Here is a 136,738-nt window from a genome sequence, read left to right on the forward strand (position 1 = left end):
AAGCTGTTTTCTTTTTCTCTTTCCCATTTTCATTTCATATACAAATAGTTGTTGGAAGTTAATCTTACAATTTAGCCTTTCAATATTAGAATATCAGTGGGACTGTGACTAAATTTGAGAAATAATTAACATAGGCAACAATGGATACAATGACTCTTGGGACTATGTGTCTCGCAACTATGTGTCTCATTTTGGGGAGTGACAACTTCCTCTTTTATGAGAAGGATAGCTATACATCGTTAGGTAGAAATAAAATTGTTTTGTTGTACAAAAATTCAAATATGTGGAGAGGGGTGCACATATCAAAGGGGTGGACTGTGCCAGTTGCTGATTTTTCCTCTTGGCTTCAAATTCACTCTTTATGCCTTCTCTATGAAAATGTATCTGGATCATTTAAATTCAACTCCTGAAGCCAATATTTTACTGTCTGTTAGCTAGCTAAAATTTAAATATATAAAAAAATAAATTGAAAAAAAATTTTTTCCTTTGCCTGCTGGCACTGAAGCTTTGCCAGTAGAGGGCACTGGAGAGACACTGAAAGAAGGAAAACGGTTTTTCTTCTGGCTCTATTGTGCCCACTCAGCAGGTTCCTGCACCATACACAGCTTTCTCCAGCACCAGGGTCCTGAAGCACTCTCAGATTCTCCAATGCCTGGCTCCTGCAGTGCATGGTGACCACCAGCACCCAGTGGCCAGCATGGTATATGAAATACTCACAGCTTCATTTTCCAGTTCCTGTGATGCACAGCAGCCAGCAGTGCCCAGTGGCCAGCAACTTCCCCCAGGACCTTCCCTCAGGTAGTTTTGTAGCAGAGTGCCTCTGATGACACAGCTCCCTGTAAATATCTTTCTTTGGTATCCTAGAGCGTGGAGTTCTTGCAAGTTCCAAAAAGCAGATTTTGAGCAAGTGCCACCATTCAATGAGCCACAACCATATTCTCTCCAGCAAGTATTGGATCTTGGCTCTGAGTTTTGGGGGATGGGGTAGGGTCTTTCTTGGGTGTGGTATTTCAGCCATGCTCATGCTTTCCTCTACCTTCTTGACTATATGAGTTGTATTTATAAAAGCTATTTTACTGTTTTTTGTCTATTGTTTCTATCAACTGGGTCATTTTCTATGGATTATTTTTCTCCTCATTATGGGTTGCATTTTCCTGCTTCTTTGCATGACTGATAATCTTTTATTGGATGCCAGACATTGTAAATTTTACCTTGTCGAGTGCTGAATTGGGGGGGGTATTTAAACATGGTGGGGGGTTGTTCTGGGGCACTTTTAATCAATGTGATCCTTTTGATGTGTGCTTTCAGGTTTTTAAAAATGGACCTGAACCGTTCAGAGCTAATTTGATAGTCTAGAGCTAATTTGGTCCTGAGGCAATACCCTTATGAGTTCTTTATTCAGTGCTTCATAAGAGGTTTTTCCACTCAAACTGGTTTGGAGATGATCTACTGCCTCTCAGGACTGTTCCTCTGATCCTTTTCAGTGGACTTTTCCTGGCCTCAGGCAGTTTCCTCACATAGGTTTGCTGATCAGTATTCAGTTGAAGACTTGAAGGGAACCCTCTGTAGATCTCCAAAGCTTTCTCTCTGTGAAGCTTCCTCCTCCATAGCATTCTGCCCAGTTCTGTGAATTCTAGCTGTTGTTAACCTCCACAAATTCTTACTATGTCTTCTAAACTCAAGGAGATCACCAGGCTCTCTTTGAGTCCCTCTCATATTCCATATGGCACCTGGAAATTCTCTCCAGGGAGTCATATGGTTCAATCATCTGTTTACCTTCTCTCAGGAATCACAGTCCCATGTATCCTGTTGCCTAAAGTCTAGAAGCCATTGTTCCATATATCTTATCTGGTTTTTCAGTTGTTTAAATTTTTTTAATGTTTTATTTATTTCTGAGAGAGAGAGAGAGAGAGAGAGTGTGAGCAGGGGAGGGTCAGAGAGAGAGGGAGACACACAATCGGAAACAGACTCCAGGCTCTTATTTGGCTGTCTGCAGTTTTTCAGTTGTTTAAAGTAGAAGAGTGAATCTAATCCCTGTTACTTTATCATGGCTGGAAACAGAGGTCCCCAAACGCTCTTTTTTGACCTGAGACACTGCCTTCTGGAACTCACATTCAGTTATCACCAAAATTCCTACATCCTCAGCCTCCTCCCTGAAGGTTGAATTTACCTTCTTGCTCCAATGGGAACCTGAATCTTGCTGGACAATACTGCAGCTCTCTCAGTGAATTCTTTCCCAAAGTTCTAATACCAATGATTCAGGAAGCACAGGTGTCCTCCTTGAACTTCATGCACAACCCAGACCATGTTTCTTCCCTCCTCAGGAAGTCTCCCAGCTCTTTTGAGGCACAAACATCAGGTTACATGGCCCTCTGTGCATCTTTGTTCCAGTCATCTACTGAGCCCCTCATCACTCCCCTTTGGGTTTTGAGGATATTTTCCTGGCTCACAGTGACTCTCTCCAATACTTCTCTTCTCCAGAATCTTGGTGGTTTCAAAACCCAAACTGATGGTGGATTCGAAATACACATTCCAACCACCTAGCAATTCTCTGTGACATTAGCTGGGTGTCCTACAATTCAATTCAATTCTGCACAGGTCTGGTATCACCATATGTTAGCCTGTGTGGGCTCTGCCCCTGTCTGTACTCATGGGCTTTTTCTATGCATAAAATGTGGGATTGTATCTCTATATGGCTCTATATGGCTTGTATCTCTTTGTGAGTGACTGACAATCACTATACTCAGTGTCTCTGGGTGACTGTGTCTGTATGTGTCTCTCTTTGCTGTTGCCATATGTCAGAATATGTGTGCCTATATCTGTGTTTGTGTTGTGTGTGTGTGTGTGTGTAAGTAATTCATGGTCACTGTATGTGGATGTCTCTGGGTGACCCAGGGGCTGTGCCTGTGTTGGCCCTTTCTTATGTGTCTGTACCTTTGACTAAAAGGGTGGGGGGAGAGGAAGGGAAAGGGAGTAGGAGCAAAAAGACTCTGGTCTAAAATCTTCTCCCCTCCCACTCTCATAGGCCAAGGCCTCCATCTTGCAATCTCAGGCATATACTACAAGGGTCAGGTGATCCACTGGGTGGGAAGCACCTGCCATCTGCAACCAAGGCTCTCCCCAGATGCAGGAGGGTTTCCCCTGGGGAGGAAGAAATGAAAAGAAAGGGGCAGGAAGGTGAGGTGGTCCCTTGGCACTCTTCAAAGGGTCCAGGTCCACCTCCCTGTCTGCATCCCTTCCCTTCCCCCACCTATTCTAACCCTGACTTAACCTCAACTCTTAATTTTATGCCACCTCTACCCCCAACAGAATCACTGAAATGCCATACACCTATACCTGCCTCCTGTGCTCATGACCCTTCCCACCACCATCTGCACTTGCCCCACTTCAGAAGAGTCTTTGCCCTCACTCCCTCTGTGCTACCAGATTGAGCCACGCTGGAATGTGTACCTGGAAAAACCACAAGCATTTCTCCCCTTATTGGATCCTTGTCACTAGCAAAGCTTATTTCCAAATCAGAATCTTTATTTTATTTTATATTTTATTTTATTTTGTATTTACTTTTACCTATTTTTTTTCTTATTCTATTCTAGCTTATTTTATTTTATTTTATTTTATTTTATTTTATTTCATTTTATTTTATTTAAGTAGGCTTCATGCCCAGTGCAGAGCCAATGAGAGGCTTGAACTCATGACCCTGAGATCAAAACATGAGCTGAGATCAAGAGTCAGATGCTTAACCAATTGAGCCAGGCACCCCCAACTCAGGATCTGTCTTCTGCCTGGAACACCTACCTATTCCCCCATTATCAGTACACCACTGGCTCCTTCAGGCCATCATTCCAGTCTCAGTTCTTGTGTCACAACACAAAGGCTTTCCCTGATCACCACTGGTATCAGGGAGATCTCCCTGCTTCATTTCCTTCTGGGCATTCATCACCTCCTGACAAAATGTACTGATTTCTTTGTTAACTGTTTGCTGTCCCTGCCAGAATGGCAGCTTCCCTGGGGCAGGAGTTTATGTCTGTTTTGTTCCCCATGGTTTCCCTAGCACCTAGAATAGTATAGGTGCTCAATAAAGAATTGGTTGGATGAATTAAAACATATACTGGTGTTAGATGTGGGCCCTAATATCCCCTACCCCCCACTGTGGGCTTCAATGCTAATGACTCTAACAGAGGGCAGGATGAAGCAGTCTGAAGGTGAAATCACAGAACCAGTTAGGTCAAGGGCACTCAGCTAGCTAGTCTGCACCTGGCAGTTCCCATGCTGGGCACACTCCCTGCACCCAGCCTTGGTTCCTAGGGATCTCACACCTGGGGAGCTGGGTACGGACTTTGCCCTAACTATGCCAGCTCAGATCAGCAACATGGAGATTTTGTCCAGCTGAGAAGCCTCTGGTGGCCTGGGTGGGGGGCAGACCCATAGTCCTTCTAGGGGGTCCCTTTACCATCTCCTCCTTCCCTGGCCCTGAAAGTGGCAGAAATGAAGGGCCTCTCAGAGTGCCCAGATTCCCACCCTGGCTCTGAGGTGAATAATTGCATTCATTTATAGTTTATCCTTCCTGGGTTGCTTTCATTGCAAAAATGAGCAGATATGTATCTATATTCTTATTTGTTCTTTATTATAAAAAAGATAATACTTTCTTTTTAGAACCCAATAGACAATATCCTACCCAAAGTGATCTACACATTTAACACAATCCCTATCAAAATACCGCCAGCATTGTTTGCAGAGTTAGAACAAATAATCCTAAAATTTGTATGGAACCACAAAAGGCCCTGAACAGCCAAAGCAATCTTGAAAAGAAAAACAAAACTGGAAGCATCACGATTCCAGATTTCAAGCTATATTACAAAGCTGTAGTCATCAATACAGTATGGTACAGGCACAAAACAGACACACATAGATCAATGGAACAGAACAGAGAACCCAGAAACTGACCCGCAATTACATGGTCAACTAATCTTTGACAAAGCAGGACAGAATATCCAATGAAAAAAAGACAGTCTCTTCATTAAATGGTGTTTAAAAACTGGACAGCGACATGCAGAAGAATGAAACTGGAACACTTTCTTACACCACACACAAAAATAAACTCAAAATGGATGAAAGACCTAAATGTGAGACAGAAGACCATCAAAATCCTAGAGGAGAAAACAGGTAGCAACCTCTTTGACCTCAGCCTCAGCAACTTTTACTAGACATGTCTCCAGAGGCAAGGGAAACAAAAGCAAAAATGAACTACTGGACCTCATCAAAATAAAAAACATCTGCAAAGTGAAGGAAACAATCAACAAAACTAAAAGGCAACTGACATAATGGGAGAAGATATTTGCAAATGACATATCTGATAAAGGGTTAGTATCCAAAACCTATAAAGAACTTATCAAGCTCAACACCCAAAAACCAAATATCCTTCCATGGGGGCCCAGAGCTGGGATGGGGCAGGAGTCAAAAAGTGAAGATGAAGGGTAGCAAGGTACATCTCAAAATGAGCTTTTCTAGATACTGAGAGCCTTGAGTTGAGCCTCACCCAGGAAGAGGCTTTAGTAATACAGAAAACAGAAGACAAAATAGACAAACTGGATTTCATCAAAATTGAAAACTTTTGTGCATCAAAGGACATTGTAAAGAAAATAAAAAGACAACCTACAGGAGAAAATATTTGTAAACCATGTATCTGATATATATTCATAATATGTAAAGAACTCTTACAATTCAACAACAAAAAGAAAAACATTTTTCTAATGGTCAAAGGTCTTAAATCAATATTTCTCCAAAGATATACAAATGGCCCAGAAGCACACAAAAAGATGCTCAACGCCATTCATCATTAGGGAAATACAAATCAAACCCACAGTGAGGTACCATCCCCACTAGGATGGTTATAATACAAACAAACAAACAAACAAACAAATAAATGTAGGCAAGAATGTGGAAAAATTGGAGCCCTTGCGCACTGCTGGTAGAAATAAAAAATTGATCAGCCACTGTGGAAACAGTTTGGAAGTTCCTCAAAAAAGCTAAATAGAATTAACCATAATTCCAGTACTTCCACTCCTAGGTAGACACCCAAAAGAACTGAAAACTGGTACTCAACAAATACATGTACACACGTCTTCACTGCATCATTATTCACAATAGCCAAAAGGTGGGAACAGCCGCCCATGTGTCCATCAACAGATGAATGGATAAACAAAATGTGCTTTTTCCATATATACAATGGAATATTATTCAGTCATAAGAAGGTATGAAGTATGTGATACATGCTACAATGTGGATGAATCTTGGAAACATTATGTGAAAGAAGCCAGACACAAAAGGTCACATATTGTAATAGGTAAATTCATTAAGATAGAACACAGATTGGTGGTTATTAGAGGCTGGAAGAGGCAAGGGGTGGAATGGGAGCAACTACTTAATAGGTACAAGGGTTCCTTTTGGGGGTGATGGAAACGTTTTGGAGCTAGACAGAGGTGGTGACTATACAACATTGGGAATATACTAACTGCCACTGAATTTCTCACTTTATAATAATTATCATAACATTTTAAAAGCGAAAGAGAAGAAGAAAAAAGGGAAAGATGGTGTGATCGAACTCTCTGAGTGGGTTTTCCTTCAGACATTTTTTCCAGCTTTATTGAGGCATAATTGACATAAAACACACTGTGTAAGTCTAAGGTGTACAATGTGTTGATTTGATATGCATATATATTGTGAAGTGCTTATCACAAAAAGGTTAGTTAATGACTTCATTTAATTACCATTTTGTTGTTGTTGCTGCTGTTGTTGTGTTGTTGTGATAAGAACATTAAAGCTCTATTCTCATAGCAACTTTCAAGTGTACAATACAGTGTTGTTAACTATAGTCACCACATTGTACATTAGATCCCTGGAACTTATCCATCTTATAACTGTACATTTGTACCCTTTGACCTTTAAACATTTTTATCACAGTAATTCATGAGTATGCGAATAAGTGCCACAGTACCAAGAGGCTTTTGGTGAAAAGCAGATTTCTGTCTGTCCCTCCCCACCCCCATACTGCAGCCCCAGAGATGACTACTTTTACCTCTTCAATTTCATTTTGGTTTTAGTTCTTTTAGTGCTTTCTGCCGTAACTCAAGACCAGCAATGTCCAATAAAACATTCTGAATGATGGAAATGTTCTATATTTCCACTGTCCAATACATTAGGCACTGGCCACATAAGGCTATTGAGCACTTAAAATGTGGCAAGTGTATGGGGTGCCTGGGTGACTCTGTAGGTTGAGCATCTGACTCTTGATATTGGCTCGGGTCTTGATTCCAGGGTCATGAGATCGATCCTCATGTCAGACTCTGTGCTGAGTGTGGAGCCTGCTTGGGGGTTCTCTCCCTCTCTCTCTCTCTCTCTCGCCCTCCCTCCCTCTTCCCCTCCCCTGCACGCTCTCTCTAAAATAAAACAATTTAAAAAATTAAAAATTTTTAAAAATGTGGCAAGTGTAACTGAGGAACTGAATTTTTATTTTATTTATTGTGGTAAAATACATGAAATAACAAAATAACATAAAATTTATCATCTTAACCATTTTTAAGCATACAGTTCAGTAGTATTAAGTACATTTCATTGCTATGCAACCATCACCACCATGCGTCTCCAGAACACTTTTCCTCTCTCTTGCAAAACTAAAACTCTGTAATTAAATAATCACTCCTCAGCCCATGGCAACCACCATTCTACTTTCTGCCTCTATTAATTAGACTACTCCAGGTACTTCATGTAAGTAGAATTATACAGTATTTGTCCTTTTCTGACTTGTTTATTTCATTTAGTATAATGTCCTCAAAATTCATCCATGTAACAGCATGTATCAGATGCTTTATTTAATTTTAAATAAGTTATATGTAGACACATACACCTAGTAGCCAGCATGTTGGACTGCACAGCTCTAGAAAATATACTCCTATCACTTTGTCTCAATTTGTCAACTTGCTATTAACTGTTCCATAGTAAAGGAAAAGGAAAGGAAAAGGAAATTCCCCAACTGACTTCTTATGGCTCAAGTAACTCTATGTACCAAGAATTCATCTAGAGAATGTTGATAGGATTTTATCCTTCAGTTTCTCTCACTCCAGGAAAAGAGAAACAGAATTCATGTTTATTGTATTTAGGATTGAGGGAGTATATTTTGAAATGAAATGTGCAATAGCCTTTGAAGATGAGCTGTAAGCCCCACTTCTGCCTTAATATCCTGGGGGCAAGAGGAAGGCCTTGGAAATAAGGAGCCTACCTACTATTGATGGATAGAAAGCAGATGGGAGAATTATCATGAGGGCTGATCTGGGCTGGGACTACTGCTCTGATGCTCTGCCAGATCCATTACTCATGTATGCATTTACTACACAGATGTTTATGTATTGCTTAAATCAGTACCAGGCCATGTTCTAGCTGCTGAGAAAAGAGCAACACAGACAAATCCCCTGCCTTCATGAATGCCACTTTCTTGAAGGACAGAGATGAATAATAAATAAGCAATAAAATTAAAAACTCAAATGATGATACTGAGTGCAAAGCAAAGCAAAGGGAGGAGTGCCAGTTGGTTTGGGATAAGGGAGGAAGTGCTATTTTATATGGGATGGTCAGGGCAGACCTCACTGAAGAGGTGACATTCAAGTAGAGACCTGAAGAAAGTTTGCATTATTGGGCTGATTACATCTCATGGTCTTGTCCAACATGTGCCTCTGTTGCCTAGATATCAATCAAGTGGGAGTTGTACCTACCGGTTGATCTGGTATAGGTTCAATCTTTGGGCAAGAATCCATCATAGGTGGAGTTCTTCCATCATAGGTGAGTTCTTCCATCAGGAGCATGTATGTCTGGCCCTCGCTCCTGACTTTCTGGGCCTAGATGGGCATTACTTGGATCCATTATTTCATTAGATATTTGAACATGATGAGGGTCAATCATTCTTTCTTCAATATAAGTGTTTTTTTTTTAAATCCTTGATGTACAGAAGATACATTCAAACATTCTCCCTCTCATCTTTCCAAAACCCATCAGTTTTTAAATTTTAACTCCATTTAGGTGTTTAACGCATTTTGAATTTTTGTGTATGGTGTAAGAAAGTGGTCCAGTTTCATTCTTTTGCATGTAGCTGCCCAGTTTTCCCAACACCATTTATTGAAGAGACTGTCTTTTATCCCATTGCGTATTCTTGCCTCCTTTGTCAAAGATTAATGGGCCAAATAATTGTAGGTTTATTTATGGGTTTTCAGTTCTGTTCTATTGATCTCTGTGTCTGTTTTTGTGCCAGTACCATATTGTTTTGATTTCTACAGCTTTGTAATAGAACTTGAAGTCTGGAATTGTGATGCCTCCAGCTTTGCTTTGCTTTTTCAAGATTGCTTTGGCTATTGGGGGTGGGGGGGGTGTCTTTTGAGTTTCCATACAAATTTCAGGATTGTTTGTTCTGAGTCTATAAAAAAAAATGCTGTTGGTATTTTGGTAGGGATTGCATTAAATCTGTAGATTACTTTGGGTAGTATTGACATTTTAACAATATTCGGTCTTCCAGTCCGTGAGCATGGAGCGTCTTCCCATTTCTTTGTGTCGCCTTCAGTTTTTTTCATTGACATTTTATAGTTTTCAGAAAACACGTCTTCCACCTCTTTGGCTAAGTTTATTCCTAGGTATTTTATTAATTTTGGTGTAAATGTCAATGGGATTGTTTTCTTGATTTCTCTTTTTAAGAGTTTTTATTTTTAGGTAATTTCTACACGCAACATGGGGCTAAGATTCACAATCCTGAAATCAAGAGTCATATGCTCTACTTACTAAGCCAGCCAAGAGCTCCTTAATTTTTCTTTCTGCTGGTTCATTATTAGTATGTAGAAATGCAACAGATGTCTGTGCATTAATTTTGTATCCTGTGACTTTACTGAATTCATTTATCAGTTCTAGTTTTTTGGTGGAGTCTTTAGGGTTTTCTCTATAGAGTATCATGTCATCTGCATATAGTGTAAGTTTTAGTTCTTCCTTACCAATTTGGATGCCTTTTATTCCTTTTTCTGGTTTGATCGCTGTGGCTAGGACTTCCAGTACTATGTTGAATAGAAGTGAAGAGAGTGGACATCCTTGTCTTGTTCCTGACCTTAGGGGAAAAGCTCTCACCAAACCCTTCAGTTTTAATGCACATGTTATGAGAGTTCTGAGTATCAAAGTCATCTACCGATGCTGGTTTCTCTAGAATTTTAGCTCCTAGATTTCTATCACTGTCTCTAATACCACCTCTCCTTTGAGCCTTGGTGATTTCATTCTCTTTAAATGACCCTTCTATCTTCACATAGAGACCTGTCCTTTCACTTTCTTGACCTCCTTTCCTACAGTGATCTCCCTAGCCACTCACATCCACAGAAATAACCTTGACATCATCACTTAAACTGGAACAAGTATAATATTTAGTTCACGCATCCTACTCTCAGATAACTTCTTCCTGTTATTTCATCTCATTCTCTCTAGTACCCCAACTATAATAATTATCACACCCTAAAAAACACACATTGAAATATCCTAGAGACTTCACACACACATGGCACAGATGCATAGACATATGACAGACAACGTGCCATGGAAACACCACCCCAAATCGTTCTGACTTCAAACTCTATCACAGATATGTGAAAATCTTAGAAACCTCCCACCATGGACAAAACTCCCAAAACTCAGGTATGTCTCAGACTGGACACAAATCTCCAAAAAGATCAGAGACTTCACTACCCTGGAACACATACTACTAACCCCCGAGAAAAGTACATGGATTTCACAGCCTAGGACACAGACCCCACAATAGCACAGATCTCATCCTCTGTAACATATCATAAACTACTTAGATACTTCAGACATTAGATACATACCACCTTAAAGTTCTGAGACCTCAAACTTTGACACAAACCTGCCTAAACCTCAGAGAACCCAAAACCTAGAAAAGGATTCCTCAGCCTCCTTAGACACCTCACACACCAGACACAAATACTCAGAGAGCTCAGAGGCACCACACACCAGATCCCAAATACTTTTGAAACTACACACCCTGAAACACAGACTCCCAAAAAGCTCATAAACCACATATGGTAGGCACAGACCCCCAAAGCCTATATATCTCATGCCATGGACACAGAATTCCAAACAGATTTGAGGCTTTACACCTTGGGACACAGAAACCCTGAAAGAATGCAAACATCAGATCCTAGAATAAGAAACTTTAAATCAGCTCAAAGATCATCATTACATGGACCATCTCTACAAAGACATCATAGAGAATTTGATACCCAGAGACACCATCCTACAGAGTTCAGAGACCACACATCCTGGAAAAGATCCAAGAAGGGAGACATTTCATTCTAAGATGAAATCACCCAAACAACCTTAGATACCATGCATGTAGGGATCCAGACCCACAAACTGCTTGGGTGCTATCATCTTAGAAACCCAGACAGTTGAATGACCTCACATCCTGGATGTAGGTATGAAATCAGCTCAGAGACCTGAAACATACCTCCAAACAATAACTAGGAATGAAAACCTTAAAATGCCAGAGCCTCCACACTCAGGAACACAGGCCCACAGAATATTAAATCCTCACCATCAAGGAAAGTCTCACAAAGGCAGAGAGTCCCCACACCCTGGATGGCAGAAACACAAAGAGCTCAGAGGTATCATAACTCAGGCAGAAAATAAACAAGTCAGGGGCGCCTGGGTGGCTTAGTCGGTTAACCTTCCGACTTTCGCTTAGGTCATGATCTCACGGTTCGTGGGTTCGAGCCCCGCGTCGGGCTCTGTGCTGACTGCCAGCTCAGAGCCTGGAGACTGTTTCGGAGTCTGTGACTCCTTCTCTCTCTGACCCTCTCCTGCTCACGCTGTCTCTCTCTCTCTCTCCTAGAAATAAGTAAAAAACATTAAAAAAAAGAAAAAAGAAAAAAAGAAAATAAACAAGTCAACCTGAAGACTTCACAACCTAGAAAACAGGCCACCAAACAAGTCAGAGACCTCACACCTGGAACATAGCCACAGAAGAGTTCAGAGACTCACTCCATGGAACAAAGACTCAAATAACTCAGATACCATACACCATGGTATAGAGACTCTACAAATTAAACTATAGATTAAACATATCAAACCTTGGACAAAGTCCCATGCAGCTCAGACACTTCATACCCTGAAACACAGAACACTCAAACAGCTACCACCATATGATAAAATACCTCAATGAGATTTCACAACTCGGAAGAAAGATTCCTAAAAGTACTTGTACATTTAAAATCCTGCGAGGAGACACTAAAAAGTTCAATGACCTCACATTTTGGACATAGCTGCTAAACCAGCTCAGAAACCTGTCACAATGCTAAACACATCTTGGAATAGCAACATGGCCTTAAATTCAAGGAGAGAACCTTGGAAATTCAGAGATGTTTACAGTGAGGGATGCTGACCCTTAATATAGCAAATACTTCACAACAATGGAAATGAACTCACAAAGACTTCAGAGAACTCATGCCACAGCCAAAATAAACCAGCTCAGAGACCTGCACATACTAAGAAGTGTGAGATGTCACACATTGAGAAGGAGAACCCCCAAAGGTTTCAGAAGCCTCATAGCCTGAGCTACAGACTAGAGACCTCACATTCTGAAACTCAGACCCCCAAACATCCCCAGGCATTCAAAGCTAGGGACAGAGAAGCACAAACATCTCAGTGACTTTATATTTGTGACACAGACTCCCAAACACCTCCAGACCTCAAACCATAGATCAGCAACCCCCAAATATCTCAGAGTGCTCATACCCTGGAAACGCACACCCAAAGTACCTGAAGTGTTCACATACTGGGAAGCAGAACCCTAAACAGTCCATAGACCCCCAAACTCTAGGACACGTATCCCCAGAGAACTGCAGTCTCTCATATCTGGGGCATGGTCCCTCAATAGAAGCCTCACACTGCCCCCTACAGATAAGGGACACAGTCTAGGTGGTCTTGCCTTGTGGTGGTTGTCTCCCTCCTCTAGCTATGGTGGCAGGGAGGGAGCTTTCTCTTGATTCTCTGTTATTCTTCCTGTGAGAGCCTAGAGGAGCTGCTGGAGTAAAAACCTGCACTCTCCACAAGTGTCACACTCTCTTTCCAATTGGTGTCCAGCAATTTGTGGAAATTTCTAGTTTAATGTTCCTCTTAGTTCAAATAGCATCCAGTGGCAAATGCTCTGGTCCTGTGTCTCCTTGCAGGCTACTTGTTTCTCTCCAGACTTCAAGATGGCCATCTGTCCTGTGATCTCAGTTCTCTGATGAGTTTACACAGTCATCACTTTGCTCCCTTTTTGTAAGGATGGGAGTTTCTTTTCTGTAGTTTTTCACATGTTCAAGTTGAAACCAAAAGTCTTTTCATTTACTTTTTATCTTAAAAATTTTCCTCTTTCTCAATTAAAAAAAAGGGTGTGTGTGTGCCTGGCTGGTTGAGTCAGTGGAGCGTGCGACTCTTGATCTTAGGGTTGTGAGTTCAAGCCGCATGTTGGTGTAGAGATGACATAAAAATAAAATTTTTATTTTTTAATTTTTTTAATGTTTATTCATTTTTGAGAGAGAAACAATGCGAGTAGGGGAAGGGCAGAGAGGGAGATGCAAAATCTGAAGCAGGCTCCAGACTCTGAGCTGTCAGCACAGAGCCCAATGTGGGGCTCGAACACAACAACCGTGAGATCATGACCTGAGCCAAAGTAAGACGCTTAACAGACTGAGCCACCCAGATGCTCCTAAAAATAAAATACAAAAAACTCTTTCCTCCTTTTCATGTATTTCTCTTAGGCCATTATCTGTTGTGTTACTTTGATCTGGTGTTCCTTCTAGTTTAGTCATTTCTGAAATGATTTTCTTTCATTTCCAGTTCTTTCTTGAACTCTATTACCTCATTTCTGAATTTCTCTCATTCTGATTTATGCTCCTCTTTCATATCTTGTGTATCTTATCTCTTAGCTCATTTGAAGACACTAGGATGGCGTTTTCATTTGTTTAGTAGGCATACCTGTCTGGCATTCTCTCATTGCCTACAGGGAGGTTAGTTCTGCTCCTTAACCTCTTTCTTCTTATGACTTTATATGGGATTTGACCTCCTTTCTTTTATATGGAATTAATTTTCTTGAATGTTTAGAAGAGCGGCATGGTTCAAGATTGCTTTTCTCACTTCATGGCTCTATAGCTCCCTCTTCTGTTTTTGTGAAGAGCTCAAAACTTTTGGAGATCATGGGCTTCCGTTCTTCTCTATCACAATTACCCAGACCTCCTTTTTCCTTTAACTCTAATTTCTACTCCTGGTGTTAGTAATTTGAGTTTTCACTTTTACTCCCTTGATCAGTCCTTCTAGGAGTTTTCCTATTTATTGACCTTTGAAATGATTAGTAAAAGTTATTTCATTAAAAAAAAAGTGCCAACATACTGTCAAATGTCGCAGGGAGGAATGCAAAATAGTACAAGACCTGTGGAAGACAATTTGGCAATACCTATTGAAATTAAAAATGCACATATATTCCTTGACCCAGTAATTCCTATTCTGTGGCTATGCAAAACAATGCATATACAAGATTATTTATTGCAGCATTTTGATAGTTAGACACTGAAAATCACTCAAGATTAAATAAATCATGGTACATGAACACATGAACACAAACAAATGCTAAGGGAGCTGCAAAAAAAGAATGAGGACGCTCTCTGTGTAGTGATATGTAAAGATTTCTAGGATATTTTGTTAATAAAGCAAGAGGCAGATCAGTGTATCTAGTGTGCTAACTTTTGTGTAAGAAAGGAGGAATATACATTTGTACTTGCTTGTATATGCATAAAGAAATTCTGGATCAGGGTGCCTGGGTGGCTCAGTTGGTTAAGCGTCCGACTTCAGCTCAGGTCACCGTCTGTGGGTTTGAGCTCCACGTCGGGCTCTGTGCTGACAGCTCAGAGCCTGGAGCCTGCTTCAGATTCTGTGTCTCCCTGGCTCTCTGTCCCTTCCCCACTGGCTCTTTGTCTCTGTCTCTCAAAATAAAATAAAGACATTAAAAAATGTTTTTAAATTAAAAAATAAAATAAAATAAAGAAATTCCGGATGGATACACACTAAACTAATAAAGATGGTTACAGAAGAAAACCCAAGCTCTTTGGCCTGGAATACAAGTGCTTCTAGGATATGCTTTGAAGCCAGACTGCCTGACACTCTTTTAGTATATAAGACTTTGGTCAAATTACTGTTTCCTCATCTGCAAGATAATGATAATAGTACCTACACTCAGAGTTGTGAGGATTAAGTGGGATACTACACAAAAAGTGTCTAGCACATAGTTAACTTTCAATAAAGATTAGCTAATTTATCATCTCTGTTATCTGGCTCTAGACTATCTTTCCATGTATACTAAACAGCTCCCTTATGGTTCTCAAGCCCAGCTACATAGTAGGATCACCCAGGAGACCTTTGAAAAAATACTATTTGCAGATGACATGATACTCTATATAGAAAACTTTAAAGAATCCACCAAAAACTACTAGAACTGATAAATAAATTCAGTAAAGTCATAAGACACAAAACCAATGAACAAAATCAGTTGTATTTCTACACAATAATAACGAAGTACCAGAAAGAAAAATTAAGAAAACAGTCCATTGAGATTTACACAGAAAATAATAAAATGCCTAGGAATAAACTTAGCCAAAGAGGTGGAAGACGTGTATTCTGAAAACTATAAAATGTCAATGAAAAAAACTGAAGGCGACACAAAGAAATGGGAAGACGCTCCATGCTCACGGACTGGAAGACCGAATATTGTTAAAATGTCAATACTACCCAAAGTAATCTACAGATTTAATGCAATCCCTACCAAAATACCAACAGCATTTTTTTTTATAGACTCAGAACAAACAATCCTGAAATTTGTATGGAAACTCAAAAGACACCCCCCCACCCCCAATAGCCAAAGCAATCTTGAAAAAGCAAAGCAAAGCTGGAGGCATCACAATTCCAGACTTCAAGTTCTATTACAAAGCTGTAGAAATCAAAACAATATGGTACTGGCACAAAAACAGACACAGAGATCAATAGAACAGAACTGAAAACCCATAAATAAACCTACAATTATTTGGCCCATTAATCTTTGACAAAGGAGGCAAGAATACGCAATGGGATAAAAGACAGTCTCTTCAATAAATGGTGTTGGGAAAACTGGGCAGCTACATGCAAAAGAATGAAACTGGACCATTTTCTTACACCATACACAAAAATTCAAAATGCGTTAAACACCTAAACGGGAGACCTGAAGCCATAAAAATCCTAGAGGAGAACACAGGCAGTAACCTCTTTGACATCGGGCTCTAGCAACTTCTTACTCGATATGCCTCCTGAGGCAAGGGAAATAAAAGCAAAAATAAACTATTGTGATTACATCAAAATGAAAAGCTTCTGCACAGCAAAGGAGACAATCAGCAAAACTAAAAGACAACCTACTGAATGGGAGAAGATATTTGCAAATGACAAGTCTGATAAAGGGTTAGTATCCAAAAAACTATGACGAACTTATACAACTCAACACCAAAAAAACCCCAAATAATCCAACTAAGAAATGGGCAGAAGACATGAACAGACATTTCCCTAAAGAGGACATCCAGATGGGCAACAGACACATGGAAAGATGCTGAACATCACTCATCATCAGGGAAATGCAAATCAAAACTACAATGAGCTATCACCTCACACCTGTCAGAATGGCTAAAATCAACACCACAAGGAACAGCAGGTGTCAGTGAGGATGTGGAGAACAAGGAACCCCTGTGCACTGCTGGTGGGAACGCAAACTGAGGCAGCCACTGTGGAAAACAGTGTGGAGGTTCCTCAACAAGTGAAAAACAGAATTACCATTATGATCCAGTAATTGTACTACTGGGTATTTACCCAAAGAATACAAAAACACGAATTCAAAGGGATACATGCACCCCTATGTTTATAGCAGCATTATTTAGTATAGCCAAATTATGGAAGAAGCCCAAGTGTCCATGGATAAATGAATGGATCAAGAAGCGGTATGTAGGGGCGCCTGGGTGGCTCAGTCGGTTAAGCATCCGACTTCAGCTCAGGTCATGATCTAACGGTTTGTGGGTTCGAGCCCCGCGTCGGGCTCTGTGCTGACGGCTCAGAGCCTGTTTCAGATTCTGTATCTCCCTCTCTCTCTGCCGCTTCCCCACTCATGCTCTGTCTCTCAAAACTGAATAAATGTTAAAAAATTTAAAAAAAAAAGCGGTATGCATATACATGGAACATATTATTCAGCCATTTACAACAACATGGATGGATCTAGAGAGTACAATACTAAGTGAAATAACGCAAAGACAAATACCACGTGATTTCACTCATATGTGTAATTTAAGAAACAAAACAAATGAATAAAGGGAGAGAGAGAGAGAGACCAAGAAACAGACTCTTAACTATAGAGAACAAGCTGATGGTTACCAGAGGGGAGGTGGGTGGGGGGTTGGGTGAAATGGGTGATGAGGATTAAAGAGTACACTTACCTTGATGAGCACTGAGTAATGCACAGAATTCTGGAATCACTATATTGTACACCTGAAACTAATATAACACTGTATGTTAATTATACTAGAATTAAAATTAAAAACATAATAAAAAATAAAAGAAAGGAGGGTGATCTACTGGCTCACATAACTAGTGTATTGATCAGCCATTTCCGTGTAGATCTCAGAAGAAAAAAAAACAAAACTGATGCCTGGGTCCCACCTCCAGGCTATGTAAATCAGAATCTCTGGGAAGGGGGTAGTGGAGCCCAGGTGTGGATATTTTTAAAAAGTGCCCCAGATGTTTTGATCATTCCTACTGGTTGTTACTGTTACTGGTCCCCTTGCTGCACTAACATGCACCAGGCTCACTCCTGCCTCCACACTTCCCCCTACCCCTGCTTGGCAGGCCTTCTTCTCCATCCCACATCCCTGCCTCTTGAATTTATTTCTAAGCCCTAATTTAGATGCCCTCTCCTCAGTAAGGACCTCCCCCACAGCCTCATCACCTGCTTCTGTTCCACCACATATTTCTTCTCTGTGTTTCTCCCAAACCAATTTGCCCTTCTGCAGCTGCACTTATGCCTGAACCTTTGCACACGCTCTTGCCAGCCCCGAGCCTCAACAGTGCCCTTAACCAACTCCTACTCATCCTTCAACACACAGCTCAGGCAGCACTCCTGTGAAGCCCATTCTGAGCCCCTCTGCTAGTCTGAGACTCCTCTCTCTGCCCTCTGTCCCCTAACACTTTAGATTTATCACTGGCAGTCAGCACATTGTGTTAACTGTCTTGTATTTGTCTGGGTTGTTGTTAGTCTGAATTTCTTGATTGCAAGGATTGTGATGTTTCCATCTCTCTTACTTCCCTACAGCACAGACCTTGCTTACTTAGGGAACATTTGCTGAATTCTATTACCCTGTGGGGGTCCACTGGTATTCATTGTGAAAATTGCTGCTCTCCCCTGTAAGTTAAAGCCTGGTAACAGAACACAATAGGCTAAAGCTAGTATGAACAGCACTGAGGAAACTGGATTATCACCTCTTTCATTTTAGCCCATTTCTGTCCATAGAATCTAGGGCCAAGATCTCAATACCTTATTTACATTGCATTATCAAGCCAGGCTTTGAGGTGTAAGATCTTATTAATGTTAATAAGCCAGTCTTTGAGTACCACCCCCACAACCAATTCACCACCTGATAAATTGCTTTGCTTAGTCAATGGTTCCCAGCCTTGGCTATACATTCAAAACCAGCTGGGCAGCTTTTTATCATCCTACTGCTCAGGCCACCCTACAGGCCAATTATATTAGAATTTCTGGGGGTTGGTCCCAGCCATTGGTGTTTTTTGAGGCTCCCAGCGGATCCCAAAGAGTAGCCAACATTGAGAATCACTGGTAGATTTAAAGCCATACAGCTCCCTCCATTGGTTCTGCCCTTTTATTTTTTCCTCTCTTGTCTACCCTTCTTTCCTGCCCTCATTTCCACGCTCCTCTCCTCTCCCTCCCACTCTGCCTGCTCTCTGGCCACTTATGCTCGTCTTGATGACACAACTCACCTTATCTACGCAGATATCAACTGAGTAGTGGAAACTGCACTGAGCTAGGAGTTAGTAAGCTTGCGCATCTGCCCCGCTGTGGACCTGGGGCAAGTCCCTTCACTCTCTGGATTTACGTTTCTTCTTGGGTCAAATGGGGATCACAGCACTTGTTCTGCCTCCTTAGGAGGCCTGAGTGAGGATCACAGGAAATAAAGGTCCGTAACGCCCGTTGGGTGCTGAAGAGCACCATGTAAATATAGAGAATTCTAGAGCTTCACTTACCAATACAGAGGCTGTACAGTGTTAACATCACTTGCGCAAAACAAGACTATATCATGTTTACAAAATACCACAAAACATTTCTGGATGCATTCATATAAAGTTGGAGAACAAAACATGCATGGGCATGATGAATTCCAAATTCAGGACGACGGTAACTGGGGAGGAAAAGGGATGCCCCTGAGGGAATAGCTGAGGGGGATTCAACTGCTTTGTTAATGCTCTCTTTTTAAAAAATCAAATCTGAAGGGGCGCCTGGGTGGCCCAGTCGGTTAAGCGTCCAACTTCAGCTCAGGTCATGATCTCACGGTCATCTCATGAATTCGACCCCTATCAGCTGTGCTGGCAGCTCAGAGCCTGGAGCCTGCTAAAGATTCTGTGTCTCCCTCTCTCTGCCCCTCCCCCACTCACACACACTCTCTCTCTCCTTCAAAAATAAATAAACATTAAAAAACATCAAATCTGAGGTAAATATGCCAAAACATGAAAATCTGCTGAAACTAGGGGTGTTTTATATTCTTATCTGCCTTTCTGCACACTTGAAAAGAAGATAATAAAATAACTATATACAACAGAAGTATTCAATATAGACATTTTAAAGCAAAAGAAATAGGGGCGCCTGGCTGGCTCAGTCAGAAGAGCGCATGACTCTTGATCTTGAGGTTGTGAGTTTGAGCCCCACATTGGGTATACAGATTACTTAAAAATAAAACATGGGGCACCTGGGTGGCCCAGTCAGTTAAGCATATGACTTCAGCTCAGGTCATGATCTCGTGGTTCATGAGTTTGAGCCTCACGTCAGGCTCTGTGCTGACAGCTTGGAGCCTGGAGCCTGCTTCGGATTCTATGTCCCTCCCCTGATCTCACTCTGTCTCTCTCTTTCTTTCATAAATAAATAAACAATAAAAAATTAAAAATAAAACATAAAAATAAAATAAAGCAAAATAAAAGGAGTTCTTATATCATCATCTTGCCCTAGGTTCGTTCTATTGTCCACCTTGGTATAGTGGCAGGAAAAGATAAATCTGGGACTTAGCAGCCCCTTCAAGTCCTTGACATAAGATAAAAATGTATAAATCAATAACTCCATAAATTTAGACAAAATGGGTCTGTTTCCTCTACCTTATTTTGGAGACACCAAGTGAGGACATTTTTGCATGCACTGTACCAAGTAACGAATGCTCAATTCTGCTGAAATAAACAAAAGGAATGGGAAGGAGAGACCCAGAAAGAGCCTGAAGGGGAAGTGGAAGGGGACACAAGAGGAGGGGGACAGGAGTTCAGTCACCTGGATGCAGTCACGCTCGAGTATCAGTGAGTACCCTGATGTATCATACTCTCCTTCGTTCAGTCCTCACTGCAGTTTCTCCATGGAGGGGTTGAACACGCCTACCGCAGTACTGCTATGGGCCCTGTAATAAGGTAACGTACAGTCATTGTTCATGGCACTGGGGTTTTTTTTTTTTCTTTTTGTTTTTTGTTTTTTGTTTTTCTTTCTAAGGCAGCTGTTAAGCTGCTTCAGCTTTTTCAATAACCTCATAACTGGTCTGCTGTCCTGGCAACTACTAGCTCAGTGCCTGGCACACAAGCCACAGCTTGCCTGTCTAGCACCTTCATTCTGTTTAGACAAAGCTGCCCTTCTGGGGCAGACAGCCTCTCCTGCTCACCGTGTGGCTAGCTTGTGGTTATTAGTAAAAGGAACCCCTCTCTCCTGGCCAATGCAGCCCTGCACAGCTGGGTGACCATAGGAAAGGTTAATTTTTAGGTCTCTGTTGTCACTCTATCAGCACAAGGTGTCCTGTAATACTTGGGCTACCTCACTGCGTGGTCCTGCTAGCACCTAAGTACCAGTGATTTGGCACCTGACTGTCCCTTAGACCTCAGACTTCCATTGTCCAACTCTCCCCAGCCATGCTCTCATTCGCTGCTTTCACTGTGTGTTACCTGCACTCCAGTAACACTGGCCCTCACATCTGCCTCAAATCTTTTCATTTGCTCTTCCCTCCAGATTGCTTTCCTTCCCAGACCTTAGCATATCTGGGTTCTCAGTTCATCAATAAAGTAAATCCCTTCTCCAAGTCTCCAAAGTCTTCAATATCATCACTACCTGAAAGTCTTATGAAAGTGTTTATTATTGGTTCCATCTCCCTTGAGAACTGTAAAAAAGTCTCCACACAAACACTCCATTCAAACACCCCCTCGCCTCCACCTCCACCTCCACCCCCTGCACTAAAGGAGTTGACCAAACTGTGGCTTGCTTCTAGCAGCCTAAGGCTGCAAGCTGAGATGACCCAGCCCTCTTTTGATTTCCTGTCTGAAAAAGCTCAGGACTGCCAAAAGAATTTACCATTTGTTCTAGCCAACGCCTGATGGTAAGCCCATGACCTCCTTTCCTTAGAGAATTTACTAAAAAGGGCTTACAACTGTGAATTCTTCCTGTCCCTTTGAGATGTATATGCATCTCCTACTACTCAGAAAGTTATTTCTTAAGGACCTGAGAGCCACTCTGTTGGGGGAATAGCATCCTAAATGCCAGCTAGCACACACAGCAGACCACACTGCTTTTATACCGACTAAACCTCTTACGTGCTTTTTGTCATTTTTTACTTCCTTGACTCTACTTGAGCCCCTGCTCCCTCCTTCTCCCTCCTCCCTTTAAAATACTCGTCGCTCCTGTACAAATTGGAACGGAGCCCAGCTCTTTTCCCTACTGGCAGTAGTTACTGAATAAAATCTGTTTTCACTGCTTTAACTAAGGTCAGGTTGTGTTTATCTTTGCCACTCTCCACCTTTGCCCTCCCTCAGAGACTAGAGGGCAGAGACCATGTCTGTTTTGGTCACGGGTGAATCCTCCGTGCCTGCAAGAATGCCTGGCATAACAGACATTTGCTGAGCGAACAAATACACGTTTGTTCGAATGCATTTATTTAAAAGGCCCCGAGACTGAGAGATAGGAGAACTAGATTTTAGTCTCATCATTTGTCTTGGTTAACTAATCTGTTACCTGGATCAAGTTGCTTCATCAACTTGGTCTAACTACTGTCTGTATGACCTGGGCAAGATACGGAACCTCTCTCCGTTCCCTCGACTAGCAATTCCTTCCTTACAAAGTTGTTGGGAAGACTGAAATAATGCGAGAAAAGCACAATATTGTGAGAGTAGGTGTTCAGAAAGCGAGTTCCAATTTTGACCTTCTACTGCGGTTCTCTTGTCTGGTCTCTTACCAAGAGCTTGTGCTTTTAAGAGTGCAGACCCTGGAGCCAGACTGCCTGACTGGGATTTTGCAAAGTAGCTTAACTCTCCAGAACTCACTTTCTTCATCTTAAGCCAGGAATATATGTAATGCCTACCTCATAGGGTTGCTGTTGAGGATTAACAGAGTAAATACACTCACAACAGAGCCTGACCCATCACATAAAAGCGTTAGATAGTATGACTGGGCCTCAGGATCCTCATTCATAAGAAGCATTAGGCTTTAAGATTTCCTGAAGCTTCTGTGACTTTGCACCTGCAGCTGGAGATGCCAATGGCTCCTACCCTTTCTGTACAAGGGTCTGAGGTCAGAGTCATTAATTTAGTTTCACACTGGGCTTAGGAGTGCCTCGTTCAGGTTTCACTTCCGGATCAGTGGTCTGAAATCACTCTTCCGGGTGCTGCCAGGCCGGTCTGGCGTCTCCCGTCGACTCAGTGGCCATTGAGGAAGCCGCGGTTCTTCCCAGACCACAGAGGCGGCTCCACCAGAAGTCTTTCAACCCTGCCCCGCCCTCACAGGACCCCCTTTTTGACTCAGAGTCCCCCAGAGTGTGAGGTGGGGCCCTGGAACTGACTAGAAGACTGGGTATGGCGCGGTCACCGTCCAAATTCAGACTTTCTTCCAGGAGGATGACCTGGGGGCGACTAGACCTCAGATTGAGTCCTTACTAGGGCATGGAGTTGTAAGGACAGGTTCGAAAGGTGCTTCCTCCAGGTCTAATACACCCACTCCTTTCCGTCCTCCGGTTTCCGGTCTCCCCCAGGGGGCTGCAAATTGCAGTCCGGGCGAGAAGAGCAATCCCAACTGTCCTTCTACCTCTGAGGACTCTGCGCCGGCCTAAACCTCCGTTGGTGGCCGCACTTATCCTCTCCCTCCCGCTGTGACCTGTCGCTGTCACACACAGCTTCGTCCACATCCCCTAATAGCCACCCACTGTGGATCGGGCTGCGGTCCTCCCACTCAATCGAACCGCCAGCTCCACAGGAGACTCTTCCAACTCCACGGGGAACTTGATGAGAGCTAGACACGCATGCGCGACAGCACCCCCACCGAGTACAACCCGAGCCCTCCGGAAGACCCGGTAGGCGCAGATGAGCGCATGCGCAGAGCCCGGGCAGCGCGCCAGCAGGCAAAATGCTTTGAATGCGAGTGCGTGGTGGAGCCGAGCTGGCCCGGTGCATTTCTGAGACCCCTGCCGTGCCCCTTCCTCTCCCTGGGTCTCGTCTTCCCACACTAAGTCAGGTCTATAGGACAGCCCTTATTGGAGTCTTAGTCTGAGTCCTTTAGCCTGTTTAGCCTGCAGTCCCTCTAATAAAGTGAATAATTGACAACCATAGTGAATCAAAGGTGACTTTGCTTAGAGTGGGTGCCGCCTGTACATCGCCACCCAGTCCTTGGTCTCAGAGCGGGCGTCTTTTCTCCTCCACCTGGAAGTCGCACAAATAAAAGAGGAATTTGCCGCCTGCCCAAGCCCCTTCACCAGACCTTTTGGGTTCCCTCACGCCCCCACCATTGGGACAGTCTCGCATGGAGCAGGTGGACTAAGGTAGAGGGCACAGCATTAAGGCTGATCGTTACTACTCACTCACCGCTTTTTGTGGCAGACATAGTATGCTCCCATAAAGCGAGTAAGTAGTCTTATTCCCGCTTCACAAAGGAGGAAATTGAGGCTGGAAGACAAAGACGACTTGACCCGTGTCCCACGAGTGCCTCTTCAATAGGTGCGTGGTCAAGACTTATTACACAGACTTCCTCTAAAGCCTCACACCCAAAAAGGGCACCTCCACACCATGGGCCCCCCACTTCTGGGTGCTGCTGCCCCACTGACCTGACTCATCTCCCCCATAGTCGTTTATTCTATTCCAAGTCTTTCCTAACTGGACCCTGGGTTCAGAGAGGAGGGAATTAGCAAAATCTCTCCCTGGTCCACCTGATGTGGAGGCTGGGGGAGTTGGAGAAACTAGGTAAACTCCCAGGCTGGAGAGCTAGGAGGCTCAGAGAGGGCCATGCCCCCTGTGCCTGCCTCTGAGCAAGAGCAGGGTAGGGGTCTTCTGCTTTGCCTCCATTAGAAGGAGAGGTGGTGTTGATGTGGGAAACAAAGGCAAAAGAAAAAAATTAAATTTCCTTATTACTTACAGCCCGTTGACAAGTCCTCAAAACAGGGAGAGTGACCTTCCTCGGGAGCTCAGCTGCCTCTATGTTGACACTTTGCTAACAAAAGGCAATCTTAGCTTGACATTATCCTGATGCCCCCAGGATCCTTTGAGTCTACTTTAAACATATAGAAATTCCTTTGGAAACTTCCTTTATCTCTACCCCTATCCAAGCTATATGTTAGCAATCATGCTCCAAGTCTATGGCCCACTGATATACATCTGAAGGGTCTCATGACTGAGAGTTTACTGAGCACTAATAAATGACCTATTCCTAACAATAGCTATCCCAGTCAGGGTCCTGGAAACCTTGTTTCCAAAATTCCTTGGAGGCTTGTGCTGTCCCTAATCCCCTCCCAACTTGAAATATAATCAGTTACCCCTCACAGCCCTAGTGCAGTTCCTTCTGCCCACGGGTCCTGTTCCCGTGCTTTAAAAAAAAAACCCACCTTTTTTACACCGAAGATAGCTCAAGAATTCTTAAAAAAATTTTTAATGTTTTATTTATTTCTGAGAGAGAGATAGAGACACCATGAGCAGGGGAGGGTCAGAGAGAGAGGGAGACACAGACTCTGAAACAGGCTCCAGGCTCTGAGCTAGCTGTCAGCACAGAGCCCGACGCGGGGCTCAAACCCACGAGCTGTGAGATCATGACCTGAGCTGAAGTCGGACGCTTAACCAACTAAGCCACCCAGGCGCCCCTCAAGAATTCTTTCTTGACCGTTTGCTCCATGACCCAACATTTTCACATCAGTGTGGCATCCCAAAAGGAGAAGAATGGTTCCACCCTCATTACTAGAGCCTCCACCTCTGGCTCCTGGCTCCTGCCCCCTGCCCCCTGGCTGTACTCCTCTTCTGGTGCTAGCTGGCCCCTTGTTTGTAGCTTTTGTTCCTACCTGCTTGCTTTTCTGCCTTTCCTTCAGGCTTTGCACACCGTCTTTCCTTTCTCCCCCACTTCCTCCCTTGCTCCGATCCTCTTTGCCTTCCTCGACCTCCGTATAGACAGAATACCAGTCATCTTCCTCCCATTCCTTTTCTCCCTCCAAAAGGACCCCCAAACTGATCCTATAATGGCTTCTATAAACCTGCAGATTACTTCCAGGTTTCCAGCCTGTCTACTGGGTGCATGTGTAAACCACGAGGCAATTCTTCCAAAGCTGTGAAGGGAAGGTTGATACAAGTGGAACTGACACTGTGTGCTGATCACAGCACTTTTTGATTCTGTAAACATTAATAAAAGAAAACCCCATTTAGAATGGAATTCGGAGACTGCCAGGGGGAGCTCTCACCCCTAGTACTAGTTCTTAATTGCAGACCCAAAGGAAGGAACTGACTTTGCAAGTCCATACTACTTTACTAATCCAGCAAGAGGAAGGAAGATTTCTTCCTACTCTGCCAACGGCCCAAGCCAGTGAGAAGCCACTATACATCCAGCCCCCCAGTTTACTCCAATAGATTAAAAAATGTTTTTAACGTTTATTTTTGAGAGAGAAAGAGATTGGAGGGGAGGGGCAGAGAGAGAGGGAGACAGGCTCCAGGCAGGCTCCAGGCTGTCAGCACAGAGCCCAACACGGGGCTCAAACCCACAAACGGTGAAATCAGGACCTGAGCCAAAGTCAGATGCTTAACTGACTGAGCCACCCACCCAGGTGCCCCTCCAATAGATTTTTTTTTAAGTTTATGTATTTATTGTAGAGAGACAACATGCCGGGGAGGGGGCAGAGAGAGAGGGAGGGGGGAGAGAGAGAGAATCCCAAGCTGGCTCTGTACTGTCAGTGCAGAGCACAACACTATGGGACTCGAACTCACAAACCATGAGCTCGTGACCTGAGCCACAGTCAGAGGCTTAACTGACTGAGCCATCCAGGTGCCCCTACTCCAATAGACAATTAATTTATAACAGTTCCTCCTCCCAACTGCCTCTTGAACACATATATTTTTCCTCTATAAAAGAGAGTTCCTCTCCTTTGTTCTCTGGACTTGCCTAGAGGTGGTTTTGTCATACCTTACTTGTGTTGAATTGTAATTCTCAGCTATTCCTGAATAAATCCATTTTTTGCTGGTAAAATAACTTGAGAGTTTTATTTTTAAGTTTAACATTACTTGGTGGCCTAAAAGGGTATCCAGAGAAGACACCGCCCCCCCTCCCACAACTCCAAGGCTGGTGAACAAACATGTCCATATGCACAGAGCCCTTGGGCTAACTGCTTTCTTGCAGACTGGGGTTTTGAGAGTAAGTTTTCTTCTGGTTTTTGAGCTGGATACTTTGTGTCTGACCTCCCCAGAATTGATTTGGGATCTATTTTTAAGGCCTTGCTTGTTTGTTGTTTTTTTAAATCTCTTGACAGTACTTATTTGGCCTTTGAGCTGACTCCTTTTTGCAATCAGACCATTCCTGGTAGAACTGTGCTGACCTTCAGTCTGAATCCTGTTTGGAACCTGTGCCAGTTTGAAATGTGTAGGACTCTGAGCCAACTCCTTTCGGGGATGGGACTGTTCTGGTTGAGCTGTTATTGGAACTTTGCTGGCCTTTGGTCCAATTCCTCTAGAACTGGGCTGTTCCAACTGGAATTGGGCTGGCCTTTGGACTGACCCTTCTGAAACCAGGCTGTACCTCTTGCAACTGTTCTGTTGAGGAACTTTCTCTTTGCTCTAGAGAAAAACCTCAAAGAAATTGGATTCCAGTCATCAAAATTCTTTGAGGGCACTACTCTCTACTGGGACTCTGGCCAGTTTTAGGTTTAAAAACTATAGTTCCTCCACATGCACAGTCATAAGTCAGTGGGCTGACTTAACCAAAGAAACTTAAGACTTTTAATGGACATGATCTTGAACTTTTGATCTCCCCAACATTGTTCACTCACGATTAAATTAGAAAGCTGCATCTCCTAAAAACAAATACATAAATAAAAAGTTTTAAAGGGTAAAAAAGGAAGAAAAGAAAAAAAAAAGAAAATTAGTGGAATGCCTATTTTAAATGGTTCCTGAGGCTTCCAAATGTTTTCAGGATTCTAAGTGTGTCTCTTTGCAAAACATTATTTCTAAATTAACTGAGGAAAACAATTGAAAGAAGCCAAAATGCCTTCTGAGGCCTCTTTTTTGCCTCCCCCATTTTCTTTGTCTGCAGACACATGGTGACCACCTTATCCTCAGGCCCTGTGGCTAGTGCCATTTTCCTCTATTCTGTCTGCTGAGCTTAACTTTCCTCTGAATCTCTCCCCTCTCGCTCCTCTTCTGAACCTATTGAAACCTGCCTGTTCAAATTCTTCTGAGGATCTAAATAAACTTCAAATTATGTTGCCTGGGCTAAGGCCAAATTGTGAGCCATGATGGAAGAGTGTCCTAAAGTGACTGAGGACCCCCATAAGATTTCCAAAGAATTTAACATAGTTATTCAAATTTAACAAAGTCATTTGTCATATTTCTATCAATAATCCACATGCTTGTTGGTGAGGACCAGGCCAAACATTGGATGAAACTAGCCAGAATGGATCATCCCAAAGGGGATTTAGAGAAACAAACCCCTAACTTTTGGCAAGATGCTAGAGCACTCACTGGAAATCTCCACCAAGCAATCACAGTAGCTTTTCCCAAGGCTGCTGATTGGAACAAAATTCAGACTTGTACACAAAAGCTTGATGAACCTGTTCATGACTATTCCAAATTGCTTTTTTAGAATATTCTGGTCTTCCTTTAGATGTTGAATCCACTGGGTAGCATTTAACTCCATGTTTATTAACAAGCCGAACTGGGATCTTTCTTTTTTAGTTAAAAGGACCACCACAGGGGTGCTTGTAGGGCTCAGTTGGTTGAGTATCTGGCTCTTGATTTCAGGTCGGGTCATGATCTCACAGTTCCTGAGATTGAGCCCCACATCAGTCTCCGGGCTGACGGTGTGGAGCCTGCTTGGGATTCTCTCTCTCTCCCTCTCTCTCTGCTCCTCCCTGACATGTGTGCATGCTTTCTCTCTCTCTTTCTCTCTCTCTCTCAAAAATAAAGATTAAAAATTTTTTTTTTTAAATTGGGGCCCCTGGGTGGTTCAGTCGGTTAAGTGTCTGACTCTTGATTTTGGCTCAGGTCATGATCTCAAGGTTCATGAGTTTGAGCCCAACGTTGGGCTCTGCATTGACAGTGCAGAGCCTGCTTGGGATTCTCTCTCTCTGCCCCTCCTGACCTCTTGCTTGCTCTCTCTCTCTGTCTCTCTCTCTCTCTCTCTCTCTCTCTCAAAATAAATAAATAAACTTAAAAAATAAATAAATAAAAAAATTTTAAAGGACCAGGGTGGAATGGGAAACTGCCTACTCCAGATTTAGTTAATATGGCAAACCAGCTTGCTTGCATCCTAGGTGAGTCACCTAAAAGAAGGATGGCTATTATTTTCAATTTCCAACTCCAGAAAATGAAATGCACTAAACAAAACCAAAAACTTTCAAGTTTTTGCTATTTTTGTAAAGAGCCAAGACATTTTAAAAAAATGAGTTTTTCAAATTTAACTACTCCAGGCACCTTCAGCCCCTCTAGTCAGACCTTCCAATGTCGTCCTAATTCCCAGTGATTGGGGCTCTGAGGAACTACAAAGGCTCATCCCAATCCTCCCTCTTAATTGGCCCGGAGAAACCATTCTTCAGGTTGGGAATGAATCTCTGTCCTTATTGACACCGGAGCTATATTCTCAGTGCTTGAACCCCCTGCTATAAAGCAGCTCCTGCTTTGGAGTCCTAAAACAGTTCAAATAATGGAGATCTCTAATACACTTCAACAGGTTCCTGTCCCTGAACCTATTCCCTTTTGTCTAGGCCCTTTGAGAGCTACTCAACCTTTTTCTCTTTAGTTACTCTGCCCCTATTCATTTATTGGGCTGATATTCCTTAGAAAAGTATCAGGTCAGAATTTCTCCCAAAGCAGGGAAATAAGTCTAGAATTTGACAGAAGCAATCAAAATAGCCAACTCGGAGAATTAAATGACTGTTTTGACTTATTTTATTTGTTCTGTCTCTGATGGCACTGTAGCTGAGCCCAGAGACACTGAGCATTTGTTCCTTAAAAAATTTTTTTAATGTTTTTTAAATGTTTTGTTTAGTTTTGAGAGAGAGAGAGAGAGACAGACAGACAGACAGCTTGAGCAGGGTAGGGCCAAAGAGAGAGGGAAATACAGAATCAGAAGTAGGCTCCAGGCTCTGAGCTAGCTGTCAGCATACAGCCTGATGTGGGACTTGAACCCACGAACCGTGAGATCATGACCTGAGCCAAAGTTGGACGCCCAACCGACTGAGCCACCCAGGCACCCCCTGAGCATTTGTTCCTATTGGATCAGCTAACATCCTCTTTATGGGCAAAATTCTCAACTGCTGTTGATTGAATCCACACTGCACCTCCCATCAAGATTCAAATAGGTCCCTCAAAATCTCTTCCCATAATTAATGTCCTATAAATAAAGGAGCCCTTCATGGCACCAAGCCCATAATAGAAGATTGCAAGGCTCAGGGCCTCATTATCCTGTGTACTAGTTCCTGTAACCGCCCTCTTTTACCTGTGAGAAAACCCAATGGCCAAGAATGGAGGTTTATTCAGAATCTCTGAGCAATAAATAATACTGCTATTCCTTGGCACCCTGTTCTTCCTAACCCCATGTGCTGCTAACATCCATCCCCACTGAAAGCAAATTTTTCACTGTAACTGATCTATGCAGTGCATTTTTAGTATTCCAGTTGACAAGGATAGCCAATATCTTTTTGCTTTCACTTGAGAAGAATGGCAATACACCCTGACAGTAATGTCCCAGAATTTCACAGAGAGTCCTTACTTTTCACAAATTTTAGAAACTCATTTGGATGATATAAAGTTTTCTTCAGGCTCTACCTTGTTATAATACATAGATGACTTACTTCTCTGCTCCCTTTCTCAAACCTCTTCACAGGAGACAGAATCCACCTGTTAAAACTTTTGGCTTTGGACCCTGCTGGAGCCACTTCTGCCAGCAACATGTTCAAGGTAATTTAGAGATTTGTTGGGCCAGCCAGCCTGAGTCTGCTCACCTTCAAAGTCTATGTATCACTTAAAAAGGACTCACCTCACAAAACTTTTCCACGAAAGTTAATGAGCTTTCACTCTATTCCATTCCTGAGGGTCAATCTAAATTAGTGAAGGAGCCAAGGACCCAACTTGAAAGCATCTCATATCTCTGACAATATTGCAAGCCATATACAAGCCAGTGTCAGGAAATGTACTCACAAACTAAGCCTAAGATGCAGAGCTTGGTTCAGTGGGGGTTGGACAGCTATGAATATCTCCAAAATGCACCTCCTGGATTTTTTCCAAGGCTTGATGTTATTGGTTTTGCTGGCATTGTTGGACTTCCTTTGTATGTCCTTAATATTGCATGGGAGATACTTAAACTAAAAATTATTTGTTGTTCATCTGAATTCAAATTTAATTATTGAGCACCCTGTATCTGATCTGGTAGCACTACTGTGAGAAGTATCAAGTAGTGTATTGTTGCTGGGAAGTACAGTGTTTTACACAGACAGCAGGCAGCAGATTATGGAGAGCACTGAGAGTGAGGGGGAACCACTTAAAGGGTTTAAAGCAACAAAGATAACATGATAAAATTTTAGCTTTAGGAAGAGGCGTCTGCTAGCTTCTTGAAGTATCCTAGGGATAACTGTGATCTGACCAGTTGCAATAGTACAGACAAGAGATTTGGGGTGGTGATGGGGCACCTGGGTGGCTCAGTCAGTTAAGCATCCGACTTCAGCTCGGGTCATGATCTCACAGTTTGTGAGTTCGAGCCCCACATCTGGCTCTGTGCTGACAGCTTGGAGCCTGCTTCAGATTCTGTGTCTCCCCCTCTCTCTACCCCTCCCATGTTCATGCTCTGTCTCTCCATAATAAATAAAAACATTAAAAAAAGAGATTTGGGGTGATGATAATTGGAAGATAGGAAAGAGGAGATGCCAGATTCAAGAAGTATGTAGGAGTTAAATCAACAGGATCTGGCAATTGATTTGAAGGAGTGAAGGGGAGGGGCGCCTGGATGGCTCAGTCATTTAAGCATCTGACTCTTGATCTCAGCTCAGGTTTGTTTGTCTGTTTGTTTGTTTGTTTTTGTCAGCTCAGGTCTTAATCTTACAGTCATGAGTTCAAGCCCCATGTTGGACTCCACACTGAGTGTGAGGCCTACTTATAAGAAAAAAAGGAGTGAAGAGGGCATCAGTCCCAAGATCCAGCTTGAGTGGGAAGATGGTATCACTGCCAACTGAGATAAAGAAGGTTTAAGGGACAATGATTGAATTTAGTTTAGGACATGTGTTGCAGGTGCCCAAGGGACATCTGGTGTAGGGGGCTAGCATATGATTGGCTATCTCATTTTGAAGTTCAGTGGAGAAGGTGAGCTGGAGGTAGAGATTGGGAAGTCCTCAGTAGAGAGGCAGTATTGAAACTAAGAGATGGTTGAGCTCCCCAGAGTCAGGGGGTACAGAAGAAAAGGAACCCAGGGAGAAGACCAAGAAGGAACAGTCAGAGAAGTAGGAGGAACCAGGAGAGTTAGGTGTCATGAAAGCCAAGGGGGTTTTCTAGGAAGAGTAAGTGATCAAACATGTCAAATACAGCCAGAAAGTTTTGTTTATACAAAGGCTAAACAATGGGGGCACTTGAGTGGCTCAGTTGGTTAAGTGTCCAACTCTTGATTTCGGCCCATGTCATGATCTCACAGTTCATGGGATCAAGCTTCACTACCAGCAAGGAGCCTGCTTGAGATTCTTTCTTGCACTCACTCTCTCTGCCCCTCCTCTGCTCTCATGCTCTCTCTCTCGCTCGCTCTCTCTCTCAAAATAAATAAATAAATAAACTTAAATAAAAGGCTAAACAATGGCCATTGATTTGGGCAATGGTAAAGTCATGATGAACTTAGACTGGCATCTCACTGATTTATTCAGACATCAGGGCTATTTATTCAAATGGTAAACATTCAGCCAGCATGAATCCTCAGCATGCTCTCAGATGCTGGCCACATTCCCATGTTGCACACATGGCTTCAGAATTTAAACCATTCACTCAGATTGTGCCCCAACTTACTCAGAAGTTACAGGCACACATTTGGATGCTCCCCACACTCATCATTTGGGGTCCTTTGTATTTGTCAATGCCACCTCACAGCCAGCTGGAGCCATTGCAGCTCTGTCATTGCCAGGATAATGGCAGGCACCTGCAAGGTTTAAACAGGTCATCTAGTGGTTTTTATCTCCCAGGAGTGAAGACTGTCTTTGTTTTTCTCTCCTTTCCTGGTATGGCTAATACCCCCTGGGGATTGTGAGGTAATGCTGGATGTTGCTGGTTCTGGTGTCCCTGACATGCCCTTCCCACACTTCTCAACTTCGTACAGACAAACTGATGATTATCTGTTGTGTGCAGAAGTTGAGTTTGCTCAGTTCCCTGTTTTGTAATGACCTTGAGACAGAGGTGTGAACAATAAAGAGAGAATGCTCAGTGGCACAAATGCCTGAGCAAGTGGGAAGGGCTAGGACCCAGAGCCCAGTGGGAAGGGCAAACCCCAAACAGGACCTCTCTTCTCTGAGACCCAAGGAAAGGATAGTGTGGGTAGAGATAATATTGGAGATGACAAGAGAGGAAGTGTCCACTTAATGGCCTCCATTTGCTCTAAACAGAGAAGTTCTTAACTCAGAGTCCACAGCCCCTTTGGAGACTGTAGGGAGAATTGAGACAGCTCATGGACTTGGATGGGGGGAAATTGCATCTTTATTTTCACTATTACCAACACAAGTGTAGTATGAACTTCTAGGGGTTGTGGATAACAAGCTACAGTTGTATTAGCAGTACCTGTGGCTTTGTTACCAATAGAAATCAGATTTTCATAGCATATCAGGGTTGTTACAGATCCCTCAAAATAACATCACTATTTTGAAACCATGGTAGTCAAAAGACCTGTTGATAGAGCTTGGGATTTAAAGTATAAATAAAGAAGCACATAATTACCACACTACAGATATGTTTCCTATTATTTTGGTAATTGTATTTCTTTTGTAGTCCTATTTTTATATCGTATCTAATACATTCATTATTCTGAGAAGGGATTCCTTAGACTTCACCAGACTGCCAGAAGTTTTCATAGCATAAAAAAGGCTAAGAGACACTGCTCTGAAGAGTAACAATAGCTAACATTTACATAGCTCTTGCTAAAGGCCAGGTATTGTTTTGAGTACCTTTTTTTCTTAGATAAGTCAAGAAGTTGAATTAGTAGGATGCCAAGGGGAAAATGAATTGAGGGTGCCAGCAAGACTGTTTAAAGGGAGAAGAGGAGGGGTGCCTGGGTGACTCAGTTATGCGTCTGACTTCCACTCAGGTCATGATCTCAAGGTTCGTGGGTCCAAGCCCTTCGTCAGGCTCTGTGCTGACAGCTCAGAATCTGGAGACTGCTTCAGATTCTCGGTCTCCCTCTCTCTCTACCCCTCACCACTTATGCTCTCTTTCTCTCAAAAATGAATAAACATTAAAATTTTTTAAAAAGAGAGAAGAGGAATGAGAGAGGGTTTATGCTGGCCAGAAGAAAAGTAGATAGAGGCTGCTAGGCTGGAAGAAAATGGGAAGGCCCACAGAATAACAGGGTTCAAGGAGATAATACTTTGGAGCCCAAACCATCAGGTGACAAAACCTGACCTGAAGCAATATGAAGCTATCTATATCACTAAGTTGATTCACACTTAGTGTTATTGTTCATACTTTTCACACTAGAAATATTAATTTTTAATTATGTGATTCTCTAGACCTTTCTCAGTAGTTATGTAGAATAGACTATATGCAGTATACAGATTTATGTAATATAAAATGTCTTCCTTTCTAAAATTGAAAAAAAATGTGAATTCCAAAATACATCTGGCCCCAAGATTAGAAAAAAAGATTATAGACATGTAAGTGCTATGCAGATAATTCAAATATGCAATGTGTTGGTTCACAAAATGGCCCCTGTACATGGAGGACATGGAGAGGTCAAAGAAAGAGGCAGACCACTCCAGATTGGTAGATGGCAGATTTAATAAGCAAGGCAACTTACATACAAGGCTTGTCTTAGCTGAAAGACAAGGAGATCTCTGCATCCACCCACTGGAATCTTAAACATTATAGAGAGGTTTTAACTGGGTTCAATCATGTATTCAGTCTCGATGGTCTCAACAATACCTTACTCTCTCAAAGCTATGTTCCTGAAATGGCTCTAGCCATGGGAATATTGGGCAGAGCATATATTCCAAAGACAAGGGAAGGGATGAAGAGATACCCTTTGCCTGGCTCCCGCTCTCAGGTCAACCAGTGGTCACATCCTCAATAACTTTCCCCAACATGATGGGATAGTGTCCACAGCTTGAATGATCAGGGAGAGAAGGTGACATTTAAGCTTAGCTCTACATGATAAAAAAAGAAGAAGAAGAAGAAAAAAATGGCAGTCATGCAAACTTCATGGAGAGAGAATTCCAAGCACAGGGAATGGCTAATGCAAAGATTAATAAAAGAGGCCACTGTGGCTGGAGCATATTGGACCCAGCGAAGAGTGGTATAAATTGCTGGGCGGACTTCATGTAGTCAGAAAGATTGTGAATCTGGTACTAAATCCTTTGATGAATATGGTGTAGTGTCCATGAGTGTGGTGATTGTCAACAACTAGGAGGCCCAGAGGAAAGCCTTCCCCGGTGGGAAAGCATGTGGAGAAATACTTTAGGTAGAGGAAACATAAAGCCAAATGGGACTAAATATAGACTAAGATTTATGACCTCAAGACCTTGGTTTGGGGAGAAGTATAAAAGGTAGTAAGATTAGGTAGATTAGGTGGGCTCAAGATTTGAATTGGAGGGGCGCCTTGGGTGGCTCAGTTGGTTAAGCGTCCGACTTCGGCTCAGGTCATGATCTCACGGTTCATGGGTTCAAGCCCTGTGTTGGGCTCTGTGCTGACAGCTAGCTCATAGCCTGGAGCCTGTTTCAGATTCAGTGTCTTCTTCTCTCTCTGACCTCCCTTGCTCGCTCGCTCTCTCTCTCAAAAATGAATAAACATAAAAATAAAACTGTTTTAAAAAACTATAGTAATGAAAACAGTATAGTATTGCCATAAAGATAGACACATAGATAGATAGAACAAAATAGAAAGCCCAGAAATACCATAGATAAACGGTCAACTAATCTTTGAAAAGAATGTCAAGAATACACAATAGGTGAAGGACAGTCTCTTCAGTAAATGGTGTTGGGAGAGCACCTGAGTGGCTCACTTGTTTAAGCATCTTACCTGGGTCATGATCTCATGGCTCGTGAGTTTGAGCCCTGAATCAGGCTCTGCACTGGCAGCAGCTCAAGCCTGGAGCCTGCTTCGGATTCTGTGTCTCCTTCGCTCTCTGCCCCTCCCCTGCTCACACTTTGTCTCTCTCTGCCTCTCAAAAATAAATAAACATAATAAAAAAAATTTTTAATGACAGTGTCTGGTTGAATTCCAATCAGCAATGTGTGATCTGGACTTTTGGGTTTAAAATAGGTTTGACACAGCTAGAGGACAATAGCCAAGGCTGAACTGATGAAAGGTGTTTATGCTTCTGTTTATGCCTCTCGGAGTTTCTGCTTCTCAACAGCTCTGTCTGAGAATGTCTGTCTCCCAGCTTCCCTGTCCCTTTTTTCCTTTTAATTTAAATTCGATTTAGTTAACAAACAGTGAAGTCTTAGCTTCAGGAGTAGATCCCAGTGATTCATCTCTTACATATGACACCCAGTGCTTATTCCAAAAAGTGCCCTCCTTAATGCCCATTACCCATTTAACCCATCCCCCCCACCTCCCCTCCAGCAGCCCTCAGTTTGTTCTCTGTATTTAAGAGTCTCTTATGGTTTGCCTCCATCTCTGTTTTTATGCTATTTTTCCTTCCCTTCCCCTATGTTCATCTGTTGAATTTCTCAAATTCCACATATGAGTGAAATCATATGATATGTCTTTCTCCGACTGACTTATTTCACTTAGCATAATACCCTCTAGTTAGTTCCATCCATATTGTTGCAAATGGTAAGATTTCATTCTTTTTCATCACTGAGTAGTATTCCATTGTATATGTATACACCATGTCTTCTTTATCCATTCCTCAGTTGATGGACATTTGGACTCTTGCCATGATGTGGTTATTGTTTATAGTGCTGCTATAAGCAGTGGGGTGCATGGGCCCCTTTGAATCAGCATTTTTGTATCCTTTGGATAAATACTGAGTAGTGCAATTGCTGGGTCATAGAGTGTATTTAATTTTTTGAGGAACCTCCCGTAATTTGGCTATTGTTGATAGCACTGCTATAAACATTGGGGTGCATGTGCCCCTTCAAATCAACATTTTAAAAATCTTTTGGATAAATACATAGTAGTGCAATTGCTGGGTCATTGGGTAGTTCTATTTTTAACTTTTTGAGGAACCTCCATACTGTTTTCCAGAGTGGCTGCACCAGTTTGCATTCCCACCAACAGTGCAAAAGTGTTCCCCTTTCTCCACATCCTCGGTAACACCTATTGTTTCTTGAGTTGTTAATTTTAGCCATTCTGAGAGGTGTGAGGTAGTATCTCATTGTGGTTTTGATTTGTATTTCCCTGATGATGAGTGATGTGCATCTTTTCATGAGTCTGTCAGCCATCTGGATGTCTTTGGAGAAGTGTCTATCCATGTCTTATGCCTATTTCTTTATTGGATTATTTGTTGGTAGGGTGTTGAATTTGATAAGTTCTTTATAGATTTTGGATACTAACCCTTTATCAGTAATGTCATTTAATAATATTTTCTCTCATTCTGTCAGTTGACTTTTAGTTTTGTTGATTGTTGCCTTTGCTGTGCAGAAGGTTTTTTTATCTTGATGAGACCCCAGTAGTTCATTTTTGCTTTTATTTCCCTTGCCTCTGGAGACATGTCTAGTAAGAAGTTGCTGTGGCCAAGGCCAAAGAGGTTTCTGTCCATTTTCTCCTGTAGGATTTTGCTGGTTTCCTGTCTCACCTTTAGGTCTTTCATCCATTTTGAATTTATTTTTGTGTATGGTGTAAGAAAGGTGGTCCAGTTTCATTCTTCTACATTTTTCTGTCCAGTTTTCCCAGCACCATTTGCTGAAGAGACTGTCTTTTTTCCGTTGTATATTCTTTCCTGCTTTGTTGAAGATTAGTTGGCCATATATATGTGGGTCCATTTCTGGGTTCTCTGTTCTATTCCATTGACCTATGTGTCTGTTTTTGTGCCAATACCATACTGTCTTGATGATTACACCTTTCTAATCTTGAAGTCCAGAATTGGGATGCCTCCAGCTTTGGCTTTCTTTTTCAACATTGCTTAGACTATTTGGAGTCTTTTCTGGTTCCATACAAATTTTAGAATTATTTGTTCTAGTTCTGTGAAGGATGCTGGTGTTATTTTGATAGGTATTGCATTAAATGTGTAGATTCTTTTGGGTAGTATTGACATTTTCCCAATATTTGTTCTTCCAATCCATGAGCATGGAATGTTTTTCAATTCTTTGTGTCTTCTTCGATTTCTTTCATAAGTTTTCTATTGTTTTCAGTGTACAGAAATTTTACGTCTTTGGTTAGGTTTGTTCTTAGGTATCTTATGGGTTTTGGTGCCATTGTAAATGGGATTGATTCCTTGATATCTGTTTCCACTGCTTCATTATTGTTGTATAGAAATGCACCCGATTTCTGTACATTTATTTTTATATCCTGCAACTTTGCTGAATTCGTGTATCAGTTCTAGCAGTTTTTGGTGGAGTCTTTTGGGTTTTCCATGTAGACTATCATGTCATCTACGAAAAGTGAGTTTGACTTTCCTGTCTCTTAGTAGCTCTTCACATCCTTATCTTTGTGATCCAGTCTGGCATCGCTATTCCTCTCAGTCTCTTAACATATTTCTCTCTGGTGGCTCTCACAATCTCCATCTTTGCATATCCATGTCTATGTCTCAGAACCTTGTTCTCTGTCCCTTTGTCTCTGTCTGTACTGTAATTATCTTTCCTGAACTGAACTGTCCTCTTCTGGAAGGCACGAACCTTTTAATATTCCTTTGGGTATCCCCAGTGACCCGTACAGAGCCTGGCATATGGGAGACTCTCATATGTGTATGCTTGAATGAATGGTTTTTCTGAGGAGTAAGGAATAATCTCAATCTCCTGTCTGCCTACCCCCTAAGGAGCTGGCCGCCTGCCCAAAGACTAGCTAGAGAGTAGTGCGGTAGGTGTGATGGTATTGTGCTGCAGCTATTGGGTTCTTTCTCTAGGTGAGAAAACTCCAGAGGCACCTGGCCCAGACCTAGCCCTCCGGACACGGAACATGAACAGCCAACATCACGCCCCGGAGTCTTGTGCATTGGCCCGCCCCCTCGCCGGCCCCTCCCCATTGGCCCGCCCCCTCGCCGGCCCCTCCCCATTGGCCCGCCCCCTCGCCGGCCCCGCCCCATCCCTCCGTCTCGGCCAATCAGGGTCTGCCTCACGGCCAGGCTCGAGGGAGGACAGCGCAAAATGGCTGCGGCATGTCGGAGCGTGAAGGTAGTGGGGCGTTCGCTCCTGCTGGCGGCTCCGCTGCGCCCGCTGGGACCGCGCGGCTGTAGAACTAAGAGGAAGAGATCGGTGCTGGGAGAAAGGGTCACCCTTATCTAGGCCTGGTAGTGTGGCAGTTGGGCTTGGGAGGTGAAGGTCAACTCTCCGTGGCGTATGTGTGTGGGCTCTCTGGGGATGAGACACCAAGAGGTCCCATTGGTAAGGAGAGGAAACACACCTGGGTTACACCTTAGGAGTAACCAGGAGCCTCCCTTGCAGGAGTTGGGGTGGTTTGCCCGGTGTAGCCATTTGACCGTATTCTTTTCACAGGGCCTAGTTGCTCTAATAACCGGAGGAGCCTCTGGTCTGGGTCTGGCAACGGCGGAGCGACTCGTGGGGCAAGGAGCCACTGCTGTGCTTCTGGACCTGCCCAACTCCGATGGGGAGGTCCAAGCCAAGAAGTTAGGGAAGAGTTGCGTCTTTGCCCCAGCGGACGTAAGTGTGTGCATGAAGTCACTGAAATAGGCCTGGGAACTTGTGGGGGTCCCCTTCCGTAAGGGTGCTATCTATGTGGACAGTGGACCCATCTCCTTGTCCCTTTTGGCCTGAGCTCTCAGTCAGGATCTGTTGGGAGCATCTACAATAAGAAATGTACGAAGCCGGGATCCACAGCAGTGGGGATGGGGATTGGACATATCAGAATCTTCTGGAGTGGGTATGTACAGTTCGAAAATGCATATTGTGCTCTCTAGTTTTATATTTACAAAGTTGAAAAACTTTTTGTGAAACAAACTACAGAAAGTGAAGCTAATTTATCTTCATATCATTAATTCTCAAAGCTGCTCTGAGTCACAGAAACCTCCAGGGGTATGTGCATTTATCAAAAGAGGGTATAGATTTGAAAAATGTTTTGAACACTGCTGTATAGTGTTAGACCTCCCTTTCCAAAGGAGAATCACCAAGGACAAAGCCCACAAAACACAAAAGGAGTTGGTTATTCAGGTTTATTTTAGTCCAGCCGGACGGCCCCTCCCGAGCACCCGAAAAGGCCTTGGAAGAGCGGCCCGCCGAGCCATAGCACAGGGTTTATATAGGGAGAGGGGCGAAGCCGGTGTACAGAAGTGAGAATTTTGGGGTTAGAGGTGGGGGTTGCTTAATAGTTGCTTGAAGGACATGTTTGACCGTTCTAATCACAACGTCCACTAAAGACTTATATCTCAGGGGCTTGCTGCAGCCAAGAGGAGCTAGGTTGCTCAACCCCTGACGTTTTACCCCAATAGAGTTTGAGATCAAACAGTTGGTTGGTATTTTATCATTTGCAAGCCCCTGACCTTTTGGCCCAAGGGAGTTTTTACATTCCCCACTGATTTTAGTTATCTCCGGTTAATCTTAAACCGGTTAATCTTAAACCGGAGTTTCAATGTCTATGGGCTGGTAGGTCCCTTGGTTTAGCATTAAGAGTTTTAGGGACCCTATTCTCGATCTAGTGTAAGCCATGAGTCTATTAATGATATAAGGTCCTATAGCCAGGGCAAGTAAAATAATGATTAAGGGCCTGATTAGAGCAGATATTAGAGTCGTTAACCAGGGAGACCAACTGAATAAGGATTGAAACCAACCATAGTTTGCTTCTCTTTGGTCATATTTAGTTAACAGATGTTGGTTTACTGTAGCCAGAGTATCCCATATTATTCCTGATTTATTGGCATAATAACAACATTGTTCTCCCAGTGCCACCATAATCCTCCCTCTTTCATGAAGAGTAAGTCTAGACCCCGCCTGTTTTGGAGCACCATCTCAGCCAGGGAGTCGACTTGGCCTTCTAGATGGGCAACAGACTGGGTCAGAAGTCCCAGGTCTTGGGCTACCTGTTGGCTTAAAGATTTGAAATTCACATCTTGTATTCCTAAAGCTGAGGCGCCCAAGGTGGCTGATCCAGCAATTCCTATCACAGTTAAGACTGGGACTAGGATAGGTGTTCTCTTTGAAGAAGGAACACATTTTGTGAGAGAATAAGAACAATCATAAATGACAAAATCTCAGATGGACATTATTAAAGATTTGATGAGAGTTCAGTATGATGCAATTGACAAATTCAGTTATTTTTGTGACATATAATATTTTAAGTAATCAGAATATTACCTGATAACCCTATACCAAAACATTAAAACTTTAGGATTTGCATATATATGTGGGCAGTTATGGCATTTACCCATGCCATACAACCTAAGGTTTACTGTTGTACACAGTGCTTTTCCAAGTAACTTAGCATCTCAAATAAAAGGGCCTAATTGGTCAAAAGACCTTTTTTACTATTCAAATCCTGGGAAGTTTGTTAAAACTTTAGGAAGTTCTAAAGCTCATCCTAAATAGGATTACAGATCTTTACAAATCTTAAAACTTTTTCTATTCAACCAAAGTGGCAATAAAAAATCCTAAAGGCAAATGTATAACCTAATATAGTAGTTAGAAAAACCTAGCTCCTTCAACATTCAGAAGTTTTAACTATGCAATCAAAAACCTGATAAAGATGAAACCTGAAGCTTTGGTTTTCTTGGCAGAAAAAGGAAAAAACCTTTGTTTACATTGTCTTATCAAGAGCAAATTTACAGTGCAAGAAAACTTTTCCTTTTGACCAGAGAGAAAAGCAGAGTTTTAACCTTACACCAGTGTACTTTTCAAATTCCATTAATCTCAACCTTAGTCTATCCTGAGCACACATAAAATTCCTTTTCAAAGATTTCCCTTCATAGACCTTCTACACCTTTCCTTTAAGCTTTGCCCCAAAGCCATTTCTCTCTAAACAACCAGTCTTATTTAGGACAAAATTACTTTCTTTTACCCTCAACAAAGATGTATTTCCATTCCTTACAACTTTTTTATGTATCTCTCAGTTTCCTATATACAGAGTTGCTTTCCTTATTTTCCATCAGTCTAAAGTACACTTAGCAGAATTTTAACTCTTAGGAAACCATAGTCTCCAATTGAGGACTTAATAACCAATTGAGAGGTGTTTACACTAGGATTTTTTTTTTAGATGGTGAATTCAGGAACCAATTAAGCATAAACCATCTTTTTCAAAGGGTCCAAATAGTCTTACTTTTTCTGCAATAGGAAACTCAAACCTGTGTTTCAGGGTTCTAATGAATCCGAGTTGAGTCTACGAATAAAGACCAGATCCCCAATTTTATGAGAATGAGTTAAGGGGTTAACAGTTCCCACTCGTTGCTTATGGATCTCCTTATGGAGCTGAGCCTGGATCAGCTGTAGAGCTTGTAAGGAAAGGAGAAGTTTTTGATTTGTCCATTCCTCCTGAAGCTCTACAGAGAGCCTGGGAAGCAATGGGGCCTCCGCCTGAATATTATCTCATATGGGGTGGGCCCAAGTTGTGTAGGAGCACATCTAGTTCGGAGGAGGGCAAAAGGCAGGAGATCAATCCAATTCATTCCAGTCTCCAGGCATAATTTTGTTAAGGTCTCCTTGAAAGTTCTGTTTGTCCTTTCTATTTACCCTGAACTTTGGGGACGGTAGGCACAGTGTAATTTCCATTCTGTTCCTAAGGTTTTACTAATCATTTTAGATATCTTAGCCGTAAAGGCTGGGCCATTGTCAGACCCCAGAAATAAGGGCAAGTCAAATTAGGGAATTATTTCTTGTAAAAGCTTCTTTACGGTTACTTTTGCTGCTTCCCCTTTCATGGGGAATACCTCAACCCAACTAGAAAAAGTATCTATAAGTACTAACAAGTACTTGTATCCATAACTTCCCTTTTTTATTTCTGTAAAGTCTAGTTCCCAGTGTTCTCCAGGATTTGTCCCTTGGTAGCGAACTCCAGGTGGCCCAGTAATTTTTGTGGCATTTGTTTTAGCACAAATCAGGCACCATTCCACCAAGTCCGAAAGATTGGGAGTTATCCCAGGAATATATAAATGGGGGACACCATTTGAGATATCTTCTTTTCACCCAGGTGGGTAGTCTCATGAAGTTGAGTTAATAGGGTCCTCCCTAGAGTCCTTGGAATGATTAGGCGCCCCCATCTGGGTGTTGCGACCAACCATTGGGTGTCTTTCCCAATCTTTATGGGAGTATTTGGCTTCTTCATCGGGGGGAATAGAACAGCTTATCTGGTAGTGTAGGTTGAGGATGGAGGACTAGCTGTCCGATGCCCCTGCCTTTTGGGCAGAGGTCCCCTGGGGTAAGGGTTGGGCCCATATTACCTGCAACTGGTGATTTACCATGGCAGCTCCTATATATCGTCTCCCTTGAGGAATGAAACTGCTCCCTTTGGTGAAGAAAGTTTCAGTTGCATCCAGGAGTGCCTGATCAGTCAACTCAGGCCGTCCATTCTTATAAGTCTCTAGGATCTCAAGACAGTCATGAATTGGTGGGCCCTCATTAGATTGCGGCAGGAGAGTAGCAGAATTGAGTCCTGATACCCGTTGGAACTTGAGCCTCGGTTGGTCCAACAATTGGGCCTGGTATTGAAGTAGTCTGGCATTCGAGAGCCATCTGTTGGGGGAGCTGTGGAGCAGGGGTTCTATCCCATGAGGCGTGATAACCATTAGAGTTTGGCCATAGGTAAGTTTATCGGCCTCTTTTACAAAGGTGGCAGTTGCAGCAGCAGTTCGCAGGCAGACGGGCCACCCTTGTGCCATAGGTCCAAGCGTTTGGATAAATAGGCAATGGGTCTCTTCCATGGCCCAAGAGTTTGGGTGATGACTCCCTTGGCCACCCCGTCTTTTTCAGCCACATATAAAAAGAAGGGTTTTGAGATATCTGGCAAAGCCAGAGCTGGGGCCGAAATTAATGCTTGCTTTAGCTTATCGAATGCTCCCTGTTGGGCCTCAGTCCCAATCAAGGGGGTGGATCCCCCTGCAGTGGCCTCATGCAGTGGTTTTGCCATTTCAGCAAACCCGAGAATCCAGATAGGACAATAACCCACAGTTCCAAGGAACTCTCTGACTTGCTTTTTAGGGGTGGGTGGAGGTATCTGGAGAATCGCTTGAACCCGGGAGGCAGAAAGAGACCTCTTACCTTCTAGTCACTTACCCCAGATAGGTGACTTGATCCTGGCAGATTTGGGCCTTCTTCCATGAGACTCGGTAGCCCAAATCCTGTAATGTCTGTAGAACTTCCTCAGTTGCCTCCTGGCATGTAACCTCATCTGGTCCAGCAATAAGTAGATCATCAACATACTGTAAAATAGTGGCCTTTGGAAAGTGGCCTCTTACCGGCAGCAGGTCCTTACTTAGGGCTTCCCCGAACAGGGTAGGGGAATTTTAAATCCTTGAGGCAGCCAAGTCCATGTCAGCTGTCTGGTGGTCCCAGTATCTGGATCTGTCCGTTCGAAAGCAAATATCGGCTGACTGATAGGAGCCAGAGGAATACTGAAGAAAGCATCCTTGAGGTCCAGTACAGAGTAGACAATGTGATCTGGGGAGAATGAGACTCAAGAGCGTATAAGGGTTTTCATTTTTGTCATTGGTCCTAAGGGCCTTTTGAGGACCAAGTGTGCTGCTCCCGTGTCAACCAAGAAATTAACATCAGTTTCCCCTACTCTTAAAGTGACCATAGGCTCTTGGGGATTTAGCGGCTGTGAGTCCAGGCCCCATCAGTCCTCTTCTCCTGCTAAGGGGAGAATTTGGGCCTCCTTTTTTCTTTGGAGCACAGGGCACTTCTGCTTGTAATGTCCCTTCTCTCTGCAGTAAGTGCACTGATCTTTTCTGAGAGGGGGCCTTCTAAAAGGCCCTCTTCCTTTTCCCTCTGAGGATGTTACGATTCCTTGGTCCAATAGGGCCGCAATGGTCGCTTTCCCTACCCTTTCGGCTAATTTCTCCTCAGGGGGGGCGGTCTCAATTATGGAAGACTTTCATGGCTACACTCATAAGCTTGTCCCTGTTCTCTCTATCAAATCCTTCTAACCTTTGTAACTTCTTACAAATATCTGGGGCCAACTGGGCAACAAAAGCTAAGTTAATTGCCTTTTGATTTTCAGGGGCATCAGGTCCATGGGAGTATAGGTCCAGTATGCCTCTAAAAGTCACTCCAAAAAGGTGGCAGGGGATTCCTCAGGTCCCTATAGGACCTCACTTACCTTCAACAAATTGGTAGGCTTATAAGCGGCTCCCCTGAGGCCGGCCAGGAGATACTGGTGGTAATTGGTGAGTGATCTCCTACCTGCTGATGAATTGTAGTTCCAATTTGGGCGTGCCAAGGGCACTTCCTCTTCCAGGCGGGCACATTGAGCCGCCTGGAGAGCTGTCCCATCTGTGCCTAAGACCGTTGAAAATGCCCTCGCGCTCTTCAGAAGTAAAAAGGACCTGTAAGAGTTGTTGACAATCGTCCCGGGTAGGTAAATGAGTGTGAAAAACAGACTCTAGCAGATAAATGAGGGCTTGCAGTTTCTCAGAGAAGGGAGGGTTTTGATGCTTCCAGTTGCATCGAAGCTGGGCGGGGAGGTGGAGAAACCATGGGTGAAGGGGAGGATGAGTCTGGGGGAGGCGAGGGAGCCGAGCAGGTGGGGGATAGAGGATGAGGAGGGGGCTGGTTGGAGAGATCAAGTAGATCTTCCACTGGAGGGGCAAAAAGATAGGTTTTACCTCAGGTTTTTAGGAGCCATGGGTTTCTTCGCTGTTATTAAAACCCTGTAACCAGTTTTAAGAGAACAATGTTGAAGCCAAGCAGGTGGCTGTTCACATGCTTGTGCTCAGATATCCATGTAGGGAAACTGGTCCGGGTGTCCTGGGTTACCTGTAACTACTCGCCACATAAATGGCTCGACACAAGGAGGGATCAAAGGAACCCTCTGAAGGCCATCCAATTCCAAAAACCGGCCATTCCAATTCACAGAGGGTTAGCAGTTTATCCTTTGATAATTTAACGCCATATTCATCTGCCCTTTCAGACGTATATATGGCTTTGAAGTTAACCAAGAAACATTCTAGTGGCATGTTGATTTTAGACTCTGAACCGCCCATTTTGATCAAAGGAACAATGTCGAACACAGCACTAGATGAAAATGAAACGTTGAGACAAAGACATGACGTGACTGACAGACACAAGTTACATCAACATAGACCAAAGTCCTGGGCACAAGTTTCACCAAGTTTTACCAAGCTATACCAAATTCCCGGGCACAAATTTAGACCAAAGTCCCGGGCACAAGTACCAAAGTCCCAGACCAATGCCTTGGCTGAGACGGTTGGTGAGGTTCCAGGCTCGTCAGCCTCCTAATCCAACCCTTCCAAAACTGGTTGCGACTGGCAAAAACTTACCTCCGGAGGTGATGGGGATAAAAAAGAAACCTGGACCAATCTCCAAGGCTGCAGCCTGGCGCCAAGGCCCAACCGAAAGGCTTTCCTGTCCTCGGGATCTCGCTGGGGACCTCCAAAATGTTAGACCACCCTTTCCAAAGGAGAATCACCGAGGACAAAGCCCACAAAACACAAAAGGAGTTGGTTATTCAGGTTTATTTTAGTCCAGCCAGACGGCCCCTCCCGAGCACCCGAAAAGTCCTTGGAAGAGCGCCCTACTGAGCCATAGCACAGAGTTTATATAGGGAGGGGGCGAAGCCGGTGTACAGAAGTGAGAATTTTGGGGTTAGAGGTGGGGGTTGAAGAACATGTTTGGCCGTTCTAATCACAATGCCCACTAAAGACTTACATCTCAGGGGCTTGCTGCAGCCAGGAGGAGCTAGGTTGCTCAACCCCTGACCTTTTACCCAAATAGAGTTTGAGATCAAACAATGGTTGATATTTTCTCATTTGCAAGCCCCTGACCTTTTGGCCCAAGGGAGTTTTTACAATAGTACCTAACATTTTCACCTTTGCCCCACTCTCCGTTTTCTTTTGGCTTCTCCCTTGCTTAAGAATCCTATTGTCACTCGGGGCGCCTGGGGCGCCTGGGTGGCTTAGTCGGTTAAGCGTCCGACTTTCGCTTAGGTCATGATCTCTCGGTTCGTGGGTTCGAGCCCCGCGTCGGGCTCTGTGTTGACTGCCAGCTCAGAGCCTGGAGCCTGTTTCAGTCTGTGACTCCCTCTCTCTCTGACCCTCCCCTGCTCACGCTGTCTCTCTCTCTCTCCTAGAAATAAGTAAAAAAAACACAAAGAATCCTGTTGTCACTCAAAGACTGGACCTACTCCCTCCACCTTCAAGTTTGGTGGTAAGTGTGTGTGGTGGGAGATGTATACTTTTCTTCACTTCTCCCTTTGAAGGTGACCTCAGAGAAGGACGTGCAAGGAGCCCTGACTCTAGCAAGAGAAAAGTTTGGCCGTGTGGATGTGGCAGTCAACTGTGCAGGTATTGCAGTGGCTATGAAGACATACAACTTAAAGAAGAATCAGGCCCATACTTTGGAGGACTTCCAGCGAGTTCTTAATGTAAGGCCTTGGAGATTCTTCAGGGGTACAAGTATGAGATATTTGGCTGTGGGTGCCCCCCACAGCTTTTAGGGAACAAAAGATCCTACACCATGTCTCTACTGGTCTTCCAGGTGAATCTCATGGGCACCTTCAATGTGATCCGCCTGGTGACTGGTGAGATGGGCAAGAATGAACCAGATCAGGGAGGCCAACGTGGGATCATCATCAACACTGCCAGTGTGGCTGCCTTTGAGGGCCAGGTGTGTGGGCAGGGACAAGGCTTGTGTTTTCTTGGTGACTTGCTAGTGCTCTTCCACCTATGACCTCTACTCCTTCTCCAGGTTGGACAAGCTGCATACTCTGCTTCCAAGGGGGGCATAGTGGGCATGACACTGCCTATTGCTCGGGATCTGGCTCCCATGGGCATCCGAGTGATGACCATTGCTCCAGGTAGGTATATTCCCTCCCTACCACACCTGGGATTGGATAGGATTCATGGGCAGTTGAGAGGGGAAGGTGTTTACCAACTAAGCAGCAATAGTCTTCCATTTCTGGGCATTGGAAGTACCATAGTTAGGGGTAAGGTGAGGAGGGACTGAGTAAATACGAAAGGAAGGGCGTGGGGCGCCTGGTAGCTTATTTGGTTAAGCATCTGACTCTTGATTTCAGCTCAGGTCATGATCTCATTGTTGGTGAGATCGAGACCCGCATCAGACTCTGTGCTGACAGCACAGAACCTGCTTGGGATTCTCTCTCTCTCCCTCACCTCTCTCTCCTCGCCTCCCCAACTTGAGCACATGCTCTCTCTCCCCATCCCCAACTTGATATTGTGCTTTCTCAAATAAATAAACATTGGGATAAAAAAAAAAAAAAAGAAAGGGTAGGCCTCTGACTCTGACTGTCTTGTCTAGGCCTATTTGGTACACCGCTGCTGACCAGCCTCCCAGAAAAAGTGCGCAACTTCTTGGCCAGCCAGGTGCCCTTTCCCAGCCGCCTGGGTGACCCTGCTGAGTACGCTCACCTGGTACAAGCCATCATCGAAAACCCATTCATCAACGGAGAGGTCATCCGGCTGGATGGGGCCATTCGCATGCAGCCTTGAGGGGAGAGGGCACAGAAAACACCTGTTCTTCTGCCCCTCCTTCCCTTGAAGTACTATACTGCAGCTTGGGAGGAAGTCCAGTAGCCATCTTGTAACTGCCCAGCAGTCACACTCTGTGCCTAATAAAGCCTCTGTTTCTCACGGGAAGTAGGTAACATTGTGTGCTGGGTAAAATTGGCATGGGGAAGAAAGGTGAACTGGTGACAGGGTCAGATACTCCAAGCCCAGGGGTGGGTAGGAAAGGCAGTACCTGATACCTTTTGTGTCCTGTTATAACACGTGGCCTTGATTTTAATGAATAACTTTATTAACTAGGATCAAAGGTAGGGATATTGGGGGTATGGATTGGTGGAGGAGGCCTCCAACATTTTCGTCTCTGACTCCTAGCCTTTGTGAGCTTGATGAGGGAGAAGAGATGACCATCCTGAGCTCAGCGGCTACTGGTGTTGAACTGTAGGTGATACTGGGCTGTAGGTTGATTGGTGTAGATTATGGAATTCAGATAATTCTGCCTGTGAAAGAAGTGCAGAGGCCTCAGCTGATGAGCTTTCCCTTTCTCCCTGGCCTTTCCCATCCCTCCCTTGGCATTCATCCATGTTGCTACCCCCTAGAACTCACTGAGCTTTTTGCTCTGTAGCCAGCTGCTGATTGAAGGAGCCCAGTCCCCTTTGAAATTCAGCACAAAGTTCCCTCTCTTGCTCTTCTAGCTTCATTGCTGCCTGGGCCAAGCTCAAGGTCTGTCTTTCCCTCTTGGCATTCAGTGCTCGTTCAGCCCTGCGCTGTGCCTCCTTTTCATGGTGTTGCACCTCCTGGGCTTTCTTGATGGCAGCACGCTGCTCCGGAGTCATACCCTTCCAACAATGGGGTAGGACCCGGTGGGGAGCCACGGAGTTTTGAGAAGCCTGGGGGTTCTCAGTTAGTAGGTTACTGGTGACCTGTTTCTGGATCTCCTTGAGGTTGGCCTCCTGTTCATGGCGTTGCTCATGCCGCTGCCGCCGAGCCAGCTCAGCTGCCTGGTGGGGCCCCAAAATGTGAGCATTTGGGTACCCAACATCAGGGAACCCTCAGTCACAGGGGAGGGGAAGACATGGCCCTACTCTCCTCTATCTCTGGGAGAGAAGGAACAGATATTGCCAGACCTTTGAATGACCTAAAATGGAGGGGGTGGTGGTGGACAGAGAACTTCCCTGCTCTCTGGAAACTTTTAGACTGAGAAGCTGGGGAAGAGAGGGTGGTGTACTGTGTTCAGGTCATCCTGAGTCTGGATGTGGGGAAGAGCATCTTCTGCCCTAAGAGGGCCCTTAGGTGAAAGGGGACATCCTCAACTAGATGAGAGGGTTGATGTTGATTCAAGAAAGTTTATGTGGGCAAAGATATGGCTAAGGTTCCCCAGGACTTTGTTCAAGGGGTTAGGGAGAGCCCAGTGCACTGAATGGCTGTACCTGGGCTTTGTTGGCGTTGGCCATGGCAGTCATCATGGCCACGCGACAGGACTCCTCCAGCTTGGCCAGCTGGGCGGCCCGTGTGTCCATGGCTAGGCGCAGCTGGTCATCGAGCAGATCTACACAGAAATATGGGCAGGGCACTGTATTGGTCTGCCCCATTGCTGGTTCACTCATTCAGCTATTTGTTCAACAAGCTCGGTGGGTGTGTATATGTGTGTTTGGGAGGGGAATGTCCTAATTGTAGGGATGTGGAGGAGTTAAACTTTGGGGCTAGGGATAACCAAAGTAGCAGCAACAAGGACTTCTCAAGTGCCTAACTGAAAGTTGCAGGGAGATGAATCAAACATAGATCATCATACTACATTTTGATAAAGGCAGTGATAAAGATGTATACGGGCATCATGAGAGCTTTGGGTGGTGGGTGAGGGGAAGGCTTCCAGGAGGAGGTGATCCTTGAAATGTGCACTGCATATTTAAAGAAAGAGCAAAGGGCATTCCAGGCCGTGTTTTAGTCCAGTCACACCAGCCTCCTTGCTGTTTCTAGAACATGCTAGAATTACTGCCCCAGGAATTTGCAATAGATGTTATTCTTGGCTCATGCTCTCTTGCTTACTCCCAGGTATTTGCTCAAATATTGCCACCTTCCTGTCTCTCCTACCTAAAATTGCAGCCTTCCTGTCCCCAACATTTATCCCCCTTCCCTGATTTATTCTTCTCCCTACCATTTGCCACCATTCAATATACTCTACATTTAACTTATTTGGTCTATTGCCTATTTCTTTCCTCACTAGGAAGTAACTTTTGTAAAGGTAGAGATTTTGTCTGTTTTATTCACTACCATGCCCAGCACCTAGATCAGAGCCTGGCACATAGTAGGTGCTTAATAAATATTTGTCAAATGAATGAAGGAAACCAAGAAATAGTATGTTCTGTATTTTAAACTACAAATAGTGTGTTCTTGCTGGAGCATAAAACGCAAGTGGCTAGGGAGCTTTGCAGGGTCCAGACTCACAGCCAAAAACTTGTCCTGAAGGTAGTGGGGAACATGGAAGGATTTTAAGCAAGGGGGTGGGGCAGGGGACACAGCTGTGTATTTTAGAAAGCTCCTTCCAGGGGCACCTGGGTGGCTTAGTTGGTTAAGCGTCCGACTTTCGCTTAGGTCATGATCTCGCGGTTCGTGGGTTCGAGCCCCGCGTCGGGCTCTGTGCTGACTGCCAGCTCAGAGCCTGGAGCCTGTTTCAGATTCTGTGTCTCCCTCTCTCTCTGACCCTCCCCTGCTCATGCTCTCTCTCTCTCTCTCTCTCTCTCCTAGAAATAAATAAAATTAAAAAAAAATGTATATATATATATATGAACAATGCAGGCCCAAACAAACAAACAAAAAAAAGTTAAAAAAAAAAAAAAAGAAAGCTCCTTCCAGGCCAGTATAGAATATAGTCAGGCTGGTGGGAGATAATGGAGGTAGGGAAGCCATCTTGGAGAGCTCAAACTAGGCCAAATATACAGGAGGCTACATCAGCCGTACTTGATGGATTGCATGAGAGAGTAAGGGAGTGGGGAGATTTGGATGCTTCCCAGGGTCCTGGCTTAGATGACTGGATGCATGGTGTGGACACCACTGGAAATAAAAGATAGAGAATGAAGAGCAGGCTAGGGAACATAGATGAACTCTGTTTAGGAAGCTGAGTTGAAGGTGGTCAACAGGCATCTGCATATCTGATTCTGCAGGTAGAGAGTCCACAGCACAGAGGTGGTGACATGGTAGCTCAAACCAGAATAAGGGCCGAGGGCACCTGAGGTAAATATGCAGGGTAGGGAAAGCAGTGTGCCAGAGACCAAGTCTCAAAAAGGAAGGAGTAAAGGGAGAGGATACCACAAAGGGCAGACACCGAAGAAATAGACAGTTAAGAGTAGAATGTCCTTGGGGCGCCTGGGTGGCTCAGTCGGTTAAGTGTCTGACTTTGGCTCAGGTCATGATCTTACGGTTCGTGGGTTCAAGCCCCATGTCAGGCTCTGTGCTAACAGCAGCTCAGAGCCTGGAGCCTGTTTCAGATTCTGTATCTCCCTCTCTCCTTGCCCCCCCCCACTCATTCTCTCTCTCTCTTTCTCTCTCTCTCTCTCTCTCTCTCAGAAATAAAACACACACAAAAAAAAATTTTAAAAAGAGCAGAATGTCCTTTTATAGAAGCCAAGGAAAAGAGGCTCAAGAAGGATGTGATCACAATAGCTAAAACATGGAAAGAGCCTAAGTGTCCATCAACAGATGAATGGATCAAGAAGATGTGGTTTATCTATACCATGGAATACTACATGGCAATGAGAAACAATGAAATCTGGCCATGTGTAGCAACATGGATGGACCTTGAGGGTGTTATGCTGAGCGAAATAAGTCAGGCAGAGAAGGACAAATACCATATGTTTGCACGTATAGGAGGATTAGGAAGAACTTGACGGAGGACCAAGGGGGAGAAGAAGGGCGGAAATGGTGGGGGAAAGGGAGAGAGGCAAACCATGAGAGACTCTTGAATGCTGACAAAAACTGAGGACTGATGGATGTGGGGGGGAGGGGGGAATGGGCATGAAGGAGGGCACTTTGGGGATGAGCACTGAGTGTTATGTAGAAACTAATTTGACAATAAACTATTTGAAAAAAAAAAAAAAAAAGAAAAAAAAGAAAAAAAAAAGAAGGATGTGATCAGAGTCAAGTGTAGCAAGAAAGTTCCAGTCAAAGGGGAAATATTAAACAGAGCCTCTTGTACTTAATAACACAAACACATTGGTGATTTTAGCAAGAGCAGGGTCAGTGCAGCTGTGTGGGGAGAAAGGAGATCTAGAGGTTGAGGTATGACTGGAAAGGAAGAAAAGACAGCAAGTAGAAGCAGATTTTTCAAAAAGTATGGCTGTAAAGAACAACAGCTAGCTCACAGCATCTAGAAGAATCACAGGGTGGAGGGAGGCTTTTGTTTTTTAAAGATGGGTTAGACATAAGCATGTTTACAGCAGGCACAGAAGGGACGAGTGAAAGGGGAAATGTTGAAAACACAGGGCAGGGGATACCTGAGAAAGCACAGCCTGGGGGCAGGTAGAGGGACAGACAGGGATAATGGGGTCCGGAACATAGGCTTAAGGCTTGGCTTTGAAGAGGCACTGGGACAGACTTCAGATGCTGAAGGACAGCGGTGGGGGGGGGCGGGGGGGGAGGGGAATGGATAGGGGTGCATGGTTTCATTTCACTCTTCACAACAACCCAGAGAGGAAAAGATCAGCACCATTTTTTCAGGTGAGGGCACTAAGAGGTCCAGAGGTGAAGCAAAATGTCCAAGGTTACACAGTCAGCAAGTAGATGGTCGGGATTTGAATCCAAGTCTCTCGAGGAATCAGCCCACGCTCCTTCCATTACACTGTGTGGACTCTCCCTTGGTATTCTGCTGTCCTTGTTGCCTAGCTCTGCCTTCTCATACCTGCCTGCTGCCACAGGGCAGCTGGCCCCCATGGTGCCACTGCGAGCACTCTGACAAAAGTCACCAAATACTCTCAATTTCCAAATTCAGTAGACAGGTTTCTGTTCCTATCTGAACTTCTCCATGGCCTTTGATATTATTGATGACTTCCTCTCTGAAACTCCTCCCTTGACTTCTGAGTCTCTACTTCTCATGGCAACAGAGAGAAGGCAAGCATGGTGTCATGGTCAAGACATGGTCGGGCTTGGGGCGCCTGGGTGGCTCAGTCGGTTAAGCGCCCGACTTTGGCTCAGGTCATGATCGCATGGTTCGTGGATTCAAGCCCCGCGTCGGGCTCTGTGCTGACAGCTAGCTCAGAGCCTGCAGCCTGACTTCGGATTCTGTGTCTCCCTCTCTCTCTGACCCTCCCCTGCTCGTGCTGTCTCTCTCTCTCTCTCAGAAATAAATAAAACATTAAAAAAAAAAAAAAAAAAGACTCTGGAGCCAGCCTGCCTGAGTTTACTTCCTGCCTCCATCCCTACAAGCTGTATGACTTTGGGCAAGTTCTTTAACATCTCCATTCTTCAGTTTCCTCCACTGAGAAGGGGGATAATACTAGGACTTGCCTCATGGACTGGTTGTCAGGATTACCTCAGTTACTATATGGGAGCAAACTTCCAAAGTTAGCAGTGTCTGGTACACAGTAAGTGCTCAATACAGGTTAGCTATTTTTATTACTTGATGTATCTTTTATCTACCTCCCTGATCCCTTTGTGATGGGCTCCTTCATTCACTCAAGATACATTTACTGAGCATCTACCATGTACCAGGTAATGTAGGGTGTAAATCACTGGGATTGTAGTGGTTAATAAGTCAGCTTTGACCTTTGTCCTCACAGAGTGTACCATTTGCTCACCCTTTTCCAGGCTCCATTCAGGCTTAGTATCCTGCTCATTTGCACACCCTTCCTCACCTTGGACCTCTCTCTGATCTCTCCCTGCACCGCAGAGTGACTGGCTATATGCCACTTCAGGATCACATGGCTGCCTGCTGGCCACCTCCTCTTGGCTACAACAGCATTCTAGCTACTCTCCTTGCCTCTAGTCTTCCTCTCTAACCCGATCTCCACAACAGCTGGCAAAGTTTTATGGCTAAAACACAAATCACATGACTCCAAAACACAAAACCCTCCTGCGGCTCCTACCTCACTCATTAAAAGCCAAAGTCCCCACCATGGCCTGTAAGGCCTTCTAGATCTGGCCCCTTCCATCTCTCTAACCTTGCTTTCTATCACTTTTCCCCTTACTAGGTCTACATCAGCTACTCTGGCCCTACTGTCATTCTTCAAACATTCCAGACACCCTCTCCTCTGCCTCGGGGCCTTTGTACTATTTCCTCTACCTGGACAGCTCTTCCCTCGGATGTTTGCATTGCTCACTTCCTCATCTCCAGATCTGTATTCAAAGGTTAACTCAGTGAGGTTTTCCTTATTTAAAATTGCAACCATGCACCCCTCTCCCAAAGTCCCCATATCCCCCTTTTGTGCTTCACTTTTCTCCCTAGCAACTATCTTAACCACCTTATACAGTTGACCCTTGAATAACGTGGGGCTTCGGTGCACCAACACCCCCCACAGTCAAAAATCCACATATAACTTTTAACTCCCCCAAAACTTAACTACTAATAGTCTGTTGCTGTTGACCTTACCAATAACATAAAGTCAATGAACACATATTTTGTATGTTATATGTATTATATATTGTAGCTCTACAATAAAGCCAGAGCAAAGAAAATGTTATTAAGAAAATCATAGGGGAGAGAAAATACATTTACAGTACTGTATTTATTTTTTAAAAATCCGCATATAAGTGGACCCGTGCAGTTCAAACCCATGTTGTTCAAGGGTCCACTGTATATTTTACTATTTTATCTTGTTTATTGTCTGTCTGCCCCCATTAGAGTGTGAACTCCATGACAGCAAGGACTTTTCTATTTTGTTTACTGTGCCAGGCACAAAATAGGTAGCTTAATAATTGCCGAGTATTAAAACTGGTCTTGTCATTCTGCTTCAATCCCTTAAATGGTCACCCACTGCCTACACAATAAAGTCACAGTTCCTTCGTTTGGTGTAGAAAAATCTTGCACGTTTTCCCTTCCTCCAAGCCCTTAATCCTAGGCTGCACTACACTGAACTGTTCATGCATCCTAAACCCTCAGACTATTCACAGCCCCTGTTCTCTACCTCTTGCTGTCCCCTCTGCCTAGAATGGCCTTTTCTTGTTCCCTCTCCCTACCTTGGAAAAACTGTACCCAACTTTACAAAATTGATTCCTGACAGATGACTTGTGCCACCCTCCTATCTTGCCTCCCTTTCCTCATAAGAATTAACTACTCCCATATTGATTTTCCCACCATATCCTATATGTACTTCTTTTAATGTTTATTTGTATTTGAGAAAGAGAGACAGACAGAGCACAGATGGGGAAGGGCAGAGAGAGAGAGAGACACAGAATCTGTAACAGGCTCCAGGCTCTGAGCTGTCAGCACAGAGCCCCATGCGGGGCTCGAACCCACCAACCATGAGATCATGACCTGAGCCGAAGTTGGATGCCTAACTGACTGAGCTGCCCAGGAGTCCCCTATATGTGCTTCTGTCATAGTACCTACCACAAAGTTAAAGCATAAATATTTGCTGACGAATGGCTTGTGTGTTTTTTTTTTTTTCCTCTTTCTCTAAATTGATTTTCTAGAAGGGGCATGGTTTCATGGACTCACAGAGGGCAGGGTGCCTGTCTTGTTTACTTTGGTCTCTAATTGTTCATTCAACAATGATTTATTGAGCTCCTGACACCGTGGCAGGCACTGTACTAGGCAACTGGGATACAGGGGTGGAAATGAGAGATGTGGTTTGTCTTGTGATCTGACATTTTAGAGAAAAGACATTCCACAAATACTTTCAGAATTAGCTACAACTACAACAAGTGATAAACAGAACAGGGTGCTATATAACAGGGATGATTTGAAAGGTGAGGAGTGCAAGTAGATAAGAGATCATCCTCTCCTTCAAAGGGCTTACTGTAATGGAAGAGGAGGATGTGGTCACAGATAATGTTGTAGTAATAGTGGCTACTGGTTGTTGAGCACTGATGCTTGTGCTTTACAAACAGTATCTCATTTCATTCTCCTATGAGCTCTGTGTGGCATGGATTATTATCTTCATTTTAAAGATGAAGAACCTGGGGCACCTGGGTGACTCAGTCAGTTGAGCTTCCGACTTCGGCTCAGGTCATGATCTCACGGTTCATGGGTTTGAGCCCTGCGTCGGGTTCTGTGCTGACAGCTCAGAGCCTGAGTCTGTCTTCGAATTCTGTGTCTCCCTCTATCTCTGACCCTCCCCTGCTCACACTGTCTCTCTCTCTCTCTCTCAAAAATAAATAAAACATTGAAAAAATAAAGATGAAGAAACTGAAGCACTGAGAAGAAAATTCATTTGTCTAAACCAGGGAGTAAGTGGCAGAGTCTGTCTTCACTATGCCACTTCCACAGAATGGAGTTCCAGGCTGACTGGGTACTAAGTTACTAAGGAGGTCAGGGAAGTTGGGGTTGGCTCAGTCTAAGCTTTCAGCATCAGCTCTATGGGTAACTGGACCTCCTCACACAGTTCTGGTCTCCTGGGTACTGTACTCGGCTTAGGACAACTTTCCACTAGGCTTCCAATCTCAGCCTGTAGGGCCCTGAGATTGCTTACCTGAATACGTCTTATCAACCCTGGCTTGTTGTCGCTCCTTCAGCTGCTTTTCCAGGCTTTGCCTGAACTGCTCCTGCTGCATTTTCAGGCATGTGGCCTTCTCCAGGTCCTCCCGCGCAAAGTACTGCAGGCTGGATGGGCCATAGCAGGATTCGTTGTCCCTGAGATAGGCTGGATACTCCATCCACTGTCGGCTAGGATCCCAAAAGTCAACTTCCTGCTTGTTTTTGACCTGCTGGTTTTGCTCTCGTAATTCCTGGACTTTCTTGGCCAGCCGGCGTGTCCGTTCTGCCTCTTCCTTCTCTAGCATCTGGGCTACTAGATCATACTGCTTCTGGTAGGTAGCTGGGAGTGGTGAGCAGGAACATGGAGAAGGCCCCATGGCAGAGAGGCCACTCAGCATGGCCTCTGCTCTTGAAGCCCATCTGGTTTGTCCCACCACACCCCAGGCCTCAGGCCCCACCCCAAGGCAGAACTGCCCTACCTCAGCCCCCACCCAAGCCCTTATACTAGCCTTCTTGGCTTGCCCTTGGCCTTGAGTTTTTACCATAAGCTGCCTCCTTGCTCTGCTCTGTTGCCTCTCGAAGCTTTCGCTCTTCCACCTGGCTGTCGAGGGCTTTGACATCCACCTGATCCCAAGAAAAGAGCTAAATCAGGGTAGGGGATCAGCAGCAGGCCTTGAATGCTCTAACACAAACTGCTGAGAATTTACCTGCTGGCTGTCGAGGGCTTTGACATCCACCTGATCCCAAGAAAAGAGCTAAATCAGGGTAGGGGATCAGCAGCAGGCCTTGAATGCTCTAACACAAACTGCTGAGAATTTACCTGCTTCAGAATCCTCCTATAGATTCCCAGTACCTACTGGATAATATTCTATCATCTGAGCATGACTTGTAAGCCCCTCAATGCTCTAGCCTCTGCCTCCTTCTCCAGCCATATCTCAGTACCTTCTTCACTGGCCCCACCCTCAGGAGCTCTGTGCTTATAGTTCCCTGTTCATCTTAGGTTGATCTGAACAAATAGCTTTCGCTCCAGCTGCTCCCTCCACTTGGAACTCTCTCTTCCTCTTTTTACCCAAATTCCTATTCATCCTTCAAGATCAGCCCAGGCTTCACCTTCCTGATTCCTTAGGCATTCCTTACTCCCATAGAATCTAGGACCCATTGTCCACATTATATTGAAGTTTGCCTCTATTGATGATCTCCTCCACCAGACTGTGAGCCCATTAAGGATGGAGACTGGGCCTTAGTCAGCTTTGTACCCTACTGCCCACACCGTGCTTGGCACAGAGCAGACCCTGAGGAAAATCTTGTCATTGGATCTCAATCACACCACATATCTCTCAGCCAGCTACTTACTTGTGTCAGGCACTATGCTCTGGTTTCCAGAGCCATCACCATATGTTAATATTCACTTTCACACTTCCTTTATTTAGCTTCATTTTACCAAGGAGGAGCCTGGAGCTCAGAGAAGATAGGTGACTCATTTAAAGCCATGCATCTAGTAAACAGCAGACCTGGCCCTTGAGCATAGGTATAAGGTCTTTTCCAGAATACCATGCTGCATTTCCCCCCCTCTACCCACCTACTTAGCTATCTACTTTCTCTTAAACTATCAACATTTTCTATTTATTTTGATTATAATTCATTTAAAACATTTCAAGATAGTGCAAAAGGGAATATAGTTTAGTGAAAAGTCCCTCCCATCTCTGTCTCTCAGCCTGGTTAACAGTTTCTTACATAGCCTTCCAGACAGCATTTAGGCATATGCAATACCAAATATTCTTTAGACTTCTTTTGGCTCCATGTTGCCTGTCTTTCAAGAACCAGGCAACTCAGCCCAGAGCTGACTAGAGGAGAGTCACTGTCACTAGCTCCTCTCCCCCCAGTCTCTTCCTGTGTCCCCCCAGCCTCCTTCCTTCCCACACCTGGGAGTGGATGCCTTCTCTCCATTCTCCTTCCTTTCCAGCCCTAGGGCCCGCTCAAATCAAGGAGCGCTGTAACAGACACTCCTACATTCCACTCTGGGTGCAGGGGTGAGGTTGCTCCTGGTCCCAAGAAAATCCCCAATGCCTACTCACCCCCATGACTCGGGTCCGCACATTGAAGAATCGGCTCTGTCGCTGTTTTTCTCGATTTTTTCTAGCCTCGATGGCTGCCACCTCCTTCGGATCTGGCAACAGGTTTATCTTATTCATCTGGAGCAAGGGTGGGGTAGAATGGGTAATCAGTGCTAACCATCACCCTTGACTACACTCCCACCCCTATTCCTTTCTCCCTATAGTGTTTCACCACTTATTGATTCCTACTGATTTTACCTACTGATATATTTCATATATGTGTCCTACATTTCTGTTGTCACCACCCTAACTCAGGCCTGACAATCAGGTGCCAGACAATATTCCCAGAATCCTCAGTGGTCTCCCTTGCTCCAGTGTTACCCTCTCTACTTCTTTCTCTGCACTAGTTACCAGAGTGACCTTTCTGAAAGCAAATCTGACCATGGCACACCTCAGCTTTAAACCTTTAAAAGCCAAGTGAAACCAAAGCAAAAATGAACTATTGGGACCCCATCAAAATAAAAAGCTTCTGCACGGTGAAGCAAAGCTAAAAGGCATCTAATGGAATGGGAGAAGATATTTGCAAACGACCTATCAGATAAAGGGTTACTATCCAAAATCTATAGAGAACTTAACAAAGTCAACACCCAAAAAACGAATAATCCAGTGAAGAAATAGGCAAAAGACATGAATAGACACTTCTCCAAAGAAGACATCCAGATGGCCAACCGACACATGAAAAAATGCTCAACATCACTCATCATCAGGGAAATACAAATCAAAACCACAATGAGATACCACCTCACACCCATCAGAATGACTAACATTAACAACTCAGGCAACAACAGATGCTGGTGAGGATGCGAAGAAAGAGGAACCCTTTTGCACTGCTGGTGGGAATGCAAACTGGTGCAGCCACTCTGGAAAACAGTATGGAGGTTCCTCAAAAAATTAAAAATATAACTACCCTATGACCCAGTGACTGCACTACTAGGTATTTATCCAAGGGATACAAGTATGCTGTTTCAAAGGGACACATGCACCCCAATGTTTATAGCAGCACTATCGACAATAGCCAAAGTATGGAAAGAGCCCAAATGTCCATTGATGGATGAATGGATAAAGATGATGTGTATATATATATATATATATATACATACACACATACATATACACAATGGAGTATTACTTGGCAATCAAAAATAATAAAATCTTGCCATTTGCAACTACTCAGATGGAACTAGACGGTATTATACTAAGTGAAATTAGTCACAGAAAGACAAATATCATATGGCTTCACTCATATGAGGATTTTAAAACACAAAACAGATGAACATAAAGGAAGGGAAGCAAAAATAATATAAAAACAGACCCTTAAATATAGAGAACAGAGGGTTGCTGGAGGGGTGTGGGAGGGGGGATGGGCTAAATGGGTGAGGGGCTTAAGGTATCTACTCCTGAAATCAATGTTGCACCATGTGCTAACTAACTTGGATGTAAATTATAAAAAATAAATAAATTATAGAAAGTAAAAAAAAATCCTTTAAAAGCAACAGGGTACCTGTCTGGCTCAGTCAGGGAACATGTGACACGACCTCAGGGTTGTAATTTCAAGCCCCATGTTGTATGTAGAGATTACTTAAAAATAAAAGATCTTAAAAAAAATTTTTAAGCAGCTTTAAAGAAAATGACTCCCCAGTGTTTACAAGGTAAAGTGTAACCCTCTTTGCCAGATTTATAAGAGTCTTCATGATCTGACCCCTGCTCACCTTTCCAATTCTCAAACTCATTTACAAATCTCCCCTATTTGTGTTATGCTCTACTCAGTTTTCCCCATTTCAGTAAATGGCACCATTTTTCCTCTTTATTTGCTACTTATTCTTTAGTCAAGTGACAGGCTAGAGGGCTTAAATTCACCTGTCATATTTTGGGAAGCTCACTTTTGGCACTGTGAGCTGGCCAAAAACACAGCCAAATACACTTTCACAAACATGAATCTGATCATGTCTCTCACCTGCTCACAATCCTCCAATGGCTTCCCACTGCACTTAGAATCAGATCCAAATTCCTAACCACGGGTTTCAAGATCCAGCTCCTGCACACCTCTCCAATTCATCCCATGTCACAGCCTCGCTAACTTAAAGTCTTTCAGGCACACTGGCCTCCCATCAAGTCCTCCAATGCAACAACCATTCCCACCTCAGGGCCTTTGTACCTGGAGTTTCTTTGTTTAGAATACCATGCCTCAACTCCTCCTAGAGCTAGTTCTGATTCTTTTTTTTTTTTTAAACATTCTGTGATTGAAATATTTGACACATACAGGAGAATATATGTACATACATACATATATATATATGTATATATATCCATATACAAGTTAGGAAGCATGATAAAAGAGACCCATGAACCAACACCCCAACTTAAGAAATAGAACATGGTTGGGGTGCCTGGGTGGCTCAGTCCATTAAGTGTCTGACTTCAGCCTAGGTCATGATCTTGCCATTCCTGAGTTTGAGCCTCACATCAGGCTCTGTGCTGACAGCTCTGAGCCTGGAGCCTGTTTCAGATTCTGTGTCTCCTTCTCTCTCTCTGCCCCTTCCTCACTCATACTCTGTCTCTCTCAAAAATAAACATTAAAAAAAATTTAAAAAAATAGAACATGATCAATACTATTGAAGTATCATATGTCTCTTCTCCCTCATCCTTACCCTAAGAGATAACCACTGTGCAAATGTTGGCATTCGCTTACTAAAAGGCATTAATATGTTGTGTATGTATATGACGCTCTGGACAATATTTTGAAATATTCTCGTTTCAGAACATTATTTAAAAAAAATTTTTTTAATGTTTTATTTATTTCTGAGAGAGAGAGAGAGACAGTGTGAGCAGGGGAGGGTCAGAGAGAGAGGGAGACACAGAATCTGCCACAGGCTCCAGGATCTGAGCTGGCTGTCAGTACAGAGCCCGACGCGGGGCTCGAACCCACGAACCGTGAGATCATGACCTGAGCTGAAGTTGGACACTTAACTGACTGAGCCACCCAGGCGCCCCTCGTTTCAGAACATTATAATGTATCATGCAGTGTACATTCTTCTTCAACTTCCTGTGTTCACTCATGTTCATTCTATCATTTAGCAAATCTTTGGGGAGTGCCCACTGTCAAGACACTCCTGTAAGCATTTGGAGGACATCAAGGAACAAAACTGACAAGAATCTGAGTCTTTGTGGAGGTTGCTTTTGGGGGGGCACAGACAATCAACAGCACATTAGTTTGTAAGAAGTAAGTTCTCTGGGAAAAAATATAGAGCAGAATAAAGGGAACTGGAAGTGCCAAGGAGATGGGAGTGTTGCAATTTTAAATGTGGAAGTCAAGGAAGGCATGACTGAACAGGTAATATTTGAGCAAATACTTGAAGGTGAGGGAGTCACCTATGCAGATATCTAAGAGGAGAGCACTCAGGCAGAGGCTTTAAGAAGGACCCAAAAGGCACACATTCAGGGGAACAGCAGGGAGGCAAGTGGGTGAAAGAGAGGTAGGCAGGAAATGCTATTAGAGAGATAATGTGGGGGGAGGTGCAGAGACTGTAGGACTTTGCAGAACGTTATTAAAGACTGTGACTTTTACTCTGGGGGAAATGGGCAGCCACTGGAGGGTTTTGAGCAGTGGGAATGATGTGTCCTGCCTTTGGTTTTTAAAGGATCACTTCTGGCTGCTGTGTGAATAGATTAAGGGGACCAGAGGCAAGGCTAGAAGCAGAGAGACCAGACAGGAGTCTATTGCAGTCATCCAGGCAAGAGATGATGGTGAATCACATCAGGTTAGGAGCAGGAAGGATAGTGAGAAGTGGTCAGATTCTGGATATATACATGTATTTTTAAAATGTTTCTATTTGTTTGAGAGACAGAGAGAGAGAGAGAGAGAGAGAGAGAGAGAGAGAATATGAGTAGGGGAGGGGCAGAGACAGATGGGGACAGAGGATCCAAGCGGACTGTGCGCTGATAGCAGCAAACCCTATGTGGGGCTTGAACTCAAAAACTGTGAGATCACGACCTGAGCCAAAGTCAGATGCTCAACCGACCGAGCCACACAGGTGCCCCAGATTCAGGATTATTTTGAGGGCAGAGCCAACAGGACTTCTGATAAATTAGATGTGCAGTATGAGAGCTGTATCAAGAATGATTTCAAGTATTTGAGCTAAGGCAATCAGAGGGATGGAGTTGCTATAAACTGAATAGTCTGTGTGGGGAGAACAGTGGGATGGGGGGTGGTGGTGAGGAGGAACAAGAGATCAGTTTTGGAAGTGTTGAGTTTGGGAAGTCTATTAGATATCCATTGATATCGTACAGATGGTATGGTGGATTTCATTATTGTTCCAAAAGATCTGCTGCTTCTCCCTATAGAAGGCTTATACATCTCATTGCCCTCAAGGTTAGCCATGTGATTGGCTTTGCCCTTTGCAATGGGAGAATTGACCTGTGTCATTCCCAAACAGAACTAAACGCCTATGTGATTGCCACGTTTTCCTCTTCACTGTCTGCTAGGAGTCTGGCAATGTCCCAGTTAAGAGCTGCTCCTTCAGCATCAGTCCTGGAATGATGACATAAAGCAGAGATGTAGCCAACCCAAATCAGACAAGATGCATAAGTGAGAAATCCTTGTTATTCTAAGCTGCTGAGATTTTGGGGTTGTTTGTAACCCCAGCAAAAGTTAGCCTATCCTGACTGATACAAAGGAATTTCATTTTTTTTTTTTTTTGAGAGAGAGAGAGTGAGCAGAGAGAGGGGGACAGAGAATCCAAAGTGAGCTTCAGGATGACAGCAGAGAGCCCAATGAGGGGCTCGAACCCACGAACTCAGAAACCAGGAGATCATGATATGAAGTCGGATGCTCAACTGACTGAGCCACCCAGGCACCCAGGAATTTAAAGCTACAAGGCTGTAAGAGATCTCTAGGGAAGTTTAGATGCCCCAAGGGGAGAGAAGGAGAGGAGGAGTCAGCACTGGAGGCTGAGGAGGAGTGTCTGGTGAGGCGGAGGAAATCCAGGAGTGTGGTATCTGAGAAGATTTTGGGAAAGAGTGAGCAATTGATGATATGTTAAGATGAGGACTGAGAACTGACAGGTTTACTAACATGAGGATTGCTGATGACCTTAACAAAAACATTTTTGATGGGGTTGTGGGGATGAAGACCTGATTGAAGTAAGTTCAGGAGAGACTAGGACTCTGCAGCACAAACAACCCAGTTTATTTTATTCTTTTTTAATTTGCAGGGGAAAAAAATGGAGGAAGCTATAGATTAAAAGAAACCTCTATATCTCTCACAAAATAAATTAATTAAAAAAATAAAAGAAACCTATATACTGGTGGGAAAATTTCTCTAGCATATACCTCAGAGTGCAAGTGCTGATCATAGGGCATAAAAGTATTTAATTTTATAAGTTGTTTCCCAAGGAGACTGTACCAATTTACACTTTCACTATAGTGTATAAAAACTCTAGTCACCCCACATCCTCAGCAATATTTGGTATTAAAGACTTTTTAACTTTTGCCAATTTGTTAGTATAAAATTATAATGATCAATTTGTATTGATATTATCATTATTGCTAATGAGGTTGCACATCTTTTCATGTATTTTGGCCATTTTTGAATACTCTTCTGTGACGTGCTCATTCATACATTTGTTCATTTTTTAAAAAAATCAAGTTGCTTGTCATTTTCTTATTAATTTTAGGAGTTCTTTATGTATTCTATACATTAATCATTTATTAGCTTAAATGTGGCAAACACCTTCAGTTTGTGGCTTGTCTTTTCACTTTATTATTATTTTATTTATTTTTGAGAGAGAGAGAGAGAGAGAAAGCACAAGCAGGAGGGAGGGGCAGTGGGAAATAGAGAGAGACAGAGACAGAGAATCTTAAGCAGGCTCCATAATCATTGCGGATCCCAATGTGGAGCTCAATCCCACATCCCTGGGATCATAATCTGAACCAAAATCAAAAGTTGGATGCTCAACTGATTGAACCACCCAGGTGCCCCAGATTTTTAAAATAATATTTATTTTTAGGGGCAGCTGGGTGGCTCAGTGGGTTAAGTGTCTGACTTTGGGTCAGGTCATGATCTCAAAGTTTGTAAATTAAAGCCCCATGTCAGGCTCTCAGAGCCTGGAGCCTGCTTCAGATTCTTTGTCCTCCTCTCTCTCTCTGCCCCTCCCCTGCACGCACTCTCTTCTCTCAAAAATAAATAAACATTTAAAAATAATAATATTTCTTTTTTTTTTAAAGTATGCTCTATGCCCAGTATGGGGCCTGAACAGAAGACCCTGAGATCAAGAGTTCCATGCTCTACTAACAGAGTCAGCCAGGTGCCCCCTCACCTTACTATTATTTTATGGTAACAACTGATACATACAAAGGAAGCTGGCTAACACACATGTAAGTTATGAGGCACAACAAAATGAACACCTGTGAATCCTCTGCAGAAGCCAGAAAACATAATCAACACTCTAGAAGCTTTCTGTGTGCACTTACCCATTTTTTCATTTTCCTTATGGTGTAATTTGGATGAATTTAAATGTAGTCAAATTCACCAATCTTATCTTTTAAACTTAGAAGTTTTCATTATTTAAGAAATCCCCTGAGGTCATAAAGATATTCTACTATATATTCTAAAATGTCTAGAATTTTGCCTTTCTAAGTTTTTAATCCATTTGGAATTGCACTTTATATATGGTATGAGAGGTAGGGTTCCAATTTGATTTTTTTCCAAGTTACATCTCATCTTTTGAAATGGAACCCTAGTTCCTGTCAATTAATTATATGAGATTGCTGTCCTTTGGTCATTCTGTTTCCTCAGCTTGATTGTGATTGTTTCTCCCAGTTGAATTCATTTATGGTTCCTCTACTAGATTCCATCAACCAAGCTTTCTCACTTTCCTGGACCTGTCCTAGAACTTTTAGACTCTTCCCGGCCTCCGATATCATTTTAAAAATGATGAATGAATTGGCTGGGGTTGGTGCTTATTCATTCAGGAATGGCTATGGCAACCACCAGACCTTTTCCATGTCTAAGTCTAAGCACCAACCCCAGCCTATTCATTCCATCTGTCACCACAATGTAAGGTCATTGAACGGGAAGATTTGGCAGGTATTTTAAGCTTCTTGGACTGCTAACGCCATGTCCTTGTTTTTTGGGTTTTTTTTTTTGAGAGAGAGAGAGAGAGAATGTGTGAGTGGCAGAGGAGCAGAGGGAGAGAGAGAGATTCCCAGATAAGCTCCACACTGTCAGCACGGAGCCCCATGCGAGGCTCGAACCCACCAAATGTGAGATCATGACACCAGCCGAAATCAAGAGTCAGACGCTTAACCCATTGAGCCACCTCGTTGCTCTGGCCATGACCTCGTAATGAGCAGGTATAAGGTGATAGGGGGATGGAAGTATGAAGGACAAGGATAGAAAATATGGGGAAGGAGGGGTGGGTAGGGAGAAAAGGAAAGGGGAAGAAGGGCAATAGACAGGAAGGGAGGACAGAGAGCTAGAGAAGGGAAAGGAGGAAAGTGAGGGAGTGGGTGGAGAGGAGCAAATGGGATGGGGATGACGCATGAAGAGAGATAGATAAAATGGGGGGAAAGGAAGGAGAATAGAGGTGGAGAGCACTGGCTCAGGGACCCTGACTCCAGAGGATTCACACAAAATACTTTTCTTAGCAAGGAGTGTCAAGTTTGAAGCTCCCAGGTTGGGTCTGTGTTCAAGTAGCCAATAAGTGGCTCAGGTCCAAGGCTATTCTTGGGTTACAGCAGCAGTCTCTGAACTCTGGTTGGAACAACAGGAGGGAGGCAGGAGCCAGAGGCAGTACTCTGGCCATAGCTTTCCCCAGCCCATAGCCTGAGGTTCCAGAGTACCCTCCTCTCCCTTCACACTCCCCCCCCTTCCCACCCCAACCCATTCCAACCCTCATTTCACTACACTTCCAACTCTACTTCACCATCAGCATGGTCTGAGTTCACCTAACAACGATTCGTCCCGTTGGCCCCTCCTTCCTATACAGCCCTCGCTCCCCGGGGTCCTTCCAATTCCTGACCCTGTTCTTGTTTGAGCCTTCCAGCCGGCCAGGCTAAAGCCACAGCCAAGCTCCCACCTTCCTCTTGCCCTGAAGGGCATAACCCTGCTGTGACTTCTATCTCAGCAAGCCTGGGCTCCGGTCCCGCCTGCTTCCTGGGATTCCAAAAGCTGCAGAGTCCTGCGTAACCGCCTCTTCTGCGGTTTGGTAGGCTGTGTCTGTGGTTGGCGTTGCCACGCAACAAGAAAGGGGGGCGGGACCCAAACTCCCAGGGTAAGCTCGCGCCCTGGCAACGGATCAACAAAACTTCCACGCCCCGCCCCTGGTTCCGTTTGCGCCGGAAGCCGGAAATCCCGTTAGGCCTGGACTTATTCTCGCGAGGTTTGCCGTCCGCCCGGCCTGCACTGCGGTGTTTCCCGCGCGGGCTGCCCCAGTTCCCGGGCGTACGGCGCGGCCTTTTGTACAGCCGCCGGCGCCGCCGCTGTCATGGGTTTCCTGAAACTGATTGAGATCGAGAACTTTAAGTCGTACAAGGGTCGGCAGATTATCGGACCGTTTCAGAGGTTCACCGCCATCATTGGACCCAATGGCTCTGGTGAGATAAACCTGGCTGCGGCCCTCCGCACGTCCCAGCCTGGACCCCCTATCCCGTAGCAGAGTAGTTCAACCCAGCCCGTGCGACCTGAACTGTCGGGAACCCTCAGAGGTTCCTCCCCGTCCCGAGCCGACTCAGCTCGAACCTGCTTTGCCCGCTCGAGTTTTGTAACTCGAACCTCTTCCCCAAATGTCACTTGCCCGCTCTCTGCGCGGCCCCCTCTTTGGAGCAAGTGGTACGGGCCGATCTGTACGTTACCCCGCCCACTGCCCCCTCCCGCCAAAAGTGGCGCGTCCGGAGCCGAGTGCCAGCGGCTGGCCGCGCAGTCCTCCGCGGGACCTGCTGCTTCCGGCTACTTCCCCTTGCCTTGTTTGAACCCTCTGGAGGGTGTGGGACCGCTAGTAGTCCTCCCTTGGCCCCCGGTCCCCAGCGGTACACTTCTGCCTCAGCCCAGCGCCCCCTCCCGTTTCTCACTGGTGTGCTCCAATTCGTCCGTTTTCTTACTCTACGCTGGAGGCGGCACTTTTGAATTTCTGATCCAAGGCTCGCCTCTCCAGCCGGAGTGCTTGGGGTCTCCACCCTCCACCCCCATCTCAGAGGTGGGAGGGCTTCGGAATTACCCCTTTGCTACCGCTGAAGCCGTTAAAAGAACTTTTTCGCTCGCCAAATTTATTGAATGCTTACTGTTAGGAGTTATTCGAGGTTCTGTGGAAACAGCGGAGAATAGAGTAAGCCTTACTCTTAGGGGACTTGCATTCAAGAGGGGAAAGACAATAATAAAGAAGGAGAAAACAAGACAGTTTTTGGCTGTGATACATGCTGTGTAGGAAATTAGGTTGATGGGATACAGTGATTTGGGTTTTGGCTTTGGAAGAGTGGTCAGTAAATACCGGATTGTGTATTTGAAAGTTGCCGAAAGAATAGATCTTAAAAGTTCTCATCACAAGAGAAAAGTCGTTTATGTAAGGTGATGGATGTTAACTAAACTTACTGTGGTAATCATTTCTTGATATGGACGGATACGGAATCATGTTGTACACCTGAAACTAATACAGTGTTATATGTCAGTTATATCTCAACAAAACTGGGGAAGAGGGGGCAAACGGTGGCTAGGTAACACCTCTCTTTCATATCTTAACTCCTCATTTCTAAATGATACACCATGGATTCCTCCCATCTACCCCCATAGGCAGTCTGTTTGGAATCCTGATGTGTTCCTCCACCCCAGAGATGTTCTAGCTAAATCATTTCCTAGCACCAGGGGCTTTCTTTGCAGACATAGATCAAATTCATGACCTTCCCTGGAGTTTTGCCAGTATGTGGTGCTCTTTGTAGAGCGCAGTTTCTCAACAGCGGTATTGTTGACATTTCTAGCAAGATAATTCTTTGCTGTGAGGTAGGTCCTGTGGATTGTAGGATGTTTAGCAGCTCCCTTGGCTTTTTCCCACTAGATGATAGCACCCCCACCCCCTAGATGTGACAACCAAAAATGTCTCCAGACATTGCCTGTGTCCACCTGAAAGGTGGGGCAAATCAATCCCCGCCTCCCCCAACCTCACTTGAGAACCACTATCTTTTTTTTTTTTTTTTAAATGTTTTATTTATTTCTAGGAGAGAGAGAGAGAGAGAGCGTGAGCAGGGGAGGGTCACAGAGAGAGGGAGTCACAGAATCCGAAACAGGCTCCAGGCTCTGAGCTGACAGTCAGCACAGAGCCCGACGCGGGGCTCTAACCCACGAACCGTGAGATCATGACCTAAGCGAAAGTCGGACGCTTAACCGACTAAGCCACCCAGGCGCCCCGAGAACCACTATCTTAAGAGGATTAATGCTTGCGGTTCCACTGCAGTTTCTTAGGATTTTGGAGTGGTGGCCCCTGTGTAAAGAGCCAGGATGCACCTTTTGGCATTCACTCCCCGCAGCGTGGGTAGATCTGTATACACAGCTGTTCCAAAAAGACCCCTTTGGCGTGGACCCTGCCCCCACCCCCCAATTCTTCAGTGCCCACCTCCACCAGCCATTCCTTGACACTGAAGAAGAATTACTCTTCTGTGGCACACAGTAGACGCTTGGCACATGTTAATGTTTACTTTCTTCTGTCTTGTATTTATGGTATGTGTTTTTGTCTTTTCGTTACTGGTTTATCAGTGCCCCAAAGAAGATATTCCTGAAAATATTTTATCAGTGTTCAGCTCATAATGCATGTTATAAAAATGTCTACAATGTTGAATGATTGCTAATAGGGTGGGCTTTGGTTGTGAGACTTTCTTACCATCTCTGGAGAGCATGGGAGAAGCCCAAAGGTTGGAAGTGGGTGCCTAAAAGTCTGACCCCTGATCTGAATGGTGTGCTAGCCCTGCTCTGAGGAGGGAGACAGAACTAATTGTCCAGACCTGTGTTAGGATAGGAGTGCCATTTATTGAGCACCATTGTGTGTCAGGTACTTTATTTATTGAGACCTTTTACATTTAATTCCTCAAAATGACCCTACCAGGGAGATACCATTATCTTGGTTTCATAGATGGGAAGACTGAGGCACAGTTATGATCACTTGCATACTAATTGATTCTCAGAGCAAGGGTCAGAACCTGTACTGTTGTACTTCAAAGCCTGTGCCCCTGCCACTCCAACAGAGAACTGTGTGCGAAGCATTATTTTAGAAGCTTTACCTCTAAAGGTTTATTTAGATTTTCAAGGTGAGGGAATGGAAGGTCAGCTAAGAATTAGTGAAACTGAGAACCTGGTCTATTGGACTAGAACCTGAGCTCTTTTTTTTATGTTTTATTTATTTTTGAGAGAGAGAGAGAGAGAGAGAGAGCGCACGCGTGTGAGCAGGGGAGGGTCAGAGAGAGAGGGAGACATAGAATTCGAAGACAGGCTCCAGGCTCTTAGCTAGCTGTCAGCACAGAGCCCGATGTGGGGCTCGAACCCACGAATGTGATATCGTGACCTGAGCCGAAGTTGGACACTTAACCGACTGAGCCACCCAGGCTCCTCTAGAGCCTGAGCTCTTAATCATGGTGTTGTACTGCTTCTGTGGAAGGAACTGGGCTATCATTTTTATAGCTGAGTAGAAAGGTGTGGGAAATCAGGTCTTCCATTCAAGGTCATATAACATGTTGGAGCATAATCCTGAGATAGAATTTATAGAGATTAAAGTGTTCCCCTACTCCCAACTCCAGTCTAAATTAAGAAAATTTTTTTCCTGAGTCTAAAACAAAGTAACAATTGTGACTCCACTATTGAAAAGGTAACCACTCTTAATGTTAAGAAATCTTAATTATTTGAACAGTTGATACATGCACACAGTATAAAATTCAAAAAATCCCAAAGGATAGGCAGTAAAAAGATTCCCTTCCCTGACCTGTTAACCTATTTTCCTTCCGGGAAGTGACCAATGGTTACACTGTTTACATTTTCATGTATTTTTTTCTATGCTTTTGCCTCTCCCCAAGTTTTATTATGAAAATATTCAAACCTACATGTGTGTTTTGCTTAATTATTGGAAACTAAGTTGCAGACTTCATGACATTTCACCTCTAGGGTTTCAGCATTCGATTCCTAAAATCATCATTCTCTTGTATCACCAGTAGACTGTGATCACATCTGGGAAAATTAATTTCCTTGTTATCATCAGTTATCTAGTTCATATTCAAGCTTCCCTAATTGTTCCCCAGAATGTCGGTTTGGTTTTGGCTTTGGTTGTTTTGGGTTTTTTTGTTTGTTTGGTTTTTTGAAGGGAAACTAGAATCCGGTCAAAGCTCGTGCACTGCCTTTGCTTATTTCTCAGTAATCGCTTGTGTTCTGGAGGGGTTCTCCACACGTTTCTTTTTAGACATTGACTTTTTGAAAAGATCAGGCCAATTGTCTTGGAGAGTATCCCACATTCTGTTGTTGTCTTAAGGTTTCTTCATAGTGTCATTTACTGTGTTCCTCTGCTGTATTTTCTGTAAACTGGAAGGTAGGTCTAAAAGCTTGTTCAGATTCAGGTTAAATATATTTGGCAAGATACTTCATAGATGATGCTGTCTGCATCATATTGTATCAGAATAGGAATATGCTTTTTAAAAAACTATAGTAAGATAAACATAGCAAAATTTGTCATCTTAATGATTTTTTAAGTGTACAGTTCAGCCGTGTTAAGTATCTTCACATTGTACAACTGACCTCCTGAACTTTTTCATCTTGCAAAACTGAAACTGTACGCAAGAAACAGCAACTCCTCATTATCACCTTCTCTCAGCTCTTATTATTTGTTTTAACTTTTAAACTTGGTTGAGATTGACGATTTTTAAAAATTTTTTTTTCAATGTTTATTTATTTTTGAGGGAGTGAGAGAGACAGAGTGCGAGTAGGGGAGGGGCAGAGAGAGGGGGAAACAGAATCTGAAGCAGGTCCCAGGCTCTGAGCTGTAGAGCCTGATGTGGGACTCGAACCCATGAACCGTGAGATCATGACCTGAGCTGAAGTCAGATGCTTAACTGACTGAGCCCCTATATTTTCTATATCTGCTTATTTTTTCTATTGTGGGCATTTCCCTGTGTCATTAAAGGTTGTAGAACAATCCATTATGTGAGTATACTGTTTTGTTTCCTTAGATGGGACTCTAGTCTTTAACTGCTGTAGGTAATAACTACAAAGGGACTGTTTTTCTAAGCCCTTGAACCAGGGCTTTGGTGGGGCAGAGCAGTGTTTCCTGACTTCCCCTCCTCTGCTTTGTCCCGTACTCCCTTAGGTAAGTCAAATCTCATGGATGCGATCAGCTTTGTTTTGGGTGAGAAAACCAGCAACCTGCGAGTAAAGACCCTGAGAGACCTGATCCATGGAGCTCCTGTGGGCAAGCCAGCTGCCAATCGGGCCTTTGTCAGCATGGTCTACTCTGAGGAGGGTGCCGAGGACCGCACCTTTGCCCGTGTCATTGTTGGTGGGTGAGGCTGGCCAGAAGGCTCTCCTTGGGTCCTGGGAGGTGACTGTAGACTAGTTGGCTGGGATAGGATGGATGTCTGATCTTCAGCTAACTCATGCACTGTCTTGTAGGGGGTTCCTCTGAGTACAAGATCAACAACAAAGTGGTTCAGCTACATGAGTACAGTGAGGAATTAGAGAAGTTGGGCATTCTCATCAAAGCTCGTAACTTCCTCGTCTTCCAGGTGAGCATTTTTAACAATTATTGGCTGTCTACTCTTTGCTGACCCTTGTCCCATTCTCACTGGGCCTGCTTCATCTTGAGCTTAATCTCTCCCCTGAATTGATGTAGCAGCTTCTTCACTGGGCTTACAAGACTCCACTCTGGCCCCTTCCAGTTCATCCTGTAGGCTAGGTTCATCTTACAAGGACACAAATCTGTTTCTTTCCTTTTCCTCCTTAAAGCCTTTCAGTGATTGCTCATTGTCTTATGGTGGTTCTCAAATTATAGTCTCTGGATGAGCATCAACTGGGGACATGCTAGAAATGCACCTTCTCTGGTCCCATCCCAGACCAAAAGATGTAGAGACTATGGGGTGGGGACCAGAACTGGGTGTTTTACCAAGCTCTCCAGGTTATTATGCATGCTAAATTTTGAGAACCATTGCTTTGGCATAAACTCCAAACTCCTGGCATTCAGGAAACATCATCCTTTGGTTCTTGCCTGCCTCACTAGCCCCTCACCTGTCAGTACTTTTCCCTTCCAACCCTGCATTCCAGCTCATTTAAACCGTTTCTAATTCCCCAAATTCACTTGCTTTCTTTGGCCTGTAGGACTTTGCATATTAATTGTCCTTTACATGAAATGACCTTCTCTCTTAACTTTCTTGGCTAGTTCTTCCGCATCTTTCAAACTCAACTTAGATGTCACTTTTGGGAAGTTTTCCTGGATAGACATGCCTACCAGTCTCCCACCCCCAAGCTCCACTTAGTCCTTTTTCTCTCTGTTGCTTCTGTCACTGCACGTAACACGTGGTGTTGTCTTTGCTTTTGTCTCTTTTGGTATATGTGCACCTCAAGAGGCAGGGAACGCGTCCTCAAGGCCCAGTGTGAAATGTGGCATCTAGTGTGGGGAGAGGGTCAGGACCTTTTTCTGAATGGGTGAAATGGTAGAAGGAACTGAGCTGGCTAGGCTCTAAATGGAGAGAGTGTTTTGATCTTTACTAGGGTGCTGTGGAATCTATTGCCATGAAGAACCCCAAAGAGAGAACAGCTCTATTTGAAGAGATCAGTCGCTCTGGGGAGCTGGCCCAGGAGTATGACAAGCGAAAGAAGGAAATGGTGAAGGCTGAAGAGGACACACAGTTTAATTACCATCGCAAAAAAAATATTGCGGCTGAACGCAAGGAGGCCAAACAAGAGAAAGAAGAGGTAGGTGGCTAGGCCACCTCTGGGCTATGAGGGGCCAGGGTCGAGCCAGTGCCTTACTGATGCATGCCTGCCTCCATGCTCCTGTTTGCACAGGCTGACCGCTACCAGCGCCTGAAGGATGAGGTGGTGCGAGCTCAGGTGCAGCTGCAGCTCTTTAAGCTTTATCACAATGAAGTGGAAATTGAGAAGCTCAATAAGGAACTAGCCTCTAAGAACAAGGAGATCGAGAAGGACAAGAAGCGTATGGACAAAGTAGAGGATGAACTGAAGGAGAAGAAGAAGGAGCTGGGCAAAATGATGCGGGAGCAGCAGCAGATTGAGAAGGAGATCAAGTAAGAGGCAGGCCTGGGCCTGTAACCTGTGGGAAACCGAAAGGTTGTGCTGTTTCCTAGGGCTCCTCTGGTCCTAGAATCCAATGGTTGTCCTAGTTTGTCTTCCTCTTCACTTGCTTTGGCCAGAACCAGGCACATTTCTTGACTTCATTTTAGACAAATAGAGCATTTGAGTACTCATAAAAGAGAGAACTTGAAAGGGGTGGGGACCTTGCTAAGTGAAAGGAAGCGATGAGAGGCCCGGCTACTAGGGTGGCTGGGAATGCCTTCCTGGGAGAGGAAAACGGGTGCTAGAAGTTTAAAGGACATGAAATGGTTAGATCAGATGGGGGACAACTCCATGAACACGGCATTCTTGGGAGCTGTTAATGAGGGGCCTGGCCTGGCTAGGGCTGATGTAGGAGTGGCAGCTTTACCTTACGGAGTGGCTGGAACGCCAGGCTGAAGCTGTCAGTTCCAGGGAGTAATCAGACTGCCTCTTTTCTGAGGATCTGGGGGGTTTCAGGCCCTCATTCTTTAAGCAATTCCCTGTGGCTGGCTGGGATGTTAGGCCCCCCTTTGGGTAAAAAGCTGGGGAACCCTCCTTTCTACCACAGTGCTAACTGATTTACCCACCACCCCCCATCTGGCAAAAGGGAGAAGGACTCAGAGCTGAACCAGAAGCGGCCTCAGTACATCAAAGCCAAGGAGAATACCTCCCACAAAATCAAGAAGCTGGAAGCAGCCAAGAAGTCCCTACAGAATGCTCAGAAGCATTACAAGAAGCGTAAAGGTGATATGGATGAGCTGGAAAAGGAGATGCTGTCAGTAGAGAAAGCCCGGCAGGAGTTTGAGGAACGGATGGAAGAGGAGAGTCAGAGTCAGGGCAGAGACTTAACCTTGGAGGAGAATCAGGTAAGCTCTGGGAGGTTGGGGGTGGGGTGGGGGATTGCTGTGCTTCTACAGAGACTGATTTGGTTGGCTGTTCCTAATACAGGTGAAGAAATACCACCGGTTGAAAGAAGAAGCCAGCAAGAGAGCAGCTACTTTGGCCCAGGAGCTGGAGAAGTTCAATCGAGATCAGAAAGCCGACCAGGACCGGCTGGATCTGGAAGAGCGGAAGAAAGTAGAGACAGAGGTGGGCATGGGTTACAAGATTAGGGATAATGGTCCAGGAAAAAAAAAGTGATGATAGTCTTTTTCTTTTTTTTTTTTTTTTTACATTTTTTTAATAATGTTTATTTTTGAGAGGGAGAGAGCGTGAGTGGGGGGGGGGGGGAGGACAGAGAGATCCAAAGCAGGCTCCATGCTGACAGCAGAGAGCCCTATGCTGAGCTCAAACCCATGAACCTCAAGATCATGACCTGAGCCAAAGTCAGACACTTAACTGATGGAGATACCCAGGCGCCCCTTAACAGTAATGACAATAGCTAACAACTAGTGAGCACTTAGTGTGTGCTAAGCACTATATTTTACATATATTCACTCATTTAATTCCTCATTTTCCAAATGAGGAAACTATAGTGCAGAGTTGAAGTAATTTGCCTCAGGTCACATCATTATCAGGTGGCAGAACTGGGATATGTTCTACCCCGGCTGGGTAGAACGCCATGAGAAGGTCCCAGGGCTCTGGGAGGGGCATCAGTTAGCAGAGCCACACTGAGCTCTGTTGTGTGTCTGCTTTTTAGTAGGTCTTCCCCATTAGTGACAGACTGTCCTGGACTGTTGGGCTCTTGGATGAGTGGGAACAAAGCAGGTATAAGCCAGGGCCCCATGGTCTTAGAGTTAACTTGCTCAGCCCCTGGTGATGTTGTATATTTGTCTTTCTTCCAGGCCAAGATCAAGCAAAAGCTGCGGGAGATTGAAGAGAATCAAAAACGGATTGAGAAACTAGAGGAATACATTACCACTAGCAAGTATGTGGCTCTTCAGCCTTTCCTCTTACTTCCAGTCTGTTTTTGTGAACCCTGTCTGTCCTGCCCCTCCCCAGGCAAGATCCCCAGAGTCCCTTCCAGTCAGGAATATTTTCTCATCAGTCAGGGTAACCCGTTACGTTCCCTCACTTTGTAGGCAGTCCCTAGAGGAGCAGAAGAAGTTAGAGGGGGAGCTGACAGAGGAGGTGGAGATGGCCAAGCGGCGTATTGATGAGATCAATAAGGAGCTGAACCAGGTGATGGAGCAGCTAGGTGATGCCCGTATTGATCGCCAGGAGAGCAGCCGCCAACAGCGAAAGGCAGAGATTATGGAAAGCATCAAGCGCTTGTACCCTGGCTCTGTGGTAAGAATGGAAAGGAAACTCCTTTCCTGAGCACCTACTCTCCCACTGGCTGTTAGCAGCCCTGTGAGGATGAGGTTGCTGATCCCTTTTTTACAGCTGGGCAAACAAGGCTCAGAGAGGTTAAATGACTTACCCAAAACAGCAAGCTTATAAGTGGAAGAGCTGTAATCCAAACCCAATTTATTTCTGACTTGGAACCTCCTGTTCTGTCCATCACACCAGTTGCATCTTCTTGAAGGTTTTGTCTTGCTGCTTCCCCTCCTCTGCGGTATGCTGGGAAACTGGAGAGGCCTTTGGAAGGGGGAGGAGACACAGGATAGGATTTAGTCTCATAGGAAGTAACTCTGCAGGCTTCCATATGAGCTCCCATGGTCTGTACCAGCTGGTTCGTTTGCTTGTAGGGATAGTCTAGGCTTTATCAGAGCTCTTGGCCTCTTGAACCAAATCTTGAGTTCCCTGAATATTCTTTTTCTCTCTGCTGTAATTCCTTACCTGGGTTCAACTTAATTTGCTTCCACAGATATTTCCTGATCTCTCCTCTAGACACTCCTGGGGAGTTTATAAGGATGAATTAGGCTCATTCCCTGCCCTTGAAGCTCTTACCCGTTATCTGATAGTTCTTAGGAAACCATGTTTAGCTTAGGGGGCATGGGGGACATGAACTGGAAAAAGATTTATTTTGCTGGGTGCTTGTGCGAATTTGAGGTAAGGTATGTAAGGAATATCTGACATAGTGCCTAGGGCAGCAGTGGTCTGTGAAATGGTGAAACTGAGGTTTAGAAAGATGATTTTGGATTTGGGCATGACTAGAGTGATTGTTGCTTTGGGGACAGAGTAGGCTTTTCCTCCATAGCACGGAAGGTATGTTCCTCATTCAGATTTTAGTCTGCCCCTTTCTGAGCTGGGAATTGGGGTTCCTGAGCCAGTCCCCAAAAGCCTCATGCTTCAGTTTTCTCTTCTGACTTTCCTCAGTATGGCCGCCTCATTGACCTCTGTCAGCCCACACAAAAGAAGTACCAGATTGCTGTGACCAAGGTTTTGGGCAAGAACATGGATGCCATTATTGTGGACTCTGAGAAGACAGGCCGGGACTGTATTCAGTATATCAAGGAACAGCGTGGGGAGCCTGAGACCTTCTTGCCTCTTGACTACCTGGAGGTGAGGCTGGTGGGGATGGGGTCAGGGCAGTGTGAGAGGGCCCCTTCTCCTAGCTCTTCATGTTCTCCCACTTACTGAGCTTCTTGCCATAGGTGAAACCTACAGATGAGAAGCTCCGGGAACTGAAGGGGGCCAAGCTGGTGATTGACGTGATTCGCTATGAGCCACCCCACATCAAAAAGGCCCTACAGTATGCTTGTGGCAATGCCCTCGTATGTGACAATGTGGAGGATGCTCGCCGCATTGCCTTTGGCGGCCACCAGCGTCACAAGGTATGGATTCCCTTGTGCACATTGGAGCTGGACAGGCTTAGTATTGGAGACTCTTCTATTCATTTTCTCCCCCTCCTTCTCTTTTCCCTACTGTGTGTAGACAGTGGCATTGGATGGGACCCTGTTCCAGAAGTCAGGGGTGATTTCTGGTGGGGCCAGTGACTTGAAGGCCAAGGCTCGGCGCTGGGATGAGAAAGCGGTAGATAAGTTGAAAGAGAAGAAGGAGCGGTTGACAGAGGAGCTGAAAGTAAGTCACAGGCATAACTGTCTCCAAGGGTTGGAGTCCTAAGCCCAGGCCGACCACTCCTGTTCTTACCACCCAGCTGTTCTCTCATGTCCACTTCAGGAGCAGATGAAGGCAAAGCGGAAAGAGGCCGAGCTACGTCAGGTACAGTCTCAGGCCCATGGACTGCAGATGCGGCTCAAGTACTCGCAGAGTGACCTAGAACAGACCAAGACAAGACATCTAGCCCTGAATCTGCAGGTGGGGCTTGGTCTTCAGCCTTCTTCTCCAAAGGCCACCCTCGTGTTCCTGGTCAAAGTTTCTTTGGGAGTTGGAATGCATCCCATTTCCCTTTTTCCTCCCAGCCTGCTTCAGGGAACCAAGCATAGCAGGCCGTCAGGGCTTCAGATCTTGACTGTATGGTGGGAGGCAGCTTACTTAACATGTCAGCATCAGTTTTTCATCTATTTGTAAAATGGGAGTTAGAATACCACCTGCTTTATCGCCTTCTTGCAAAGATTGAATGATTGCATGCCTGTTAAGTGCTTAGACTGATTCCTTGCACCCAGTAAGTGCTTAGTAAATGTTAGTTGCTATTATTAGCACCATTCGTTCTAATGTGCTGCTGAGAAAGTGAATTGAAAGTGAGTGCAGACATTTTAGTCCCTGTCAGTGGGGATGCTCTTCTTAGGTGTATTAATGTGTTTGATCACAGGGTGCATTATTTAAAGTGTAGTATGAATATCCTTTTACCTTATTCTAAAATCAAAAAGTCTGAATTCCAAGGACTTTAGATAGTGGAGTGTGGACCTGTAACTGATGTTTACCATGTGCCCAGTCCTATGGATTAAAGCTAGCTGAATAGACACTGGGGAGGAAGCTGTATGATGGTTCAAGTGGGAGATGATGGAACCTTGACTGGGGAATTGTGAGCCATGTTCTCTCAGCATGTGGAGAGCTAGCCCTTCTTGTGCTTGGGCCGGGGTGCTCGGGGTGGCTTTGTTCCTCCAAAGAACTGGTCCCTTTTGCCCTCAACCCTGTTTCCTGCAGGAAAAGTCCAAGCTGGAGAGTGAGCTAGCCAACTTTGGGCCTCGTATTAATGATATCAAGAGGATCATCCAGAGCCGAGAGAGGGAAATGAAAGACTTGAAGGAGAAGATGAACCAGGTTGGTAGGGGATGAACCATGCCAGTGTGTGCGGTGGGGCGGGACTGGGGCTGGCAGCAGCACTTTGACCCAAAGGGCCTCTGCCCTCCCTCGCTTCTCCCCTTAGGTAGAGGATGAGGTGTTTGAAGAGTTTTGTCGGGAGATTGGTGTGCGCAACATCCGAGAGTTTGAGGAAGAGAAGGTGAAGCGGCAGAATGAAATTGCCAAGAAGCGGTAGGTGGAAGTGTGGGGTGCAGGAGGACACACTGGGGTGCCCTTGAGCCCCCAACCTGATATTCTGGGAAGTCACATGCCATCATAAGACACGGAGCAGGTCTTAGAATGATTGGTGTTTATTGTAGGTCAGCTTTAAAGAACAGGGACATCAGGGAGGCAATGAGGCATGGTCTCATGCTTAAGAGTGCCAGCTTTAAATGTGGTTTACCTGGGTTAGAATCCTAGCTCCACAGCTCATTATCTTGGGCAGTGACTTGACCTCTCTGAGCCCCAGTTTTCTTATCTGTAAAGTGGGATAATAATGATGCCTGTTTCATGGCATTTGGTGGAAGGATAGGTGAACTCTCGCTTGTGAAGTATTTATCATAATACTTAGCATCTGCTGAGAGTAATAAACACTAGCTTTTATTATTGTCATTATCCTGATGGGCATTGCAGAGGGGTGGGGATGGAATCAAGTTGGGATAGTAAGAACAAAACAGTTCCTCTTCTCTTCCCGCTTTAGTATATTTGTTCATTCAATAGACGTTTCTTGAGTACCTACGTTGTACCAAGTTGTCATGTGCTAGGTATTGGTGAGGAGATTGGGGTGACACAGATGAACGTGACAATCTCTGAAAGAGGTTGCCCCCTGGACCCTGGGCCTCAGTCTGCAGTTTATGTAGCTCATGGCCCATATAGTAAATATTCATTGCCTTCCTACCCAGGCTCACAGGTTATATAGAATTGAATCAGAGACTGTCCTTGTCCTGAGGGAGTTATGGAATAGTAGGGGAGACAAACAGATCAACAGTTTGAGAACAGTGTCATTGATGCTGTACTTGAGGTACATAGTATATACAGAGGAAATGTTCAAAGAACTGCAAATCAAGAAGAGAGATAAAAACAAGAGACCCAGTAGAACAATGGACAGAGGGTATAGTTAGCATTTCATGGAAAAAGAAGCACGAATGGCTGATAACTACAGATTAATGTTCAGCCTTATTCCTTTTTTTTTTTTATTTTTTATTTTTTTATTGACAATTTACTGAGGATGAAAACTGGGAAAGTTAAGAATACACACAGATAAATAAATACACATACCATTAGCCATCAAAGCAGTGATTTAATCACATGTCATGTAGCTTTTATTTATTTTTTTTTTTTTTACAAATAGTTTATTGTCAAATTAGTTTCTACATAACACTTAGTGCCCATCCCCAAAGTGCCCTCCTTCATGCCCATCCCCCCCTCCCCCCCACATCCATCAGTCCTCAGTTTTTGTCAGCATTCAAGAGTCTCTCATGGTTTGCCTCTCTCCCTTTCCCCCACCATTTCCGCCCTTCTTCTCCCCCTTGGTCCTCTGTCAAGTTCCTCCTAATCCTCCTATACGTGCAAACATATGGTATTTGTCCTTCTCTGCCTGACTTATTTCGCTCAGCATAACACCCTCAAGGTCCATCCATGTTGCTACACATGGCCAGATTTCATTGTTTCTCATTTGTTCAGCCTTATTCCTAATCAGAGAAATGCAAATTAAAACAGTCTTAGCAGTATTTGGTGAAAATAAGTCTGCATAAGCTCTATGACTTAGCAAAGCCACTTCTGGGTATATAGCTCAGAGAGAGTCTTGCCACAGGGCAACAAAGAGACACATTCAGGGTTGTGTCTTGGCATAATTTGTAGTAGTTGGATGTTGGTGGCCACAGAGACGGCCATCACTTGGAGGAAAATAGAAGTTGAATGTGATGAATATATAGACTATATACTATGTAGCAGTTCAAAGCAAGAACTAGATTTATAGGCCCTAACATGGATACATTTATAATTGCATTTGTGTACATTTAAAAGCAAGTATATTTTACAAAGATCTGTATTCTTAAGGCTATATACATATGTATGTATATATACGTATGTCACTTTGGACTGCATGCTCACTGTAGGGAGAGTAATGGGAGTGGGAATCAAAGATTGGGCCAAAGGAGACAAGGGTCTTGCACAGTGAACATAAGTGTGTTACGGACTGTGGGATATAATTACTGCACCAAAAAGGGAGGAAACACAGAAACGTGTAATAGAAGCAGAGAACCTGCTCACAACTGTCAGGAAAGCTTTTCCAGAACAAGGAGCGATGAACTGGATGCCTGTAGAGTGAGTAGGACTTAGCCAGCTGGGCAGCAGACAGAAGGGAGTTCCAGTCAGTGAGAACAGCATGCTTGGAGGTGTGAGAGAGTGTGCCTTGTACTGGAAACTAAGTAGTTTTGAATGTCTGAAGCATAAAAATGGGGTCAGGAGGAAGGCGGGGGTGGTGGACAGGTCAGCAGGGGCCAGATCATAGAGGGCTTTATGAGTCATGCTTAGGAGATTGGACTTAAAATTGCATAGCTCAAAATTATAGAGTTAATTACATTCCATTTGGATTATAGTGACTAATAGGTTTAAGCTGCTAGCATGACATCTGGCAGCATCTGTCATACCATATTGGGGGGTGGGGAGGCAGTTGGAAATTAGCCCTGCCTGGCCTGCTAGTATCTGGATGCTGGTTACATACTCTGAGTTTCTGAAGAGATGGGGAGCAGAGCAATAGCAGGCATCTAGTATTTTCTCCATGTTTTTTTCCTTTTGTTTTTACTACCTTACCTCTGCTCCTTAAAGGTTCTGGGATGGGGGAGGGTGGTGGGTAGGGCCGTTGGAAAGATTCAAAGCCTGTGAGCAAATATGAGCTGAATGCAGCCAGTATACTGTCAATAATGATGGTAACTAAAATTTAATAAGTATTTACTGTGTGTCTGGCATGCTTCTAAGGACTTGAGGCATATTAACTTGTTAAAAAATTCTCCCGGAGTGGGGGGAGGGGGGAGATGGGCATGGAGGAGGGCACTTGTGGGAATGAGCACTGGGTGTTATATGGAAACCGACTTGACAATAAACTATTTGTAAAAAAATAAAAAAATTAAAAAAAATAAAAAAAGCCAAATAAAGAATATCTCATGGGAAGGTAAAAAAAAAAAAAAAGTTCTAGAGTATCTCACACTGAAAATTAAATGATCCAACCAAAGGGGGAAGAAAAAATTCTCCCAATAACTCTAAGGTAAGTACTATTGTTATTTCCATCTTACAGATGAGGAAACAGAAGCATAAAGTTTATAACTGTCTTGGCCAAGATTATACTACTAGTGAATGGCAGAGTTTGGATGCCAGATCTCTTATTACATCACATTACATTGTGAAGGTGCCATAGGAGAAAGAGCCTGGGTTTTGGTATTAAGACCTAGATTCCAGTCTCACATGTGCTGTTTACTAGCTGTGTGGCCTTGGGCAAGGTCTTTTACCTCTTGGCCCGTGTTTCCTCATTTTTCAAATTATGATAATCACGCTTACTTGTGGAGCTATTAATTAGAGGATTAGAGGTTATTATGTAAGGTACACAGAAACTTAATAAGTAGGAATTATCATAGCTGGTGGGTTCAGGTAGGCCTTTTTGTGCCTCCTAGGAACTTGGGAGGGCTCTGGAGTCTTCCAGTGTATAAAGGGGGAGTAGTGGAGTTTGGTCTGATCTCCCCTGCCTTGTGCCATATCCACAAGGCTAGGCTGAGGAACTTAGTTCTCCAACGTTAGTTGGAGTCAGAATAGTTTTATGTGGGTATGGAGGGATGAGCTGAGTGGTGACTGAAATCCTGTAGTACCTGAGTCCCTGCATCCTAGGCCTAGTTCTCCTTTCTCCCCACAGTTTGGAGTTTGAGAACCAGAAGACTCGCTTGGGCATCCAGTTGGATTTTGAAAAGAACCAATTGAAAGAGGACCAAGATAAAGTGCACATGTGGGAGCAGACAGTGAAAAAGGATGAAAATGAGATAGAAAAGCTCAAGAAGGTAAGGAAGTAGAGCATGAAAAGACATACTGAAAAATGGGAGGAAAAATTGGAAGAAATATGATAGAAGGATAATATCCATTATTTATAAAGCCCTGTTGAAATAAGAAAACACCAAGACCTAAACAGAAAAAATGAAATGAGTAAGAGGCACAAACAGTTCAAGAAGATTCAAATAGCCCATAAACACATACACATAATTTAGCCTTATTAGAAATCAAAGAGCTGCAAATTAAAGCAACAGAGGTAAGTTGTTTCCTATCACATTATCCAGGATTTAAAAAAATGATTAACATTGGCCATGGTGTCCAAGACCAGCATTCTTATGCCATATGGCACCATTTATCAAGATTCTTCAGAATATATTTATCCCCTTTTACTTAGTAATACCTGAGGAAATCCAAAATCCTGGCACAGCTTTGTGCACGGACGTTAATGTTTATTACAAACATTTATAGTTCCGTGTTGGAACCTCTCCAGTGTCCTTTGGGAATTAGGAGTTTAGCAAATTATGATATGTTCATTTATGTGTGTAGTTGAATGGTCTTCGAATTTTAGTGATATACAGAACCTGTTTAAAGATGTAAGATCTTTAGTGTTGGCTTAAAAAATCCTTAACGTTTAATATATACAAACATCCATACTTAGAGCACTTAACCGGAAATCCAGGATAAACTTAAAATTAATTTTTATAATTAACCACATTAATTCAGTGCAACAGATAGATGATGGTGTTTTGCTGAAACGGAGTCCCTTTTCATAATGCGCCTGTGCTGCTGACTGCTATGGCTCAGTTTGAGTCTAGCATGCCTGTGTCACTGGGTATTGTCTGACGACTCCCTTTCCCCACATTTCTTCTCTTTAAATTCCTGTGAAACCGTGGTTCTTCTCATAGCATCCCATCCTGAGGTGATTTGATCCTCCTCACTTGGTTTAAACCATTTGACTCTTATGTCTGCCTGTGTTTGGTGGTGGTGGTGGTGGTGGTGGTGGTGGTGGTGGTGTGTGTTTGTTCATTAAACGCTGATAATTAAAGTAGTTCTCTTTGGTGTCACCAGAATCTTAAATGCAAATGAAGATCAGGCAGGCGTACATGGACATCTAGATGATCCAGAGTCATATTTCTATGACTTTTTATTTTGAAATCATTTGAAACTTAGCAGAAAGTGGCAAGAGTACTACAAAGAACTCCCCTCTACCTGTCATGAAGATTCATCAATCACTGACATGCCATATTTGTTTCTGCATTGTCTGTGTATGCATATTATTTTTATCAGCCATTTGAGAGGAAGTTGCAGATATGTCCCCTTTATGTGACTTTTAAGATCAAAATGAAAACCAAACATTCTTCCTTTAAGAAATCAGATCTATTAAGTAAGACTCCGATCCCCTTGACTGACTACACTCAGTGCCACTCCCTTTCTTCTTCCTGGGGCTAATCCCATGTAATGTGTATTCATCCAGAGCTTGTAGGTATTTACTTAAATACTTGTATATTCATATAGGTATACTCATAGAAAATACACAGTATTGTGTGGGGTTTTAAAAAATCATTGATGTTATATTGCTTGTGACAGTAATTTTGATGTGGAAAAGATGCTTAAATATAATACTAAGTCAGAATATAGAGTTTTAATTCCAATCTAGTCTCAAGACTGTAGAGCTATCTAGAAGTGATGTGAGGAGGAAATAGACTAAGATGTTAACTGGTTATCTCTGGCGGGTGGGCTGGTGGGATTATGAGTGATTTTTTTTTTTTTTTTTTTTTACTCCTACTTGATACTGTTTTAATACTTTGAACTTTCCTACATCAAGCTACTTGTATTATGGGGTGTGTAGGCAACCAAATTTGAAAAAAGATAAAAAGCCCAGAGGATAAGGGTGGTGTGTGAAAGCAGAGCTTACCGAAGAGAGGCTCTGACACAGAGGCTCCTTCTGCCTGGTGGAAAGGATGGGGGCAAGGGGAGAAGATCCCAAGGTGAGATGAGGAAAACCTTCACTTCTTGTCCTGTTCCCCCTGCTGGGACCAGGAGGAACAAAGACACATGAAGATCATAGATGAGACCATGGCCCAGCTACAGGACCTGAAAAATCAGCACCTGGCCAAGAAGTCGGAGGTGAATGACAAGAATCATGAGATGGAGGAGATTCGTAAGAAACTGGGGGGCGCCAACAAGTGAGTGGGTTCAGGCCTGGGGTGGGGGAACTAGGTAGAGCAGGCAGCCTGCTGGATTTGGATCTCACCTCTCCCTGGACCTTCTTAGGGAAATGACCCACTTACAGAAGGAGGTAACAGCCATTGAGACCAAGCTTGAACAGAAACGCAGTGACCGCCACAACCTGCTACAGGCCTGCAAGATGCAGGACATCAAGTTGCCACTGTCTAAAGGCACTATGGACGACATTAGTCAGGAAGAGGTGTGTGTCATGGCTGGTGGTGGGAGTGGGCAGTGAACAACATTGGTCAGGGATGCGGGGGGTGAGAGTGACCAGGGAGAGAGAAAAGGATGGTGGGTGGGGGTGGTGGAGAACATAAGGAGGGATGCATGGGACATGAGGCAAGGTGAGGCTGAGAAAGCAGGTGAGGTGAAAGGTACTAGCCTTGGGTAGCAAGTCAGTGGGTGGTGAGGAAGTGAGGCCAGGAGAAGATGAAATCATTCTGTAACCTTAGGGACTTGAGCTGAAAGCTCCTGCAGGTGATGAATGTTGGTAAGAGTGCAAGTTGAGGGACATTAGCCAAGAGCGAAGGAAGACAGAAGCTGGGGGACCTGAGAGATGATGGCCTAGCTGCAGTGAGGGAGGTTGGCCAGGAGAGGGTTGGGTAAGGGACATCAGCAATGCAGAGGTGACAAGGCTTAGTCATATGACAGGGAGGGACACCAGCTAATAGAGGAGCCAAGGCATTTTATGCACTGGAAGTGAAGATTGGTTGCAAGGGGTGGGAACATTAACTGAGAGGAGGTTTGCATATATCTGTTTTGGACCTGGGCTTGGATCTCAGGTCCACATGTCTTTCTCCCTCCTTCCTCCCAAATAGCATTTCAATTTAATTCAGCAAAATATTTTGAACACCAGAAATGTGCCAGGCACCATGGTAACGTGTGACATAATTACTCCTAATCCAAAACACAATCCTGCCAGGCAGGCATTGTCCCGTGTTACAGTTGAGGGTTTGTGTGTTTAAATCAGGATTCGGGTGTCAGGATCTGACAGCATGACTTGCCCAGGATCCCACTGTTAGTGGTAGAGCCCAATTTTGAACTCAGGTCTTTGTGCCTTCAGAGCTGCTGTCCTAATGCTATAGGTGCTCTCTAGCAAGGTGCTTCTCAAAAGACTTTGAAGGTTGTAAAGGAGCCCACCTGCACCCTCTAGAGGGGCATTCTCATGGCCAGTGTGCTCCATTGGACTCTCCCTTTCACCATTGCAGGGTAGCTCCCAGGGGGAGGATTCAGTGAGTGGTTCTCAGCGAACTTCCAGTATCTATGCACGAGAGGCCCTCATCGAGATTGACTACGGTGACCTGTGTGAGGATCTGAAGGTGAGGATCAGCCACAGGGGTGGGGACATCTTCCCCTTCCCAGCTATTCAAAGGGAGAGAGTCAGCCCACCTGGGGCCCCCATGGAGACCATGGCTGGAAAGAGGGGTAAGCTGGCAAACGAGAGAGTTGTGACTTAAGGGTCTCCCCCACCTATGCACACACAGAAACAGGCACATCTCTCCCCCCACCCCAACCCCATTGCCCTCATCCCTGCCTGCTGCCAGTCTTCCCCTTCCATGCACATACACGTCTCAGCCCAGATGTACACACAGAGAACGTGCTCCTTTACAGTGAACTGATAGGCCTTGGGTGTTCCTCAGTACTCTGTCCCAGGCACTATTCCCTGCTCACTTGGCATTCTCTCATCCTGGGTATCTCTTTTACTCCCCTGGCTTCAGCTGCCATGTATGCTGTGCTCCACAGGTACCTCAAACCCCAGCCTTCCTCCCCAAGTCTTCTCCTTCTCAGTGCCAGCCATAGGTTTGAACCAGAATCTGAGCCTCATTCTTGACTCCGTCTCTCATCTTGCATATTCATTGAATTATCAAGCCCTATCCATTCTACCTCCTTAAATATCTAGCGAATTCTACTTTTGTCTGTTTCTGTGGTCTCTCTAGTACAGGCCATTTCACCTCTCACATGGACTACTCTAGGAGCCTCCTAAACAGGTCCTGATGCTTTCCAATCCATCATTATAGCCAGGGGTACTTGATTTTTTTAAAGAAACCTTTATTGTGCAAAATTTCAAATATACGCAGAAGTAGAGAGAAGAATATAATGAACCCCAGGTACTCATCACCCAGCTTCAGCAATTAGCAACATATGGTCAGTCTTGTTTTTTATACCCTTTCCTCCCCATTGGCATATTTTAAATCAAATTCCAGATAATACTCACAATTACCTGAATATACATCTCTAGAAAGGACATTTTAAAAGATGTAACCACAGTATCCTACCAAAAAAATTTTAAGACTAACTGCAATGTCATCTGATACTCAGTAAATGTTTAGATTTGCACAAATTTCCCATAAATACCTTTTTTTCAAACAATACAGTTTGTATATTTTAAGTTTATTTTATCTTGAGAGAGAGTGTGCATGCACATGCACTAGCAGGGGAGAGGCAGAGAGAATCCCAAGTTGGCTCCACACTGTTAGTGCAGAGCTTGATGCAGGGTTCGAACTTAGGAACTGAGATCAGGACCTGAGCTGAGATCAAGAATCAGATGCTTAGCCCACTGAGCCACTTAGGTGCCCCACAGTTTGTATATTTAAATCAGGATTCAAGTGATGTTCATAATGTTAAAACTGGTCTCTTCTAGTCTGTAACATTTTCTTATCCCTCTTTATTTTTTTCTATCTATTTATGGAAGAAACTAGGTTATTGGCCCTGTACAATTTCCAAATTTGGCCAATTGTGTCCTATGTTATTTAATGTGTCTTTCTTTCTATCCCCTGTGCTTCCTGTAAACTGGTACTTAAATCTAGGGTTTGATTGGATTCAGTTCATTTTTTTATTTTTGGCAGGAATATATTATAGGTGGTGCTGTCTGCTTGTGAGCTTTCTTTTGCATCACGTCCGTTAACATTGAATGTCATTTCTCTCTATCTTTGTAATAAGTTTGATCAGAGGTCAATGTTACTGTGAAATATTCTTGTCAGAAACTCAAGGATCTGATCAAGCCTTATGTCCACCAATTGTATGAAACACCGGTGCCAGAGAACATGTTAAATAAAAAACACAGGGATGCAGTTAGCTAAATCCAGACTGTAGGAAACTCTGTAGACCTGGTCTTTTCCATAGAGAAATGAGAAGGAAGAAGGAAAATTTTTATTGGCTATAAGAGACAAATCAACCAGTTGGAATGTGTAGCACTCCCTTGAATCCCATTACAAAGAGAGGAAGGGGAGTTTATAGACGAGACGTAAGAGACAAATCAGTCAGTTTCAGTGTGTACCTTATTTGAAACCTGCTTTGAAAAGCCTGTAAAAAAAATTTTTTTTATAAAACAACAGTTTGAACACTGACCAGATAATTTATGATGTTCAGAAATTGCTATTAATATTTTTAGGTGAACTGATGGTATTGTGGCTTTATTTTTTAAATGTCCTTATCTTTTATAACATTGGTTCTCAGTGGTGCATGGATTTTGCCTCCCTGGGGGTAGGGTAATGTCTGGAGATTCTTGTGACACCCACTTGTCATAATTGGTTACTGATGGTATAGAGTAGGTAGACACAAGGGATGCTGCTAAACATCTTATAGTGCACAAAGGACAGCCCTCACAACAGTGAATGATCTGGTCCAAAGTGTCAGTAGTACTGAGATTCAGAAACTGTTTTAGAGACACTTACTGCAGTATTTATGGATGAAGTGGCATGTTGAGATTTGCTTTAAAATAATTGAAGATAGAAAGAAATTGAGTATAGATGGCAGAATACTGGCCCTGGGTTGATAATTATAGAAGCTGGATAATAGGGGGGCGCCTGGGTGGCTCAGTCGGTTAAGCGTCCGACTTCAGCTCAGGTCACGATCTCACGGTTCGTGGGTTTGAGCCCCGCGTCGGGCTCTGTGCTGACAGCTAGCTCAGAGCCTGGAGCCTGCTTTGGATTCTGTGTCTCACTCTCTCTCTGACCCTCCCCTGCTCATGCTGTCTCTCTCTCTCTCTCTCTCTCTCTCTCTTTCTCAGAAATAAATAAAAACATTAAAAAATTTAAAAAAAAAAAAAAGCTGGATAATAGGTACACGAGGGTGCTTTGTATTATCCCCTGCATTTTTGTGTATGTTGAAAATTTACATACTATAAAGAGAAAAATAATCTGGAAGGGGGTGGGGATGATCACCAGTTTCAGGTGTTGTTAGCCCATCAGTTTTTATAAAAAGTTCCCTGTCAGCCTTTCACGAGTTGATTTTAACAGCTCTTAATCATCATTGCCTAGCCCTATTAAGAGTTGCAAAGTGGTTAATTTTCTGATTCTTCCATTCCTCCTCCATTTACTTATTGGAATTCTAAAATGAAGTTTCTCATATCAACTATTTAGTTCCCTTGAAATATAGCCAGTATAGAAAGGGCACGATAAGTGCTTCATTCTTTTATTTACCAGCTTTCAGAATGAGGTGGTTGACCTTGTAACCTTTAAAGGTGACCAGTGAGGTTTTAAATTTGTATTTATTGTAAACTGTTCAAATGTATTTTGATGTTTATTGGAGCCATTTTTCTTCTTGATGTTCATATTGTCCCATCTTTGTCCAGTAGGAGCCACTTCAAGTTGATATTTGCTCTTATTTTTAGATTTTTATTATGGGAATTTTCACAGGCAAAAGCAAAATAGCACAGTGCCATCTCATGTAGCCATCGCCAGTTTCAGCAGTTATCAGCTCACGGCCAGACTCGTTTTCTGTGTACCTCATACACTTTATCCTGTCTTCGTATCCCTGGCTTCTTTAAAAATACAGTCAACCCCAGGCCGCCTGGGTGTCTCAGTCAGTTTAGCATCCGACTCTTGATTTCGGCTCAGGTCGTGATCCCAGGGTTGTGGAATCAAGGCTAGTATCCGCTCAGTGCTGAGCGTGGAGACTGCTTAAGATTTTCTCCCTCTCCCCCTCTCCACCCCTCTCTCCCTCAATCCCTCTGTTCCTCTCTCCCTCTCCCTCTCACACTCCCTCCCCACCTTCTCCTCTTTCTCCCTCTCCCCCCACTTGCACTCTCTCTAAGAAAAAAAAAAATACAGTCAACCCTTGAATAACACGGGTTTGAACTGTGCAGGTCCACTTATACACAGATTTTTCTTCAATAAATACAGTACTGTAAATGTGTTTTTTAATGATTTTCTTAGTAACATTTTCTTTTCCTGGGCTCAGTTTGAAAATACACATTAATCACTGTTTATGTTGTTGTTGTTCAAGGATCAGCTGCAAATCTTGGATATCATGTCATGTCATTTGTAAATATTTCAGAATGTATCTCTAAAAGAGATCATTTTTATCTTTAATTAATTTTTTAAAATGTAATTTATTGCCAAGTTGGCTAACATACGGTGTATACAGCGTGCTCCTGGTTTTGGGAGTAGATTCCCATGATTCATCGCTTATGTACAACACCCAGTGCTCATTCCAAGTGCCCTCCTCAATGCCCATCACCCATTTCCCCCTCTTCCCTGCCTTCCCCATCAACCCTCAATTCATTCTCTGTATTTAAGAGTCTAAAAGAGATAATTTTGAAATATTTCGAAATATTTAGAATTGTTATACCAAAAACCCAATAATTCCTTAATATTGGAATTCTGTATTATAAAATAATTCTTTAATATCAGTATTATAATTAATATTCACATTTCCCTGATTGTCATATACACATAGTTTGCTTGAACTGGGAGTCAAATAAGATGATAGATATACATAGATAGATAGATAGTGATTGGTTGATATGTCTCTTACATCTCATTTAATCTACAGTAGTGCCCCCTTGTCCATGCCTTCGCTTTCTGTGGTTTCAGTTACCCACGGTCAACCGTGGTCTAGAAGCTGATGATCTTCCTTCTGACCTATTGTCAGAAGGTCAGTAGTCTAGTGCTGTATCACAGTGCCTATGTCATCCACTTACTTCATCTCATCACATAGGCATTTTATCATTTCCCATCATCACAAGAAGGGTGAGTTACAATACAATAAGATAGTTTGAGAGAGAGAGACCATTCATGTAACTTTTATTATAGTGTATTTTTATAATTGTTCTATTTTATTATTGCTGTTAATCTTTTACTGTGTCTAATTTATAAATTAAAGTATCGTGGGTATGTATGTATGGGGAAAAAACATGGTATGTCGAGGTTGGCACTGTCCACAGTTTTAGGTGTCCACTGGGGGTCTTAGAATGTACGTACCCCTGGGGATAAGGGGGACTACTGTATAAATGCACCTTGATCAGTTTTTATTTTTCTTTGCAGTACTTTTTGTTGTTGAAGAAATTTGCTCATTTCTTCTGAATGATTTTCTACATACTATACCTTGTTGATTGTATCCTATGATTTTTTTAATGCTCCTCCAGAACAAAACAAAACAAAATAGTCTGGTATCCCCTGTAGTTCCTGAAAGTGGGTAGTTAGACATAGATCAGTGCTGTTCAATAGAGATACAGTATGACCCACATGTGTCGTTTTTTAAAAAGTAAAATTAATTTTACTACTGTGTTTTGCTCAACCCAGTATATCTTAAGGAGTTATTTCAATGTGTAAACAATATAAAAGTTATTGATGAGATATTTGACAGTCTCTTTGTACTAAGGCTTCAAAATACAGTATCTATTTATGCTTCAGCACATCTCAATGTGGATGCTAAATTTTCCTCAGATATACTTGATCTGTATTTCGCTATCTTAAACTTTACATTTGAGGGGTGCCTGGGTGGCTCAGTTGGTTAGGTGTATGACTTGAGCTCAGGTCATGATCTCATGGTTTGTGGGATCGAACCCCACACTGAGCTCTGTGCTGATGGCTCCGAGCCTGGAACCTGCTTCGGGTTCTATGTCTCCCTCTTTCTCTGTCCCTCTCCCGCTCACACTGTGTGTGTGTATGTGTGTGTGTGTGTGTGTGTGTGTGTGTGTCTTTTTCTCTCTCAAATATGGATAGACATTTAAAAAAATTTTTTTTTAAAAACTTTATAATTGAAAAAGGAGAACCACATACCCAGGCTTTATTCAGATATACTTGAAAGTTTTCTAGTAACCAAATTGAATATTGGTTTTTAAATCTGTCAACATCCATTAAAATCAGTCACGTGTGGCTTATGGCTACCATACTGGACAGCTTTGATCTAGGGGTTTGATTAGATTCAAGTTTAGGGGTTTGTTTTGGTCAAGACTACTTCATAAGTTGTATTGTTAACTTTAATCAGGAGATTGGTAATGTCGGGTTGTGATTCTTTTTTGTGTGGTTTGCAACCATCATGGTTATTGTCTAGATTTATTAATTTGTCTGTGGTTGCAAAATGGTAATCTTCCTACTCTGTAATTCTTTATTAGCTGGAATACTGTAAAGAGAGAGTTCCTCTTATCAGTTATTTGGTTACCCTTAGGTATGCAGCTTCTATAAAAAAGGCAGGATATGTATGCTTGATTCTTTTCTTTCATTACTAGTTTATAAAATAATGAATTGGCTCTTTGGCATTATCAGGATTTGTTCACTGAGTTTTCAGATCATTATGAATTTACGGATTTAAACACATTAGATGTGTTGCACTGTTGTGGTTGTTATCCTTCTTATTGATCAAGTTGTTGAATTTTTGGCTAGTGGGAACCTGTTCAAGTTGGCTTCTGAATCATTTTGACACAACTGTTACAGACTTTTATGTCTTCCTTGCTTTCTGGTGTTATATCCAGGTTTATCCTTTACATTTCCCCAGATCTGTAATCAGCCATTTCTCTCTGAGAAGCTCTGACTTCTTGTTGTGAGAAATGCTATTTAGCGACCACCAACTGAGCACTGGAGTGCTCATGACTGCTGGGTTGCTGAGTGCTTCTAGAACGTTTCAGTAGACCAGGCTACAAGATGCAATTTTTATTTTCAAAGAAAAATGTATCATGAGTTCACATTGATACTTCAGTTGAAATTGTAATTTTCATAGTTTAACGTCATTGGTTTTATGTTTGAGTCTCTCCAGTTAGTCTTGCTAAAAATCTTGCTTCCTAGCAACACTAACATAATAACATATTTACTTTATCCTATTCTATATATATGTAATAGTTTGAAAATATCAATGAGATACTCATAGTAATAATCTGATTATTGAATGCTATTGAAGATTTCCTTGAGGTCCTTTTTGCCATTAAGCTAAATGGCTCATTGAACATGTATGACATGTTCCTGTATTTTAAAGTAATTTCAAAGAATTCTGAGTATTTAATCAACTTAATATATAGTCATGTTTCTTTGTTTAGTTTTCCATTTGTAAGGGGTTGCTCATTGTAGCATTTTGATTTATTTTTTCCAACTTTACATTGAAAATTTTCGAACCTACAGAAAAATCGAAAGAACAGTGCGTATTCATGTCTTTCACCTTACACTCACCAATGAATAATTTTCCAGCTTTTCCCCTCTCTCATTTTGCTTGATTCCCTCCCTCCGTACTACATGCTTTTTGTTTTTGCTGAACCATTTGAAAGAAGTTGCAGACTTCAACTCTAAATACTTCAGCTAAGAACAAGGGATTCTCCTCCATAACCACAATTCTATATTACATTTTTTTATAATTGTTTCTAACTGTGATTCAGTCAAGGTTCACATATTGCTTTTGGTTAATCTCTTTTTAGTTTCTCTTAATGTGGAACAGTCACATTGATTGTTTGAAGTCTACGTGTTGTCTTGAATGGATATATTATGGATATGTTTGTTTCCTTTCATTATTGCTTAACTTGTTCTACCTACCCTTGTTGTTTCCTATAAATTGGAAGTTTGATCTAGTCTGGAGGCTTGATGGATTTGGTTTAAGTAATTTTTTGGCCAGAACCTTTCGTTGGTGATGCTGTGTACTCTGTATTGCATCACGCCAGGGGGCATGTAATGTGAGGATGTCCCGCTATTCTTGATGGTTAATTGTGGTCCTTGGTTAAGGTATCAATTCCCAGATTTCTTACTGTTATCGATAGTAAGTAGTCATCTTTAGGGTGATTCTTTGTATATTGTGAATGTCTTGTTCCCAGCAACTTTTTTACCTGGTGGTTTTCATATCTGGATTGAATTTTCCAATTCTGTAAAATCTTCATATGGTTCTAAAACCAAAAGCATAATATAAGGTACATGAGGAGAAGTTTAGCTTTCTTTCCTGTCCCCTTCACTTCCCTTCCTCTGTGGTAACCATTTTAATTAGTTTTTAGATTGTCCTTTTTTTGTTCTTGTATTTTAAAAATACAAATATATCTATATGCAGAGATACTCCTATTCCTTCTCTTAGATTAAAAAAAAAAAGCATTCTGTTGTGTATTTTTCATATTTCACTTATATCCAAGGGACCACTTCATAGCGTTATAAAGAGATCTTTAGAAAGGTTTTTCTAAAATGTATATGTTTATGTATCCATTTGTGTATATTCATGTGTCCTTCCTGTGCTTCAAGCCAGTTCAGTGGTACCTCACCTCCCTTGAGACAAAGTCCAAACCTCTTACTAGGCTTAAAAAGCCCTTTATTGGGACACCCGGGTGGCTCAGTTGGTTAAGCGTCCGACTTTGGCTCGGGTCATGATCTCACGATTCGTGGGTTCGAGCCCCATGTAGGACTCTGCTGACAGCTAGCTCAGAGCCTGGAGCCTGCTTCAGATTCTGTATCTCCCTCTCTCTCTGACCCTCCCCTGCTCACGCTGTCTCTCTCTCAGAAATAAATAAAAACATTAAAAGAAAAAAAAAAGCCCTTTATCATCGGGCTTCTGCACGTCTCCAGCCTTACCTCACCCCCCCCCAGCACGCGTATGTGCGTGTGCAGACACATACATGCACACAGTGCTATTACTGCCATATTGAATTGCCCCTCCCTGCCCCCCCCCCCTTTTTTGGCTTTTGAAATTTATTAAAATTGATTACGTTTTTGAATTGGTTTGACTTCCTTGAATGAACCACAAGCAGACTCCTGGTTTTGCATTTGATGCTTCTGTCTTCGTAGACTGTTCTTTCTCTCTGTCCTCACCATTCATCCTGTAGGCCTGAGCTTAAGCATAATCCTGGAAGCCTTCTGTAGCCCGAGTCTGAGTTAGGTACCCTTCTTATGTGCTGACCCAACCCCATCTGTTTATCATTGTTTTGGTATTCATTGTACAGTGTTCTGATTGTTTACTTATATGCCTTCCTCTGTTAGTCCATGAGCTCTGTGAGCACAGGAACCCTGGCTCACAGAATATGAGAGCCCCAGTGCCGCCTGGCATTTGGAAGGCATTCAGTAAATATTTACTGACTGAAAGTGGCAGAAAGGCACAAGCCCAGACATGCATTGCAATATCCATAAGACCTAAAACCAAACTCAAATGGAATTTGTTTGGATGTGGTGATCTGAGCAGAAAATGTGAGTTGCGTTATTCATTGTGGAGCCGTAGGTGGAGTCCAGACCAGCCTGTGTGGGAGCCTCTAGGTCACCCTGGGATGTTGCTGGCTCATGGCCTGGGCTGAGAGCCAGAGAGGGGCACCACCAGCTGCTCTTCCTGTGAGACAGAGAGATTGGCAGGGCCTGGGGGAAGGGCTGGAAATGAGAAAGTGGTGTCAGGCTGTAATTTCCAGGGGCGGTGGGAATGGTTCCTGAGAGGAGGACCTGGTGGAAAGAGCCGAGCCTGTCTTCTGCATGGGAGCAAGTGCTCAGGCCCCTACTTGGAGCATCTCTTGTGGAGATGGCCCTTCTTGATATTGCTGGGCCTGGGGTTTACAGGATGCCCAGGCTGAGGAGGAGATCAAACAGGAGATGAATACACTGCAGCAGAAACTCAATGAGCAGCAGAGTGTACTCCAGCGGATTGCTGCCCCTAACATGAAAGCCATGGAAAAGCTGGAAAGTGTCCGAGACAAGTTCCAAGAGACCTCAGATGGTAAGATTTTTCCTGTTACTTGGGTCTGAGTTGAAGGCAGAACGCCAAAATTACAGCAAGGGCCTGTTGTTGTTACATATTGCCACAGCTCCCCTTTTTACTTGCTTTCTTACTTGACATTCCCAAGAGCCCTAAACAGTAGGGGTTAGTTACCACACTCGTTTTATTAGAGTAGAAAACTGCTGAGGTTCAGAGAGGGTGAATGGCCCACCTGAAGTCACACAGCTTGTTGCTGGTTGAGCCCAGGGAAGAATTCATGTTTATGTGGCTCCAAGCCCACGTTTCTTCATTTGTACTATGTGGCTGGCTTTCTCGTGATGGGCGGTTGTGGGACCATTTTCCTGGGATCCTTCCCAGACATTCCTCTCTGTTTGGGATGTCTCTGCTCTATGGATTGTCATTTGCAGGTCATTCTTGCCAGGATGACCTCTAGGCTGAGGAGTCACCTGTCTTTCCCTTGTGGCAGAGTTTGAGGCAGCCCGAAAGCGAGCCAAGAAAGCCAAGCAGGCATTCGAACAGATCAAGAAGGAGCGCTTTGACCGTTTCAATGCTTGTTTTGAATCTGTGGCCACCAATATTGATGAGATCTACAAGGCTCTATCCCGCAACAGCAGTGCCCAGGTAGGCTGGAGCCCCTTACCCGGCTAGCCCCTACCATCTTGTTGCCCTTCCCTTTAGGCATCGTCTCCCTGTCCTCATCTAGACTCAGACCCAGAGCTAGATTCTGATCCATCTGCCTTCTTCCTAGGCATTTCTAGGCCCTGAGAACCCTGAGGAGCCCTACTTGGACGGCATCAACTACAATTGTGTGGCTCCTGGCAAACGCTTCCGGCCAATGGACAACTTGTCAGGGGGGGAGAAAACAGTGGCAGCTCTGGCCTTGCTCTTTGCCATCCACAGGTAAGGCTGCTCCTCCCAAGGCAGTTGGCGGAGAGACTGAACTGAGGCCACCAGAGGCTCTGGGGCCCAAGGATATGCAGAGATCTGCAGAGGTGAAGATGTTCTGGTGCAATCTGGATTGCGTCCCTGTTTCCCTACCTACTACAGCATATCTGGCCTTGGTTTCCTGGACCTGTCTTTCCCATCCACCCTCATCCACTCAGCATGCCCTCACTGGCCCGTGCATGTATTCAGTCCCACCACCAGGCTTTTGCTTACATGGTTGCTGGCTAACAAGCCCTTTCTATGCAAATCTAGCTTGACTGTCACCTTCCACACCTTCACATCTCATTTTCCTCCTCCTGTTCCTCTAGGAAGCCTGCTTTGACCACTGTGACATACCCTGATCTCCCCCTCCTGAATGCCAATAGTACTTGAGTCTGACCCCCACAACTTAGTACTTGATTATACAGCGTCATTCAGCGAGTATTTCTTGAGGGCTGCTCTCTGTACCAAACTCTGTTGGGGGTTTGGGGGCACAGATGAGTCAGACATGGTCTCTGTCCTTGAGGAACTCATGGTCTAGTAAAAGCCAGATGTGTGAACAAGCTAAGTGTTGTAACCGGGTGAGCGTGTGCGCTGTGGATACACAGAGGAGGGATACCAGCCCAGTCTGGGGGAGGGTCTGGGTGGCCAGGGAAGGCTTTTGAGGGCAGGTAACACTTGAGTAGGAAATGCAAAGGATGAGTAGAAGATAGCCGAGAGACCAGGAAGCATCCTAGGCAGAGGGTGCAGCACATGCAGAAGGCAGGGAGACAGAGCAACGTGGTGCAGGTGGGTGGGGAGGACCTCCAGGTAGCTTGGACAGTGTGGCCACAGCCTAGGACCGCTTTATCTCTCCAGCCAGTCTGGAAGCTCTGGAGAGGACCATGTCCTCTCCTGGAGCACAGGGTTGAATGCAGAGGAGGGCTCAGTTGGTATATGGGCCTTTGGGGGCTCAGGCAACATTAAGACCTGGGGTTTTTAGTCTCTGAAGAAGTGGAGGGGGATGCTGGCCTGTGTGATGGGCCCTGGGGCTTTCCCGCCCCACCCCTGCCCCCATCAGTGTCAGCTCACCTACTGGTTCCCTCCCAGCTACAAGCCAGCCCCCTTCTTCGTCCTGGATGAGATCGATGCTGCCCTGGATAACACCAACATTGGCAAGGTGGGTGCAAGGAAAGGGGGCCCGGGAGGGAGGCCCCTAGCTTGGGGCTGGGTTTCAGGGAGCAACTCCTGAGTGTGCTCTAGCCGTTCCTGCTGCCTGCTCTCTGTGCCTGGGAGGCTGGGCCCAGGGTCATTCACGCCGTGCTAGTCAGTGACCTCTCAGCCTCTCTTCCCCCCACCCTTCACCCCTTACCCCACCCCCTCTGCCTCTGGTTCTGACTGGAAAACACAAGGGAGTGTTAGGGCTTCAGCCCTGCTAAGTACCCGGCGGCCCCTCCCACAGGTGGCAAATTACATCAAGGAGCAGTCGACTTGCAACTTCCAGGCCATCGTCATCTCTCTCAAGGAGGAGTTCTACACCAAGGCTGAGAGCCTCATTGGAGTCTACCCCGAGGTAGGGCGGGCCTGGCTCAGGAGCCAGCCCCACTCCCTGCCTGACTCCCCAGGGCAGGAAGGGAAGGCTGCAGTGGAGGGCCATGGGGGCGGGGGAGCATAGGGAATCAGGTCCTGAACAGCCATCTGGGCTTGTTGGAGCCCTGCCCTTGAGGCTTAGCCAGCCCAGCTGGGCAGGGCCATTGCGTCTGGGGACAGGTGGAAAGGCCAGGCAGAGGCAGCCAGACAGCAGAGGAAAGGAGGAGAATGCAGAGGTAGGCAGGGAGAGAAGGCACATGGGACCGAGCACATCCTCTCACACCCAGAGAGAACCATTGCCTGGGCTTTGGGCAGGTATGTAGGGAGGAGGGTTTGAGGCCCCCAGTCCTGGGGCGCTAGACCCCCCCCCCCTTAATTCTCTCCTTACAATTTCATTTTTCTTTTTCTCCCTCCTCCTTCAGCAAGGGGACTGTGTGATCAGCAAAGTCCTGACCTTCGACCTCACCAAGTACCCAGATGCCAACCCCAACCCCAATGAGCAGTAGCGGTAGTTCTGCCCTCCTGCCCTGTCTGGATCCCTAAGCTGTCCCTCTCCCAATCTCTGGATACTTGGCCCTCAACTTTCCCCTACTTCCTATCCCTGTTTGGTATAGTCATGGGATTTAGGCACTGCTGTCAAGCATGAAGAGGAACAGAGGTGATGTTAGGTCTGGAGCAAAAATTCCTGAGCTACAGGGAGCATCCTGGCCTTTGGAAGGAGGTGCTGAGCTGAACTGAGCTGAACAGGGGCCATCTGTCCATTCTTTCTTCCCTCCCCCTGCCCTGTACCCTCTCTTACCCTCCCCAGGCCCCCCTCCTGTCACCCATAATCATGGGTCCCTTGGGCCTCTTGCATCTTGCTTGTGTGTGGGTATGTATGTGTGTATATATGTGTCCGCGTGTGTGCATGTGGGTGTGTTAGCACAATAATAAAGATATTGGAGATTCATTTTAGAAGGAGCCTAGACTAAATTTGATTCCAAGAGAGCTTAGTATGACAGCACCCAGAGCTGGGCAAAGGTATTTAGGACCTCATAGGAGTCAGTCATGTGAAACTGCCCTCATTTCACTGATTCGTGTTTTCATTCATTTGTGTGTTTATCAGACATATTGAGCACTCTCTGTTTGTCAGGCTCTATTCTCGAAATACAGAGCTGAATCAGACATGATCTCTACCCTCCTACTGAGGAGATGCAGTGGGTTCATGATTTCCCATAGTCAGCTGAGTTATATGTATAGGTACTTTGAATTTGAGAAGAGGATGATCACCTCCAGGCTTCCTGGAGAAGGTCACATTTGAGCTGAACCTTAACAAATTGGTAGGATTTGCTTGGGCACTAGGAGCAGAGCCTGGGCTCTGGGGACAGACAGTTGTGGGTTCTCGTCCTTTTTTTAAGTCACTTACTAATTTGATGTTGAGCAAGTCATTTGACCTTTCTGTGCCTCAGTTTCCTCATCTGTAAAATGGGGCTAACAATATTACCTACCTCATAGGATTTAATGATGTCAAGCTCCTCACTGGGGGCCTTATCCCTGCTTGGAGCCCACTAGGTGCCGACCCCTCAGAATACAAGCCTTCTCATACCTAGACCCCTGAAGGCTCTGATCCCAATTGTCAGGGACAGAAAGAGCCTCCAAATCTGGAAGATGCTGGATGCCTAGCTTATTGAGAAAGTTCCAGGGCACCAGTGGGGTTTACCTGGTAAGTGAAGGGCCTAAGGAAGCCTATAGCTTCAATCATGTGTGGTAACCAGGTGCCTGGGCCCCAACCTGGGTTATGAGGAAGTCGGGGAGAGGTAACCTGGGCCACATCCCGGCCGAATGTGTGTGAAGTTCCTTTTGGGAACTAATTGTGTCAGCTGTAGGGACCGTGCAGCGGCAGCAGAGCCTGCTGCCATGAGGTCAGCCTTTGCTCGTTCACATACACTTTCAGACCATCACCTTGTCCTGATTGTATATTGCATTTTTGTTTTTTAAAAGTTAAGTCAGTTCTGATAACTCAAGTAATGCATGAATCCATTCTGTAAGACATTAGATTTATAAATAAAGGTAGCCTCATTTGACTACCATTCCCCATTTCCCTCTAAACTGCTGTTGTGTGTGTTGTACATCCATCTAGACTGTTTTAAGACTTTTACATATATAAGTTCATTGAAAATACTGTTGTGTATTTAATACAAATGGCATATAGAGTCATTCTACAATTTGCTTTCTTCACTTAACGTTTATGAGATCTATGCATGTTTTTGCTAAATGTAGATTTAATTCATCCTTTATAATGGCTGCTTAGAGTGCCATCATAGGACTCTAGCACATCTTACCCCTTTCTTTTGTGATAGATAGTTAAGACTGTTTTCTCTTTTTGCTATTACGGAATACTACACAGGAACAACACGTGTGTGTGTGCGCGCGCGCGTGTGTTTGAGTTTACCTAGGGTTGCTTCCTAGGTTGAACTGCAGAGTCATAGGCTATTTATATTTTTGTTTTAAATAGATACTTCCAAATTGCCCTCCTGTACTATTTACTCAATATTTTTCCTGAGGTTGTCTTAGGTATAACATTGTTACCTATTTCAGTTTCATCCTAGGTAGTGATAACCTGTGAAACCACAGGTTTGATGTGCTAATTATGTATTTTTCTAATACATATTAAAAGGCGTAACTCAAATTTGTCTGTGTTCAACCAAAGAAGTCACATACCACCAGTGGTACATGTGCTATAGTTTGGGAAATGCTGGCATATCTGAAAGAGCACAGTCTGGGAGTCATCCTGGTTCAAATCCTAGCTGTAGAAACTTCAGCTTGTCACTTCACCTTTCTGAATCTCAGTTTCCTCACATAGAAAGGAGGTCATATGTGCCTACTTTGCAGCAGTGTAGGCAAGATGAAGTGAAATATGTTTGAAGCAATTTGGCTGGCACTTAGATCATCACAGGCCTTTAAAGGTAACAGTTGCTATTCTCCCCACTTTACAGTTTAGGAAACTGAGGCCCAGGAAGGTTAAATGACCCAGCTACCAGATAACAGTGAGGGTTTGAACCCAGGCCCTCCAATTCAGTCTTGTGCTTTCTCCACTGCGAGGATGGTTATCAACCTTGGCTGTGCACCAGAATCACTTGTGAAGCTTTTTCTTTTTCCTTTTTAAAAATCAAAGCAATATATACACTGATTAGAAGGTGAAATAGTACAGAAGGGCTTCTAATAATAAACAGCAGCTGTTCCCTGCTGCACCTCCACGTCCAAAAGGACGTGGAGCTCCTTGCTCTGGTCCCACCTCTGAAAGTCTAATTCAGTAGGTGTGGATAATAATCTAGATAATAATCCTTACCTCACAGGGTGGAAAGGATTTGAAGACATGCCTTGGGCTGAAGCCCTGGCCCACAGGAACACAAATGTGACAAAGGACTTAGGTCCTGGGGATCAGAGAGGTGAGAGGCCTTGTCCTAGATCCCAGTGGTTCAATGGCAGAGCCTAGACTTAACCAGGAGGATCCCTGTGCTTGCCCAGTGCTTGCCCACTGTGCCACATTGCCTCCTATCATCACAAGGCAACGTGCTGAGTGAAGGCTGTACTCGGATGAGAGCCGACACCACAGTGTTGCCAAGAGTAGGCTGCATCCAAATAGAATCTCTGGCTAGTTGGAGGGCACCAGGCTGACTCCCTTTTACTCTGGACCCAGTAGCCTTGGTCTAGGGAGTTGAAGAAAACTCCATGGCAGTGTTTACCTTTAACTGGGCACTTCACTCTAGGAGTCACGTGTTGTGCGCCAGGGACACAAACAGGAGTCCAATCTTTACCCCGCCTTTGAGGAGCTCACTAGTTGGGGGAGGCAATTCATAGAACCGCCTTTAACCATACAGTGTGATAGCACTCTGACGGGAGCATTGAAAAATGAGGACTGTCTAGTTTAAACGTAGAGGTTCAGGGAAGGCATCTTCTACTCTAGGAGGTGACACCTGAGCTGAGTCTCAAGAGACTGGTAGGAATCACCCAGTTGAAGTAGAGTGAATTTCCACATAGTGGAGACAGTATGCACAAATACCTAAAGGCAAGAAACGGCAAAAACAGTTCTGAAATCCTGAAACAAGGTTTCCTGAGGTGGGGAAGAGCACTAGGAAGTAAAGCTGGAGAAATACTCGAGAGCCAGATTTTTGAAGAGGGTTGTAAGAGCCTGGCAACAGAGTTCAGATTTACTTCCTGGGACAGTGTGGTTCCCAAACTGGCTGTGCACCAGAGACGCATGGAGCATCCCAGGCCCCAGCCTCTAAACGTTCAATTTCTGTAATGGATGGGGGCCTCGGGATCTTGAGTGCTTAGAAAAGACAGCACATGACTGTTGGGTACAGCCAGGTTTGGGAACTGTATAGCCTGTAGTCAGCGTGGGAGCCACGGAATGGTTTTAGGAGACTCTGGGTCAGATGAGAACTTAATAAATCTTTTTCTGGTCAGCCTGTGTGGAAATGGATTAGGTCAGATGTGCATGCTGTATGCTCCCAGACCTGTGGTTTCCCTGTTGCTCAACTACTCACTGTATTGGCTTGTTTTGTCTCTGAATAAGCTAAAAGCACCACAAGGATGGGCCTGGGGTTATTTTGCTACTGGTATATCCCCAGCAAAAAGCACAGTGCCTGACCCAAAACAGGCACCCAATAGTTTTTGAGTGAGTGAATGCATGAATGAATGCACTTGTGAGGGAAAGAATGGAGACAGGGAGATCAGTTAGGAAACTATTGAGAAGACTAGGAGGACTATTCAAGGGCAAGGGCAGTGAGAATGGGTTGGCGGCAATAAAAGTGAGCTGTAAAGGGAAGGTGGTGAGGCAGACTTGGTGACTGATTATTGGATGTGGAGAGTGACTGAGAGGATAAATGAATGTCCATCAGTAGCCCACATTCCTACCCTATCCCAGTCATTCTTCTCTCTCCTCATCCATCTAAGTCAGAATCTCCTTCCAGCCTCAGCAACTGGAACTCCTCCCCCAAGTTAGTTAAACATTCTGTGTGCTATGTGGTCCGTGCCACACTCCCCACACCCCCTCAGTCTCCCAGCCATTGATTCATTCATCCAGTTCAATAAATCTTGGCTAAGCACCTCCTGTATGCAGTGAGGCTCTTCCAAGCCAGGACTCTGACTCCCTCTTTCCTACCTCAAGAGATGTTTTTGAGGGCTTCCCCAGGTAAGACTCCCATCCCTTAGACTGTAACCTAAAGTGAGATGCCTAGATGTCAGACCTGTAAGGGAACTTACAGACTTTGTCCAACTCCCTCCTGAGGCCCTGGGAGGGGAAGGAGCCTGCCCAAGGTCCCATTACTTAGAAACTGTCAGAGCCAGAACTGGAACCTAAGTTCCTTTTTCACATCACCCCTAGAGCCTTGATCTCTCCCATCACAGATCAGGACAAGCAGAGGTGGCTAGGGAGAAGGCGGGACTTAGGTTGGCCTTGAAGGTCAGTGTACTGGACAGGCCGAACAAGAAGCTTGCCAATTACACTGCCCCCTTCTGGAAACCCTCAGCAAACCTGCCATGCCCACAGTCCCTTCTAAGGGGTTTCTTAAGCATGAGTTGCCATGCTCTGTACCATGTGACCTCACAATCCTGGCCACAGATGTTTAGTTTGGGATTGTATCTGACTCAAGGACAGCCAATCTCTAGGCCGCAGCCTATGAAGTGGACTGATGTAAGAACTCCACCTCATAGGGATGGCCTTTATCAAACGGCCTCCAGAGAGGCTAGATGTGAGGCATTGAGAAGTGAACAATTAATTAGAATTTAGTGAGACAGAAGTGGTGGTGGATGAGGGGTGCCGGAAGTGGAAAGGCAAAAGCGAGGATAAAGCTGCAGGGACCATAGACATTTATTATCATGAGAACATGGGGCCGCAAGGTAGCAGAAGCCATGAAGCAGCAAGACAACAATGGGCCAAAAGGACAAAGAAGCCATGAAGCAATAGGAGCCACAATGTAGCAGGAGCCATGAGGAACAGAAACCATGAAGCAGAACCCTGAATCTGAGATCCATGAAGCAGCAGAAGGCTTAAGTGGACAAGATCCACGAGGCAGCAGAAGCAGTGAGACTGTAAGAGCCACAAGGTAGCCAGGCAGCAGGAATCGAAGAGGCTGCAGGATTTACAAGGCAAGCAGAAGCTATGACACAGAGAAGCCCTGGATTCATTGGAACTGAAGCCCCAGAAGCCAGGAAGCTACGGGAGCCAGGAGGCCCAGAAGCTATGAGGCCCCCGAAGGCCAAGGGCTAGAGAGGAGAGGAAAAAAAAGTAGTCAGTAGCAGTAGGAGGATTATAAATACAGTGAGAAAGAAGTTGAGTCACCATTTTGGGAAGCACTAGAGAAGGGAGCAACAGATGCCTGCAGCTGAGGGGGTGACGAGATAAGCCAGGCTCTAGAGCTGCTTTGGATCATGAACCATTTTTGAGTTTCTGTTCCTCCATGAGGCTGCCTGTGTAGCTGTTTTTGTCTTCCTTAATTTCCCTGTGAATGCTTCAATAAATCTCCATCACTAACCTGAGTGTGTGTGTTCTTGTAATCTGAAAGAAGTGAACATTGTGGTGTGCACTGTAGATGGGTGGAGAGCAGGGCAGGAGAGCCTTCCAAGTGGGTTTGAAACAAGACACAGGTGGGAGTTCACTCCTTCTCGCATCCCCTCACTGGCACAGGCATTTCTCATTCATTTACTTATTGGCTTCTTTTTCTCCTTCATTCATCCACTCATTGTTCCTTTGTTCACCTGTTCGTGTACACCTCATTCGTTCACTTCTTATTCACCCAGGCTTTAGTATAAGCATTCACTCATTTGTTTGCTCATTTGTTCTTTCCTGGATCCACTTACTCATCACTTTTGCACCCATGTGGTCAGCAGGCATACACTGAGTTCCTGCGTCATCTCAGGCCCTGTGCTAGGTTCTGGGGATAAGATATACTCCCTCAATTCTAGGATTTGCAGTTTATTTGGAGACTTGGATGAGTAAGCAGATAAGTGCACGAAGGGCAAGAGATTATGCAGCAGAAGTCTAGATGAGGCAGGGAGAGGATATAGGACCATTCCTATGTGGGATGGGGCAGAATGGAGGGAGTAATTAGGAAAGCTTTTATAGAGAAGGGGATACTTGAACAGAATCTTGAAGGAAGAGTCAGTGTTTACCATGTAGAAAGGGGATATGGAACATTCCAAGCAGAGGAGCTGCCTAAGCAAAGTTATGTGAAGAGTGTGGAAGTGCATGGATTTTGGGGGGAGTGGGCATTGTTCCATACAGTGGAAGGTGTGATAGAAGCCAGGCAGTTGAGCTCAGCTTTGATCCTGTCAGCAGCAGGAAGCTGTGGAAGGGTTTGAAGCCGGGGAGTGACAGTCAGATTGGTATTTTTGGAAGATCACTCTGGTAGCTGGCGTGAAAGATGGTTGTAGGCATGAAACACCCAAGCAGTATACTTGAAGAAAGAACATGTAAGTGTCATAATTGGAGGCATGAATGAAGACTCGAAAGTCCCTGGGGAGAGATGAAAAAGTTCTCCCAGGGGACGAAGGAAGACTTTTTGGAGGAGGAATTTGAGCTGAGCCTTGAAAAATAGGGAGGATTCCAACTGGTGGAGATGAGGAGTGAGGGCTTTCCAGGCCTGGGAGACGTGAAAACAAGCAAGGAGGTGGGTGTAAATATGGCAACTTTGGGCTAATAAATAATCCGAGTTTGGCTGGAGCAGAGCTGTATTTAAGGGAGAGGCAAGGAAGGGAGACTGTAAGTTTCCCAAAGATTTTTGTATTCTGCCCTTAGGTCTGTAGGGATAAGGGAATTTGGAGGGAGGGCGTAAGTGGTGGGCAGGAGTGTCCTTTTTCAAAATTAATTTAAAATACGTGTTCATTTTAAAATAGTTATGCATGCATATTTAGAAGACAAGTCAATAAACTTAAATCAGTACAGAAGGACACTGAAAAGTAAGTCTACAGCCCCACTCCCACTCGACCACTTTTAGTTATTAGCAACCACTTCTAGTTATTTCTTCTGATTGTTATCTCCATCTCTAAATGTTATGCTATGTTAGCATTTGTCTCTCATCAGTTTCAGACATTAACCCATTGGCATCCTGCTATGTATGGCAAATGAGGATTTAGATCACTTACACCAAGTTCAACTCTTGTCTTCCCTGCTTCTAATATAATTGAGTTTCTGTACTAGATACTTTTCAGAATTTAAGTAACCCCTTTCTTGCCTTGTCTGTGAATTAGAGACAGTATTTCTTGACCAGAACTTTGTTAGATGAAACCATCTTTTCTTTTTCCCCCCTTCTCCGCTGTCAACCTCCCCAACTTCTGCCGTCTGGTCTTTTATATAGTCAAAGTTGATAATGTTGAATTCTGTAATCACGGTTAAAGTTTTTTGTATGCGTGTTGCCAGTAGTTTTATAGTTTGAAAAGTTGAAAAGCAATGAGCAATTATATTAATGTGACTAAGTATTTGTTCACTGAGGAAGCCATTTAATGTACTTTTTATAATTTTTCCTTGTAGTTTCTCATTTCTCCCTCACATTTCTAATACTCTTTATCTTTCACTAGTTTATCATATATTCCATATTTTCCCCTTGAAATCACTTTTACATTAAATATTCCATCAAGCCTACTTTTTAAAATCTTCTTCCTAAAAGACCTTCTTCCTGGAGCCCTCTATACTCTTTCTTAGATCTGGACTAGTTGCTCTCTAGGCTTCCTTCACTGCTTTTCCTGGTTATATCCACCATTTGCTGGCTCCCAGGTTTTTTTGTTTGTTTGTTTTTTCCATTGTCTTGATGGAGCACATCCTCAAGTAACTTTCTCAGAAAAGTTTATAGTTAGACTTCGTGAATCTTTGCATGTCTGAAAATATCTTTATTCTATCCTTATACTTGGCTATAAAGCTTGAGGTTCAACATCATTTTTCCACAGAACTTTGAAGGCATTACTCCACTTTCTTCTAGCATCCAATTTTGAGGATAAAAAGTCTGATATCAGCCTGAGTCTCATTGCTTTATAGGTAACTTTCCCCATATCTTTTTTTTTTTCTTTCTCCTTCTAGGGTCTCAGTGACACAAATGTTAGATCTCTTGTTATAGTTTCACAGGTGCCTAAGGTTCTGTTCACTTTATTTTCCAGTTTATTTTCTGTTTTTCAGATTGGGTACTTTCTATTGTTCTATCTCCAAGTTGACTGATCTTTACTGTGTTCTCTCCATTTTGATGTTAGCCTATCCATTGAGGTTTTTGTTTTGGTTATTATAATATTTTTCACTTCTAAAATTTCCATTTGGTATTCTTTTTTATCTTGTATTTCTTTACTGACAATTTATTTTCATTTGTGTTGAGCATGTTCCTATTTGTACACTGAGGATTTTTATGATGGCTCCTTAAAAACCCTTGTCAGATAATTTTTAACATCTCATACCAGTGTTGGAGTCTCTCGAGTGTCTTTTCTCATTTAAGTTGAGATTTTCTTGGTAATTGGTATGATGAATAATTTTCTATTGAAACCTGGGCATTCTGTTTCAGCTTGCCTCCTCAGACACTGTTCCATCAGTGAGAGAGGGGACAGTGCCTCATTACTACCAGGTGGGTGTGGAAGTCTAGGATCCCCACTCAGTATCTGCTGGCAAGCCAGAAGGAGGGTTTCCTCATCTCTCTTGGGTGAGGATATGGGAGTTCCAGCTCCCTACTCAACCTTCTCTGAGAGCACCCCAATGGGAAGGGGAAGGGGTGACTTCTCAGCCAGTGAGGGTACAAGTCTACGCTCCCCACTTGGCATTTCAGGTTTTTTCTGTGGTATTTGGCTGGAGTGGAGTGGCTATTATCTAACTGCCACCTTCTCCAGCACCAAGTCTGGAGTGTGCGAGTCAAAAAGCAAACTGAAGGAACTCACCACCATGTCACTTCTCTGCTGCCAACGTCTCCAGCCTGTTTGCCTTCTTCTCTTCACCTTTCCAAGTCTTATTATGTTTATATACAGTGCTCCAGGATTTTAGCTGTACTTGGGAAGAGGAATAGGGAAAAGTACTTCTCCATCTACCTCCCCCTACCCTGAACTTTAAATAATCCTTTAAAAATTTATATTCTTGGTGTTCTGAAATTTTATAATTACGTGTTCAGGTTTGGGTATTTGTTATTCATTGTGCTGATTACTGGTTAGGTCCCTTCATTGTGAAGTTCTTTAGGAAATTCTTTTATTTCTTTAATTAAAGTTCCTCTCTCCCGTTTTCTTCTCTCCTGGAACGACTCCTGAATTGATCTTTTGTAGTTTTTAATCTGGTCTCTCCTTCAATCTCATTTCCTGCCCCTCCCTTCCTAGCTCTCCCCCTCTTTTACTTTTGTTTTTGTTTTTGGGAGAAGATTTAACTTTATCTTCCAACTCTTCTAATGAATTTCTTTTCATTTTGGCAATCACATTTTAAATTCTCCAGACATCCATTCATGTTCCTTTTCTTTTCTTACAGCATCCTGTTCTTGTTTAATGGATATACTAGTATCTTGAATCTCTCTGGGTGTAAGAGAGGTATTTTTCTATTATTTTCCTTTTTAAAAAATAACTGTTTCCTTTGGGACATGTTTTACCCTGTTTGCTTATTTTGGTCTCTTTTAATTTGCAGTCATTTCTCAAATGCCTGGTAATCCATGGTTGTATACTCATATTTAAGAATGTAGCAACAAATATCTGATTGGGAGCTCTGTGTATGGGGGGACAGTGCAGGGTGACTGGTGGCTTTCCTTCGGGATGATTGGAAGAGAACTGACTGCTATGCTACAGAATCCCCGAATACCAGAATGCAAAGATCTTTTCTCTGAGGTTGTTCAGTTTCCTGAGTTAAGAACCCTCTGGTTTTGCCTAATGGGTAGACACCTGGCTGCTGTAAATTGTACAGGAGGGGGCGTGTTAATGGTTTGATATACAGCCTTCCAATTAATCTCCCTGTTTTCAACCCAACATCTCACTCACACTTTACATCATAGCTGGCATTGTTAAGACCCAAGACTCTCCAGGCTTCTGCAGAGAAAGATCAACTCCTTCCTCGGTGGCATCATCTCCATGCATACTCCAGGCTATGGCTTCCTCCACCATGCTCCATCAGTTGCCATTCCTCCATTACTTTCTATCTTCCAGAAATGTGTTGAAATCTCTCTTTTGCTGATGGACCTGCTCTCATTCTCTTCCTCATTGTGTTTTTATACCTTTTTAAAACATTCCTTTACTATCATTTTAGCAAGGTCTCAGGTGGGAGTGGAGATAAACACATGGTAAGTCTGCCATCTTGACCTGGAAATCTACTAGTCTACTTACAACTGTGTGTTTTTAATTTTTCTGGTAATTATCTTAATATCTTTAAATAATATACAGGTTTTTCTATTTATCAACTTATTTATCACTTTTAGGCATTATCTGTTGACTTCCTGCTATTTAAATCAGCCAACTACCCTCCTCCCATGCCCTCAATATAGCTCTACTGTTAATTATATATCCTCTATTCCTTACCTTCGTACCTTTAAATGATAGACTTATGCTGCTTTCAGTCTCTCAACTTCTGTCATTTATACTTTTACTTTTATATTAATGAGATTAATAACATTTACATTCTGGTCTGTAACCATAATTAAGTCATCCATACTTAGCTGACAGGTCATTCTAAAAGTTTAAAGTCAATAAAGTGTTTATATTGTTATAATTATGTAAATGTTGTTCCCTGAAGCTCCAATTAGTATACTAGGATTACATTTCTTTTCTTATGCAGTTTTTTTTTCCTGGAGTTTCTAATTGCCTTTCTTTTTTCCTTGCATTGTCTGACTTTATCTCCTTCTTAAATTGTTCCAAATTCTCAAGGAAAGTATAAAATCATTTGAATCCCCTTTTTTCCCAGATACCTTCCTCCTGGAGCCCTCCGTCTTCCTGCTCCAATTTGGACTGATTGCTCTGTAGGCCTGCAGCACAACTGTCATCCTGGGACGTCCCTTCATTACTCTTCTGGGCTGGACCCAATCTTTCCTGGACCCCCTATCTTCCTCTTTCTTAGTTTACTCCTTTGTAGTGGACTTTGTGGTTGTTTTCCAATATCCATTCCTCTCCTCCCCCATTGTATAACAACTATACAATTTGAATGGGATTGAACCCACTGCCAGCTCTAGGTATAGGCCTTTATTGGTAGAAACCAATCTGAGTAATCATGCCCCGTTGCCACAGTGATGATTGGTTCAGAGATGATCCAGTCACACTGAAGTTTAGGACTTTTGTTCAGTTTTTGAGGGAAGAGGTGGCCTGCCTTCCCTTGGATATGAACAAAGAAGCATGTAGCCTGGTTGCTGCTGTTGGCCATCTTGTGAACATGCAGAAGGCCTACCTGAGGATGGAGCTGACAAACGGAGGAGGCAAAAGAAGCACAGAGAAACGGGACCATATTCCTGATCATACCGTGCCTAAAGTCTGCCCTGCCAATGGACTTACCAGTTAAGTGACCCAATAAATTACATTTATTATTTAAGCCAGCTTGAGTTGAGTTTTATGTTGCTTGCACCTGAAAGAATTCAAACTTACACTTTTTGCGGTCTCCCTTTAGAGAGGGAATGAGTATATTTTTGGTTATATGAGGCATTAAGTTAGAGGGAAGCATTTTTGTAAGTTGGGAAAAAGGGTACACGTGGATGTTGGACAACCAACTGAGTGAACTCTAGTGGCTGCCTAGCATCTAAATCCTCATCCTCTTTGGGAGATTTCCTCCCCTCCTGTGAGTCTTGGTGGGAGGCAGGGCTCTACTTCCTACTGTGGAAACTGAAGGAGGTCAGAAACTTCCTTTCCCTGCCCACCAGGCAGCAAGGGCTGAGTACTGTGTTCATGGCCTTGAATCTCGGGCCAGAACTACAGGAGAGACCGGAATATACAAAATTAACAGATGGATGATAGATTAGGGGAACATATTTGCAAGGTGTAAAACTGGCAAAAGGTTAATAACTAAAAAAAGAAGATAGTAAACCCAATAGGAAAATGGGCAAAAGATAGGATGAGTAACTAACAAAAGGAGAATCTTGAATTTACACAAGGGGAAACTTGAATATATTAAGACATTTTCAATTCTGCTAATAATTAGAAAAATGAGAATTAAGATAGTGCGAAATTACTACAAGAATGGCAACATGTGGAAAGTCGGGTATTATCAGATGCTGACGAGGATGTGAGAAGAAAAGGAAAATCATGGTGGGAGCATAAACGGAGATAGGTACTCCAGAGACTAATTTGGCAATACCTCCCAGAGTTCAGTAGGTGTAGACCGTACAACATAGCAACTGCACTCCTGAATATATATTCCAGAGAAATATATACCTGGGAAATTCTCCCCCAGGTCCTTAAGGAAATACAGTTGAGGTTGTTTGTTCTAGCATTGTTTGTGGTAGTGAAGAATTCGGAGCAATCTAGGTGTCCGTCACCATGGGACCGGATAAGCAAACTGTGCTATCTTTATAGGAGGGAAAACATAAAACCAGAAGAAATGAGCTAAATTTACTATAGTCGCACAGATAGATCTCCAAAGCCTAGTGTTGACTGAAAAGGTGAAAATAGAATGAGACCTACAGCATAATACCATTTGTGTAATTGTAAAACAACACTATTTTCATGGATATGCACATACCGAAATAAACATATGGAAGATGGATTGGAAGTGTATATACATGAGATACACTCGAGTAGCTCACTGAGGTGGGCTGTAGAACGGGAGTGGGGATGGGAACTGAAAGGGAAAAGAGAGAATATAAGTAAATAAAGCAAAAGAGAGGCCTTGGATGAACTTAGAAAACAATATACCATGGACTGAAGAGCATGAGTAACAACACAATGCCAAAGTTGCCCACAAATCAATGAGAACAGACAGGAGGATGGCCAGAGTTCATCTGTGGTGGCATATGGTGGCAGGATGACATCTGGGGACTCCAGCTGTGGGGATAGAGGGACCAGTAGCAACAGTCTCACCCAGCTGTTCCCACAGTGTGGCTTTAGCTGTGATTTCTCCTGCCCTCGTCCCCAGACTTCTGTGAGCTATGTGATAACCTTTGTAATAAATCCCTTTTCTGCTTAAGTTAACTAGAGTCAGTTTCTGTTACCGGCATCCAAGAATCCTGGCCGAGACACCATGCATTTCAATGGAGAACATCCTCAAGTAACTTCTTAAGAAAGGTAAAATTTGGGGTCTTTGCACATCTGAAAATGTAGCATTATTTTACCTTCATATCTGGATGATAGTCTGGCTTTATAATTCTATGTTCAAAATATTTTTTCTTCTGAATGTTGAAGGTATTGCATTTAGTATGTAGTGTTGCTGATTAGATGCTGGGTGCTAATATGAGTCTCATTCCTTCTTGGAGACCTGTTTTCCACACTTCTGGAAGCTTACTTTTTTTTTTTTTTTTGGCCCCCTTTCATGTGTTTTGAAATATCACAGTGATGAGCACATGAGTGTGTTCTTCCCCTGTCTGTTTTGCTGGGCACCTGGTGGCTGGGCTCTTTCAGTCTGAAGACTCGTGTTCCTCTCCTCTGAGAAATGACTGTTTTATTTCTTTGTTAATTTTCTCTCCTATATTTTCTCTGTCTTCTTATTCTAGACCTTGTATTAGTTGGGCGTTGGATCTCCTGGATGATTGTCTTTGTCTTTTTATTTTCTCTCATATTTTCCATGTCCGTACTTTTTTACTCTGCAGTCTGGGACATTTTCTTGAATTTATCTTCTAGTTTACTTTTTTTGTTTTGGCAGTCACTTTAAATTTCTGAGCACTCTTATTCTCCAAAGGTGCCTTTTTCATAGCATCCTTTTCTTTAATGGATGCAGTATCTTCTGTGCGTGTGTGCTTAATAGAGCTTTACTGGAGTTTGGGGGATAACAGATGATAATTACCAACCCAGGAAGAAAAATTGTAAATGGATGATCAGATATTACTTCTCTAAGAAAATGCCACCCATGCCCCTCTGAATGAGGCTGCGTACTGGCTGTTCTTCTCCTTAGCCCCCAGCACTGATACCCTGTGTGGGCAAGATGATCTTCCAACAACCGGATAGTTCTTGGCCATACGCTCCCTACCTGAAGTTCAGATCTCCAGCTCTCACCTTGACATCAGAGAGAGAAGGTCACTGTTTGGTTCCCCACTGCCGGACCACATGAGGCAATCATAATAGTCAGCAGCACATTACACAGAGTGGATTGTTTTGTTTTTTTTTTTAACATTAAATAATATATATAGTGGAAACCACAGTTCGGTTTAGTTCCTTTTTACAGACTTTCCTTCAACAGGAGTCAGCAGCAATCCAAGCCTGCAGAGCTCTCGGTGTGTTCCAAACGGAGCAGCTTCTGTGAGCAAAGACCTGGACAAAAATACATACACACATCTCTCAGGAGCAAGTAATTTTCAGGGCCAGTCCAGTCCAAACCCATGTTTGAGATAAAAAATGAACTCTGTGGAAGCATAATGCTGTTAAAGTGCACTCAAATCATGTCACTGCTCAGAACATTTAACGTTTTAATCAGAGTGGATAATGTTTGCTGAATGCTCACTCTGTACCTGGCACTTGAATTACCTTCATTTCGTGAAGAGGGAAATTGAGGTTCCCAGGTGTCACATGCCCAGGGTCACAGAGCTAATAAATGGCAGACAGGAAATTGCACCAGGACTGTCTAACCTTAGTCAGCCCTTGTAACTGCTGCACAGTGCCGTACTGCTTTCCACCAGCCATGTTACTGCTGATGGTGATAGAGCAATTTTCTCTGAGTTTGGGGGTGGATTCCTGAGATACCTTAGTCTAAGTAACAAGCTTGTTCTGGTAAGTTTGCTTCCTAGGTGAATTGATGTCCTTTCCTCTGGAGACAGAAAACTGCTGCCAGCTTCTATTTTTTTTTCCTAATGTTTTCCTTTCATAGAAACCATAACACTTCTGAATTTTAATTTTTCATCAAAGTAACACTTGCATATACTTAAATACAGTGGTGCTGAAGAGCTCATAAGAAAACCCAGCAATCTCTGGGTTTTCTCCCACTGCAAATCCCACTTCCCAGAGGCAACTGCATTAAACGATTTTTACCAGCCTTTGGCTGTTTCTTCTGGCATTTACCGCTCCCAACCCCCTTCTCCTTTGTCATCTCCCAGTCAGAGGCTGAAGAGCCAGAGACTTTCTTAACCTCCCTTGCAGCTAGAGATGGTTATGTGTCCCAGTTATGGCCACGAGAGGTTTGCTGGGGAGAGGGGGCTTCTGAAGAGACTTTTGCTTCCTGAGACACACATAGCTGACGCTGTCCCTTTCCTCCTTCTCTTTGCGTTGACTGTAGTTGTGCTGCCTGGAGCTGTGACAGCAATCTTGTGACTGTGAGGAGATGAACATGAGGATGAAGACACAACACATGAAGGAAGAAACAGAGCCTGGCTCCCCGATGGCATCACTGCACAGCTGAACCCGTGCCACACTTATGTTAATAATAAATTAACTTCCCAGAAAATAAATAAATAAATGAATGAGTAAAGCCATATGTGTTTAAGCTACTGACAGTTTGGTTTTGTGTTACTTGTAGCTGAAAGGTTTTTAACTGAAGGACCACCATGCTCCTGTATAACATGTTTATGCTACTATTTCTTTTTTTTTTATTGGAGTATAGTTGACATACAATATGATATTGCTACTGTTTCTTAGCAATTGAAATGTTACTTCTTTACAACTCATTATAGTAGGAGAGGATATTATCCTCCGCACACACATCACTATATCCCCTCCCTTCACTCTTTCCAGCATGTTTAAATATTTTAAAAAGTTGTTAAAGTTTATTTATTTTGAGGGGTGAGAGCATGAGCAAGGGAGAGGCACAGAGAGAATCCCAAGTAGGCTCCGCTCAGTCAACATGGAGCCCAACATGGGGCTTGAACTCATAAACTGCGAGATCATGTCCTGAGCCAAAACCAAGAGTCAGATGCTTAATTGACTGAGCCACCCAGGCATCTGGCCTATATGTTTATATCCCAAGTTTTAGTAAATCAGTAGTTGCTAAAAAGCCAAGAAATGTACTATAATTACCTGGATTTATTTTGCTTTTTTTGTGTTTGTGTCCTTGAACTTCATAATTGCTTGGTATTTTTTCTTTGCTTGAGAGAGGCATACCCTTAGTTTTTCCCGTTGGCTTCATCAGTCCGTTCATAAACCACAATTAGCATGTTTTTCACAAATGTTCAAACCTGTCACCTGTTGATTTAAGAAGAGGCCAATGAGGGGCGCCTGGGTGGCTCAATCGGTTAAGTGCTGGACTTTGGCTCAGGTCATGATCTTGCAGTTCGTGAGTTTGAGTCCCACGTCGGGCTCTGCTGACAGCTCAGAGCCTGGAGCCTGCTTCAGATTCTGTCTCCTCTTTGCTAGTTCATTACTTTTCTCCAGCTCACGCTGTGTATGTGTCTCTTAAAAACAAATAAACATTAAAAAAAAAAAAACAATGAAAAATTGATTGGTTGGGAGCCTGTGTAAGAGGCAGATGTTGGTCAAGTCCACTACTAGACTTTCCTTTAAGGTGACTAGGATGGGCCCTGCCCATTCTACTGGAGGACTCCTAAATCCAGAAAGTGGAAGTTCTGCTCTGGGACTCTGATTTCTTTAAGAAACCCTCTGTATTTCAAGTTCAGATGTTTGGTTCTTTTGATTTCTACCGACAAACATGGGGAAGGGCAGAGGGAAGGTAGGGGTGTCAACTGTTCCAACACACTTTCAATACTTGTCTTGTCAGGGCCTCTGCATTTCATGCCTACCATCAGGATAGCTCTTTTGTGCCAGAATCTCACCAGGATTTTGCAGGGTAGACCAGGGCTCTCCTTCATTGGTCTGCCTCCCACATGTGGGCTGTGTCTCTGCTCTTCCTTGTCCTGCCTTCTCAGGTACCACCCTTCAAGCCCCTTCCTGCTTGCCAGAAAGTTGGTGAAATCTCACTCCCAGTGATGGGACCTCTTCCAGCTTTTTTTTTTTTTTTTTTGGAGATGTGGGTTTATACACGATCCCTTTCCTCTTATTTTATAGGGTCTCAGGAATTAGAGGAGGCAGATATGTTCCACCTTCTTGAATGGAAGTTAGAATCTGAATTTTTAGCTGCCCCAGATTATCTAGATATGCCCCAGCTGTGTAGACCAATATTTGTGAACCACTAGCAATGAGAAAAGCCTAGGTTTGAGAATCTGATGAATTTGAGTTTGAATTCTGACTCTCTGACCTTACTGAAAGTCACTTTCATGGGCCTCAAATTTCTCCTCTACAAAATGGGAATAATACTGTCTATCTGAAAGAGTTCTGGGAAGGTTTTCTTAGCTACTGTGTGTAAAGCATCCAACAGAGCCCTCAGCAGACAGAAGGTGTTCAAAATAGGAGTGATCACACCTTAATGGGAGCAAGTGGGAAATGTGATTGTAAAGATTTGAGTCAGGTTTTAGGAGAGCCTCAGACAACAGGACGTATTCTTGTGACACTGAGGAGCCCTAGCAGGCTTGTGATCAGGGAAGTCACTTGAATCCGAAGACTATGCCAGATTGTTCCCTCAGTCTGGTGTGGGGAGGGAACAAGAAGCCCTTGGACCAGCAGCTCTTGGGTTAAAATCTTCGTCTGCATCTGAGTTATTTGTAACCCGTTGTCATGGCAACAAGTTTGGCAAGGGAGCCAGTGCTGCAAGCTCCTGACAGTAGGGAGGGGAGGGCAGTGGGAGAAGACGGAAGATTTGGAAGGGGGGTCGTCTGTGACCAGCGCCTCACTTTTTTCTGATTTGTCTGAAGGATTCTGCTGGAGATGAGGATGAGCATCCGCCAGGGAGAATCACTGGACATTGGAGAGTCTCCTGCTCAATCTCCTGATATTCCAGATGTGAAAATAAGCCCAGAGAGGTCCAGCAGCTGGCTCAATGCCACACAGTAAGTCAGGGATGGAAACAAGACTAGACTTTTAAAAAGAGGACTCAGGATCATAGATAGAACCGAAGCATAACAAACCCGGAGAGGGCCTTTGGAAACATTTCATCCACCAACATACCCATGCTTTTATTGTTGTTCATATGGGAGACCTGGCACCCAGAGTGGGTGAGAACTGACTCAGGGTCATACAGCAACTCATGTGCTTAGCTGAGATGAGAACCCAGAGACCATAGTCCTCCCAGGCCTGGGTACTACCTGGGGGAAGTGGCTGTCTTGGATTCATGATTCAGAGAGGCTCTTCACTGCTGACTGCCAAGACACAGCCTCCCAGGGTAAGATTCATTTGAATGCCTTGGCCTCTGACTCCCTCAAATCCAAGATGCATGTGTTCAGGTCACAGTTCCCTTTCCCACACACTTTCTGCAAGTATGTGTTTCCCACTGCCAATGGCAAAGCTGTTGCACAAATGGCAGCCCAGCCCCACCCCACCTCACCCTGAACCAAACCCACCTGCCACATGCCTCTCCATCCAAATCACCCTCAGGGATAGGCACTTCCTGGACATTCTTTTATGTGATTCATTCCTCACAATTATCATTCTCTGCCTCCTAAGTTAGCAGGTGGAATTCTAGCCATATTTCCTTCTTTCTTTTCTTTTTCTTTCTTTCTTTCTTTCTTTCTTTCTTTCTTTCTTTCTTTCTTTCTTTCTTTCTTTCTTTCTTTCTTTCTTTCTTTCTTTCTTTCTTTCTTCCTTCCTTCCTTCCTTCCTTCCTTCCTTCCTTCCTTCCTTCCTTCCTTCCTTCCTTCCTTTTTCTTTCTTTCCTTCCTTCCTTCTTTTCTCTTTCTTTCTTTCTTTCTTTCTTTCTTTCTTTCTTTCTTTCTTTCTTTCTTTCTTTCTTTCTTTCTTTTTTCTTTTCTTTCTTCCTTCCTTCTCTCTCTCTCTCTCTCTCTCTCTTTCTCTCTCTCTCTCTCTCTCTTCTCCATGCCCAATGCCCAATGTGGGGCTTGAACTCATGACCCTGAGACTGAGTCACATGCTCTACTGACTGAGCCAGCTAGGCACTCCCAGTAGGTGGAAATTTAAAGAACCAGAAGAAGATAAAATGACTGGCCCAAGGTCACACGGTGGGTCCTAGCCTGAATCCCTCCTCATCCAAAAAGGTATTTTTGGCCCTTCTATCCCACACTGATTTCTCAGCCCTCAGAGGTCTTCCCACCATTATCTTTGCCTTAATCACCCCTTTGGCACTTGCACAATACATTTGCCCTGTGTCCTCTGCCTTATGTGCAGCCCGAACACCCCTGCTCTCATCAGAGCCAAACCCTCACCAAGTCCAGCTGATTCTCCTTTGTGTCTCTCAGACCCACCTTTTCTCATCCTCTGCCACTGCCTTGCTTCAGCCTCAACATCCTTCATATGAGCGACCCCAAGTCTATTCCCTGGCTCCCTGCTTCCAGACTGGCCATCTCCAACCTACTACTTTGCGCACTGGCAATGAGAAAGCAGTGATGCAGAAGCCAACACATGGCTTTCTTCCTTTACACCCCCTCCACTAGCATTAAAGTTCTAGCTCCTTGTTTGACAATTAGAGCCATCCACAGTTCTGACCCCTGACAGACCTCTCCAGCCTCATCTCTTGCCACATTTGGCCTCACATGCTGTGCTCTGACCACTGAATTATCTACAAATGGTTACTACCATGTAACAGGCCCCCTCTTGTCTAGATGTCTTTCCATGGAAGGCTTTTACACTGAATTCCCATACCTAATGAGCTCACATAAAGTGTGACTTCATCCAAACAGCCTACCTTGATTCTCAAATGGGATTGGACCCTCTTCTCTGGGCTCCCACAGTCCCCAGAGCTCCCCACAGTCAGCCCCTGTGTGGAATTGATGTCTAGTGTTCTCTCTCCCAACAGATCAGAAGTTCCCTGAAGGCAGAGACTCTGTCTTCAGCAAAGCCCAGCACCTGGCTGGTCCCCAGAGGAAGGGTCAGAGAATATGCATTCAGGTGCCCGAAAGATTGAACAAGGAATGGAAATTCGATTCAGTCCTGTGGTTGCACGCTCTTGCTTCAAAGGACCTGCGAGATGTCACTAGTTTCTGGTAGGTTCCTCTTGGCTCCAGGGTGTGGTTTCTCTGAGAAGGGGTGTGGAGTGGGTCAGCTGTTGCAGAGTGAGGCCAACCAGCCACGTCCTGAGCCTGAAGGTGAGTCATGTTGGAAGAGAAGGGGTGTGATGTGAGATAGAAAGTGAGGGTGGCCACTTGAGGTAGATGTTAATTATTTTCCCTCTTCCTTATAGGTAAGGAAACTGAGGCACGAGGAGTCTTAGGTGACTTGCTAAAGCCACACAGCTGGGTATGGTCATGCTGGGACTCCAACTCTGATCAATTCCAAGTCACTTTTCACCTTGTCCCCATCTCTCCCAGGATTCACTTTGGACAACAGGTTTGTAGTAGTGAATGGCGGAGTTGTGCCTCCAGCCTGGGTCTTAGGGAAACAGTTGTCAAGGCAGAAAAGAAAGAAGAAATCATACCCTGAACACCTACAGTGACCTTAAGCTGTGGGGACACCAAGGGGGGGGATGGCGTGGAAGATGGAGCTTGAACATTTATTGAGCTTTTATTACCTACTTGGGTCTCTCTGTACATAACTTCTTTTTTAAAATTTTGATTTTAATGTTTTTTCATTTTTTTCTGACAGAGAGAGACAGCATGAGCAGGGGAGGGTCAGAGAGAGAGGGAGACACAGAATCCAAAGCAGGGTCTAGGCTCTGAGCTGTCAGCACAGAGCCCGACGCGAGGCTCGAACCCACCAACCGTGAGATCATGACCTGAGCCTAAATAAGACGCTTAACCGACTGAGCCACCCAGGCGTCCCTGTACATAACTTCTTAACACTTAAACGCAGCCCCTTTATGGGGAAATTATTAATATCACGATTCACCTCTGAAACCTGAGGCCCCTAGAGAGGAAGTGACTTACATACGTTTAGTCACCTAATAAGCAGCAAGGGCAGGACTTTTGTAGGTGTGTCAGGCTCCACAATTAAAGGGGACAGCAAGGCTCTGAAGCAAATTAGATTATGGCTTTGCAAGGGGGTGGGACAAGAGTGGCCACTTTGAGAGTGGCCCAGAAGACAGGAGGGACTGATGTGGACTGTGCGTTGAAAAGGAAGGGTGGAGTTTGGCTCTGGAGGGCCCAAAGCTAGAATGCCAGGCCCACACTGAGCACTTTCTGTTAAAAATAAATAAATAAACAGGGGCGCCTGGGTGGCTCAGTCAGTTAAGCATCTAACTCTTGGTTTTGGCTCAGGTCATGATCTCACAGTTCATAAGCTCAAGCTCTGCATTGGGCTCCACACTGCCAGTGTGGAGATTCTCTCTCTCTGCCCCTTGGGATTCTCTCTCTCTGCCCCTACCCTGCTCGTGCATGCTCTCTCTCTCTCTCTCAAAATTTATTTTTTAATTTATTTTATTTATTACATATTTATTTATTTATAAATAAACTTAAAAATTATATATATTATATATAACATGTAAGTGTATATGACATATAAATATATTCTATTATAATATAGAATTAATGTAATAATATATAAATATATAAAGAGAATATATATCTATATATAATATATATCTGTATAACATATGACTTTATATTTATACATAGTAAACATGGTTAAACATTCTTATATACATATTTATACATAAGTAAATATTCTCATACATAAGTAAACTATATATAGAGAGAACATGTATTATATATCTCTATATTATATATATATTTAAAATATATTTATATTTTATATGTACTAAAGAGAAAATTTTCTGATGGCAAAAGTAAAACTCACTAAATACATTTAAGTGTTTGTTCTGGGAGGGGAATGGAAGTGAGAGTGGGGTGTGAGAATTCTAGAGAATAAATAAATAAAATGAACAAAGAAAGGAATCAAGAGGAGCCAGGAAAGAGCCAATGATGATAATATGCCTGATCTGAGGCCATAAGTAACCTCTCCCTCTACCCAGAAGTTCCCAAACAATAAAATAAATGCCCCTCCCTCCAAAACTGATACAGGTTCGTTGACGAAAATTTGGAGGAGAAAAGCATCCTACTGCCCAAACACAACCAATGTTAGCATTTTGGTGTACTTAAGCTTTACTGCAGTCCTTAAAAAATACATTTGAGATCACACTGTATATTCAATTATATACTGCCATTTTCACATAAACATTTACCATAAAAATTATTTCAATTTTTTTGTTTATTTAGTTTTTGAGAGAGAGAGAGAGAGCTTGAGTGGCAGAGGGGCAGAGAGAGATGGTGACACAGAATTGGAAGCAGGCTCCAGGCTCTGAGCTGTCAGCACAGAGCCTGACGCAGGGCTTGAACTCATGGACTGCAAGATCATGACCTGAGCCGAAGTCAGACACTCAACCGACTGAGCCACCCAGGTGCCTCTCCCATTAAAATTGTTTATAAACATTATTTAAATGGTACAAAATGTCCTATTGAGTGGATATACTTATGAAATTCCTTTCTGCATAGGTTTTGGCATTCCTTTTATTACTTTTCTTTCTTTCTTTAGAATTGTTTGGTCAGGAGATTTGATTTCCTCTGTGTCTTATTTTGGGAGACAGGATAAAGAGAGGTTGTTGTTTGAGAGAAGTTGGGAAAAACAGGGTAGGCTTGTTGGAAGCAATTGTATTTGAGGGAAACTTTGGAGTGTGTTAAACATACACAGGATAAAACCTTGAAATGATACAACAAGGTATTCAGTGAAAAATATGTCTCTTTCTCACCCTTCACCCTTCATTCTCCAGTCTTCCACTGGGTAATCCACTGGTAGCATTTCTTTGTGTGTCCTTTGTGTGCGGATATTCTATCTAAGCCTATACAAGTGTGCGTGTAGCTATGTTATTATTTTTTTTAAAACAGCTTTATTGAGATATAACTCACATACTATACAATTCACCCATTTAGAATGTGTAATTTAATGACTTTTAGTGTATTCACAGAGTTGTGTAATCATCACCACAGTAAATTTTAGAATATTTTCATTACCTCAAAAAGAAACACTGAACTTCTTTGCTGTCACCCCAAAGCCCCCAGCTCTCCATCCTTACACAATCACCAATCTCCTTTCTGTCTCTATAGATCTGCCTGTTCTGCTCAGTTCATATAAATTGGATCATATACTATGCAGCCTTCTCTGAATGACTTCTTTCATTTAGCATGTTTTTAAGGTTCAGCCATGTTGTATTAGGTATCAACTCCTCATTAAACACACACACACACACACACACACACACTTTATTTTTAAAATTTTTTATTTTATTTTTTAAGTAAACTCGACCCCTAATAGGAGGCTTGAACTCACAATCCTGAGATCAAGAGTTGCACACTCCACTGACTAAGTCAGCCAGGCACCCCTAATCTTTTATTTTTTTGAGCAGCTTTAGGTTTAAACAAAAGCTGGGTGGAAAATACAGAGTTCCTATATACCCCCTTATCAAACCCCCAATTTCCCCAATAATAACACTGTGCATTTGTGGGGTGCATTTATTACAATTGATAAACCAATAATGATACATTAGTATTTTTCTTTTTTTCAGCTTTATTGAGATATAATGGACTGATACATTAACTAAAGTCCATTGTTTACATCAGGGTTCATTCTGTGTGTTGTACATTCTATGGGTTTTGACAAGGGTATAATCAGATGTATCCACCGTAACAGTATCATACAGAGTAGTTTCACTACCTAAAAATCCTCTGTGCTCTGCCTATTCATCCCTCCCTCCCCTAATCCCTGGTAACCACTGATCTTTTCACTATCCCATAGTTATGCCTTTTCCAGAATGTCACATAGTTGGAATCATACGACGTGTGTAGTCTTTTCACATTAACTTCCTTTACTTAGTAATATGCATTTAAGTTTCCTCCATGTCTTTTCATGGCTTGATAGCTCACTTCGTTTTATCACTCAATAATATTTCATTGTCTGGATGTACCACATTTTTAAAATATTTTATTTATTTCTGAGAGAGAGAGACAGCGTGAGCAGAGGAGGGTCAGACACAGAGGGAGACACAGAATCTGAAACAGGCTCCAGGCTCCGAACTGGCAGTCAGCACAGAGCCTGACGCAGGGCTCGAACCCACCAACCGCGAGATGATGACCTGAGCTGAAGTCGGACACCCAACGGACTAAGCCACCCAGGCGCCCTGGATGTACCATATTTTATTCATTCACATAATGAAGGACATTTTGTTTGCTTACAAGTTTTGGCAAATGTGCATAAAGCTGTTATAAACATTCACGTGCAAGTTTTTGTGTGGCGTTTTCAACTCATTTGGGTAAATACCAAGGAGCATGATTTTTGGATTGTATGGTAAGAATATACAAGTAAGAAACTGCCAAACTGTCTTCCAAAATGGCTGTACCAGGGCGCCTGGGTGGCTCAGTCCGTTAAGCATCCGACTCTTGATTTTGGCTCAGGTCAGGATCTCACGATTTGTTTGTTTGAGCCCCATGTTGGGCTTTGCACTGACAGCGTGGAACCTGCTTCAGATTCTCTGTCTCCCTTTCTCTCTGCCCCTCCCCTGCTCATGCTCTCCCTCTCAAAAATAAATAAACATTAAAAAATTTTAAAAACAAAACCAAAATGGCTATAACCATTTTGTTTTCCCACCAGCAATGAATGAGAGTTCCTATTGCTCCACCTCCTTGTTAATGTTTGGTGTTGTCAGTGTTTGAGATTTTAGCCATTTCCATAAGTATGTGGTAGGTCTCATTGTTTAACTTGCGTTTTTCTAATGACATAGATGTTGAACATCTTTTTCATATGCTTATTTGCCATCTGTATATCTTCTATTTTTGAGTTTTTTTTCTTTTATGGTTTATTGTTAAGTTGGCTTCCATATAACACCCAGTGCTCATCCCAACAAGTGCCCTCCTCCATGCCCATCTCCCCCTTCCCCTCTCCCTCTCCCCTATCAGCCCTCAGTTAGTTCTCAGTATTCAAGAGTCTCTCATGATTTGCCTCCCTCCCTCTCCCTAATTTTTCCCCTTCCCCTCTCCCCATGGTCCTCTGTTAAGTTTCTCCTGTTCCACTTATGAGTAAAAACATATGGTATCTGTCCTTCTCTGCCTGACTTATTTCACTTAACATAACACCCTCGAGTTCCATCCACGTTGCTACAAATGGCCAGATTTCATTCTTTCTCATTGCCATGCTTCTTTGGTGAGGTGTCTGCTCAAGCCTTTTGCCTGTTTTAGATCTTTTTTTTTTTTTTTAAATGTTTTCTTTATTTCTAGGAGAGAGAGAGAGAGACAGCGTGAGCAGGGGAGGGTCAGAGAGAGAGGGAGTCACAGACTCCGAAACAGGCTCCAGGCTCTGAGCTGGGAGTCAGCACAGAGCCCGACGCGGGGCCCGAACCCACGAACCGCGAGATCATGACCTAAGCGAAAGTCGGACGCTTAACCGACTAAGCCACCCAGGCGCCCCGCCTTTTGCCTGTTTTAAATTGGACTGCTTGTGGGGCTCCTGGGTGGCTCAGTCGGTTAAGCGTCTGACTTTGGCTCAGGTCATGATCTCACGGTTCTGGGTTCAAGCCCTGCATCGAGTTCTGTGCTGACAGCTCAGAGCCTGGAGCCTGTTTCAGATTCCATGTCTCCTTCTCTCTCTGCCCTTCTCCCCCTCGTGCTCTGTCTCAAAAATAAATAAACAAAAAAAAATTTTTTTAATAAATTGGACTGCTTGTTTTCTTATTTTTGAGTTTTAAGAGTTCTTTGTATATTCTGGATACCAATCTTTTATCAGATATGTGTTTTGCAGATAGTTTTACCCATTCTGTGGCTTCTCTTTTCACTTTCTTAACTGTCTTCCACCAGTACTGAAACCCAATTTATTGGGTTTTTTTTCTTTCCTGGATTGTGCTTTTGGTGTTACAGTTAGTCATTGCCAAACTCCAAGTCACCTAGATTTCCCCCAAGTTGTCTTTCAGAAATTTTATAGTTTTGTATTTTACACTTATGTCTGTGATACACTTTGAGTTAAGTTTTGTGAAGGGTGTAAGATCTGTGTCTAGATTAATGTTTTTCACATGTGGATGGCCAGTTGTTTCAGCACCATTTGTTCAAAAGACTGTCTGTTCTCCATTGAATTCCCTTTGTTCCTTTGTGAAAAGATCAGTTTACTATTTGTGTAGGTCAATTTCTGAAGTCTCTATTCTGTTCCATTGATCTATTTGTCCATTCTTTTACCTATATCATACCAACTCGATTACTGTAACTGATAGTAAATCTCAAAATCAGGTAGTGACAGTCCTCAGACTTCATTTTTCTTCTCCAATATTGTGTTGGCTATTCTGGGTCTTTTGCATTTACAGATAAACTTTAGAATCAGTTTGTTGATATCCACAAAATAACTTGGTGGGGGTTTTTATTGGGACTGCATCGAATCTATAGATCAAGTTGGAAAGAACTGACATCTTGACAATATTAAATCTTCCTATTTATGTACATAGAATATTTCTCCATTTATCTTCTTTGATTTATCAGAATTTTATAGTTTTCTTTACATAGATCTTATACATGTTTTGTTAGAGTTATACCTATGTGTTTCATTGTTTTGGTGCTAATGCAAGTGGTATTGTGTTTTTTTATTTTAAATCCAAACTGTTCAACACTCGTATATAGGCAAGCAATTGACTTGTGTATATTAACCTTGTATCCTGCAATCTTGCTATAATTGTTTATTAGTTCCAGCAGGGTTTTTTTTTTATTATATGGGATTTTCTACATAGACAATTATGTCATCTGTGAACAAAGTCCAGTTTTATTTCTTCCTTCTCAATCTGCATACCTTTTATTTCTTTTTCTTGTGTTATTGTATTAGCTAGGTCTTTCAGTACAATACTGAATAGGAATGATAAGAACAGACATCCTTGCCCTGTTCCTGATCTTAGTAGGAAAGCATCTAGTTTCTTACCATTAGGTATGATACTAGCTCTAGGTTTTTTGTAGATGTTCCTTAACTGTGTTTTTTAATTAGGAGTTTTTCTCTTGAATTTTTATTTAGATAATTTCAGATTTATAGAAAAGTTCCAATAATACTACAAAGAACTTCTATATACTCTTCACCCAGATTCCTCAAATGTTAACATTTTACCACATTTGTTTATCCTACTCTATTTCTCCCTCTGTCTCATATATATATTTCTCTCTCTCTCTCTCTCTCTCTTTTCTACTGAACTAATTGATAGTCAATTGTACACATGGTACGCCTTTACCCGTAAGTACTTCAATGTATTTTTCTTAAAACAAAAAATTATCTTATGTAAACGCAGAGCAATTATCAATCAGGAAATTCACACTGATACAGTACTGTTTTAATTTACAGAACTTATTTAGAACTGACCAGTTTCCTCAACAATGTCCTTTATAACAAAAGAAACTCTTGATCATGTGCATTCAGTCATCATATCTCTTTAGTCTGCTTTGATAGGCAAGAGTTCTTTAGTCTTCCTTTGTGTCTTCTGACACTGACGTTTTTAAAGAGTGCAGCTTAGTTATTTTTAGACAGTCCCTTAATTTGAGTTTGTCTGATGTTTCCTCATGATGAAATTCATGGTAAGAATATCACAGAAGTAATGCTGTGTCCTTTTCTGTGCATCATATCAGAAGGCACATAATGCCTATTGTGTTTCTCCATTGTAAAGTTACTGTTTTTCCCTTTGTAATTAATGAGTATTTTGTGGAGAGCTACATTGAGATTATGTAAATATCCTGTTCTCCTCAAACTTTCACTCACAAGTTTTAGTATTCAGTGATGATTCTTGGGGCTGTAAATGCCTTCATTCTTTTGACATGGATTAGTTGGCTTTCCACTATAAGGGAGAGCTTTCCCTTCTCCTACATGTGTTTGTTTATCTCCTCATGGACTCGTTGTCTTTTGTATTCAATGGGTTATAACACATTAGTATCATTCTTTATTATGATTTTCAAAATACCCCAGATTTGGCCAGCAGGAGGCCCTCCAAGCTGGCTCCTGTGTCCTTTTGGCAGGTCTCCACCTTTCTTTGAGCACTTCCTTGTTTTCTGGTACCACAATGTCCCCAAGGGCCATCTTGTACTTTCCCTTCCCCAGCCTTGGAATCAGCCATTTCTTTCGAGAGTCCTAGTTCTTTTTTTGTTGAGAATGGCATTTAGGAACCAAACTTTGGGCACTAGGTGTTATAGCTATAATTTTAGAATTTTGATTTTGTATTTGAGGGAAAACAAAGCTGAAGCCACAACATTGACAGCCAAATGCGCTTTGCTGGGGCTGTTGGGAGATGGACAATGTCTGCCTGTAGAAGTTGTCTGGTATTGGTGTCTTTTGAAAGCATGTTGTACATTGGGTCGTGGTAACACAGAGATTCATGGGAAGGAGCAAAACCGAAGATGAGTAGTAATGAGGGTGGCCTGGAAGAGTTGAAAGAATAACAGCTAATAGCTTCCATTTAGTGAGATCTTACTGTGTGTGAGACAGTGGGTTAGGAGCTTTATAGACATTATCTCTGTTCCCCTAAGGTAATTCTGGAAGGTGTGGTGAGGTTGACTGAGAGGTTAGTAATAACCGAGCCATGATAAGAACCCAGAGAAAGGGAAGATGGTAGGAAAGGCCATCAAAGAGAAAAGGCAGCATATCTCCATGCTTTTGAGAAGACAATATGGTATAACAGACTAGGAATTTGAAGACTGAGACTCTAGTCTTAGCTCTGCCACCCACTGTGAGATCCGAGGTGACCATGTAGCCTCTTTGAACCTTAGTTTCATTGTTTGAAAGCTCACAGGGTTGTTATAAGAAAACTTAAATGATGGCTCCAAAGCAGACTTGTAAACCTTGAAGTGTTTCACTTAGGGATTTGGCTACATAAGGCTATGATTTCCATCTTGCTCATGGACTCTCTCCCTTACTGGCTCTGATGAAGCAAGTTGCTGTGTTGGGGAGATCCATGTGCCAAGGAAGTGAAGGCCAGCATCCAGCCAGAAACTGAGGCTCTCAGTCCAGCAGTTCTTGAGGAACCAAAAATCTTCCAACAATCAGGTAATCTTGGAGGTGTATACTTCTACTGTCAGGCCTTCAGATGAGACCCCAGCCATGGCAGATATCTTGATTGCAGCCAAGATATCTTGTGAAAGACCCTGAAATGGAGAGCTCAGCAGAGGACCTGGACCCAGTTAAGCCCACAGAAAATATGAAGTGAATAATTTTTTTAAGCCACCAAATTTGTAGTTACCTGTTACCCAGCGATGGATAACTAATATAGTAACCATCATTTATATAAGCTCCTCTAATCATCTATTCTCTCCCATATTTCATACAACTATATGCTTTCCCTCCCTTGAGCCAAACTTGAACTGCCTCTCTTCCTCCAGAAACTTTCTACTGTACCCTCTGGAAACTCCATTCTATACTTAACGAGGTCCCCTATAGGTTAAGAAATTTGTGACTGAACAGAGAGACAAATCTGGTTACTGCATGAGCATACTCAATATTTATAAAGATGTGAATTCCCCTCAAATTATTTAGAAATCTAATGCAACAAAATTATTTTCATTCACATTACAGTTTTAAATTATATACCTTTAGAAGAATAAACATCCAGAAATAACCAGGAGAATTCTGGAAAAGAAGAGTAATATGTACCAGTCAGTCTTACCACTTATTGAGACACATTGTAAGGCTACAGCAATTAAAACACAGTGGAGGGCACTTGTAGGGATGAGCACTGGGTGTTACATGGAAACCAACTAGACAATAAGCTATTTAAAAAATAAAACAAACAAACAAACAAAAAACCCACACAGTGGTATGGCTTCAAAACTGACAACTCAATCGATGGAACACAATAGAAAGTTCAGGAAAAAGTCATTCGGTCTATGGATAATTTAGTATACTGAAGGATAATATTTTGATTCATTGATGAAAAGATGGGTTATGCAATAAATGGTTTGGGGATAATTGGATTCTGGTTTGACAAAAATAAAGTTGGATATTTAGCTCATTTCTTACACCAAAATAAGTTCCAGATATAAAAAAAATATGAATGCTCAGGCCACCTGGGCGGCTCAGTTGGTTAAGTGTCCAACTTTTTTTTTTTTTTGGCCAATTAATAGAGGTTTATTGTCATTAGCAACCAAGGAAATATAAACTGTAGCAATAAAATATCTTAATCAATCTGACTGGCAAAAATTAAAATAATCGATAATATCAACTCTTAGTGAATATTCAGAGATAAGGATACTGTTCTACTGTATTGGTGGGTCTGCACAATGGCCAAACATTTTTGGAAATCAAAGAGGCATTTATGTATCAAATTTTAAAATTCACATGTACTTTGATCAAATATAAGTGTCCGACTCTTGATTTCAGCTCAGGTCATGATCTCACAGTTGGTGGGATGGAGCCCCACATCGATCTCTGCACTGACAGTGCAGAGCCTGCTTAGGATTCTCTCTTTCCCCATCCCACTGTCCCTTCCCCACTCACACTCTCTTTCTCTCTAAATAAACATTTAAATATGTATATTAAAATTATATAAATAATTATATTTATTCAATATATAACATCTCCCCACACTTTATTCATAACCACACAAAAAGGCTGAAAACAACCCAAATGCCCATTAACAGGTAAATAGATAAACAAAACGTGGTATAGCCATACAATGGAATATTAGTCAACACTAAAAAATAATGAGCTAAAATGAACCTTGACATGGAGAGATTATCCTGGATTATTTGGGTAAGATCAATGTAATCACAAGGGAGGGAGGAGAGTCACAGTCAAAGAATATGTGACATCAGACACAGATAAGAAAGAGATTATTTGATGCTACAGTCCTGGCTTTGGATATGAAGAAGAGGCTATGAGCCAAGGAATCCAAGTGTACTGTAAAAGCTGGAAAAAAACAAGGAAATAATTCTTCCTTAGTCTCCAGAAAAAAAGAATCTTTGATTTTAGCCCCATAAAGTTCATTTCAGACTACTGATCTCCAGAACTGCAAGATAATAAATCTGCGTTGTTTTGTGTCAATGTGTTTGTGGTAATTTGTTACACCAGCAATGGGAAGTGTAATGCATATAGTTTAAAAAAATCAAAACTATATATATAGGTGTACACTGATATGCAGTGCTCACCCCTGTTCCCATCCACCTGTTCTCCCTTAAACACTATAGATAACCATTTTTGTTAACTTCTTGTTCATTCATCCAATGTTTCTTTATGCCAATATGAGCAAATGTGAATATTTATTCCTATTCCCTCCTTTCTTACACAAAGGGTAACATGCTATATACACTTTTCTGTCTTTCACTTTTTTCCTCAAGTAACAAAATAAAGATAGGCAAATTTAACTTTATACAAATGTAAACTCCAATTTAGTGACACTATATATAAAGTCAAAGGACAAACTTGGAAAAACATTTGTATATAATCCACAGTAAAAATAAAAAGCTGATTGTCTACTGATAGGGAATTCCTCAAGTAAATTATGTTGCATTAACATAATGGAATACTATGCAGTTATTCAAAAACATGTAAAGGCAAGGAAGAAATTAGAATTGGGTGATGGTCAAAAAGAACTTTAGCCTTACCTGAATGCTTAAAAAATTTCTAAAGGGCTATCTACTCATATATTACTTGTGTAATTAAAAAATCATTAAAAATAAAAACAGGTGGAAAATAACAATAAAGCATAGATCTATATAACTTGGAACAATGTCAAATATATAGTGTTAAAAATAGTAACTTAAAAAATAGTAACTATAGTATGATCCTATTTTTGATAAAACATTACAAAGACTATATAACAAACTTAATAGTTATTTCAGGGGTATGAGACTCTGAGGTACTTTCGGCTTTCTACATTAAATGTTTATGTAATGTTCAAATTTTAAAACATGTATCACTTTCATAATCAGAAAAAAACAGAATATATATATATCAATGTTCTGACCACCTATGTCCTTTACTAGTCATGGTTCTTGATTATAAATAAATAATGCATTGTATCACTGATGACTTTGGCTAACTGCAGCAGAAAATGAAATTACTGGAAGATGTGGCCAAGTCATTTACTGTTTGCTGGATATCCATGTGCTTTCCTACATTTCCCAGTCCTCTCAGAGTTAGATGAGGCCAAGTGAAGAGTTCTGGCCAATAGGCTGTGCATTTAAGAACTGATGCTCAATCCTGTTCTTTGTTCTGCTATGGCAACCGTGGAGGCCTCAAGTGCTAGATGAGACAGCCACAAGATGTCAGCCTGTATCCCTGAGTTACCACTTGGAAAGGAGCTGTCTTGAAAAGCCACTGAACTCGCTGTAAATTTTACATGAGCAGAAAATAAACTTGTGTGTGTTGTTATTGAGATTTGAGGTTCATTTATTATCAAAACATAAGCCTTCCTATCCTAATGGAAAATGGTGTCAAGTATCTCATAGGGTCCATCTCATGGGGACCCTGAAGAACCAGATAGGGTCAGGAACCAAAGGTGGCATGACATGACACAGCAAAGATTTTACTGCAAGGATGGTCTGAGAGGATGATACTGTTGCTTCCATTGTCAACTAACACTTGCCACTACATCTGGACCCCATGTTCCTTGATACTATTGCTGTACTATCAGATTTTTTACTTTGTGTTAGGTAGTTGAAAAATCACGAATTGACTCTGCACACCTTTGGGTCACCCCCTCAACATCCCAGGTTCCAAGCAGAATCATGTGCTTTGCCATTCTGAGGTCACCTGCCCATGCACTAGCTATCAGGGGATGGGGAGAAAAAATAAGTGCCCCCCCTTCCCTGGCTTCAGTAGCACTCGGTAGGGCCCTGCTTCCAAACCTATCTTGTGATGACTCCCAAATAGGAAAAGTGTTTGAATGCTAAGCAGCCAAAATATCTATGTTCACTCCAGTCTTCAGTCCTTCACTGGCCAGTCTTTCACTTACTGACTTAACTGAAACTTGCCTCTCCCCACTGAAAAGTGAAAATCTGCCCAATCTGCCATTCTCTAGCCAATAATATCCTCCACCATATGCCTTATTGTCCTTCCATCACAGCCCTAATCCCAGATAAATACAACTTTCCATCTTCTCTATCTCAATACTATGCTCATATAATACAATTGCTTAGACAGGAGCCAATAAAAAGTCATGGTCCCCAAACTGTACTGCACCCTAGGAATCTTGTTTCCCTGCTCTCCAAGTCTCCATGGCAGCTTTGCTAAATTCCCATTTCCTTAGCCCTCCTACACTTTCCTCTGTCTTCCCCCTCACTTCACCTCCTACTGAACTTAAAATAGAAGATCCCAGGCAGCAATGCTCTCAACCTTTTGCCACAAACTATCTGCAAACGAGTGAGCATCCCCACCTGACCAATTCTTGCCATTTCCTTTCTGTCATAGTGAAGAGATGCCCTTTTTAATGTTGACTAATCCTTCTGCTGGTGTTCTGTGCCCCATGCCCAAATATTTTCTCAGGAATTTTGATTTATCCATTTTATCTCTCCCTCCTGTATCTTCAGTCTCTCCTTCTCTGCTGACTCAGCCTTTAAATATGTTCAAGTCTCTTGCATCTTAAAAAAAACATTGCCCTATTTGTAATAGCATCAAAAATAATAAAGTACTTAGGAATAAATTTAACCAAGGATATATAAGACTTATACACTGAAAACTGTAAAACATTACAGAAAGAAATGAAATAAGAACTAAATAAATGGAAAGACATCCCATATTTATGGATTGGAAGATTTAACATGTTAAGATGGCAATGCTATCCAAGCCATCTTCTGAATGAATGCAATCCCTATCAAAATCCCTATGATCCTAATATAGCACTGTATGCCAACTATATTTCAAAAATAATCCCAATGATCTTTTTGTGGAAATTGAAAGTTAAACCTATTATTTATATGAAGTTGCAAGGGACTCCACGTAGCCAAAACAATTCTGGAAGAAGGAAACAGAAGACTCACACTTCCCAATTTCAAAACTTACTACAAAGCTACAGAAGTCAAAACAGTGTGATACTGGCATAAGGATAGACATATAGATCAATGGAATAAAACTTGGAGAGTCCAAAATGAGCCCAAACATCTATGGCCAATTGATTTTCAACAAAGATGCCAGGACCATTCAGTGGGGGAAAGAATAGTCTCTTCAACAATGGTGCAGGGATAAGTGGTAGCCACATGCAAAAGAATGAAGTTGAACCCTTTACTTCATGCCATATACAAAAAGTAATTCAAAATGGATCAAACACTTAAATGTAAGAGCTAAAGGAATAAACCTTTTAGAAGAAAACTAGGGGTAAATCTTCACAACCTTGGGTTTGGCAATGGATTCTTATATATGACACCAAAAGCACAAGCAACAAAAGAATACAGATACATTGGGCTTCATCAAAGTTAAAAAGAAAAACTTCTTGTGCATAAAGGGACACCACCAAGAAAGTGAAAAAATAGCCTATAGAATAAGGGAAAAAACATCTGCCAATCATACCTTCGATAAAGGACTTGTATCTAGAATTCCTACAACTCAATAACAAAAAGACAAACAACCCATCGAAAACTGGGCGAAGGACTCACATAGAAATTTCTCCAAGGAAAATATATAAATGACCATGAGGCACATGAAAAAATGCTCAATATTATTAATAATCAGGGAAATGCAAACAAGTGAGATACCACTTCACATCCACTAGGATGGCTATAACTTAAAAAAAGGAAAAGAACTGTTGGCAAGGATATGAAAAAATTGGAACCTTTGTATATTGCTGATGGGAATGTAATGTGTTATAACAACTGTGGACATCAGCTTGACATTTTCCCAAAAGGTAAACATAGAATTGCCATATGACCCAGCAATTCCACTCTTAGGTATATACTCAAAAGAATTGAAAACGGGCATTCAAACAAATGGTTGTGTATAATACTACTATTCACAATAAGCAAAAGGAAGGAAGAACCCAAATGTTCATCAACTGATGAATGGATAAAATTGTGGTGTGGCCATATTATGAAATATTATTCAGCCATGAAAAGGGCTGAAGTACTGATACATGTTACAACACGGATGAATCTTGGAAACATTATGCTAAGTGAAAAAAGCCATACACAATAGGCCACATATTATATAATTACACTTACATGAAAATGTACAGAAAAGGTAAATTCATAGAGGCTTAAAGCAGATTGTTTGTTTCCAGAGGCTGGGCACAGAAGAGGGATGGGGAATGACTAGTTAATGGGTACAGGGTTTCATTTGGAGATGATGAAAATGTTTTGGAACTAGGTAAAAGTGATGAGTGCACAACATTATGTATTTACTAAATGCCACTGAATTGTACACTTTAAAATAGCTACTTTTATGTTTTATGAACATTACCTCAATTTAAAAAAATCTTTGCTGGGGCACCTAGGTGGCTCAGTTGGCTAAGTGCCTGACTCTTGATCTCAGATCAGGTCTTGATCTCAGCGTCGTGAGTCCAAGCCTCACATATGGTTCCACGATGGGTGTGAATTCTTCTTAAAAAAAAAAAAATCATCATCTCCATTTCTTCAAATGTTAAACATAAATTTACCATGTAACCCAGCAACTTCACTGTTAGGTATCTACCTAAGAGAAATGAAAACATGTCTGCATAAAAAAAGTTGTACTTGGGTGCTTATAGCAGCATTCTTCATAGTAGCTAAAAGGTCGAAACAGTCCAAATATTCACCAACTGCTGAATGCATAAACAAAATGTTACACATCCATACAATTTGTCAACAAAAAGTAACAGAGTATTGATATGTACTATACCATGTATGAACCTCAAAAACAATTTGCTCAATGAAAGAAGCCAGACATACAAGAAAACACATATTATGAGTCCATCTATATGAAATTTCCAAAAATTGCAAATCTATAGAGACAGAAAGTAGATTATTGGTTGCCTGGGGCTAGGGGTGGGGATGGGGAGTGACTACAAATGGGCATGAGGGATCTTTCTGGGGAGGCAGAAATGTTCTAAACGGGGATTGTGGTGATAGTTGTACAACACTGTAAATATGCTACAACTAATTAAACTGTATACTTAAAGCAGGTGAATTTTATGCTGTTTAATTATATCTTAGCAAAGCTGTTTTTTATTTTATTTTATTTTTTTTTACAAATAGTTTATTGTCAAATTAGTTTCTACATAACACTCAGTGCTCATCCCCAAAGTGCCCTCCTTCATGCCCATCCCCCCCTCCCCCCC

At 43.3% G+C, this 136,738-nt stretch overlaps 3 protein-coding genes across 9 annotated transcripts; 2 read left to right on the forward strand and 1 right to left on the reverse strand.

The window, feature by feature from the left end:
- The first annotated feature begins 39,276 nt into the window (after positions 1 to 39,276).
- Positions 39,277 to 48,943, forward strand: HSD17B10 (hydroxysteroid 17-beta dehydrogenase 10). Of its 2 annotated transcripts, none has more exons than XM_039221005.1 (6): positions 39,277 to 39,336; positions 39,658 to 39,822; positions 47,540 to 47,704; positions 47,818 to 47,946; positions 48,028 to 48,136; positions 48,598 to 48,943. In XM_039221005.1, exons 1-6 carry the CDS (start codon positions 39,310 to 39,312, stop codon positions 48,786 to 48,788), a joined length of 786 nt encoding a protein of 261 aa, XP_039076936.1. In that variant the 5' UTR covers positions 39,277 to 39,309; the 3' UTR covers positions 48,789 to 48,943. The 2 variants fall into 2 exon arrangements, with proteins under 2 accessions (XP_039076936.1, XP_039076934.1); XM_039221003.1 differs by lacking the exon at positions 39,277 to 39,336 and adding an exon at positions 39,350 to 39,546.
- A 260-nt stretch (positions 48,944 to 49,203) lies between these two features.
- Positions 49,204 to 67,743, reverse strand: RIBC1 (RIB43A domain with coiled-coils 1). Of its 3 annotated transcripts, none has more exons than XM_039221000.1 (7): positions 67,616 to 67,743; positions 59,502 to 59,618; positions 57,969 to 58,050; positions 57,422 to 57,766; positions 50,231 to 50,349; positions 49,407 to 49,801; positions 49,204 to 49,300 (listed from the first exon to the last, which is right to left on the reverse strand). In XM_039221000.1, the coding sequence occupies exons 2-7, from the start codon at positions 59,616 to 59,618 to the stop codon at positions 49,219 to 49,221; spliced, it is 1,140 nt and encodes a 379-aa protein (XP_039076931.1). In that variant the 5' UTR covers positions 67,616 to 67,743; the 3' UTR covers positions 49,204 to 49,218. The 3 variants fall into 3 exon arrangements, with proteins under 3 accessions (XP_039076931.1, XP_039076932.1, XP_039076933.1); XM_039221001.1 differs by having other exon boundaries at positions 67,559 to 67,620; XM_039221002.1 differs by lacking the exon at positions 67,616 to 67,743 and adding an exon at positions 61,495 to 61,504.
- A 211-nt stretch (positions 67,744 to 67,954) lies between these two features.
- Positions 67,955 to 116,045, forward strand: SMC1A (structural maintenance of chromosomes 1A). Of its 4 annotated transcripts, XR_005526156.1 has the most exons (27): positions 67,955 to 68,132; positions 72,866 to 73,054; positions 73,168 to 73,280; positions 74,263 to 74,466; positions 74,560 to 74,798; positions 75,434 to 75,692; positions 75,775 to 75,915; positions 76,611 to 76,693; positions 76,848 to 77,055; positions 78,028 to 78,213; positions 78,306 to 78,485; positions 78,586 to 78,732; positions 78,832 to 78,969; positions 79,759 to 79,875; positions 79,982 to 80,088; positions 83,801 to 83,942; positions 85,972 to 86,117; positions 86,206 to 86,359; positions 87,369 to 87,479; positions 96,882 to 97,038; positions 97,505 to 97,659; positions 97,787 to 97,938; positions 99,052 to 99,121; positions 99,404 to 99,514; positions 111,785 to 111,992; positions 113,616 to 113,712; positions 115,850 to 116,045. XR_005526156.1 is itself a non-coding variant. In XM_039220985.1 (25 exons), exons 1-25 carry the CDS (start codon positions 68,024 to 68,026, stop codon positions 100,035 to 100,037), a joined length of 3,702 nt encoding a protein of 1,233 aa, XP_039076916.1. In that variant the 5' UTR covers positions 67,955 to 68,023; the 3' UTR covers positions 100,038 to 106,053. The 4 variants fall into 4 exon arrangements, 2 of the variants coding, with proteins under 2 accessions (XP_039076916.1, XP_039076918.1); XR_005526157.1 differs by lacking the exon at positions 72,866 to 73,054; XM_039220985.1 differs by lacking the exons at positions 111,785 to 111,992; positions 113,616 to 113,712; positions 115,850 to 116,045 and adding an exon at positions 99,954 to 106,053.
- Positions 116,046 to 136,738: the final 20,693 nt, after the last annotated feature.

The sequence above is a fragment of the Hyaena hyaena genome, unplaced genomic scaffold (genome assembly GCF_003009895.1).
Source record: "Hyaena hyaena isolate Hyena2069 unplaced genomic scaffold, ASM300989v1 scaffold_932, whole genome shotgun sequence".
NCBI lineage: Eukaryota > Metazoa > Chordata > Mammalia > Carnivora > Hyaenidae > Hyaena > Hyaena hyaena.

What these genes read in the sequence shown, in the direction of transcription:
- SMC1A (XM_039220985.1), top strand. Translation starts at nt 68,024, where the DNA reads ATGGGTTTCCTGAAACTGATTGAGATCGAGAACTTTAAGTCGTACAAG. An exon ending in CAGATTGAGAAGGAGATCAA is followed by an intron (nt 74,799 to 75,433) that starts GTAAGAGGCAGG and finishes ATCTGGCAAAAG; the next exon opens with GGAGAAGGACTCAGAGCTGA. An exon ending in CCCGCAACAGCAGTGCCCAG is followed by an intron (nt 97,660 to 97,786) that starts GTAGGCTGGAGC and finishes CCTTCTTCCTAG; the next exon opens with GCATTTCTAGGCCCTGAGAA.
- HSD17B10 (XM_039221003.1), top strand. Translation starts at nt 39,502, where the DNA reads ATGTGTGTGGGCTCTCTGGGGATGAGACACCAAGAGGTCCCATTG. An exon ending in GACACCAAGAGGTCCCATTG is followed by an intron (nt 39,547 to 39,657) that starts GTAAGGAGAGGA and finishes TTCTTTTCACAG; the next exon opens with GGCCTAGTTGCTCTAATAAC. An exon ending in GCGTCTTTGCCCCAGCGGAC is followed by an intron (nt 39,823 to 47,539) that starts GTAAGTGTGTGC and finishes CTCCCTTTGAAG; the next exon opens with GTGACCTCAGAGAAGGACGT.
- RIBC1 (XM_039221000.1), bottom strand. Translation starts at nt 59,618, where the DNA reads ATGAATAAGATAAACCTGTTGCCAGATCCGAAGGAGGTGGCAGCCATC. An exon ending in GGTTGATAAGACGTATTCAG is followed by an intron (nt 50,350 to 57,421) that starts GTAAGCAATCTC and finishes ATTTCTGTGTAG; the next exon opens with ATCTGCTCGATGACCAGCTG. An exon ending in GCTACAGAGCAAAAAGCTCA is followed by an intron (nt 49,301 to 49,406) that starts GTGAGTTCTAGG and finishes CTTCTTTCACAG; the next exon opens with GCAGAATTATCTGAATTCCA.